At 37.5% G+C, this 120,000-nt stretch overlaps 7 protein-coding genes across 16 annotated transcripts in view; 1 reads left to right on the forward strand and 6 right to left on the reverse strand.

Moving 5' to 3' along the window:
• The window catches only part of abi2a (abl-interactor 2a), a 31,977-nt gene extending 22,028 nt beyond the window's left edge, over positions 1 to 9,949 (reverse strand). For 2 of the 8 annotated variants that reach the window (XM_057335473.1, XM_057335472.1), the window contains exon 1: positions 9,558 to 9,945. In XM_057335473.1, coding sequence (XP_057191456.1) covers positions 9,558 to 9,674 — 117 coding nt within the window. In that variant the 5' untranslated portion in view covers positions 9,675 to 9,945. Of the gene's footprint in view, positions 1 to 9,557 lie in introns of all 8 variants that reach the window. The other 6 variants (XM_057335476.1, XM_057335474.1, XM_057335477.1 and 3 more) reach the window with 6 other exon arrangements.
• Positions 9,950 to 15,834: 5,885 nt separating this feature from the next.
• Positions 15,835 to 19,511, reverse strand: LOC130555353 (serine/threonine-protein kinase pim-2-like). The gene is made up of 5 exons (XM_057335481.1): positions 19,066 to 19,511; positions 18,772 to 18,857; positions 18,438 to 18,488; positions 17,957 to 18,329; positions 15,835 to 17,844 (listed from the first exon to the last, which is right to left on the reverse strand). The coding sequence occupies exons 1-5, from the start codon at positions 19,412 to 19,414 to the stop codon at positions 17,636 to 17,638; spliced, it is 1,068 nt and encodes a 355-aa protein (XP_057191464.1). The 5' UTR covers positions 19,415 to 19,511; the 3' UTR covers positions 15,835 to 17,635.
• Positions 19,512 to 24,575: 5,064 nt separating this feature from the next.
• Positions 24,576 to 34,525, reverse strand: il10rb (interleukin 10 receptor, beta). Its single transcript, XM_057336798.1, has 7 exons — positions 33,896 to 34,525; positions 31,495 to 31,624; positions 29,579 to 29,769; positions 29,334 to 29,494; positions 28,711 to 28,858; positions 26,888 to 27,045; positions 24,576 to 25,668 (listed from the first exon to the last, which is right to left on the reverse strand). The coding sequence occupies exons 1-7, from the start codon at positions 33,951 to 33,953 to the stop codon at positions 25,351 to 25,353; spliced, it is 1,164 nt and encodes a 387-aa protein (XP_057192781.1). The 5' UTR covers positions 33,954 to 34,525; the 3' UTR covers positions 24,576 to 25,350.
• Positions 34,526 to 41,465: 6,940 nt separating this feature from the next.
• Positions 41,466 to 55,526, reverse strand: crfb1 (cytokine receptor family member b1). Of its 2 annotated transcripts, XM_057336591.1 has the most exons (9): positions 55,403 to 55,526; positions 54,144 to 54,234; positions 52,671 to 52,791; positions 52,032 to 52,198; positions 50,994 to 51,151; positions 48,785 to 48,944; positions 45,589 to 45,710; positions 45,154 to 45,330; positions 41,468 to 43,814 (listed from the first exon to the last, which is right to left on the reverse strand). In XM_057336591.1, exons 2-9 carry the CDS (start codon positions 54,190 to 54,192, stop codon positions 43,143 to 43,145), a joined length of 1,626 nt encoding a protein of 541 aa, XP_057192574.1. In that variant the 5' UTR covers positions 54,193 to 54,234; positions 55,403 to 55,526; the 3' UTR covers positions 41,468 to 43,142. The 2 variants fall into 2 exon arrangements, with proteins under 2 accessions (XP_057192575.1, XP_057192574.1); XM_057336592.1 differs by lacking the exons at positions 52,671 to 52,791; positions 54,144 to 54,234 and having other exon boundaries at positions 41,466 to 43,814.
• A 5,289-nt stretch (positions 55,527 to 60,815) lies between these two features.
• Positions 60,816 to 83,645, reverse strand: LOC130555951 (prostaglandin F2 receptor negative regulator-like). The gene is made up of 9 exons (XM_057336519.1): positions 83,336 to 83,645; positions 76,448 to 76,822; positions 73,887 to 74,303; positions 71,669 to 72,052; positions 69,491 to 69,910; positions 68,288 to 68,689; positions 67,762 to 67,869; positions 66,489 to 66,797; positions 60,816 to 65,062 (listed from the first exon to the last, which is right to left on the reverse strand). The coding sequence occupies exons 1-9, from the start codon at positions 83,385 to 83,387 to the stop codon at positions 64,896 to 64,898; spliced, it is 2,634 nt and encodes an 877-aa protein (XP_057192502.1). The 5' UTR covers positions 83,388 to 83,645; the 3' UTR covers positions 60,816 to 64,895.
• A 3,926-nt stretch (positions 83,646 to 87,571) lies between these two features.
• Positions 87,572 to 101,288, reverse strand: upp2 (uridine phosphorylase 2). The gene is made up of 8 exons (XM_057336613.1): positions 101,194 to 101,288; positions 96,213 to 96,284; positions 95,779 to 95,890; positions 95,180 to 95,338; positions 92,932 to 93,046; positions 90,973 to 91,182; positions 90,398 to 90,544; positions 87,572 to 87,714 (listed from the first exon to the last, which is right to left on the reverse strand). Exons 2-8 carry the CDS (start codon positions 96,263 to 96,265, stop codon positions 87,572 to 87,574), a joined length of 939 nt encoding a protein of 312 aa, XP_057192596.1. The 5' UTR covers positions 96,266 to 96,284; positions 101,194 to 101,288.
• A 337-nt stretch (positions 101,289 to 101,625) lies between these two features.
• The window catches only part of LOC130555957 (activin receptor type-1-like), a 19,076-nt gene continuing 701 nt past the window's right edge, over positions 101,626 to 120,000 (forward strand). The window contains exons 1-12 of one of the 2 annotated variants that reach the window (XM_057336526.1): positions 101,626 to 101,701; positions 107,437 to 107,510; positions 107,791 to 108,051; positions 109,103 to 109,336; positions 109,609 to 109,872; positions 110,609 to 110,814; positions 113,343 to 113,442; positions 113,529 to 113,675; positions 114,729 to 115,004; positions 116,760 to 116,957; positions 118,057 to 118,187; positions 119,678 to 120,000. The exon at positions 119,678 to 120,000 is cut by the window's right edge and continues 701 nt beyond it. In XM_057336526.1, coding sequence (XP_057192509.1) covers positions 107,444 to 107,510; positions 107,791 to 108,051; positions 109,103 to 109,336; positions 109,609 to 109,872; positions 110,609 to 110,814; positions 113,343 to 113,442; positions 113,529 to 113,675; positions 114,729 to 115,004; positions 116,760 to 116,957; positions 118,057 to 118,187; positions 119,678 to 119,812 — 2,019 coding nt within the window. In that variant the 5' untranslated portion in view covers positions 101,626 to 101,701; positions 107,437 to 107,443 and the 3' untranslated portion in view covers positions 119,813 to 120,000. Of the gene's footprint in view, positions 101,838 to 107,436; positions 107,511 to 107,790; positions 108,052 to 109,102; positions 109,337 to 109,608; positions 109,873 to 110,608; positions 110,815 to 113,342; positions 113,443 to 113,528; positions 113,676 to 114,728; positions 115,005 to 116,759; positions 116,958 to 118,056; positions 118,188 to 119,677 lie in introns of both variants that reach the window. The other variant, XM_057336525.1, reaches the window with a different exon arrangement.

A 120,000-nucleotide genomic window follows, 5' to 3' on the forward strand; every position in this document is an offset into this window, starting at 1 on the left:
GGACAATGCACATCAGTAACTGAGGCTCGAGCAACATCTGAATATTTACTCTATCTGCTGTCTGGGAAACAAGGATGTAATTAAGTCATCATTAAACACAGATAATTAACCTGAATCAGAATGAACTGTGTGACCCGTGTGTGCTTAAGCACAGTGTGGACATCATACAGATCTCTCCTCCTGAAGCAACATTTTCAAACACAACACCCTCGTGAAAGCAAAACTCGTCACCATTTTGACTAACAAAACTCTCAATGACATGATCTTTCCACGAACCCTCAACGATTCCTGAAGGGACTTTACAATCGACCCAAACTTGAGCAGACAAAACAACTGAACAATGAGAAACTTAAGGCAAGTAGATTCAAGTTTAAAGCATTAAATACAGTAAAAACTAAATGTGCGAGAATCAATATCATAACATGATGCAATATTTTACTGCACCCCATTAAACCTGATAATTCATCAAAATGTACACAACATAAGACAATACAGCTCAAATGTACACGAAGAGCTGGTCATTATGGCACACTGTGGCACCAAAATGATTCATTATTAAATTACCAAAATGTATAATGCAAAGGCCTGTGCTCCCCAAAAGCTTTTCTTCTGCATGATAATGGCTGGAAATATCAATTCAAACAAAGGTAAGAAACCAGAGCAACAAAGCAAATATTTATTCGGCACCAAGACGTCTGAGAGTTTGCCCACACAGTAAAGACTCCCGGTGCCAGAAGATGAAAGAGAACAACTGCCACCCTGCCCTTAAAAGGAGAGCCATTCTTCAAGAAGACTCACGCTGACATCAATTCTCCAAAAGCTCCTCCGTGAAAACGTCCAGGTCATGGCAAAGTACAGCTAGTGCTTTAATTCAACAATTACTTAGCAGTTCTTGTGAATAATCACAATTCAATCGCCATCTCAATCAGAAAAGCAGAGAGGTCATTTGTGCTCAGAGAAGATAAAGCTTAGTTTTCATTACAGGCGGTTCCAACTGGCCAGTGAGATATATGCATGAGCAGAAATGGAGATGCACTGTTAGCACGCTTCATTTTCAATCTCGAGTTTTTGGCTGTCAGTGAGCACAAATGCTGTAATTACAGCATCCATCATCATGTTTGCTCTGATGATGTTTATGTTCTCTGCTGAAGCTGGTGGAACTCAGCGTGACAAAGTTGTAAAAATGTTCGAGTGAAAAGAACTGTACTGTCATTTATTGACAATGACGTGTTACTAATGAACAGTTTCTAGTCTGATGAACGTGGATTACGGCAGACGGATAATGCACGTATAGAGCTGTCATTACAGATGTCAGACGAGATTAACCAATGTCAATAATATCATGATTTTCCTAGGTCCGTCTTAAAACAAATGACATGGTATACTGATTATTTGATCACATATCAATATTTTCTGAAAAAAAACGAAAGCATAGCAGAGAAATTGCAAAAAGTGGCTTTGGATGTAGGTACAACTTTGTATGGCATTAACATTCAGCTATATTGCACATAGGGCTGTGCCGATAAACGATATCATATCGAATCGCGATAGAATGTATTTCAAAAACGATGATAAACTATTGGCATTTTGACTCGATATGGATTAATCTTACAGTCTAACAGAACGCAGAAATAAACGCAACAACAGTCAGTCAGCGTGCAGCTTTTATCATGCGCGTCAAAGTACAAAGTCCATTTCATACTGCACTTGGCAAAGAAAACTCAACATGAGGAGGAAAACATTACTGGAAGCGGAAACAAAGGTGAAACTAACCTCGAGTTGTCATCACGTGGTTTATCAAGTGCCTTATTTTTTTTCGCAATCGCCGGTTAAACAAAACAAACTTGAGGCGCAATTGCAAGCGAGTTACTTTGAAACTCAAGCACAAGCGCTTTTATATCCATCGTTAACATATCTGCTAACATGAGCTGGTGCATATGAAACAAACCAGCGCTGCCGTGTACAGATCAGAGATGTAATGAAGTGAGTTTGTGTGCACATTAAAATATTGAACCTTGTATGTAAGATGCTTGCATGATTAAAGAAATGTACTACAGTTTATGTGAGATGTCTTTAAGGTTCACTGAATACATTGAATGAATCCCACTACTCGAGCAAGACATTATTGCAGCGTTATGTATGTGCGCAGGTGCTGAGCCAATAGCGTTCGAATGTACACAGTAACGGAGCCCTTTCATTGGTTGAATGTACTGAATGAACACTCCCTTAACTTAACGAGTCAATTGAGTCAAAATGAGACTGAATGAACTGGTACATGTTGTTTATGGCCTAATATCCTCTGTGTTGCAAATTTAATTGAATTTTAACTGGTTAAAGGTTAACTTTTGTTAATAAACTGTATTTAAAATAGATTCTTTTAATACAGTTTTTAATTAAATATATATCGAAATAAATATCGTTATCGATCAATATAGAAAAAAACTATCGAGTTTACTTTTTTGCCATATCGCCCAGCCCTAATTGCACACGCTTAAAGTGGCCGTCACACGGACAGTTTCTGCATATCTCATGTTAATCTTGAGTACTTGAATAGTATCGTACCCTTCAAATATCCATTATACCATGGTCTTTTTGAATACTCGATTCTGTTTGGCTGGAAGGTGTGCATTAAAACCCTTTAACGCACAGGTAGCTCCAGTAAGTTTGATTACATTTGAAATTTAACTGACAAAATCACTGTAATTTTCACCTGTTTGATCTAAAATTTCACTGTAAACATCAATAAAAGATTTAACTTGGCAAATGACCATGGTATAAGCGGGATAATCCACAGCTAGCCGTGCGTTAAAGGATTTGAATGCACTTCGTGTCGGGTGGTTCTTGGCCTCCACGTCGTGCATTAAAATCCTTTAACGCATGGCTAGCTGTGGATTATCCCTTACTTATGCAAGGAATAAACCAATATAGCATAATTAAGAAACTCTGACCTCTGTGCTGTCATCTGTTAATCTCCATGCAGCATGCACGTGTCCGGTAGTAGTCAGGACGTTACTCGTTCCAATATTTTCATTATTCTTCATAATCACTAGATAATAGTCGATGGTTTTGTTTAAAATGCATTTTGCCAGAGACGGTACTCGCTGAGTGTATTATATTAAAGCACTGGAAGCAGTCTATGTTGTGCACGTATATAAAAAATAACTATTTTTAACTGTTCGATAGATGCAATGCACGATGTGTTAAACACATAACATATCTCTTCTCTTTGTGTTATAACTGTTTTGAACTTGGGGAGCAAAGATCCCCGCAACATCAGAAGGATCATCATCAGGACGCGGGATGCTCGTGAGTGAAGCGGGTGCAATAAGCGCATCATTCTGCGCCCACAATGCGCATGACTCTAAATAACGTAGAAGCGCATGCATTAAGCGCATCATTCTGTGTCCAGGATGCGCATGAGCGAGTCTGTTCCACTCTCCATTGCAGACTTTTATACAGTGATAGTTTTGTGCAATAAACAGAGATAGTAGTATTTTACTCAAGTAATTTTTTTTAAGTATCTGTACTTTATGAGACTACATTGTAAAGCATTATATCATACTCCGGTACAATTTATAAATACATTTTTTGTGTTTTTTACCTTTAATACAGTACTTAAGTACATTTAAAATATCCTACTTTTCTACGTTTAAAAGTAAAAATACTTAAGTAAAAGAAAGTGGTAGATTTTAATGCACTCAAGGTTTAAAAAGTTAAAAACAACATTTATTTATTAAATGTAGTGGAGTAAAAAGTATGATGTGCTTTATAATGTAGGGAAGTATTAAATAGTAAAGGAGTAAAGGATAAAAACTAATAAAGTACAGATATTTTAAAATGTACTTGAAAGTAAAAATGCTTTAGTATTATCCACCTCTGGCAATAAAAAATAAAAATATATGCAATTCTACGTTGATCAAGAAAAACTGTGGTAGTATCGGATCAGGATCGGTATCGGCCGATACTTGTGTCGGAATCGGTTCAGCAAAGGAAAAAGTGGTATTAGTGTGTAAAAAGTAACCTACATTAAACAATTATGCTTATATGAATTCTAAAATGATTATTATATTTTTTCAAGTTATGTTTTAGGGGCTTTTTAGGCCTTTAATAGGACAGCACAGATAGAGAGGTGACAGAAGGAGTTGGGTGAAGATGGGGGAGAGGGATCGGCAAAGGACCGCCGGGATGGGAATCGAACACAGGTCACCATGAGCGCACTGACACTATATGTCGGCAGGTAAACCGTTATTTACAGCATTTTAAATCGCCCATTGTAACAATATTGTGCAAATCAAAATGCGATCGCCACAAGTCTACCTTGCACACTTGCATTGGACTGTCTTTGACCATTTTGCTAACCCTAACTCTACTACACTTAGGTAATACAATTTTCCCCCAATATCTTGGAAACTAAAGAACAAAAGTGCAAAGGAAAAATGTGTGTCATATTGTCTCCATGGCTGCCTTTAAAACAAACGTTTAAGAAGGGTGATCCAAGCTTCCAAAATTCCATTAGGATTGTGAGCACACCACCGAGTCATCTCACATCATCCAAACATGCTTCCAATTACAAGTGAAACTCCTTAACACAAGATAATCGAAACAAGCTGGAATAATCTGGAACTGACACAGAAAACTCCAGAACACACATTTAAAATGCATACAGCCTCTCTAAGCTCCAAATTTATGTTCACACAGATAGGGCAACATTGTTCAGATTAATATCAACATGGAAACTCATTTAAACAAGCCTGATCTAATCATCTTAAATCTAAATCAATCTAAATGATGAAGTTGAATTTAGTGTGGTATTTATTTGTTCCATTTGTTTCGAGTCAGGTACATCACTACAGGCCATGTAGAGCACGTCAAATGTTTCCTTTGACATAACAGATTGATCGTCTGCGCAATGTTGCATGAAGTCAAACACACCCGATATTATCGGATATCGCAATGATTTTAAAGTCGATTATCGATCGTTTTTTTAAAACACATCACCCAGCCCTAATGGTCACCTTGTTTTCTGAGGTGAATGTTTTCAAATAAAAGCAGTAGTCACCTTAATGCCTTTTGTTTCAGTCTTAGGGAATTTTATATTAATATTTAGATATGGTATATCGGCCAATATATCGGTTATTATCGGCTACCAATGTTAAAGATTTTGACATTTGAGATTTGACAATGTTAAACATTTGAGAGCCACGTCGCCAACACCTGTAAAATTGCGTTTTTCCATCTTAAGAATATATCTAAACTACGTCATATGCTGTCAATGTCAGATGCAGAGAAGTTAATTCATGCATTCATGACATCAAGACTAGACTACTGTAATGCACTGTTAGGTGGTTGCCCTGCAGGCTTATTACAAAAACTCCAATTGGTCCAAAACGCGGCAGCTCGAGTTCTTACACGTACAAAAAAGTATGAACATATTAGCCCGGTTCTGTCAACCTTGCACTGGTTACCTATAAAGCATCGCGTTAACTTTAAAATCTTGCTTATTACCTATAAAGCCTATGGCATTAACATTCAGCTATATTGCACATAGGGCTGTGCCGATAAACGATATCATATCGAATCGCGATAGAATGTATTTCAAAAACATGATAAACTATTGGCATTTTGACTCGATATGGATTAATCTTACAGTCTAACAGAACGCAGAAATAAACCAACAACAGTCAGTCAGTGTGCAGCTTTTATCATGCGCGTCAATGTACAAAGTCCATTTCATACTGCCTTGGCAAAGAAAACTCGACATGAGGAGGAAAACATACTGGAAGCGGAAACAAAGGTGAAACTAACCTCGAGTTGTCATCACGCGGTTTATCAAGTGTCTTATTTTTTTTCGCAATCGCCGGTTAAACAAAACAAACTTGAGGCGCAATTGCAAGGAGTTACTTTGAAACTCAAGCACAAACGTTTTTATATCCATCGTTAACATATCTGCTAACATGAGCTGGTGCATATGAAACAAACCAGCGCTGCCCTGTACAGATCAGAGATGTAATGAAGTGAGTTTGTGTGCACATTAAAATATTGAACCTTGTATGTAAGATGCTTGCATGATTAAAGAAATGTACTACAGTTTATGTGAGATGTCTTTAAGGTTCACTGAATGNTTACATGGTTTAGCTCCTCAGTACTTGAATGAACTCCTTTTAGTATTACAGTCCTTCACTTTAGGGCTGGGCGATATGGCAAAAAAGTAAACTCGATAGTTTTTTTCTATATTGATCGATAACGATATTTATTTCGATATATATTTAATTAAAAAACTGTATTTAAAAGAATCTATTTTAAATACAGTTTAGTTAACAAAAGTTAACCTTTAACCAGTTAAAATTCAATTAAATTAATGCACTGTTGCAACACAGAGGATATTAGGCCATAAACAACATGTACCAGTTCATTCAGTCTCATTTTGACTCAATTGACTCGTTAAGTAAAGGGAGTGTTCATTCAGTACATTCAACCAATTAAAGGGCTCCGTTACTGTGTACATTCGAACGCTATTGGCTCAGCACCTGCGCACATACATAACGCTGCAATAATGTCTTGCTCCAGTAGTGGGATTCATTCAATGTATTCAGTGAACCTTAAAGACATCTCACATAAACTGTAGTACATTTCTTTAATCATGCAAGCATCTTACATACAAGGTTCAATATTTTAATGTGCACACAAACTCACTTCATTACATCTCTAATCTGTACAGGGCGCGCTGGTTTTTTCATAAGCACCAGCTCCTGTTAGCAGATATGTTAACGATGGATATAAAAAGTTTGTGCTTGAGTTTCGTAAGTAACTCGCTTGCAATTGCGCCTCAAGTTTGTTTTGTTTAACCGGCGATTGCGAAAAAAAATAAGACACTTGATAAACCGCGTGATGACAACTCGGGTTAGTTTCACCTTTGTTTCCGCTTCCATTAATGTTTTCCTCCTCATGTCGAGTTTTCTTTGCCAAGTGCAGTATGAAATGGACTTTGTATTGACGCGCATGATAAAAGCTGCACGCTGACTGACTGTTGTTGCGTTTATTTCTGCTTCTGTTAGACTGTAAGATTAATCCATATCGAGTAAAATGGCAATAGCTTATCATCGTTTTTGAAATACATTTTATCGCGATTCGATATGATATCGTTTATCGGCACAGCCCTATTCAGCATTACGCTCTCAGGCGTCCTGTCAGTTGGTAATACCTAGAATTTCAAAATCAAGTGCAGGTGGTAGATCCTTTTCCTATCTAGCGCCTAAACTTTGGAATAGTCTTCCCTGCACTGTCCGGGAGGCAGACACACTCTGTCAGTTTAAATCTAGACTAAAGACGCATCTTTTTAATCTTGCATACACTACTCTTCCATAATATAAATCTTCAGAGGGTTTAGGCTGCATTAGTTAGATCAACCGGAACCAAAAACACAACTGATGTACTTGTTGCATCAAAGAGTACAGAACAGTACTCTACTCTCAGCCAGTCTTGTCTCATTGTTCCAAGGTTACCACAGCGAGCAGGATGCAGTTCATGGCCTGACCTGATGGTAGAGCGGAGAATGGGAAGTGGGGACCTGACAAGAGCTGAGATGATAGAGCTGGATAAAGAAGGACGCGGTCTCTTGACATGTCTTCACCACAAAACTTCAAATGCTATTAGATTATTAATGATAATCTTAAACTATAATTTATTTTATTATTAAGTTTATTTATTTTATTTAGCCTTGTTGTGCAAGTTCTCTGGAGCTTGTGCAGAGGCAGCAGCTTTTGCCAGAGGGGAACTGGAATCCCCTGGTTGGGCCTGGGTTCTCCTGAGGTTTTTTTTCTCGATTAGAGTTTTGGGTTCCTCGCCACCGTTTGCATACTGTTTTTGCACTATCTGCCTGACCGGGGGGGCTGCTTTAGAATTTTAAAGTTTTACTTAATTAATATTGCATATAGGAATTTATAGTCTGTTATATTTGACCTGTGCTTCTCTCTCCTTTATCCTAAATGTGTGCTCTCACTGAGCGTGTGTGTGTGTGTGTGTGTGTGTGTGTGTGTGTGTGTGTGTGTGTGTGTGTGTGTGTGTGTGTGTGTGTGTGTGTTGTGTGTGTGTGCGTGCGCATGTGTGTGTGTGTGTGTGTCTCTATGTCTATGTGTGTTAGTACGTGTGCATATTGTGTGTGTGGAGTGTTTTGTATGTGGGTATGTCTGTCTTCTGTGTTTTCAACCTTTTCTTGTTTCTGCAGGTACAACTTTAATTATTTTGCTTATAGTCAATATGTCTCATGTACAGCTGCTTTGTAACAATGAAAATTGTAAAAGCACTATATAAATAAAGTTGAGTTGAGTTGAGTTAAAGGATTATCGTTATCGGCCAAAATTTACATATCGGTGCATCCCTAGTTGACACAGGGGGCCTATCCACCAAGTCCTGGCTGTCCAACACAGTGCATGTTTAACAAAAGCTCTACAGACCACTAATGTTACTTGAGGAGTGTACAGTAAGGTAGGCAAAAAGCTGTTGCTAATGTGCTGCTCAAGCTAATGTAGAAACTAAAGTAAAATAATGAAAAATAACTGCAGGTCTGCCTAAACACTCTTCAGATGGTTCATTCACGCCTCTGCTTTAAAAGCCACTGTCTACTCTAAATATTTAAAGCTGGCATGCATCAGTACTGAGAATCACAAAATGGCTTTTGGGCTATTGAGTGTAAAAGGCAAACAGCCTCAGGGACGAGCTCAGCTCAGCAGTCTCCAGATGAATGCTAGAAGCCATTTAAGTTCGTCACTACGGAACATTGCAATACAAGAAACATCACATAATGTAAAAGCATCTGGGGGAGATCTCTCAGCCTACCTACATGCAAGCAGGAATTACATTATTTTCAAGCCTCGCCGAGCACGACAGCAAACCAATAAGAACATAAACTAGTCAAGCCGAAGCAAATAAACAAATATTTCAAACTTTTATTGAAGATATAATCATGATCTAATATTGACACTCGTCAACAGTCAAATACCAGTAAAACAGACGTGAAACTGCCAATGAATAAGTACCATAGAATTACTCGCCAAACAATTAAACACGGTTTTATTATAGTAAACTGTGGTAACTTAAAATCTCTTTAAGACACCTTTCATCAGAAAAACTTGCAATGAGCATCTAGCAGAACGTTTTATTTCTCAAATTGGTATGATCACAAGCAACACATCGTTGTATTGTCAGCACGATGTAGTCTCGCTGAGGGAAAGAACAGGCAAACTTTACCAGCGCGTTATTAAATGTCGTGTAATTACCGTCAACGTGCAGCGATTCACTGCAAATCTGTGCGCATCAAACATGCATGCAAAACAAATATCGCTTTGCTGTACAATCTTGTCTAAGATAAAAATAAACTTTTATACGTCAATAAGATTATATGTGGTAACTCAGTTGCATGCATAAATTACATACATTGTAGTAAGTTAGTTTTTGCTGAGCTTCAACAGATGACCAACAGACACCACACACACACTTTAACACGCGTAAACTCGAAAACACCGTTTGTGCGTGTTGCTTCACACCGCTCTCCTGCATACCTGGACGTAGTTGCTTTCACAATATTCTGCGACTCTTTCGAGATTGGTAAAGCTGTCCAGTAACGCTCTGCGACCCGCGGGAATTTCTTCTTCCAGCAGCATCTGCAGCTCCGCCATCTTTACATGTCTCCACGCTCGCGCCCGCCTCGCGTCAGGAGCGACAGGAAATAAAGCGGCTTCTCCTCGCGGCTCGCGCACTGATTCTGAGGGAAAACTAATCAAGAGTCTTTACGAAGCCTACTATGGAGGAGAGGGTTTCTCGTAATAACACAAATTAATATAATATAATATAATAATTCGTTTTTTGTTTTATACAAACTATAATTCTATTTTTACTAAACTGTACTATCACAAGTTATAAATATCAGAATAGTTATAAACTCTTTGGTAATGATCAGTTTCATTCTTTTGGTAATTGCGCCCCCTGTGTTGTTACAACGCCACTGTTACCAACAAGATCGCTTTTTGTCTTTTCTGGATACGCTGTAGTTTAAAAAGCAGGTAATTCAGCGTTTATTACTTACACTTAACCTTGATATTCGTATCATTTGTCAGCTCATAATATACAGTAAAGACAGATTAATTAGTATAAAATTAGTATATCAAAAGCTTTCAGTAATAAATCTTGTGCTTGTATATTTATTACCCATTTAATTTGAAGAGTTTTTATGTCCATACTAATACTACTTGTAAAAACATTTAAATATATAATTATTATAATTATAGATATAATCTGGGAGATAAATGAAGAGACAAATTATTTTCAGTTTTTCTTAATCTAGGACTCTGTTTTTAGGTATGTGTTTCCTTAAAATGATTCAATCTGTGAACTAGAGACAAAAAAAATCAAATTTCAATTGAAAATTATTTTTTTATTTTTAAAATTGGTGCAATAGTTCATATTCATGTTCAACAGTATTGAACAAAATACTAAAGTTTTTACATTTATTTTCGGATCATAATAGGATAATTGCTAGATGAATTGTAGTAGAAAATCACTTAAATTTATTAAAATCATCATATTATTTGAAGATATGTGAATATATTTGTATGTAAATATGACTATTCCATATCATCCGTTAAATGTTGTCACCATCTTTACATTTATTGCCCAGAATTAAATAAAATAAATCAATGCATTACGCATCAATACATTTAAAAGCGTTTTTGGTTTCAAACCCAAAGTGTACAGAGGTAGAACAACAAGATTAAAAGGTAATGCAGTCCATGATGATGTAGCCAAAGTATCACACCAAATCAAAACTGAAGTAAATTTCTATCAACCAATCTATATTATTTTTGATAAGATGACGCTTGACATACTTGAACAGTGGACTGAGTAACTGTTTGAGAAACTAAAATATTTTTATTTGTTTTCCATCATAACGTTTCTTTGTTTGACACTGCCAGAAAACAAGTAACATAGTCAATTTGAATTCACTTTATTAATAGTGTAGCACAGGGATCGGCAACAGGCGGCCCAAAACTGGCCCGCCAGCAATAATATCTGGCCCGCGCCAGCAGAGCATGTGAGCGAAGCGAGAGCGTAGCGGGGAGCGTTAATAATTATGTTCACGGAAAAAAAGTAACGAAAATCAAATATACTTTATCAGTTATTAAACAGTTACTCTTTAGGCACTAAAAATATTGGCTGTAATTTCACAGAATGTCGTACCCACCAGCGCTATTACGTCAAATACGTTACATTACATTAAATAATTATATGACTATTATGTATTTATATATAATATATAATTATATAATAACTATATTTTTAAAAGTAGGCTATTCTTTTTCATCAATGACTTTCTTAAATTATCCTTTGACTATGTCATCTAGTGGCGAATTTGTTTTTTTGGCCCGAAACCAAATTTACTTGCAGACCCCTGGTGTAGGATGACTGTCATGGAGTAACTGCAAGTCTGACAGGATGACTGTCCCGTCTGATCTCACTTGAATTCGTAAATACATGAGTTGGCTTATTTGTATGAATTTGTGTGATGTGAACTGAAGGCCCACCCCTAAACTTAACAGTCAACGTCACAAAAGCAAATCATACTAAAACATAAGAATGATATTGTTTAAATAAATACAAATTAGCCAACTCGTAAAATAGTAACGCATTGCAGTGAGATTATGTTGGACTGTCGTAAAATAACTGCGAGTCTATCTTGACTATCGCTGGATAACTGCAGCTCTGATTGATTTAATGTCAATGGATAACTGCAGCTCTGACTGAATGACTATCGCTGGATAACTGCAGCTCTGACTGACTGTCGCTGACAGTTTTCTTTGCTGTCTAATCATTCCTTTCTGCTGCTCCTGCGCTGTCTGCTGAGTGCTGACCCTACATAAACAACAACATTTGAACTTCTACATATACATTTGGTCTAAACAATACAATTTAAGACATGGCACTTTGGGATACTTTTGTCTACTTACAAAAATAAACAATATTTAACATATACATAACAATGTATATTACACAAGTCCTTTGCATCAATAGTAACTGTCCAGTGAATAAAGCACCTGTTGACCGTAGCCAGGGATGCCCCTCAATGTCCTCCAGGCTGGGACGATTGTCTGCGTTTGCTTTTAGGCACCATCTAATGAAGCTGCGACATTCTGTTTCATACAACATACAACAACCTGTCTTCAATAATGCAAAATAACAAATGACTCCCAGGTTTAGGCGTGATATTGGTCTCTTCATGGACAGTTTAAAGTTAGCCCTGTCTTGCCTATAGAAAGATCTCTGCATTGAATGAATCCCACTACTCGAGCAAGACATTATTGCAGCGTTATGTATGTGCGCAGGTGCTGAGCCAATAGCGTTCGAATGTACGCAGTAACGGAGCCCTTTCATTGGTTGAATGTACTGAATGAACACTCCCTTTACTTAACGAGTCAATTGAGTCAAAATGAGACTGAATGAACTGGTACATGTTGTTTATGGCCTAATATCCTCTGTGTTGCAAATTTAATTGAATTTTAACTGGTTAAAGGTTAACTTTTGTTAATAAACTGTATTTAAAATAGATTCTTTTAATACAGTTTTTAATTAAATATGTATCGAAATAAATATCGTTATCGATCAATATAGAAAAAAACTATAGAGTTTACTTTTTTGCCATATCGCCCAGCCCTAATCGCACACGCTTAAAGTGGCCGTCACACGGACAGTTTCTGCATATCTCATGTTAATCTTGAGTACTTGAATAGTATCGTACCCTTCAAATATCCATTATACCATGGTCTTTTTGAATACTCGATTCTGATTGGCTGGAAGGTGTGCATTAAAACCCTTTAACGCACAGGTAGCTCCAGTAAATTTGATTACATTTGAAATTTAACTGACAAAATCACTGTAATTTTCACCTGTTTGATCTAAAATTAAAACTAGAAACTAAACTAAAGAACAAAAGTGCAAAGGAAAAATGTGTGTCATATTGTCTCCATGGCTGCCTTTAAAACAAACGTTTAAGAAGGGTGATCCAAGCTTCCAAAATTCCATTAGGATTGTGAGCACACCACCGAGTCATCTCACATCATCCAAACATGCTTCCAATTACAAGTGAAACTCCTTAACACAAGATAATCGAAACAAGCTGGAATAATCTGGAACCGACACAGAAAACTCCAGAACACACATTTAAAATGCATACAGCCTCTCTAAGCTCCAAATTTATGTTCACACAGATAGGGCAACATTGTTCAGATTAATATCAACATGGAAACTCATTTAAACAAGCCTGATCTAATCATCTTAAATCTAAATCAATCTAAATGATGAAGTTGAATTTAGTGTGGTATTTATTTGTTCCATTTGTTTCGAGTCAGGTACATCACTACAGGCCATGTAGAGCACGTCAAATGTTTCCTTTGACATAACAGATTGATCGTCTGCGCAATGTTGCATGAAGTCAAACACACCCGATATTATCGGATATCGCAATGATTTTAAAGTCGATTATCGATCGTTTTTTTAAAACACATCACCCAGCCCTAATGGTCACCTTATTTTCTGAGGTGAATGTTTTCAAATAAAAGCAGTAGTCACCTTTTGTTTCAGTCTTAGGGAATTTTATATTAATATTTAGATATGGTATATCGGCCAATATATCGGTTATTATCGGCTACCAATGTTAAAGGATTATCGTTATCGGCCAAAATTTACATATCGGTGCATCCCTAGTTGACACAGGGGGCCTATCCACAAAGTCCTGGCTGTCCAACACAGTGCATGTTTAACAAAAGCTCTACAGACCACTAATGTTACTTGAGGAGTGTACAGTAAGGTAGGCAAAAAGCTGTTGCTAATGTGCTGCTCAAGCTAATGTAGAAACTAAAGTAAAATAATGAAAAATAACTGCAGGTCTGCCTAAACACTCTTCAGATGGTTCATTCACGCCTCTGCTTTAAAAGCCACTGTCTACTCTAAATATTTAAAGCTGGCATGCATCAGTACTGAGAATCACAAAATGGCTTTTGGGCTATTGAGTGTAAAAGGCAAACAGCCTCAGGGACGAGCTCAGCTCAGCAGTCTCCAGATGAATGCTAGAAGCCATTTAAGTTCGTCACTACGGAACATTGCAATACAAGAAACATCACATAATGTAAAAGCATCTGGGGGAGATCTCTCAGCCTACCTACATGCAAGCAGGAATTACATTATTTTCAAGCCTCGCCGAGCACGACAGCAAACCAATAAGAACATAAACTAGTCAAGCCGAAGCAAATAAACAAATATTTCAAACTTTTATTGAAGATATAATCATGATCTAATATTGACACTCGTCAACAGTCAAATACCAGTAAAACAGACGTGAAACTGCCAATGAATAAGTACCATAGAATTACTCGCCAAACAATTAAACACGGTTTTATTATAGTAAACTGTGGTAACTTAAAATCTCTTTAAGACACCTTTCATCAGAAAAACTTGCAATGAGCATCTAGCAGAACGTTTTATTTCTCAAATTGGTATGATCACAAGCAACACATCGTTGTATTGTCAGCACGATGTAGTCTCGCTGAGGGAAAGAACAGGCAAACTTTACCAGCGCGTTATTAAATGTCGTGTAATTACCGTCAACGTGCAGCGATTCACTGCAAATCTGTGCGCATCAAACATGCATGCAAAACAAATATCGCTTTGCTGTACAATCTTGTCTAAGATAAAATAAACTTTTATACGTCAATAAGATTATATGTGGTAACTCAGTTGCATGCATAAATTACATACATGTAGTAAGTTAGTTTTTGCTGAGCTTCAACAGATGACCAACAGACACCACACACACACTTTAACACGCGTAAACTCGAAAACACCGTTTGTGCGTGTTGCTTCACACCGCTCTCCTGCATACCTGGACGTAGTTGCTTTCACAATATTCTGCGACTCTTTCGAGATTGGTAAAGCTGTCCAGTAACGCTCTGCGACCCGCGGGAATTTCTTCTTCCAGCAGCATCTGCAGCTCCGCCATCTTTACATGTCTCCACGCTCGCGCCCGCCTCGCGTCAGGAGCGACAGGAAATAAAGCGGCTTCTCCTCGCGGCTCGCGCACTGATTCTGAGGGAAAACTAATCAAGAGTCTTTACGAAGCCTACTATGGAGGAGAGGGTTTCTCGTAATAACACAAATTAATATAATATAATATAATAATTCGTTTTTTGTTTTATACAAACTATAATTCTATTTTTACTAAACTGTACTATCACAAGTTATAAATATCAGAATAGTTATAAACTCTTTGGTAATGATCAGTTTCATTCTTTTGGTAATTGCGCCCCCTGTGTTGTTACAACGCCACTGTTACCAACAAGATCGCTTTTTGTCTTTTCTGGATACGCTGTAGTTTAAAAAGCAGGTAATTCAGCGTTTATTACTTACACTTAACCTTGATATTCGTATCATTTGTCAGCTCATAATATACAGTAAAGACAGATTAATTAGTATAAAATTAGTATATCAAAAGCTTTCAGTAATAAATCTTGTGCTTGTATATTTATTACCCATTTAATTTGAAGAGTTTTTATGTCCATGCTAATACTACTTGTAAAAACATTTAAATATATAATTATTATAATTATAGATATAATCTGGGAGATAAATGAAGAGACAAATTATTTTCAGTTTTTCTTAATCTAGGACTCTGTTTTTAGGTATGTGTTTCCTTAAAATGATTCAATCTGTGAACTAGAGACAAAAAAAATCAAATTTCAATTGAAAATTATTTTTTTATTTTTAAAATTGGTGCAATAGTTCATATTCATGTTCAACAGTATTGAACAAAATACTAAAGTTTTTACATTTATTTTCGGATCATAATAGGATAATTGCTAGATGAATTGTAGTAGAAAATCACTTAAATTTATTAAAATCATCATATTATTTGAAGATATGTGAATATATTTGTATGTAAATATGACTATTCCATATCATCCGTTAAATGTTGTCACCATCTTTACATTTATTGCCCAGAATTAAATAAAATAAATCAATGCATTACGCATCAATACATTTAAAAGCGTTTTTGGTTTCAAACCCAAAGTGTACAGAGGTAGAACAACAAGATTAAAAGGTAATGCAGTCCATGATGATGTAGCCAAAGTATCACACCAAATCAAAACTGAAGTAAATTTCTATCAACCAATCTATATTATTTTTGATAAGATGACGCTTGACATACTTGAACAGTGGACTGAGTAACTGTTTGAGAAACTAAAATATTTTTATTTGTTTTCCATCATAACGTTTCTTTGTTTGACACTGCCAGAAAACAAGTAACATAGTCAATTTGAATTCACTTTATTAATAGTGTAGCACAGGGATCGGCAACAGGCGGCCCAAAACTGGCCCGCCAGCAATAATATCTGGCCCGCGCCAGCAGAGCATGTGAGCGAAGCGAGAGCGTAGCGGGGAGCGTTAATAATTATGTTCACGGAAAAAAAGTAACGAAAATCAAATATACTTTATCAGTTATTAAACAGTTACTCTTTAGGCACTAAAAATATTGGCTGTAATTTCACAGAATGTCGTACCCACCAGCGCTATTACGTCAAATACGTTACATTACATTAAATAATTATATGACTATTATGTATTTATATATAATATATAATTATATAATAACTATATTTTTAAAAGTAGGCTATTCTTTTTCATCAATGACTTTCTTAAATTATCCTTTGACTATGTCATCTAGTGGCGAATTTGTTTTTTTGGCCCGAAACCAAATTTACTTGCAGACCCCTGGTGTAGGATGACTGTCATGGAGTAACTGCAAGTCTGACAGGATGACTGTCCCGTCTGATCTCACTTGAATTCGTAAATACATGAGTTGGCTTATTTGTATGAATTTGTGTGATGTGAACTGAAGGCCCACCCCTAAACTTAACAGTCAACGTCACAAAAGCAAATCATACTAAAACATAAGAATGATATTGTTTAAATAAATACAAATTAGCCAACTCGTAAAATAGTAACGCATTGCAGTGAGATTATGTTGGACTGTCGTAAAATAACTGCGAGTCTATCTTGACTATCGCTGGATAACTGCAGCTCTGATTGATTTAATGTCAATGGATAACTGCAGCTCTGACTGAATGACTATCGCTGGATAACTGCAGCTCTGACTGACTGTCGCTGACAGTTTTCTTTGCTGTCTAATCATTCCTTTCTGCTGCTCCTGCGCTGTCTGCTGAGTGCTGACCCTACATAAACAACAACATTTGAACTTCTACATATACATTTGGTCTAAACAATACAATTTAAGACATGGCACTTTGGGATACTTTTGTCTACTTACAAAAATAAACAATATTTAACATATACATAACAATGTATATTACACAAGTCCTTTGCATCAATAGTAACTGTCCAGTGAATAAAGCACCTGTTGACCGTAGCCAGGGATGCCCCTCAATGTCCTCCAGGCTGGGACGATTGTCTGCGTTTGCTTTTAGGCACCATCTAATGAAGCTGCGACATTCTGTTTCATACAACATACAACAACCTGTCTTCAATAATGCAAAATAACAAATGACTCCCAGGTTTAGGCGTGATATTGGTCTCTTCATGGACAGTTTAAAGTTAGCCCTGTCTTGCCTATAGAAAGATCTCTGGTGAAGCGCAGTCTGCCTCGGATGATGTCTTTTCTGTTCTTGAATGGGAGTGTGCCACACAGAATGTTGTACAGTGTCACTCCCACCGACCAAACGGTAGCTGGTCCTGCACGGTAGCTCCTGTAGCGGTACCACTCGGGTGGAAAGTAATCCAAAGTGCCTGACAGACCCAAAAAGATTAAAAATGAACAAACTGAGTGCAAATTGTAAACATGAAAACATCACTTTTAAGTGTCGGTGAGATCTGATGTTTCTGATGTGCCATCACCCACCTGCGAACATTTTGTAGTCCGAGTCGTTCAGCAAGTCCCCACAACCAAAATCCAGCAGCTTGATGTCATGCGTGTCGGTGCGGATGAGGATGTTCTGGGGCTTGACGTCTCGGTGCAGGACTCCCTTGCTCTCGCAGTGTTTGAGAGCCCTGATCAGTTGGACCAGCACCCTCTTGGCCTGGCTCTCTTCCAAATTTCCCTGCTCGTAACAGAACTTGTCGAGATCTTTGCAAGGGTCAGGCCGTTCCAGGATCATGATGTAGTGTTCGGGTGTTTCAAACCACTCGATGAGGTGCAGAATGTTGGGACAGGCCGGATCTGAATTGACCCGAATCATCAGTGCCACCTCAATGGGCAGCAAACCTTGGCCTTCCTGCAATGTTAGTGAAATTTGGAAAATGAATGTTTCATTATATATGTTAATTGTGTATGTTTATACAAACCAATAAGCTGTAAAATAACCACAACAAATTGAACTCACCACTTCTAGCTGCTCATCTATCAGGTCTTTCGAGACGTACTTGATGGCAACCTACAAAGCAAAAAACAATGACAATGATTTGTTTTGCCATTAGCTAAAAGATATATGTTGTTTAGCTGCTTCCGTTAAAGTATCTGCTAAGAACTTGAGTGTTAATGTTAAGTTAATTGAGTGTTGTACGAAAAATCTAAAATGACAGAACAGGTTATGTGTATTTTCAGACATCTCTCATATAACAGTAAAAGAGCTACGAGTGTGAAAACTCTAACGCTGCTTTTGGGGTTTAACAAAGATCATTTCTGAAGGTAGTTTGAACAATGAGAGAATGACTTACTTTCAATCCATCAGATATGCGATTTCCAGCATACACAGATCCGAATCCACCTTCACCCAGCAAATGACCTTGTGTGTATGGACGTCCTTTGAAAAGAAGACATGTTCGGGTAAGTTAGACTATCAAATAATAGTAATTAAGCAACATAACTTTAGCTGCATTTACATAGTGATTTGATTTTTTACTCATAAAACATAGATTGGTCACACATGTGTTAAACCGAGTTTAGCAAATATTAGTTTAGTAATATACTGATATACTCTATAATGGAGACATATGAACAGGAAGTCTTACCATAGCAGTTATGTTCTGGGTTGAAGCGCTGCTTCTTCTGTGGATGCTCGCTGTCCAGTTGGTCAGGACTTTTTCTTTTCTTCGTGTCACGGAGGATGTTGCTTTCATCTCTCTTTGAATCGCCCTCATCACTAAACACTGATTTGGGCAACTTAAGAGAACGAAGTGGTTTGTAACTTGCTGGCAGAGTTACATAAGGGCCAGAGGTGTCTTCATAACCATGTCTGGCATCCTCCTCCTCCAATTTCCACTTCTTCTGCAGTTGCTGGCTCTCTTCTTCATGCTTTCTTTTCCGGCAGACGTGGATAATGCTGCTTTTCCCACTACTTTGGGAATGACCCGCAGACATACATGAGGCCAGTGCAGAAGACAAACGTGATGGCTGGGTTGGGTTTGCCACAACCTCCTGATGCCACCTTGGCTTCTTCTGAAGTTGATCGCTCTCTTCAAGGCAAATGATTTGATTATTATTATTATTACATTATATATTTAAGATAATTATTAAAGGAATATTAAGCACAAGATTTACCTTCACAGTCACATTTTCTTTTCAGGGTTTTGGTGTGACTGGCGCTCCTGTGACGGACACCTGAGGCTGATATAATTGCAGCAGTTACAGAATTACTACAGTGTTTATGTTATCATTAATACACTTGATTTAACACTGTCTATATGTTACAGTACATCAATAAGAATACAGTATGTGAGGGTGAATACAGGTAAACAGGGCCTGTACAGTGAAATGACAGTTAAATTTAATCTATCATTATGCACTATAAATAAAATGTCATTCTCTTCAAAAAATAAACTTTTACTAAAACTTTTACTAAAACATTGCGTTTTTCCCAAACTAGTATACAATTACACTGATGTTGCCATTGGGATCATATAAAAAAAACATCAAGGACACATTTGTCTTACTTTACCTGCATTCATTTGTTGTATTTAAAAGACACTGACATAATTTAGTAATTTCATGATTTAATTCATGAATAAAGTGTAAATTACCAATTGTTTACATGTAACATATAGTAGAAACATTTGGTTATTAGTATGAATACTAAGCGGCAAAATACATGTGTTGTTTCAAAAACTCGTTTGTTTGATTTCAGAGATTTAGCAAAAATAGTTAAAAATCTAGCAAAAATGCACAGAATCTCCACTACACGTTAGTATATCATGAGTTTTAAACCAATAATAATTACAAATCCGAATAAAACGAATAAAAAGGTCACTTACCGCATTTCTCACCGTCACGTAACCTTTTAAACACCATTTTTGCGCTCGACAATTTCAAATAACTGCCCTCGCACTCCAAACTCGCTGGGAAATCCAAATTTCCGAAGAGAAAATACGATCCAAGCTCCAAAAGCCTTCAAAATATGACTCTAAATAGCAAATATTGCTCTCGGTCACTGAGAAAACCACGAACCCACTCCAACAGAGGAATCGACGCCACGCTCAGATTATATCTAGATTTAGAATTCTTGTCGCTGACGTAATAAACTGCATGTAATGAAACGTAATAAACTATCAGGCCGATGTGAATGTGCGCTGTGTTTACATGTTTCAATCTGATGATACTTTATGGTTTTATTTGATGTGTTTTTCTTTTCATAAAGATGTTGAAGTGGATTGATAAGGATTAAGTTTATTATAAATAAATAAAGTCAACTTGGCTTTCTATAAAGTCAAATCTGCTCATTATTCCCTTATAGTGAATTTGGGCGATTCAAATAAACTCTGGGGCAATGTAACGTTTTTATTCAGTGAAATCAATCGAATATATTTTGTGCAATAATATTTAGGTTATGTAATATTTTTATTTATTGATATTTTTGTAGAATGGTATGGTTTTATGTTACGTTTATGCAATAATAATTATTAATTCTAAATATCCTAGTTAATTTCAGATGTTTTTAAAATAGATTATAGATATAATTTTACTTTTTATAGATTTTTTTAGATTACTTATATATTTAGATACATATTATAACGCGTTTACATAAAACTTTCAGCTTAAAATAAAAAAAATATGAACAGGTTGTAAGCCATTTTTTATTTAACTGAATAGAAAAACATGTTTGACAGAAATGTTAATAAACATACTTTGGTCAATTTTAAACTATTTCAAATAAAAGTTATGCTTTATGTTAACTTTTTTCTTTAACTACCTGTATGATCTTGGATGTTGGACCACATGGTATAGTGTGTACGTGTAATTTCTATTCTGAGCAGCAGGGGGAGCTCTAGGGTCAGTAGATATTACAGTATATTTCTGAAAGAGTTTAAAAAATGTTAAATATTAAAAATCATAAGGTGGCCTACGTTTTATCATATAGCATGATTTTCTATAGAATAAATAAGACAAGTATTCTCTTATTTGTATTTTTCCCATTGGTTTTTACCTTACTGTATACTGTGTATTCTTTACATTTTATATTGTATTGGTGTTTGTTTGTCCCTCTTCTACACAGTTTTTCTCATGAGAAGTAAACAAAGTAAGAATTTAATTGTACATATGACAATAAAGATCTTGAACTATAATGACTGCAACTTATCACCCATTCAGCATGCATATAGTCAGTTTTATATATAGGTTACCCTATTTTTACTGAACACTCACATAATATTTAAAAAATTGTTAACATTATCTTATAACATTATTTATGTAGTATAATAATACACACAATGACTTCGTGACTTCAAATCATGTACAATAAATGTACAAGTACAATAATCATGCAGGGCCCTATGTTTATATTTTTAGGAGCCCTCACGCAGATGCCTTTACACTGCACTTCCAACTGGACAAATACATTTATAATATTGAATTATTAAAGATACATTTTGGAATATATAAATATGAAATAAATATATATTTCAAAAAGTAAACTAAAATCACCAGTAGGTGGCGACAAGTCACAGTCATGATCATAGGTCTTAATGGACAAGTCATTACTTCAACCAATTCGTTAACTTCAAATTGGCTGAATTATTCAGCAACCAAATAGCTGTTTGACTGGTTCAGTGTTGACTCGATTGGTTAAAAAACGCAAAACAATCCAGTTACACCGCTCATCGCAACAGCAACTGTGTTGTTCATTGGTGAAAGAGCAAAAAAGTGAAATTTATCTAAAATGTAAGTAACTTGATATGAATTTCTTGTATATAGAAAACGAAGACACGAAGAACAGTCTGTCAAAGATCATAACCAAACCATTCAAAATCTCCCAGTGCGCGCGTAATGAAGACAGCGTTGCGCCAACGTACGTTTGATACTCAAAATGATATTAGCAATCAATTTAAAAATGAATTAGAATTATAATATTATGAGTAAAATATACTGTATCTACATTCGTTGCTTAACAGCGCCAGGACCCTGATTAGACAGATGACGAGATCTGTATTATAGTCATACAATAAGTTAACTATACAATAAGTTATAAATACCTTATAGAAACCGCAGCATCTTATCGTTGTTGCCGGTTTTTTTTTACTTCTTTTTATCTTGAATAATTTTCAATTGTCCATTTTCAAATAAAAATAGATCTTGTCAAATACACCACCAACGAACCGCCAGTCATCAAAAGATCGAATCTCATTGGCTGGCTCGTATAGCTCTTTTCGTTTCTTATTGATGATTGTCCAATTTCCATGTCAGTCAGTTGTACTAGCCTGAGTGGGCGGGTCTTGTCAGGAATGAATGACAGCGTGAGTTGACACCTTTAAATGTGCAGAGAGCAGATCTACAAACATATATGATTTAAATGTGCATGAAATCTCAGTGATGCGTACAAGGCAAGGTAATAAAACATTGGGGGCTTACGGCCCAGTAGTAGCATACTATTCTTAAGGCATCTTTTTCGCTGCACACGACATTAGGGCACCACTGTCGGATCTCGCCCCCTAGTGGCAGTCGTAATGAAGTGTCAGTTTGATCGCAAATCCACGCCAACACGAGAGAAGCTAATTTCAGTAAAGCAGCTATTTCATTCTCTCAGTATTTGCCATGGTAAAATCTATAAATGAATGCAAACAATAAACAGCTATGCATATGTATGCCAGAAACTGCCAACACTTAAGGAGGGGACATAGGGAAAGAATATTGAAAAAATAGTAATATATATAAATTCATAATTAATTACCTGGCAGTAGTCAGTCATTTAAACAAAAAATCACTTCCGTCGTTGGGTCGTATAGGCCTACGGTCTAGTCGGTCAAGTTCAAATTTAAAAATTTTCAAAATGTCACATACGCAGACGGTCGTCACCCCCCCCCCAAATGTGGCTTTACAGTAGCGCATTTAATTCTTACAACATTTTAATACACTAGTGTGTGTGTGTGTGTGTGTGTCATAGATGCATAATAAGAACAAAGTGCAAAATGCCATTGAAAATGCATTATTGTGTGTGAACGACGTTTTCTCGCGTTCTTTCTCTTACGATTCCCCCTCGGTCTGTGTGTTTCTTTTAGGTTTTATTCTCAAACTGATCACGTCACAGCCGTATCCTCCTCACCCCAGGTTGAGTTTGGCGCTTTTAAAGTAGTTTTTCTCGATTGCTTAAACACATTTCTTTAAATTATGGCCTCGAAACACAGATCAATAACTTCTCACCCAATTCCATCAACATCCTATTTCAGGTTAAAATGAAGCTCTCCACTCAAAACCATTCAAACTAGCTGAAAAAGCAAACTTTTCCCCCAAACATGTCACACAAGCCCTCAGAAACACTCACACTACAACATAGTCATAGACACTGAGCTGCCAAATTACTCTATTCTTGAATCCCAATAAGAGGTTTTAGCAACAGTGTTTTGAATTGATCTCATCACATAAAAGAGTGCAGAAAGAGCAAAATGCAACAATGAGCTTTAGGAAAAATAAAAAATGACACTACTGTTAAGTAATCTTCCGTCAACCTTAAATATTGCTATTGTTTATACAGTATATTTGACAGTAACTGTGCGTTCACACCCCCAGCGACAAAGCGAGGCGATGTCATTCATTTCAATAGAGAGCCGGCGACAGCGACCGGAAGTGGGCATGTCTAGCGACGCGACAAAGTTGCGATTTGCTCAATTTTATGCAAATAATGAGCGACTTTAGAGAGCGACTACCAATAAGAGTAAAGCAGCGGAGCTCACGTCATCCGTCTCTCGTCAGTTTGTTTATAAATGTTACTAGAGCAACCAAAGCTAAGAACGCCTTCTAACGACCTCGTAGCAAGAGACTAGTGATACCTAGCGACAGAGTCGCTGGCGGTGTGAACGCACAGTAAGGACATTGAAAATGCAAAAAAAAGGAAAATTGATGTCTTATGCTGCTATGGCGCATCAGCGTATGTAATACAGTGAGCCTGACATTTCTATGTTCTCCTACCAGATTGAAATAATGAACATAAATGTGACTCTCTGAAGATTCTTGACGTCATGCACAGATCCAGACCATTTGCTTCAATGCTGGTAATAGGTGCACATAAAGTCAAACACCATCTAAAAGATTACAGTAGTCAGTCAACTTTATTTCCTCATTGATCCGGTTCATTTTTTGCATTACATACTTTTACTAATATCAATATATCTGACATATTTGACGAAAGCACAAAGTTACATTTTGTTATAATAAAGTGCATAATAATGCGACAAGGTAACAATCAAATCTTGTTTACATGAAAAAAGCTTGCCCCATAGCATGTTTAATCTAACAGACCCATCGTTAGGAATATAATGCTTTATGGAAAAGAAAGTTCACATGTCGTGACTGAGTCCAGAAAGCAACATTTAATAGGAACCCTCTAGGTGAGCTGCTGTTTGAGAATTAAATGTTGAGGAGTCATTGAGAAATGTGTCCTGTTGTGAAAGGCTTTAACAGCAAAATGAATTGCCGAACCGTCACAATAACATTATCAGTAACGTTCTCTGACTAATAACAAATACTAAACGGAAGCGCAGAGCATCCAACAGAAAGTCACTCGCTGTAATGGCGCCCTCCATGGAGATGTGAAGAAGATGGATAGGAATCATATACAAAGAACTGCACGTAAGATGTGTCATATTTGAATTTACACACGTGCGAAACGTTACACTGAAAAGGGATACCTTAAGATGCTGCAATAACAAAAGCTCTGCAATTGCTTATAATGTTTTTTTTTGTATGCTGCTCAGGATAAAAGGACCAATGGACAAATGCAAAGAAAATTATGCTACAGTAGATTTGTACATTTCGTGAAAAAAGTGAATTTGCTTGTCCGTGCTATATGAATCTGCATTTAGCATCTGTGTTCATTGTTTCAAACAAAGAACTCCCATCATCCCATCTTGTATCTCTTCTCTGTGGTTCATCTTACACATGTCTTCCATGTGGACTTCATTGTGTTTGATGCGTTGTGTCCGTCTGTACTCTTTATGACACGAATCCTCCTCTGTAGAGATAAAGCCTGAATCTCCACTGTCATGTTGGCTGTGTGTTTCTATGCCCTGATCTTGTTCCATCACTGTGATCGCAGCGTTCACCTCAGCACTGGTAATGTCCAAGTGCTCACAGAACATCTCTGGCTCAGGAATCAACAGCCTTGGCATGTCGGAGTCAGCTGCCCTGTGCTGAAGATCCAGAAAAAGAGAGTTTAAGGTACAGTCTCAGCAAGTGAGAGAATACAGCTTGTTTGTACAGAAATTGTTTGGGCATGCAAGGCTGGAAAATGCGTATAATAAATCGTCATATAGTAAGGGAGTACTGTATATTTTATAGCATCTGATCAGCATTCATGATGATAATGATCAGCTTATATCGGCCATTCAGACAGAACGCATTTTTCCATTCCAATGAGCTACTTTCCCATTGTTTTTCTATGTAAACACGTTTGACGGACGTGCAGGACCGTTACGCTCGCATGAACCAGTCAGAAGCAGTGAACCAATCAGAAGAATTTGGAGGCGGGGCAAGCGTTACAAGCTTCTGTTTACAGTAGCAAGTTGGCATGACAACAGTTTTATTGGATGGCAACATGGCGGAAGAGGCACATAGTGGCCGTGTCTGGATACCCGCGTCTCGAGTCTCACATTTTTTAGACGCATTCTGTCTGAATGGCCCCTAAAAATGTTATTTTCTGACCATGAAACCAACGCACACTTAGTGAACATGAGTGTTCATTAAATCAAAGTCGGAGCTCATGCTTGCAAGGGAGTGAAAATGATCTCTGGGGAGATTATTTAATTCTCTTTCATATTTTTTCCATTACCCATCTCTGTTTGGTGTGTTAGTACCAACGGCATGTCGTTTGACAGGAGATCTGGTTCTCTTTGTTCTTTGACATTACTGATAAATGTAATTTGAATAAACTTTTAATAAATGTTCATCCAAACACAATTTATAAAATAATCTATAATGAAATCACATGAAAGTTCAAAGCATCATTGATAGTAGGTAATGAACAGACACATGAAAGACAAGAAATTCACATGTCAAATGTGTGTTTTTGGAACATTTTTGTCTGAATCCCATTTGAATTCCCATGTGAAACCAATGGCATCGCATGTGCAACGTGGTGATACGTCTGCACATGTGATGACATGTTTTTCACATGAAACCACATGTGATCTCATGGGTTTTTACATGCGATCCCATGGGTTTCACACTGGAATTTACAAAGGATTCATACAAAATGTTCCAAAAACACACATTTCACCTGTGTTTTAGCACACGTAAAACACATGTTGTAATCATGGGATCACATGTGAAATTCATGCGTCGTTTCTGTAAGGGGAACATTGTTATGACAGATAATCACGAAACGTTTCACAAAGTATAAAACTTTAGTACCTCCAGGATGTACGAAGGAAGTGTAACAGATGGGTAAAAGATGCTCTTTAATGTCTTGTAAGTCTTGAAGGAGCCAAGAAACAGTACCAGGAATAACAAAAAAAACAGCACCAGAGATATCAGGAAGTAAAGAAATATCATCAGGTTTGTAGTTTCTCCTGAAAAAACACAAATAAAACATGCCTTTTATAAAGCATCCTCTGACTTATATGTTGAAAATGTGTTTATCAGGTTGATTGTTGCATAGGACTATGCATGCACATAAACAGAACATAAAACTATGTTTGGCAATTATAATCATTAATATAAGTCCTATGTTTAAAAAAATGACTTTTGAAATGAAATTTTACGTTCACCTAAAGGTCACCAAATGTCAACCAAAACAGAAGTCCGTACTCCAGACAGTGTACACTACCGGTCAAAAGGTTTTGGACACTTGAGTAAAATGTTTCTCATTATTTAAAGGGATAGTTCACCCAAAAATGAAAATTCTGTCATCATTTTCTCACCCTCAAATTGCTTTGTTTTCTGCTGAACAGGAACGTATTTGGAACAATGTCAGTAATCAAACAGATCTCATCCTCCAATCACTCCCATAGTATTTATTTTTACTACTATGGCAGTTAACGGGGGATGAGATCTGTTTGGTTACTCACATTCTTCCAAATATCTTCCTTTGTGTTCGAAACAATGAAATCTATACAGGTCTGGAACAACCCGAAGGTTGTATGTGGAGTAAATTTGTGTTTTTATGCTTTTGCAAACTTGTGCTTTACAAACTAATGTAAGAACAGGTATGCATTACTTCAACTAACACAGGTGTGAGATTGTTAGTGCGTGGGAACAGAGTTTTGATTTATCTCTTTCAATGTAGCAGAACAGAGGCCTACGTGAGGTTTTGGTGGGTCAAGGAACGAACAGTCTTGTAGAATGAATAATGTCTTGTGTTATTAAGAACGGAAGATGTGCATGGCCTTGGAGCTGTGGACAAGAGTGAAACATAGTGTGGGGAGATGTAAAATGAGACTGATGACTGGTGGAGAAAGGAGAAGTAGGGGTATAAGAATGGAATGCTGATGATTGTCATTCTGTATCGAGTTGATCCTGCTTGCAAGCAATAAAATATTTTTAAATGACAAACCTTGGTCTCATCTCTTAGAAAAGTTTCCGCAACAGTAAATGATAACAGAATTTTCATTTTTGGGTGAACTATCCCATTAAAAAAAAAAAAAGATCTGAAGGTGTAAGCTTGAACGTCTTAAATTAGTTTAGTAAACAAAAACATAATTTGGCAAACATACATGCTTTTTCATGACAAAACAAACATTTATTTAATAAAAATGTTTTTGAAATGGATGAATGGATGAAAGAACAGCCATTAAGAACACAGAATAGATGGGAACTCCCTTAATACGGTTTAAAAGCATCTCAGGGTGAGACCTCAAGAAGCTGCTCGATAAAAGCACAAGAAAACATTTCATGACTGCACTGAAGATGATCAAATATAACATCTTTTAATTTATTACAACATAAATCCCACAGTTCCCTTTGTTTTATTTCATAATCATTTTTATGAGTTTATTATTTTTCTAAAATGTGAAAAAATATAACACAAACTTAACACATAAGTGTCCAAAAACTTTTGACTGAAAGTGTATACAAAATATACACAAGTAACAAATATGTACATACAGTGTAGTGTAATATTTAGTACACCCCATTATCACAAATATCCTTATTTCTTTATCTGACATCATTGAAAGCAGAAAATGAGACTAAAGATCGCCAAGTTATGTATATCAAGTATGTGATATGTTACTCACCTCCTGTCTGCGTGCAGTGTGTGTCACTATAGACACTGCTTTTATTGTAGAATTCACAGTGGGTCTGAACTATTACACAATACCATGTCCATTTTTCCAGCTCAGACAATGTCACAAAATTATTTTTTGTCCACAAGATATCAGCTTTCTACATTGTAAAAGGAAAAATGGGAAAATGTCAATCGTTATAATTATTAAAACATTTTAATACTCAGCAGTACACCTGGTACATTAATGTGCAAAATGTTACTGTTAAAAACACGTTCATTGGATTCACAGCATAAAAAGAGTGTCAGTTTGATGTCGCTGGTATTAATTTAACCATTATAAAACCGTTATCTGATTTAGATTATTGTGATAGTTGTCATCTGATAATTATGAGATAATAATTATCAGATTAAAAGTCAAATATAAAAAAAACAAGACAAACATACAATGAGATTAAATTTCATTAATGTGAGAATTCTAAAACATTCTAAAAACTCTTATTTCTGAAATATAAATAATATAATAGCAGGACCTCAAGTGCCTTACTTTTAATTGATAAAATATGCCCAGTGTCACTGTAATATGCCAATAATAAAAAAGCTGGAATACAGTGACAAATATTACACAGTATATACCTGCACATCTTCATGTTTCTTCCAGTACTGGATGAGGTAATTCATATTTTGTACCAGGTCCTTCATAGACTGGTTAGTGTTGTCTAGTGGGTCAGCAACAATAATCTCTAAACCGTCTATAATTGAGTTCAGCTGCACACTGGATGGGGGACCTATAGCAGCTGCAAACAGTAACGAAAGAGCTTGAGATGCAAGAACAACAAGTAAAAACAAGCTAAAGAGAAAAAGAGTTAATAGCACATCACCATGTTTATCAGGACAGAACTCAATTTGGACCCAGCATGAAGACTGCCGAGCTGTTTTTGCCTGCACACGCAGCAGAAACAAGCCGAAGTAAAACAGACCAGTGTCTGTGAAATCACAGCGTCGCTCCACCACATTAACACACACAGATTTCCAGTTCTGGCTTTGAGTGGGCCTCCGGGTCTTGTACTGCCTGTTGGATAAAAAACATAACGAAAGAAAAATTACTTATGGAATCTTTCTTGCATTCATTTTTCGCCAAGATCTTATACTGATGATGTGAGTGTCGGACCAAAGTCTTCTCCAGCACATCCCAAAGATTCTCAATGGGGTTAAGGTCTGGACTCTTGAGCACCCCAAAGAGGTAACTTACATTTTGTATATTTTGGGACTTGACATGGACTTTTTTTAATTTAATGCAATACATGTGACCCTGCCTGTGAAAGCGCAATTTTTTCGGTGATTTGCTGTATTTTTTTTACATAAAATCATCAAACATATTTTAAAGAACTTTGTAAAGATTCTGTAAACATTAAATCTTGATATCTTTAATACTGACTGAGTAATGCATGTCAAAGATCAAAATCATAGTGAAATTAATGGTTGAAATCAAACGTTGATGCTCTTTATAAAAAAAAGCGATAAATAAGAGATTCGACCCAGTCTGGTTTTCACAGAATTCATATGCATGTGTAAACGTCAGTCCTTGTTAGAGATCGCGGTGCCCCATGTCTCTCTTACTATGACAAGGGAGGGACACGTGCGGTTCCGCGTCAGGAGTGCGTTTCCCAAAAGCATCGTTAGGCAACTATGGTCGCAAGTTCCGTCGTTCCAGCATAGTTCAAGTGTATCCCGAAACAATCGCTCCAACGATCAATCGCAAGCAGCATCGTAAAGTTGCGTGGTTGGAACTACAGTTCTAGAGCTGTGGTTAGAAGCATAGTTTCTTTTTATTATGACATGTAGACTTACATGCATCATGCGTTTGAGAAAACTAAGCAGGCAACATTCAGTGCATTCTATATCCATCATTCGAAATATATACAAATGAAATTTACATCTTTTAGTTTGTTAAGAAAATACAAGCACTGTTTTTTGAAAAGTGCGCATGCGCATGATCCTACGTGCTCTAGGACCCTGGGGAATCCCTGGGCGGTGTGATTTAGGAGGAAACTTATGAATGAATAAAATATTGTGAAATAAAACAACAGATAACAAAAATAGGTTGACAAAAGTCGCCGTTAAATGCAATGTATGTTATAGCTAAATTGCTGAACCAACTTGGTTCAAACGATTGATCTCCGACAGAGTCGTAACTACATCGTTAATTTCCCCAATGATGCATCGTACTATGGTGGTAAACAGGGGCGGACTGGCATTATAAATGCGAACACACAAAGACACGTATGCATGTAACCCCCCCTCCCCCATCGACAGATTCGGTGTAGGGCCGATGCGGGCCTAAAAATGCCAGGGCCGATTTTTCTTCCCAGTCCAGCCCTGGTGGTAAACCAGCGAGTTATGTCGTTGTTCGGGAAACGCACCCCAGACTGGTTACATAAACGGTAATAACAGTAGTGTCAGCTCTAGCTCCTTTGAGCCGTTTGCTGTGGTCCTTAAAAAGTTATTTCTATTAAAGAGAATATCACCCTTTGCAGTAAACTTTGAGCGTTGTAACATTTTAGACATTGTTTATACTCAGACAGCAATATTATACAAAAATTATGTTTAAAAAAGGATTCATAAAATAGGTCCGCTTTTAAAGACTACATATTGTTGTATATATTATATATATAAATATATATATATATATATATCTTATATATTAGAAATAAATGTTCAATCATTGTTTTTTCCAATTAGGTCTTAACATATGAACATTAAAAAACACTGTAAAAAAGGGTGCAGTTATGCTTACGCTATATACTGTGCGGTGAAAGTAACAGTCTCATTCATAGCCGTCTCATGACCCCAGTCCCACTGCAGAATGTAATGAGTGTTCAGCGTATGAAGTGTCAAATTCTGAGGACTGCTCAAATCTCCAAATACTGTAAAACACAAACAATTTATACTAGTACAAGTAAATACAAAATCACGTTTTCAGTGTGATTGAATAAATAAAACATTGACTTGTGAAATAGTAAGTTTATACAACAGGCCCAATAGTAAAGGCCAGTTTACAAACCTGTATTTTAATAGAATTTGCCACCCAGACACAAAAACATTTGAGACGTTTCCTAGTAATCGTGTGTTCATTCGATTAAAGTCAAGGGGACCAATTTTGTTTGGTTACCTACATTCTTCAAAACTGACAAATCTTCTTTTGTCAAAAATTTACACTGGTGTGGAATTACAATAAGATGTTATCATTAAGCAGACACTTTTATTTAAAGTGACCTACAAATGAGGAAAACACAATAAGCAATCGACTCACCAAAAAGGGCAAGAATGTGTAAGTGCTAAGAATGCGTCTTTTTGGGTACATAATTGTACCCCCTAAGGACCCATCCCTGATAGCACACATACATCTGGAAGACATCTATTTAATGTCTGCATTTACATCTGCAAGACATTATTTGCTCATCTGCAATACGTCTCTGAGACGTCAGATGTCATATAGACATCTAGAAGATGTCTGTAAGATTTTTATGATTTACTTTTAAAACGCTCTCACGAAACATTGATGTCATATTTCGATCATTCTGCGTAGCGCTTAATGAAGTCGAACACGACAGTTTCTGAACGGTCTCTCACACTTTAATCAAAAGCAAGGTCGGAATACAGAATCCATGTTTCACGTGGCGCATTGGGAGAATATTTGTACCTGAATGACAGCTGGGTGTGAATGTGCTCAAAAACATGTTGCCTTTTCTTCCCTGACAAGTGTTCCGCACATGCAGCTGACATAAAGGAAAAATCCTATCCAGTGAAGTGTTTTCCTTGTTAACTTCTACCTTTTGTCCTAACAGCTCTGAACAACAAACAGCGCGTCAATGTCCGCTAATGTCCGATTCGCGACGCAATGACTCATTTGAACCGATTCATTTTGTTGAAACAACTCATATATCAGACACTGAACTCACAAGACACACTGACTGAACCCATCAAATCAGTCACTCAAACACATCAGAACACAAGCGTGCTTAGACCATTTAACAAGAGTTTCTTTGCATTTATTTTGGATTTATTGGGCTCGCAAGTGTTAAAGCGCAAATATGAAGCAGCCAATAGCTGTCTATTTTAAAAGACAGATTGACAAATTAACAGAACGATTCATCAACTGAGGTAATTTTGCAAGGTCATTATGATTTCCATAAAAATGGGTGCGACCAAATTGTAAGTTGGTGCGACCAACTGAGAAAGTGAGCCGCACCAGTGCGACCAGTGGGAAAAATGAGTCTAAAGCCCTGGGAGGGACTGTATATTAACTTTTTTGCACACAGCACTGGTGCTACAGAGAAATTGTGATTAGGCAACTATATCTTTTTGACAGTCCAAACAAACTTTGTTTGTTCATATTCTAATCCTATATTGTACTATAGACCTCTAAAAAAAGAAAATACTTTTTTTGTAATGTATGCTTAAAAAGAAGAAAACAAAGGTCCAATTATTACCTATAGCATTCATACGTTATAATTATGCTGAATGTTGTGAACGTTTGACTTTGTTCATTTGTTCATGAGATTTATAAAAATGTCTATTATGGTTACAGAACACAATAAAACAAAACAAATCAAAACAAACATAACTTGCGGTTAGCCTTTTTTGCGTATAGGCCTACTGTAAAATGATTCACGTCTAACTTAACTGTAACCCCGCTTCCGCTTTCTGTTTGATCTTAAAGCGTATCAAAATATGTCTAACACTGACGTAATTCAACATGCTATTAAAACATTATTTTGTTGAATTTTGTGGTTATGGCTCTACCGGTGTCACATCTGTTCAGTGTTTTTGATCTTCAACAAACAGAGCCATTGAAATAAAACAGAAAGTACGAACGATACGAACGAGAAGCTAAAGAACGAGTATTAAAAAGATCGCGTGTTGCTTAACGGCTTGCATTACGTTATCACTTTCAAAAAGAACTCAAAAATACCAAAATTATCACATTTTCAGAAAGTCACAAAAATACCAATAGGCCTACTAGAAAAAAGGTCTAAGTTACCTTAATTATATTATAACAAATAAAACTCCTAAAACAAACTCTTTATCAAGCGTCAAATCGCAAAAATCGCATTAAAAACACCACAAAACCACTGACTACTGCAAACAACTGTTCTCTCAATAGCTCGTTTTGTATTATCTTGTTAGCAACTTACCCACTGATACTTCAAGCAGGAGGAAAAAAGCACAATTGTACCAGCAAGATGAATGCATGTCTACATTCTAATATCCGAAAGCCTCAGGATATTCACATTGTGTTCGTCTGGGTGTGCGAAATTTAGTTGTTGTCTCAAGTATCGGTACCCCATGAAGAAAGCTCTGAGTCAGACCCTGCGTTCCATTCCGAAGTGATCAACCCTATCCCCTACTCCCTTCGAAGAGTAAAGCTCTTGATGTGTAAACTCTAGAGGGAAAAGCGCAATTGTATCTCTTAATCTGTCCGTTTAAAATTTACTTGGCAAACGGAGCAATAAAAACAACGTCATCTTCTCTTTATTTAATGTTTTTGGAGTGACGTTTTGTATGGCGTCCTCTTCCCGAAGGGCCCTTCGGAGGGTAATAAATCCCGTTTGGTACGCACCGAGAAGAGCGAGTGCTGGGGGTGAGGCTTCGAAATACGGAAGTGATCTTTGACGGTCCCTGTGTAAAAGTATGAGCTCTTTCCTTTTAATCACTGGGCTTTTTTCGAGCTGCACTGTATTAAACTTCTGATTTGCTGGTTACAGGCCGGAGATGAGTATGGAAACCGCCGTCAGGTCGGACGAGATATGTCTGATTGCATAACAGCAGAACCATACGTCACAGCAGAACCATACGTCACAGCAGAACCATACGTCACAGCAGTCACAAGGCAGCAGCGCCATGGCAGAAGTCTCATGCCGGAAGTGGGCGGAGCAAACGTTATCAAACTACTTAGCGTTGCGGAGCGTTTCAAAGTTGTAAGCTATTAATGTTAAGTCCGTAATTAATTAAAAGGTTGTAATTGAAAAGACGTGTACGTATATATATATATATATATATATATATATATATATGTGTGTGTGTGTGTGTGTATATTTATGTGCATGTGTGGGCGTGTATTATACATATAATGCTTCAACAAAAATGTTAATAATGAAATGAAATGAAATGAATGAAATATACTTTATTGTCCTTAGTAAGGACATTTGCAGTGGACTTCAATAGCTTTACTCCGACCTGATACAATAATACATAAGAAACATACACACAATAGATATACACATAAGACATACTCATAAAAATAGATGTTCCATGTTCAGCAGTCTGGTTGATGTTGGCACAAAGGAGTTCTTAAATCTGTTTAGTTTGTAACGAGATGTTATTAATCTTCTTCCAGAGGGTAAGAGTTCATAACAAGAGTGAAGTACTGTACATGAGACGGGACATTTAAATCATTTTGGCCTCGTTCACTGTACATAGCTTGTAGAACTTGAATACTAGGGTAGTCATGCGGCCCAATAATCTTTGAAGCCGTTTCAACAATATACAGTAGGATTTTACCGAGAGATTACCATACCAAGTGGACAAGCTGCACCTAATAACAGACTGAGAAACATGATTTTCCTGTCTACTCCATACATCCGCAATCTTCTGAGAAATTACAGTCTCATAAATGTATCCTATTGTTAACAGCTAAAAACTAAAGTGTATTAATATTTTTTGTTGTGTGTCTTAAAAGATGAACAGCATAAATTAAGTGCAATGCTAAAACAAAAAAACAAAACATTTTGAGCAATATAACATTTTAATTTATTTTTACTTAACAATCATTTAAGTATTAGAGTGATTAATTACGGGTACATACCATGTCCATGGGGTGTATTTATCAATTTGACTAAATATTCATTTCAAGCAATGACCAATTTTATATTAGGTGATATTTCTCTTTCTTTTAATAAAGAAAGTTAGCAAGTTCTTTAATTTATTTAGCAAAAAATGCAAATTATATACTTGAATTTGCAGTTTTTGTGCTGTCCGATTTCATACATTTCAAGTTTGCTCTTCAAAATTAACCCTAGAAGACATGTTTGTGTATATTATTTTCAGCATTATTTGTTCAAAATAATCATTAAAACATGATAAAGGTGTTTTTAAAACTATTTGAATCCTTAATAAACATAAAATTATTCACTTTGTGTGTAACCGAGAAAACTTTGTCAACTATGTTACCCATTTATATAACCCCTATAAATCAGCAATGGTTTGCTCCAAATTCAAATAAGCAACAATGTGTGATGCCACGCCCTTTTTGGCGGAAATTCTGAAGACAGTGTGGTAAGTTTCAACTCCTCCTCTTCAATATTTCATCAAAATGATTGTCTGCATATGGAGTGGATTAATTGTTCATCAACTATGTTATCAACATTTTCTTGTGTATTTACCTTAGATGTTATAATCCACAAAATGTAAAGAAAGTACATAGAAATATAAGTTGATCAAGGTCATATGGTGACATGTTTAAAGTCTGTAGGGCCTAAAATGGGCCTAAAATGGAGGAAATGTCAACTATGTTACCTGTCAACTATGTTACCCATCAAGTGTAACACAGTTGACAGGGAATAACACGGTTGACAATGTTGTAAGGGTTTACTGGGTTTATGCTTATTAAGTCCATTGATTAAAAAACATTAACTTGATTAAATTGTTACTACACAGAAATTTACATTTACATTTAGTCATTTAGCTTTTATCCAAAGCGACTTACAGATGTGGGAAACAATGGATGCAATTGGAACAACATAAGAACAACAAAAAGCATAAGTGCAAAAAGAAAATTGGTCCCATATAGCCTATCACAGTATACAGAGCTAAGGTTTTTTTTTTTTTTTTGAAAGAGTATAAAAGATATAGAAGTCAGAACTAATCAGTCAGGTGTTGACGGAAGAGATGTGTTTTCAGACGATTCTTAAAGATGGATACAGAATCTGCTGATCTTGTAGCAGCGGGCAGATCATTCCATAAATGTGGAACCGATCCCGAGAAGGTATACGTGAGAGAGATCTTTTACCTTTTTTGGATGGCACCACAAGACGTCATTCGTTTGCAGAGCGTAGGGATCTGGCGGGCATATAAGTCTGCATTAGCGAGTGAAGGTAAGGGGGTGCCAAATCAGTGGTGGTCTTGTAGGCCAGGAGCAGAGTCTTGAATTTGATTCGGGCGACTATAGGGAGCCAATGTAACTTAGTGAAGAGAGGAGTGACGTGCGCTCTCTTCGGTTCATTGAAGACCACTCTTGCCGCCGCATTCTGGATCATTTGTAGAGGTTTGGTTGTGCAAGCTGGAAGTCCAGTCAGTAGCGCATTGCAGTAGTCCAGTCTGGACAGAACAAGAGCCTGGACTAGGACTTGCATAGCATGCTGGGATAGGAAAGGTCTAATTTTCCTGATATTGTAGAGGATGAATCTGCAGGACCGGGTGGTGCTGGCAACATGATTAGTGAAGTTAAGCTGATCGTCGATCACCACTCCCAGGTTTCTTGCCGTTCTGGAAGATGTAATGGTTGATGAGCCCAGTTGAATGGAGAAGTTGTGATGACTCTTTGTTTGATAATATACAAAAGTGTAATAAGGTAGTAATTACATAAATGCATGATTTGAGTTATACTTATCAGTGAAGAAGTCAGCTGATCTGAAACCATTTTTTAACTATTGTTATTAAAATTCTGAATGATACAGGGATTAACTCAACAATATTATCCATGCACTGAAGAAATCCTTACACTCTAGCTAGACTTAACGACATCATTATAGATATTTTCCATTCTACCCCTATAGCCTACTCATATTAACAAACAATAATTTCATGGATCATTTTCAGTGATTTGAAATTACAGTTTCCTGATGACATATGTAATTTTAGCCCTATCAATTATGCTATACACTGACAAAATGAGAAAATGACAAAGGGAAAAATGAGAGGAGGAAGAACAGATCAAAGTAAGAATGGACAGATGGGAGGGGAATGTTTAAAAAATGTTCAATCAATTTATATTAAACTCACTACCTTAATTGCATCTGACAGATTGTAGATTTGTTATCAAAATAAAGTTTTTATCATAAAGCAAGGTTTCTCTCTTCTTTTCCTAATGCTTCCCGTCAACTGTGTTACTTTGTTGTCAACTGTGTTACATGGGATTTTTGTGCCATAATTTGTTTAAATGTTGGCTGAACTGTAATAAAAATGATGGGGGACATTTTTAGAGAGCAAGGTCTGACATAATAATGTTGAATAACTCTAAATTCAACGTAATGTGGATTAATGTAGAAAAAAAATCACCCTTGATGATACTATCCCACAGAATATCAATTATCCAGCTCAAAATTCATATTTTCAAAGCAGTTAGACAAACAACCACAAACACACTGAAGAATAGACTAAAGAACTTGCAAACAAATGTTTTATCAAATGCTTAGTATTTCATTCATGTCTTCTATGACACAACTTTTGTCTGTAACACATTTGACAAAATAATGAATCAGATGTTTATTTTGATTTAAATACTTAAGTTATCATTTGAGCTTAAGCTTGCCAATTAATGAATTTTGCACATTCCAGTGATATATTATGGAAACAAGTAGAATATTTAGCAAAAAAACACACTGATTTCTTCACTTATAGGTTGATATGAAATGTACCCCTAATTATAGAATGACTCATTAACCAATTTTCCAAAGTACATACATGTGCTATACACTACACATCATAAACTAACATTACAAAATCAAACAAAAGCTTTTGCACAGAAGGCACACAATAATAATCAAAAATGGTAACCTAAAATAAAAAAAAATCTTAAAACATGCAATTAATCCTGAGGCATGTTTTATCCAGACACTCATCAAGGAAAATGTACTTATCACCCTAAAATTCAAAGCTAAACCTGAAAGGCTCTTTGGCCAGCCGAGTCATTTGTTTCTGCATGTGAAAGCTGCAGAAGGGCTTTTTCTGGTCTTCCTCATTCAGCGTCAGATAATCCAACAACAATCGAAGACAACTTTTTACCGTGTAAAGTTACCCTTTCTCCGCCATGACATTCCTTTACGTCTCACTACATTTGCCTACTTCTGATCTGAGACTGTGACTCTGCCCACTTCCGCCATGAGACGGCCGCCATGGCGCTGCTGTGACGTATGGTTCTGCTGTTCTGCAATCGGTCACTATTGGGGGTCGGACACATGGTGCTTTCCGTAGTGCGAGGAGACTGTGTATAGAAGACCATTAGAGCCAAGACGTTTGAAACTGTGGAAGGCCAAATGGGTATAGAATAGCCATAGGCCCTGTTCCAAATGGCAAACTCCGGTCTTGTGGACCTCCTCTGATGCTGCTTTCGAGACAACTTGGGTTTCGGATCTTATGACGTAAAATATCTGACTTCCAACCTCAATCCGTTCCAGTCAACCACGCCTCACATTCGCATGTTTAGAAGTCGGTTATCGGTTTAGAAGTGAAAGTGACCTATTTGTCAGGTATGGTGACCCATACCCGAAATGTGACCTCTGCATTTAACCCATCCAGAGAGTAGTGAACACACGCACAGCAAGTGGTGAACACACGTACCCCCGGAGCAGTGGGCAGCTATCACTGCAGTGCCCGGGGAGCAAGTAGGGATAAGGTGCCTTGCTCAAGGGCACCTCAGTCATCACCCACCAGCCCTGAGAATTGAACCAGCAACCTTGTGGTCATGAGTCCGACTCTCTAACCATTAGGCCACGACTGCCCGACTAACCATTTACCACGTGATGTCACTATGAGACGCAGAGAGAATGTAAGAGCATTCTAGGTTATCGTTTTAAGGTGGCTATTCAAAGTGGGCGTTTGTTCATAAACAGTGTCTGGATATTTTAACGTTCATGTTCATACATATTACATGTTGTAAAAATAGTTAAAAGGTTGTTTACATAAGCCTGCGAAGAGCAAGCCGCCATCTTGTCCGTGACGTCAAATGACACGTCTCGCTGAGGTCGGGGTTGATCGATCTGCCCCTAGTTCAGAGGTCGGATAACCGACTTCGTTTGCCGTTTGAGACGTTCACTTTCGGAATTGAGATCGGCAATACCCGAAATCCAAGTCGTCTTAAATGCAGCATAAGTCCACACTTGGCTTTAAAAAATCACGAGCGGGTTATAATTGGTGTGTTTTATGTCATAGAATAAAACGTGAAAATATTTAGAGTTTTTGTTAACCACAGACCTTATTTTCAGGCGATTTACCAAAAATCCATTAAAAAAACCCATAGACTTTGGGGAGATGGAGCCGGAAGTCCTAAAATGCTAACTCGCTTCAGGGGTTTGCATACAAAAATACGTCATCTCTGCAGCTCCCTATTCGGGGGCTGCGTCCTTTGAAGGCTGCATTTCAAAACATGTAAATGTACTTTTAATGTTTTGGTGCAATTTTTATATATTATTAAATGGATCGTCTCTATATAAGGGACATTTATGTCACTAGGGGTACATAAATATTCCTTTAGAGGTACAAACAAGAAGGTACAAAAATGTACCAATGTTCAAAGGTACATTTTTATACCCTACAGAGGTACAGCTTGAGCGACAAAGCATTTGTACTTTTTTAGGTACATTCCTGTACCTAGAATTTTCTGTGTGCAGCGAACAGCAGGTTCTGGAATGCACCTATCGGTTGAACACCGCCTCCACAAGACAATATCAACGACTACTTCTCTAGCCCCACCCACTGGTTCGCGCATGACAGTACTGAAGTAGCACAAGTTGCACGGAACCAGATAGAGCGAGCAAGCAATAAACATGCCGTTAAAGCAAAATATTGTGGAGTCAGTGCCTGGTTGTGGAAGAACACAGTCGCTGCATAACCTTCCTTCGTATTCCGACATTAGTAATGAGTGGCTGAAGTTTACTTTTAAAGACGTTCCAGCTCACGTGGGGAAAACATTACCGTAGATTCCTTTGTGAACAAGGCAGAGGTCGATGATGGATTTGCGGAGAGACTATAATTAAAAAGCAGTGCTGTGCCGTCAATATTGGATCCGATAGGAATGGCGCAGCAATCTTTCATCTTTCAACTCTCATCATTTATAAATCACACGAGGTCCCCAGATAATACTAATCCTGTGTGAATAGGGCGAATGTGTAACCTAAGCTATACAGTACAAACTATACGCAGAGCCTTGCCATCACATCCGGGAAATAAGTCAGTAAATTTGAGTAAATCAGAGGCTTCACTTATCCCGTGCTAATGCGTCACCAGATGTGGGGAGGTAATTTATAAATCACAGGAGGTCTCCAGATAATACTAAAACTGTGCGAAAACTGCAAATGGTGCTAATGTGTAACCTAACGTTACGTCTCTAACCAAATTCACAGAAGGCTCCAACTATGCAAACTGTTATCCAATCATAGCAGTGGGCATTTACTTCCAAGTCTTCATGGCGGAACGCTCATTCAAACCGATCGTTTGTCGAGCTGGCCTCAAAACCCGGGTACAAATTAGTCTATTATTTATTGATTTTGATGTTTCTGAATGTAAAAACCACGCGAACGTCATAAGTAGACCTCATACAACAGTATAAAACAATAAACATGCCAAGTTCAGGACACCTTTAAAGGAGTGTTAATTAAATCTGCTCTTGCACGTGTAATGGAGGGATTTCTGTTGCTGTTTGGACTGCTTTAAACACTTCATGACGTTTCCGCAAGTTACCGGCTTGGTAAAAATACCATCATCAAGTTAACCAGGACGGAATTTCTTTTTTTTTTGGTCCGGTCCAAGAGAACCGAACTACACGCACCCTCAATCGAATCGCGCCAGAGTTTGTTTGAAAGGGGACCGAACCTGCTTTCAAACAAACTCTGTTTGGTGCGCACCAGTGTTTGGATGGCAGCATTCACACTCACACAAATAAATGGCACTAACAGAGCCGTCGCACTAGAGTTTGTTTTAATCTAACCAAACATGCCATATGTAAACACACCCTTAGTTTACTGCTTCAAATGTGGACTCAGAACGTCACGTGTAGGTAGAGTTGGTGTACAAGGTCTATGGTTTTACTACTATCAATACAAAAACAGATTACTATAGGTAAACCATGGTGAATGTTCATAAGGGTAACATGTATTCTTACCAGCTGCTAATCAAAATCATATAATCTTTGCTTAAAAAAAACAATACAATTAATTTTGAGCAGAATTAAGTTAAGTTAAGCCTATTTGGTTTGGCCCTCCACAATCATCCCAGTTTGGTTGCCAACCCCCACCGTTACCAAATGCGACACTGAAGTACTTTTTTGCAGCTGTTCAGTAGAATACTTGAATAAATGTTAGCTCCACAACACCTCATGTTAATGGATCCCTGTGACGCATCATTTTGTTGACTCTTTTAGGAGGTATTAGGCAAAGGCAAGGCAAGGCATGTTTATTTATATTGCACACATTTTGTACACAAAGTAATTCAAAGTGCTTTACGTAAGCATGGTGCATAAGACATTTTTAAGTAAGTAAAAGATTAAAATCACAAATACACAAAAGAACAGAATTTAAAACAACAATTAAATGCAAACAAAATTTGATCATAAAAAGAATCAAATTAAAAGAAAAAGATAGAAATAAAAGTGCAGTTAGTGTGAAGCAGCACAGTGCTCAGGTTGTAAACGCACGGCTGAACAAATGTTTTTAGTCTGGATTTAAAAGTGGCTACTGTTGGAGCACATCAGATGTTTTCTGGAAGCAGATTCCAGCTACGGGTGGCGTAATGGCTAAACGCTGACTCGCCTTGTTTTGAGTGAACCCTTGTTATCGCTAACTGACTTGATCCTAATGATCTGAAGAGTCTGTGCTTTATATTCAATAAGCGTATCTGATATGTATTTAGGACCTAGACCATTGAGTGATTTATAGACCATTAATAATACTTTGAAATTGATTCTACAAGTGACTGGTAACCAGTGTAAGGATCTGAGGATTGGGGTGATATGCTCAGATTTTTTTGGTTCTGGTCAGAGTCCTGGCAGCAGCGTTCTGTATGAGCTGGCTGAATAGAGAAGTTCCTGTAGGCAGTGATGCAGTTATTGAGTGAGTGTATATGAAGGTAAAAAAAACAACCAAAAACAATTGCTGAAAACCTTGAATGTAAATGTGATCTGCATGGTTTGACTGTCAATAAGTAATATTAAGCTATTTCATTCCTACTATGGAAAGTCAATGGGGGCTTATTTTAAAGTTTTTTGAAAAGTTATTTTACTACTCCTTTAAGGGCATGTGCCTTGATGAAAAAGCAATAAAAAATATTTTGAAATGTAAACCCGTCACCGTGCCAACAACGTGCTTCTCCTTAAAAATATTTGACAGAAAGTCAGGTTACATTAACTTAACGTCTGAGCATATTTTTTCTTAAAATAAACATTTAAAGTCTTTATCGCATTATATAGCCTGTCTCACAATAATCAGTCTCATCAGATGAGCAACTATCTTGTTCGAGCATAACTCCTGTGGCGGTCGCTGTATAGCCCGACTTTGTGTCCTGATTAGTCTGTATGTCCGGATCATATGAGCACACAAGCAGATGCTTTTGACGTCCCTTTGTTATCGAATCATCTGTTTTCATTTCTGTCTGTACATACGGTTGGATCCCGTAAAGTTCTTTTTGAACTTTTCTTAGCAGAGGTTTACAAACCTCTTCCTCATCCACATCTTTTTCGTATTCTTCTGATCCAAAAGGTCGTAAAGTGACAGAGAATAAGTTGACATTCCCTGTAGCATTTGAAACATCTGCATTTCCCTCTGGCTCAAATCTCAATTTAGGAAGTTGTTTTTTTTCCCCGGACTCCTCTGACACCACTTCCACCTTATTCTCATCTTCATCGCTGTGAATGTCTGGGGATAGTGCAGTTACACTGAGATGCAGGGCTGGTTTATCCCCTGTGCTACAGATACTGGAGCTATAAAGGAGGGGCAAAGATGAAACTATGCCATCCTCTTTATTACTAGTACTTTGCGAATCACTTTGTTTAATTATGCAACCCATGTAGGTGCAGTTGCCTTCCTCATCTTCTTTGTCATATTCTTCATCATCCTCTGTGTCTGCCTATGAAAAAATAAAAAACAAATTAAGAATATTTACATTTTAATTCAATATTCAGGAACCTAGCAATCCCATTTTACTATTCAACAAGAAAAAAATAGAATAGGTCTAGATATCATGGACTATACAGTATACAGTTCACTACTAAAGACCGTTTCATCGGACGCGCACGCGCCTGACCCCCAGTTAACTTCCGGTCCGTGTTTGGCTAGTGTCTAATAATATAACTATTTATATTTTATTTAGTCTATGTTAATATTAATTTTTATTATTATTTTACTGTATAATAATTGTATTAAATAAACGATTTGTTGAATTTTGTTGTGTGTTCATTTTATTAAATAAACAATTTGTTGAATGGGTACTGTAGTTCGGTCGTTTGGTACATTGACATCTAGCGGTTGAGCTTGGTAGCGCAGTCTAAATTCAAAATATTGGAGAGAAGTTTAGCCAAGCAACGGTCTGCTCGGTTTCTTTTGATTGTTATCAGAAATAATCTACAGGAACTCTATTGTTTGTGAATGTGTACCGGAAGTTCAGTTTGCATGCGCGAGAGAAACCGTCTATACACACCAAATCACATAAGGAAAACAATACAGAACATGATTTGCTAGCTAACTGAAGGAAAAAAAGAGCAGTAAAAACAATGCAATGTGAAAGGCGCAAAACTGACTTGACTATGCATTCAAAATTTATTCAGAACTACACACCAATCTGAAATAAAAATATTTTTATGACATTTTCAGCCTCTACGCCCGCTTCCTCGCTTCCCTGCAGACTCTATTCTCTTTTGTGTTATGTCACCCATAGATATATATATAACTAGATGCCTCATCACGAGCTCCAGGCATGTAGACGTGTCGGCCTTCTTCGGCCAACCTCACAGAGGAGCTCAAATAGACCATCCACATGGAGGCTGCTGTGAAAAAGGCTCATTAGCATCTCTCATCAGCTCTCTCTTATAACACACAATCGACCATTAAACGACAACCTGAATGTTCATAGTGTGGTGCAAACACACCAAAAAGTGTGTACTTCCAGCAATAGTTACAGGAATGTGAAAGTGCTACGGTGTGAAAGCTCCAGTGTATAGGATAATGCAACGGTGGTCCCTTTAGTAGTTGATATGCAACTATGCCATCAAAACCCACGCATGCACAAGAAATGTCTTTTTGAAGAACGGTTCACTACCTATTGACCTATATGCATGAAAACATTAAATCAAAAACTGTCAATTTACTCTAGATTTAAGGATAATCCTTGCTGGTGGAACCCACCCTCAGTGTTGTAAAATGTACATAATCAAATGTCAGAAAACTGTGAGGTGATGAATTAGACAAACCTGGTCAAAGCTGTCTTCATCTTCGTGTTGCTTTTTATGTGACCCTTCATCAATATATAATAAAGGACTGTTTCTGGTGGGATCATTTTTAGATCTGATCAGTTGAGCATCACTCAGAAATACATTCTCAGTCACTGTCCGTTCAGGGTTCAAGTGGTACACGTGTACTATATTACACTGAATAGGGAAAAAAACAGAGAGTCCTCAACTCAACAAATATTATATGTAGAAAAAAATCTGAATTCTGTTTATTTACAGCACTGGGAGAATTAAAAACACTAACTCAATAAACCTGGGCAACCTTACAGAGTTGACATACTTTCTGAAAAATAATCTAGTTTCTAAAAAAGCTAATTTTCTTTATAAGATTAAAAGTAATGATGCATGTGAAACTTTCTGAAAAAAAAACTAATTGCATATACATGGGGGTTTTACCATTGCTTTAGGCAGAAGAGTCTTCCTACATAGGAACCCAGTATAGAACAGGGTGCTTGCCAGCACCACCACACCCAATCCAAACAAAACAGCTCCCACTGACCAACCCACTAAGTATAACACTGCAGAGAGAGAGAGAATATACAACTTAACAACAACATAAACAAACGTTACTGCGCATGCATGCTTTTGTGGCCCAAAGTTAACTTCTGGTACACAACCACAAATAATATAGTACCTGTAGATTACAGTATTTTTGACAACAAGCAAAAGACATAAGAAATATATCCTGGCTAGCACCAAGAGTTTTGTGATGTCCAACTCATTTGAAAGTCAAACTGGGGTGAGTGACATCATATGAAGTATACTGGAGAGGCATGCATGGCTATAATCCGCGAAGGAAGCCTAGCACAAAAAAATCTTATCTAGAATTTGCCAGGGCTCACGTTGACAAAACAAATACAAACTATTTTACATATACATTGCATTTACATTTATTCATTTGGCAGACGCTTTTATCCAAAGCGACTTACAAGTAGGAGAGCATATAAACATTTTGTCAACACGCTAAACAGTACCGTTAGTTTACAAGGCCAGGCTACTACGAGGATTAAAGCTGTAAGCAAGGGAGAGAATGAACAACAAGATTTTTATTTTATTTTTTAAACAAGGCATAGACACTTATTGGTTAGTCAAATAAATGCGGAACAGGTATGTTTTGAGCTGTTTTTTGAAAGTTGTGAAGGATGCTACAGTTCGGGTGCAGGCTGGCAGTTCATTCCACCACAGGGGAACCGGATGAGTAAAGGTTTTTGCCAGCGATTTGGTGCCTCGCTGTGATGGAACAACCAGGCGTCGCTCTTTTTCAGACCGAAGATGACGGTAGGGGATGTAGACCTGGAGCAGTGAGTTAAGATAAAGGGGCAAATTTGCCGTTATTGTTCTGAAGGCCAGTGTCAGCAATTTAAACTAGATGTGGGCAGTAACTGGCAGCCAGTGAAGTGAAATCAGGAGGGGTGTTACATGGGTTATTTTAGGCTGATTGAGAACTAGACGTGCAGCTGCATTCTGGATCATTTGCAAGGACTTGACTGCATTGGTTGGAAGGCAGGCCAGTAGAGAATTGGAGTAGTCCAGTCTTGATATGACCAGAGCTTGGACTAGCAGCTGAGAGGCATGCTCTGACAGGAACGGCCTGATTTTCCTGATGTTGTAGAGCACATACCTGCAGGTTCGAGTGGTTGCTGCGATGTGAGAGGTGAATTTCAGCTGGTCGTCGAACATTACCCCCAGGTTCCTCACAGACTTGGTGGGTGTTATAGTTGAGGATCCGAGCTGAATGGTATGGTGGTGTTCAATTGATGGGTGGGCCGGTAAAACCAGAAGTTCTGTCTTGGAGAGGTTGAGTAGTAGGTTATGCTCTTTCATCCAAGAAGAAATGTCCAAAAGGCAGGCAGAGACACGGGCAGAGATGGTGGGGTCATCTGGCTGAAAAGATAAATAAAGCTGCGTATCATCTGGATAAAAATGGTATGAGAACCCACGTGCCTTAATAATTGGACACAGGGATGTGGTATATATAGAAAAGAGGAGAGGAGCAAGAACTGATCCCTGAGGAACTCCAGTTGTCAGCTGGTGAGATCTGGATGTCTGGCCTCTCCAGGATACCTTAAAGGATCTGCCTGTGAGATAAGAGTCAAACCAGTTGAGTGCAGTTCCAGAGATACCCAGTTTGGAGAGAGTGGACAGCATGATCTGGTCGTTCACAGTGTCAAATGCAGCACAGTGATCAAGAAGAATAAGGACAGATGACAAGGATTTAGCCCTTGCCTGCCGTGGTTTTCGACGATAGACAGAAGAGCGGTCTCCGTAGAATGTTCTTTCTTGAAGCCAGTTGTTGACTGTCCAGAAGGTTGTGCTGTGAGAGATAGGCTGAGATTTGGTTAAAAACTACCCTTTCGAGGGCCTTGGAAAGGAAAGGCAGGAGTGAGATTGTACTGTAGTAGCTGACCATTGAGGGGTCGAGTGTTGGTTTCTTGAGTAAAGGTGTTACCAGGGCTTGTTTAAATGAGGTGGGGACAGTACCAGTGGTGATGGAAGTGTTTATAATGTGTGCGAGTTGAGGCAGTAGAGACGGAGAGATAGCCTGTAGGAGGTGGGAAGGGATCGGGTCGAGGGGACCGGTAGTAGACCGGATGGAAAGGAGAATTTTGGACACATCAGTCTCTGAAAGGGGAGAGAAAGAAGGGAGTTGAGGATAGCAAGGGGTAAGAGAGAGATCAGGGATGTGTGAGCAGAGAATTGCCTGCTGATGGTCTCCACTTTATCAGTGAAGAAGTTGGCAAAGTCATCAGCGGTCAACGAGGTATTGGCGGGAGGTGGAGGGGGACAGAGAAGAGAGGAGAAGGTTGAGAAAAGTTGATGCGGGTTAGATGCAGTTTGGATTTTGTTTTGAAAGTACTTGGTTTTGGCTGCAGACATATCAGTAGAAATGGAGTTAAGATGTTGATACTTGGAGAGATCAGCAGGGTCGCCACTTCCTCTCCGCAGCCCTTAGCTTGGACCGATGGTCACAAAGAGTTTCAGAAAGCCAGAGACAAGAGGGGCTGTTGTCCTCCTCTGTGGGTGGGAGGGGTGTAGGCCCTGTGAAGGTCAAACGAGGAGAGCTAAGAAGTCGACTGCTTGTGGTTTGTCTAGGTGGATGTTGAAGTCACCTAGCATTACCAGTGGAGTGCCATCTTCAGGGATAGAGGACACCAGCGTGTCAAGCACTTCTAAGGAGTTTCCCAGTTGACCTGGAGGGCAACACAATGTATTTTTTGATGGATAAGTGGTGGTGATTGACTCTATAACTCTGTAACGATGAGACAAAGATGACTGTTTTTGGCTCTGATACGTTCCAAACTGTATGGAGTTGCAATGGTGATGAGTATAATATAGGTTTATTGTGACAATCAAAATCTAAGCTCAGAACAAGCAATGAATGTAACTCTGCACACTACCCTGTAGATATTAGAGAAACAAGTGTGTTAAAGTTTCCAACATTGCCCTTATGGATCCATATACAAGACACAGATGCAGGAAAAGAAAAACGGCAATGCAAATATTAAAACAATTATTGTTATAACAATTATTAAAAAAATAAACACCATTAATAATGATGCCATTCTATTCAAGTCAATAGGATATGTCTTACCTTTTTCTGACACTTCTATACTAGTGTATTCACACTGCCAGTCAGAGAGCCGAGTGTTGCGATTGGAATTGATCATGGGAAGTACTCTAATGCAGTACTTATCACGAGGCTTTAGATTCTGTAGAACATACTCTCCACCTGGTATAATAACCTGGTTGGCCTGTATGCATACATGACAACAAAAGAAACAGCAGCTGATGTGACAGTATGAATGAATGAGGAATTTATATAGCGCTTTATTGTGTATTGCTGTACACCCAAAGCGCTTTACAATCATATGAGGGGGGTCTCTCCTCAACCACCACCAGTGTGCAGCATCCACCTGGATGATGTAATGGCAGCCACAGTACAACGACACTGCATGGTACGGTTGCTCGGTTCGGTACAGCTCGGTTCACTTCGGCTCAGTTTGCTTTTCCACTGCAGTTTAGTACTGCTTCAAAGTGGGTGGGGATTATAAACTTATCGTCATAGTTGCGCCTCTACTGCTGTAGCATCATTGTAAACGCGACACAAACAAATGCACAACACAGGAGTAATGAAGCATATCGATGACGGATGGCAGCAAAACAAATTACTGCTAAAAATACCAGAGAGTTTGGGAAATCTCACAACAAAGAGCAGACAACGACATTGATTTGCTCGACGGCGCACAAGGGTAAACTAATCTTTGATTTAGCATTGTGTTAAAGGTGTCAATCTCTACATTACTGTCCCAAAGTAGTAAAGAAAGCAGTAAACAAAAATGAACTGCCAGTATTAAGTATTAAAAATGCATCAAATCAGACGAAAGATTTCAACTCGAGCGAGAAATTCACGAGAAGAGCTCATTGACACCTACTGTTTAACACGTCTGGACGCGTTAAAATGCTCCTTTTCGCGCAATGTTCTTCACACTCGCGTGAAAAGTATTAAAGAGCAAGGAACACAATGCTTCGCATTTGGATTGAACACAACATTAGTGTTCTATAAGTGTTCTATTGGTGTTGTATAAGAGAGCTGGAGAGGTATACTAACAGCAGAGTGGAGAAGACCACACACTATTCAACAAATAGAAGATTTGATTAAATTATGTCAGTAATAATAATTCATAGCTTAAAACAGTGTTACTATGAATGCAAACTTTAATATAGTGAATAATTATCCTGAGATTCATCACAAACAAAAGCATCATTTTCATTAATCATTGAATGCTATAAATGGACACACACGCCTGGGCCGAAGTTAACTTACAGTCTGTGTTTGTTTATTGGTCTGGCTAGTGGCTAAAAATATATTTAGATTTAATTTAATTTATATGAATATTAATTTATATTATTATTTTATTGTATAATAATTGTATTAAATAAACGATTTGTTGAATTTTGTTGTTTGTTAATTTTATTGAATAAACAATTTATTAAATGGGTCGTTTAACTTTGTCACATTTGAAGAAACCATGTGGTACATTGACATCTAGCGGTTGAACTTGATATCGCAATCTAAATTCGAAATATTGGAGAGGCAAGTTTAGCCAAGTAACCAGGGGTGGACTGGCCATCTGGGGTACCGGTAGTTTTCCCGGTGGGCCACTAACGTATCGGGCCGGAACGGAGGCGGTGGCCGCTAACTTATGGGGCCATAACGGATGCGTTTGCCGCTAACGTATGGGGCCGTAACGGAGGCGTTGGCCGCTTAGACGGACGTATTGTAAATGTGAATGCCAAATCACACCCCCCCCCCCCCCCCCCCCGAGAGATTCGGTGGAGGGCAGATGCCAGGGCCGATTTTTCTTCCCAGTCCAGCCGTGCTAGTAACGGTTCTTCTTGGTTTCTTTTGATTGTTATCAGAAATAATCTGCGGGTAACTCTTTTCTTTGCGCATGTGTAGCGGAAGTTAACATACATAAAAAGCGACCAGGGATCAGTTCTGACCAGTTAACTAAAATTAACTGCTACAAAAGAACGAATCATTCACAAATTTGGACATCACCAGTCGAACAAGTTCTCATTACTTTCTAGCACGCAGATATGTTACTGTGAGCTTGTAGCACATTCACAGCACCTGGTTCTGCACACAGGTTTTGATCATTTTTAACCACTTTACTTGATTACATCAATATTTTTGTTAGAAAAAAAAAAAAAATATATATATATATATATATAAATATAAAAAACTTGCAATCATCCTGCAGTACAAGAAATAAGACTCCTTCTGTAGTGATTCTTACATTCTCCTCTCCTGCTTTCTTCCAGCTTAAATTGAAGTCCACAGAATTATAAAACCGGTCAAGGTCATTCTTTTTTCCAGATCCTCTGGGCAGTGACACATTGATTTTCAAACAGTCTCCACAACCAGACAGAAATACAGTAGGTGGACCTATAACAGCTGAAAAAAGTAAAATAAAGATAAAAAGAAAGTAAAGGATTAGTATAGTAGTAGTTACTAAAACGTAAACTATTAAAATGGTTCTATTTACTGTAATTAAATAAAATATTGGCCTAAATATATTTTTTTAACTTTTGAAAACTAAACAAAAATTAGAAATGCTGCCTCAGGAATGAACTGAAGCACTAAAATGATTAACTATTAATCATACTCGTCAACAGTTCTCGTTTTATCGTACTCGTCATAAGCCAGCAATTCTAATAGATCTAGATATGAGTCCCATGACAATATGACACGTTTTACATTATTACACCACAAGGAGGCCTCAGAATAAATTTTTGCATATACTCTCAGAGCATGATAATGATAATTAAAAATTAAAAATGGGTGTCGCCCACAATGACAAACCGAGTAACACTGGGTAACGTTTGACAAAACAGGGAGTGTACCCTCAGGTCAGGACTGTGAATGTGTCTGCTACAGATGCTACATGCCAACTTTCATGTAAATCAGGCAAAACTGTAGGTGTTCGAAAACGTAGGTTTAAAAAAAGAAAAAAGAAATGGCAGGGAATATTTCATGATAGGAAATCTTGTAAAAGGGTGCATTCAAATCGTCATGAGCCTAGAATTCAGGATTTGTTTCTACAACTTTCAGTTCAAAGGGTATGGCCATAAACATGAGTCAAACTTTGTTATGGTAACATTTTAGACTGTCCTCTACCTGTACACCACATTTCAAAGCTTTTCTATGGCTGCCATTGATTTCCATTTCAGAAGAATAATAAGAAAACCACCAGATACAGAAGAGAATGTAAACATACAAATTGTAATCTAGCTTCACCTCGCTAACAACTTGCAGATTTTCAAGTATGACTTACTGTCTTCATATGGTGTAATACTTTTCTCAACTTTGGATGATGTCATGTTGTCAAGTGATGCCCAAATAGAGAATGTACATTGTGTGTAGATGTCCTCTAATGATTGAGAAACATCTACTGTCGTATTTCTGATGTTAAGGTGAATTATTGGCTTTCCAGAACTGCACCTGTAGAAATAATAAGATGGAGGCTGGTTAAAGATCATCCGAATAGAAAAAGTTTACATTTTGTAGTACATTATAAACAGCTTCAAAACAGTTTGATTATAATGCATAATGCTAAATTGTAGTTATATTTTACAATGGACAAAAAATATTCTCTCCTTTGAGTAAAGACTATTGAGAATATGTGTATGAGCTTTGTTCAGGACTTTTTGCTTTAACCCAGCCAAAATGGATCACAATTGGGCTACTCCAGCATAATAAAATGGCTTTTGTAATAAAATAGTCAGACCAAAAATTAACATTGTCTCATCATTTATTCACTTTTACAGTATATTATTTCAGCCATATAGCAAAGTTAACATATTTAAAGTTGATCTCCTGTGCTTTTATAATGTAGTGAAGCAGGTGTAGGAATCTTGTTGCAAAAAGTTGACAGATGGACAGATTTTACGATGTTTACAATGCAATCCCTTACCTTTGCTTTAGATTGAAAACAGTCCGTGTTGTAGAATTTATTCCAGGGCTCCATTGTAAAATGTGTTTAAAGTTGTGAGACAATATTGTAAATTTAACTGGAGCAGGGATTGCATCGAGCACTAAATGAAGACAACCGAAAATGACAAAATCATGCAACCAAAACACAAATATGTTAACATAGTGAAAAACAACAACAAAAGAAAGAGCAACTTTTTTTGTCAAGTCCCATGAACTAGCAGTCACAACTGACTTCAATGTTGTGACATAAAGCCGCGGAAAAAAATTCAAAGCACCATGTCAGTTTTCTCTCAATTTACTATTTATGTGTTTAGGTAAAATGATCATTTTTGTTTCGTTCTGTGAACTTTCTTCCAAATTTCAAATGAAAATATTGTTTCTATTTGCATTTATTTGCAGGAAATGAAAACTCGGGAAAGAGGTCAAAATAATAGAAAATATACTCTGTATTTTTCAAAGCACAAACACTGCAAATAAAACAAGTTCATATTCACTTTTAAGCATTACAAGAGTAATATTTGTATTTAGGAAAAGTTCAAAAATTATTATATCTGGTCATTCTGTCAGTCTTTCACATTGCTGTTGGATGACTTTGTCACTCTCACTGAGGTTTGATTTATTGAAATACAACAGACACTGGACTGGAATGATCACAATACATCTAGAAATGCTGATTACATGAACATTTTGGAATGGTCTCTTTTTCCGGCTGTATGTCTGAGTACAATATTATATCCAATATTGAATAAGAAAAAATGATGGAATTACTTGTTTTTTTGCAGATTAATTGGATCTAGAAAATTGAGAAATGGAGGACTGACTGTTAAAGGGCAGAGCTCAAAGAGACTTCATCAGAGAAGGATCGCCACTCCAGAGTTGAAGTACATTTTCAGGTTTTAATTAAGAATTATAAGAGCACATAAAATAAAAACAGTGATCCACATGGACACAGCAATATTCTATTAAAATAATTAGGAACAATTTACATTAAGGTTGTATTTGTTAACAATATTAGTTAATGCATTAGCTAACATGAAATAACAATGAACAATACGTCCACAACATTTATTAATCTCAGTTCATGTTAATTTCAGCATTTATTAATGCATAAAAAACATGGCAACTGTTAACATTAGTTAATGCACCATGAACAATATATGAATAATTGTATTGACAACTGACATTAACTAACATTAACAGGGATTAATAAGTGCTGAAAACTATATTGCACATTTTAATTTATTTTAGTTAATGCATTTCCTATATAATGTTAACAAATACCTTAATAAAAAACCTTATTGTGAACTGTTACCAAATAAATAAATGTAAAAAATAAATATTAAATAATGGTCAGTTTTGATTTCATGGTGACCTTAGACTAAAGCCACTGAGATGAAACGTGTATTTTACAAAAGGATTCTGTTTTTGACAAATGTACTGTTAATAAACATACCTGGAAAGTAAAGAAACATGAGCAAACGAAGCCCCAACACTGTCTTCATATTGACAGAGAATCATAATTCATGATGAGCAACAAAGGTGCACTGAAATCAAAATCAAAAACATAAAAAATGATGAATGTGCACCACACAATGGAAATTAAAGAACAGCAACAATTAATTGATTGTTTGCATATGATTGATAATGTCTTGAGAATATAACAGTTATGGTTAGAATGCTCAAAAAGTAGAATGGAAAAAAACAGTTTATCCATATTATCATGATTTGAGAATGTTCCAGATAATGTTGCAATAAAGTACATGTGTGTTGTTCAATGGAAGCAAGGAAACATTCTGTAAAGTTAGCAAGATCAATGTCACAAATGTACTTTTATTTGATTAGTAATATATACTATAAGTGATTTACAAGCATATAACATAGATCTGGCTGTTTAATTGTCAACCTTTGGTGAAAAACCTTTGGCTTCTGAACTAGACATTTGTTTGTCACCACATTTAAAGTTAAAGTTTGCTCTGGCCCCTTTCCCACAAATGTTTATTTACAAGAGAAAAAATAAATTAAATTGAAAATACTATACAAATATTATTACTGCAGGCTTGAGACTTAAGAGACTGGCGATGACTAATCACTTCAGAAGAATACATAGATCAACACATTTCAAACACTAATTTGATGACCTTTCGAATTAAATGTAGGGCTAATAACAATAATTGAATAACTATTTGTGGAAATTTAGTTAAGATACAAACCAAGCTTGACTTTTTTGTGTGAAATTATGATCCTTATATTATGTTCTATTAACTTCTATATTGGTGTCAAATAGCTTGAGATGTCAAAATCTACCAACACCCTTATTTAACCGTTTCTCTCAGAGTTTTCTCATTTTATGTAAGTAGTATTATGTTGTTTACGAACTCTCTTCCTTACTTTTTATTTTGTGATTACGAGTATAATTTTTACATAAGGCATAAAAGCAAACGCACGAGGTGCATGTCTGAGATAATAATAAAGGCAGATTGACCGCACATTCACTTGCACATAAAGTTACTTCATTTACCCGCCGTTTCAAGGCTCAATTCAAGGCTTTATAAATTTCGATAGATTAAATAGGATCAACATTGCCTAAATTGTAAACATTTCTTTTTTCATGAAATACGTTTCCGCTGGACACAAACATTGTAGTAGTTAGTGCACTCGCTTCATTTAACCTGAATAGGCCTAAATTAAATGTTAAACTGGTCTTTTCAGTACCTGTAAATCCGTAACAGTCCTCATCCCTCCATTTGTGAGACAAATCGCAGTATTTAAGAAAAATACACGTAGGCCTATAGTTTGAAACACACTAAAGGAACTTCCTGACTGTACTTTCCCAACGTCATTACTGGAAATCACGTGTTTCGATTTGCCATTGAGACGTCATTAGGCTTGTTTCACTTCTCTGCACTATGGAAGACCAGAGGAGCCAAAACGTCGGAAAGACTAAAGGTATGGAAGGCCAGAAGGGCCAAAACGTGTGAAACCAACGCGTTAACACGCAATTAACGCATTAACGCGTAGATACGTGTTAACACGTAATTGAGTGTTAACGTTAGTTTAAAACAACGTGTTAACCCGTAAATTATGTGTTAACACGTGGTTTTGTGTATGCACATTGGACCACAGAGCTTTACCACCACCTACTGGCGTGGCGTTATTGCTTAAACAAAATAAAGCAAGAGACAATAGGCTTGTAAATTGCAAGATTTTATCTAAAATATATTGTGAACAATGTATTTTGAGGGAATAAGTAGTCTACAACTATATAGAATGATTGCAACATAATTAAAAATCAAGTATTGCTTAAATGGACCTATTAAACGTTGAAAGGCCATATTCAGAATATCAGGCTAATGAAGTGTAAGTTTATTTGCATCTTTCTCTAAACATTTTCATATACATGTGCATAATTCTATAGCCATGTTTGTTTAAAAAAGAAGTAAATCAATATCAGTATTCATATTTCAAACCCTATGGATCAATATTTCTTAGTGAGCCCCTTTGATAACACTTATAAAGCTGAGATACCTTTGTGCATTGTTCTGCAAATTTTTTCAAGGTTCAGTGCATTCAGTAATACTGTATAATTCAATATAATGCCTTATCATCAGACACACTGAAGATTTGTGAAACCTTTTTTCAAATTTAATCACAATAAATAAAGGTTTATTATTTCAGTGTATGTGTTTGATTCAGGTTAACAGGTGATGTTTGAGACCACCTTTGTTTCTTTAAGTACTTTGCCACCGGTGGCCCGCCACTGGTCCGCCAGCCTTATGTTAGCTGGGTATGTTCTGTTGATCTCTTTCAGGCGAATTTACCACTTTGTCCAAAGATACTAATAGTTTAAAGAAAAAACTGGATACAGAGAAAACTGTCTTTGTATGACAGAGACCTGTGAATGGTATTCCAACCTGAAAAAGCTATTGTTTGTCTACCCAAAAGCATTGATATTCACAACAATAACATTGATGCGCACAAAAAAGAGCAATACCATGAAGCTTAAAAGAAAACCGAGTGTGTGTCCTGTCATTCGCTCGAGACACAACTTATTAACTTGCCACTCAGTCAGAACTTTTAACCCAGAGGCCTTATCTTCAGTTTAGGGCAGTGGTCACCAACCCTGCTCCTGGAGATCGACCGTCCTGAAGATTTCAGCTCTAACCCCAATCAAACACACCTGAACTATCTAATCAAGGTGTTCAGGTTTGCTTGATAATGACAGACAGGTGTGCTGAAGCAGGGTTGGAGCTGCAGTCTGCAGGACGGTCGATCTCCAGGAACAGGGTTGGTGACCACTGGTTTAGGGCATTGGAAATTAGAATAGGGATAAAGGTTAGGGTAAAGCCTTTCAGAGATGTGAGACTCCATGCATTAATTCAATTGTACAAACGTGGAAATGTGTATAATTATGTGATAATGAATTGGTGATGAGTCTTTTATAAAGACTGGAAATCCTTAAAGGTTGTACCATTACTTATAACCAGTAAACAAAAATACATAAAAGTTGTGATGTCTGTTACCAAGGCCGGTGTTAGCTATGTGGAATTTATAAAAAAGTTTATGTGAATATTCTATTCCAAAAATTAAATTAATTTAGATTTATTACTAATGCACTTTTATAATTTAGCATTGTTCCAAAGCAGCTTTACAGTGAATGCATATTAGTACAGATAGTAAAGGCAAAATAAAAGGTATAGAAATATAGGAAAAACATGACCATTACCTATAGCCAAGACTGTTATTATGTCTAGCTGTAGCCTATTTACTGTATCCTAATTATTTTTGAACGTGTATGGCTGAAATCATTAATTTTCTAGTACATAATAGGCACACACCCCAGCACCTGTAAACAGTCTGTAATAATACACTGTTATTTATTGTGATTCAATTTGAACAAAAGGTGTTATGTGTCTTGAATGCACAATGAAAAAAAGTGTTAATGGATCCACTGAACCTTGAAAAACATTGCAGAACAATGCACAAAGATATCTCAGTATACCAGCTTCCAATACCAATAATGGGAGATCTTCTGTACACGGACCCTGCTTCGAGCCCCTTCTGGGACAGAAAGCCTTTCTGTGTGGAGTTTGCATGTTCTCCCAGTGTCAGTGTGGATTCTGTACACCTAGTAAATCATCCATACAAAACTGTTGCTTTCTTTTTTGTTTATTTAACAAGCAAATGAGTCATAAGTTAGTTTGGCTGTATGGTCATCAAAAAGTTGGCCATCCTGTTGCTCACCCCTCCATACCTAAACAACTAACACACTGGAAATAAAAAAGACAGAGGTGAATGCCAATATGTGATAACAAATAACCAATAAAAACATTGACTTCATTCCACTACACACAGGTTGCCTTTATAAGTCTTATGGATGTTATGAAACTAGCTCACTAACAAAAAAATGAATGCATTGGGGTTGACATATGAATATTGATATTCATTTACTTTTTAACATGTCAGTAAAAAAACTTGTCTATAGAAATGTGCTACAGTATAAGTGTTTGTGAAAATGTTATTTGGCAAAAATATGCAATTAAACTTACACAATTTATATGTTGATGCTGAAAATGGCCATGCCATTCAGCGTTTAAAAAGTCAATTTATACAATACTTGATTTTTAAGTATTATGTAATCATTCTATATAGTTGTAGACTACTTATGCCCTCAAAATACATTGTTCAGAATATACTTTAGATAAAATCTTGCAATTTACAAGCCTAGTCTGTTGGTTCTGTTTGTTTGAGCAATACCACCACGCCAGTAGGTGGTGGTAAAGCTCCGTGGTCCAATGTGCATGCACAAAACCACGTGTTAACAAATAATTTACGGGTTAACGCGTCGTTTTAAACGACGCGTTAACACGCAATTACGCATTAACACGTATCTACTAATGCGTTAATTGCACGCGTAAAGCTGGATTTATACATTTGCCTAGCTCCGCTCTGCGAGCCTCCGCTGACTGCACGTGTACCTCCGCAAATGGACGAGGCGTTTATAGTTGACGCGCATGCCGATGTGCTATTCTTTGAAACAACAGAGGGCGACTCGGAGTAATCGATTCAACTAACCAGCACGTATTAGCGTGGAGAAGAAGTGGTTTGCTTGAACAACGCAATTTACCATGGTTTTACTTTTGTATTTATAGTATAAATCATAGTGGCCACAAATTTACTATTGTCTCACTACAAGCACATTAGTTATATGATGTTTCTTATAAAACTATGGTAATATAAACAGAACAGTCCCCCAAAAACATGTCTCGACACTTATATTATAGTACAACTTACCTTTCATAAGAAGTGCTTCACATATTAAACTTTACATATGTTATTTAAAACGTATTGGATAAAGAGTCTGCATTGTTCTAAGTGGATTAATCATTGAGATGCATGTATAGACGTGCCTGCTCGGCTAGACTCGTATCCCCCTTGTTCATTTTCAGATGCGTTGCCGCGTGCGCAGTTACAAAAAAAGCCGTGCACACTTCCACGCGAAATGAGGTCACGCGCACTCAAAGCGAACTTCCGCCAACACCGCGATGACGTCATGTTTGCAGCGCACACCCAAGCGAACTTGCGGACGCGTCGAGTATAAAGCAGCCTTAATACGTGTTAACGCATTGGTTTCACACGTGTTGGCCCTTCTGGCCTTCCATATAAAGGGGGCAAAATGTGTGAATCTAACGCGTTAACACGTATCTACATGTTAACACGCATTTTACGTGTTAATATCAATTTTCACATGTCAACCCAGTGCATGTATTTAGTTAATGAGCCCCTTTGATAACACCCCTAAAGTTGCACTTCACTCCAGAAATTGATTAGCCTTTATTTTACTCACCCTTAAACTGTCCCAGGTGTATATGACCTTCTTATTTAAGCGGACCAGAGTCTGAATTATATTGAATGATATCCTGGCTCTTCCCAGCTTGATAATGGTGGTGAATGGTGGCCATTATTCAGCAATTATGGGGTCAAACCACTGATCTATATAAATGACTGGATTGAGTTTAGAACGCTAAACCAATGGCAGGAGGTGTAGCCACCGGAAGTGTTCGCGCTGCCATGGTAGTATGCCCTACCGACAGAGGGCATCAATGACTTACAGTCAAAATAACAATCTAAAATAACCCGTTCTGCAGCGTACCAGGCATTAAACGGACAGTTCGCCCAAAAATTTAAATTCTGTCATTTACAGGTTGTTCCAAACCTGTATACATTTCTTTGTTCTGCTGAACACAAAGGAAGATATTTCGAATAATGTCAGTAACCACACAGATCTCATCCCCCATTGACTCCAATAGTATTTATTTTCCCTACTATGGCAGTAAATGGGGGATAAGATCTGTTTGGTTACTGACATTCTTCCAAAGATCTCCCTTTATATTCAGCAAAACAAAGAAACTTGTATAGGTTTGGAACAACCTGAGGGTGAGTAAATGATGACAGAATTTTTATTTTTGGGTGAACTATCCCTTTAAGAACATATACAGTCTGTATTTATATGTATTTAGAATGAGCACATTTGTCATGTTAAGGTGTCTCGTCCGTCTGCTGATCTGATATGTACGCTACTGTAATGAAGATAAATTTAACTCACTTAATATCTAAGATGGGAAACTTCCTGACTTTAAATAAATAACCATTTACATGCTTAAGACAACTGTGTTATAAGAATGCACTGACAGATTTTTTATATGAAAACGGGCACTGGTAAAGTACCGTTTTAACTCCCAATTAATTTTATAGAACGTTTGGGCATACCAACATGACGGCACGATTGCTTCAGTGTAATGACGTCACGAGTAATCCAGTCATTTATATAGATCAGTGGGTCAAACCCAACCAAGGCACAAAGGGAAATACATGTGGTCATGTCTGATCATGGGTTTTTGAAAATCAGATTTAAAAACATATGTAAAAGAATTTAAACTACAATATAGTCCGCCTATCGCGGATTAGATTAGAAGACGCTGATTGGCAAAATTGTATATCATGGCTTAAAATATGTCCAATTCTTGAATCAGTAATTGGCTAATTTGTTACATAGACCCGCCTCCGAGGGAAATTTCTCGATTGCCCCAGAATTGAGTTTGCGATATGAAGACAAGCAGGCAGGACATGTAGTAGAAGCATATATTTCGCACACATGATTTTCCATCAAATATCATATCATAAATATAAATTTTTATAAAGTATTTTATTGTTATTTTGTGTGTGTAGTGCAGGGAGGTCGGCACCCTATCGCCCTCTATAGGCCAGCCGCCACTGCTCCTACACTGTCATCTCAGACCTCACACGGACTGAGGAGCAACAAACTAAACAGCTTCACTTTTCACAATAGAAAGAGTACATAATACACCATGTATATATTTGTATACACATCCATAGACACAATAATTCCATCTAAGGCAAAAAAAAATGCAATTACATTGCAAATCAATATAGGCTAATAGGTAATATCAAAAATGCACATCAGATGGAAGATAACCAGGGGCCTGTTTCAATAAGGAGGTTCAACCAACACCGAGTTAAAATGTGAACTCTGAGTTGATTTACTCAGAGAATCGCAACTCTGAGTTTTCGGTTTCAGAACAGGTGATTTCAATTAGTTCAATCCACTCTGAGTAAGTTCACTCTAGGTTACGCGCGTGCACCATTGATTTAAAAAGCCATCATCAATTGAGCGAAGATAGCACGATTCACCATGGCAACAGCACCAAAAAAAGCAACATGGCGGCAGAAAGCACATGAGAGTGAGGCACACTTTCCGCTCGATTTACTGATGTCCTGAAAATGACTTAAGTTTAAATTAATAAATTGATACCAATAAACAAATAAATTAATCATTAAATGAATGAAACAACAGAAATAATAAAAAAAATAGTATGTTCTCACTCGCCATGAGTGCTCTAGTTACGCAAGTAAGACGTCATGGTGTATAGGACACCTGTAGGGCGTCAGACTCTCGTGCAAAGTTAGACTGATCACCGGTTCGAATCCTGCTCTGAACAGATTTCACTTGGAATGGCAGCATGTCAAATTTACTTGTTTATTACCTTTATCGCTTCATTTCTGCATGTATGTCTGTATTTATTCATTTCTTTATTCATGCACTTTATTTATGTGTAAGGATGGATGAGATATATTTTGATACATCTAATTCACTGTAAAGAAAAACGGTAGTTTTAATAAAAATGCACAGGGAAATGACAAAATTCCACTCGGTGCTCTCCTGAAATCAAAGTACATTCCAATGAATAAATGCAGCCTCTTCATGAATCCTCTAAAAAAGCACATATGACATACAGTATAAGTCACTGAGATGGTCTCTGTGTAATCAAAATGTGTGCCATGAATGACTGTATTAATGAATGAATGGATGAGTTACACCACTTGCGCTTTAAAAGGGGGAGGAGATCGAAATAAACTCTGGGTTTACCAAAGAAAACCTGCTCCCGACCAGGTTAGGTTCACAGAGTAAGTTACTATGGTTACTGACTCCGAGTATAAGATACCTCTCCTTTAGAAACGGGCTTGAGTTACCCCGCTTTCTCAGGTTTGACATACCTCACATTCTGAAACGGAAAACCCAGAGTTTCCCTCATTTCAGGGTTAATATACTCAGAGTTTTCACTAAACCTCCTTTCTGAAACGGGCCCCAGTTCATATAACATATTTACACATTTGACAAAACAAGGATCGATCAATTAATGATTTTTTCATAATTTTGTAACACTTTTAAACAGAACGACTACAACACATACATCTCTCGTCTCAGACCTCATGCAGACTGTGTAGAGATCGCGCCAGCGCACCAATAACATCACAACCGCGAAGCACAAAGGACTCATAAGAAAATAAATGACAAATACAAACACAGACACCTTTCTCTTTTGTCCCACAATATATAATATCCTGACAGAATTGTATCACCAGCATGAATCATCTTTACATAGTGGCTCGTCTCTTGGTCAACTACTTAAACAGGCCCTTTTTATTACTGTATAATCACCTGAATTTATTCCCGTGATAACCCCTGCCCTTTCCAATAATATGGATGGCTTTCCTTTAATTTGTATGTGCCATGGTCAGCTCTGAGGTAACTGCAGTCAATCTGGCTTAGGGCATTTTATTTCATTTCAAGCAAGTCTGTTCAACAAAACAAACAAAAAATACAATAATTGTTTCCTACTATGGTATGATGTCAGTTGCTAAGATTTTTCTTAAAGGGGTCATATGGCGCGAACACGTGTTTGTCTGTCTTTGGTGCGTTATAAGTTGCCCATGCATGTATTAGACACGTAAAATTGCAAAAATAAAGTGTGAGAACAAAAGATGCATTCTATGTAAAAGCGAATGCTCACCCAGACCTGCCTGAAACGCCTCCTGTAACCACACCCCCACAAATCTACGTCAGTTGGTGGTCTGATTTGACTAAGACCGCTCAAATGTATACTCAAGTAAGGTGGGCGTATCTGTCAGTACAATTGAAGAGGAACCTGATGTTCCAAATATGGTAAGAGGCGTTACATTTCCGTCACACGCTTGCAGTATTCCACCAATCACTACGCAGTGGTTAACCGGCCAATCATAGCACACCTCGCTTTTCAGAGCCATGAGCTTTGAAAAAATCTGTGCGTTTCAGAGAGGCGGAGCAGAGATACAAACATGCATGTTATGTGGAAAATACGGCGTTTTTAACCTTAAATCGTGTATACACATTGCATTACATCGAAAACAAACGACAATGTTCGTTTTAGCCGTGTCATATGACTCCATTAATGATTTTAATTGTGTTCAACAGAACAAAGACATGTATACAGGTTTGGAACAACTTGAGGGAGAGTAAATGATGACAGAATTTTCATTTTTGTGTGGAGTATCCCTTCAATTAATATTTTTTATTCAAGCATAAACTAATGCTTCTCTGAAATAAGCTTTGATGGTTTTTTATCATTCAAACATGCTTTTTCATTATTTGTTTGCATTGTTTTTTATTTGTTATTGTATTCGTACAGAGATAAAAGGCTTGATTTTGAAGTTCAAAAGCCCCTCAGGACTGCTTTGATCTTCAGCTCGAGGAAATAATAGATGTATTTAAAGGGTTAAATTCCTGAAAGCGAAATGAAAAGTAAAAGTGGAACCTCTATTACCAAATGTTTTTTTAATCGGACACTGCTAAAAAATAATTGATCAAAATTAATGCTGTGGTTATTCATTGATACATCCAAGACCATGATAATAAAATAAATATCTGCTTAGCATTCAGTGTATAAAAATAGCTATTATTTTTTTCCATAAAAAACAATGTAATTTATTACCAACAGCTGTCGATCGGAAAAAACATAGCCGACCTCATAGTGCGTTAAAAAGCAGTAGTATCAGCACAAAACCATGTGAATGTGGATTAGTGTCTGAGCTACGATGGGAATCAGAAATCGAATACAAAACCTGTATGTATGTTTCTTATTGTTTGGGGTGAGGAGTTAATGTCAACAACAAATATTAGTTATCAGGGCTTTAAAAATAACTCTAACCAGCCGCTCAAAGCCAAAGCCAGATTGACAGCCTTTTGCGTCTGTTGTCTGAGAGTACTGTGCTGTGAGCAGTCATTTCGGGATCCCAGAAGAAAGCGGTGGTCTTGAAGTGAGCACCCACCTGCCAACACATACATTTTCCCCTTTCCTTTAGCCCGAATAACACTTGACTCGTTGCGACTGGGAGGCAATGTCAGCCTTTTGAAATGCTCCACTGTTAGAGTCATATCTCTCTCAGAGAGGAGACGGAGACACAGTGGACATGACAAGCCAATCCAAGCCTCTCGGATGACAGCAGTTTAAAAGTCAGCATAAAATATTTCAGTTGAAATTCTTGGCTCTTTCATTAGAAAGTCCATGATGGATGTCAATGTCAACGCAATTCTGAAGCTCTTTGAATAATCACTTAGCCGTCAGAATTTTTTACATGGTGGGAGGAAAAACCATGGACAGGGCTGTCAGTGCTCGATTCCTAGGAGAGAGTAGCTTTAACCAGTCTGAGTTACAGTGGCCAAATCCTCAAAGTAATTATAATCAAACACGTTCTCGTCTCATGTTAAATGTTCATATCCACATCAATGCATTCTCTCCCGTAGCCTAATACAAGTTGGTTAAAGTGGTTTTGGGCAGGCTTGGTTACAGCAGTAGGAAACGGAATGGGTTTAATCCATCTCTAGGTCTATAAGCTTGTTGCGGGGTCGGGGTGTGTGCATGGGGTTTTTGGAGAAACAGCAGTGGGAAACACCAAGACCCAGCAGCACTGAGAGGAGACAAGCGATCACAGCAGCAGCTACACCATAACTCACAGGCATCTTCAAAGAATCCAACACTACAGAAAGAAGAAACATAACCAATTATAATGAGTCAATGACATTATACACAGTATGAGGACAAATTGATTGCATTTAGTGATCGGGGCCCATATTCACTAACCATTTTGTCTTACCGCTAAGTTTTTAGTTATGAGTTTCTTCTTAAAACCTATTCACAATGCTGCTGAGAGCAACTTTTACTAAGTAACAGAGAAATCATAAGAGAAGGCATGTATTTCAGAAATATTATCCTGTGTGGAATTAGCACAATATCGATAATGGTGGTTTTTAATATCACGATTATTGTGCCATTGTTAGCCTGTATGTAATACATGAAATGGTAAATAACCATGTTTACATGACGACTATGAAGTGGTATGTTTGAACAATTAGCATTCCAAAAAATTATCATCTGAGAAAATTCCACTACAGCATTAAAACTTCATTCTCAGCTTTGCATATTCTTCAGAAGATTTGGAATACAGCACAAATAATATCATATAAACAGTCATATGAACTTAAAGGGATAGTTCCCCCAAATTACTCAACCGAATTACTCACTCTAGTTGTTCCAAATCTGTATAAAATTCTTTGTTTGGTTGAACACAGAGAACGATATTTGGACGAATGCTTGTAACCAAACAGTTCTTGGACCCCATTGACTACCATAGTAGGACAAATTACAACGGTCGTCAAAAGTGCCCCAGAACTGTTTGCTGTCCTACATTCTTCGAAATATCTTCTTTTTTGTTCAAGTGATTTTTCCTACTAAACTGTTTGGTTACAAGCATTCTTCCAAATATGTGTCTCTACGTTCATCAGAACAAAAAAATTATACAGATTCTAAACAATTTAAAGGTGAGTAAATGACAACAGATTTTTTTATTTTTGAGTAAACCGTCCCTTTAAGTTATGGCTCAGAATGGTATATCAGTAAATAATGATTTTTGTTTCACAGACAAGGCTTAAGGTTAGTCCCAGACTAAAATGAATGTTTGAGCTGTCTTGACTGAAAATAACTTGTCCTGACATATCCTAATATATGTCAATGCCCGTGTTAAAAGCAACTTAATATCGTAATTTAACCAAGGCATAGTCCTGGCTTAAGCCCAAAGTATAGTCCGGCTGTCCGCACGACGTAATTATCGTCATCAGGAGGGTCCGTGGTCATCTGCACACCCCGTCCTCGTGCAGCCCAATTTTTAAAACTGCGCAGACGGAACGTGTACAACAGTGCATGCGTGAAAAAATATTGAACCAGCCGAGTCCACTAGGTGACGTACTGCGCATGTGTCGAACTCATCTATCCGCGCTGTGCGGACACGTTTGTGCGCAAGACGGACACAGACGCGGAAAGTCAAGTATACCCCGCCCACTAAGCTAAGCCTTGTCAGTGAAAGCAGGCCTAGAATTCAACACAACTTCTATTTACAACATGCTTACATTCTAGTTTAATAGAGAGAAAAACAGGGGCAGACTTGAGGTCCTGGCCCTTGGTCCACACTCCAGTTGCAGGAGACAGTAACCAGGGTGTGGCAGTGCAATAGTATTCTCCCACATCGTTGTCCTCGGTTTTATGTACACCAAGGACAAATGTCTGCCAGTCAGTACGTTCCAAACTGCACTGAGTTCTGTCACCACCAGTCTTCTTCACCACTCCCCAGCGATCCATGCTTATAAGAGGCAGCACACCTCCATTATCTACAGCTCTTTCTGAACTCTGGAACCAGCGTATGTCGAACGCCACATCACCTACAGGACGGACAGAGTAAAAAAGCACATTATATTTTTTGCTGCAGTGGTACACAGGAAACACATCTAGCTTTTAAAGGGATACTCCACCCAAAAATGAATAGAAAAAATGTCATGAATTGCCCCCCCCCAACAAAGTTGTTCCAAACCTGTATAAAAACATTTGTTCTGATGAACACAAAGAAAGATAATTGAAAAAATGTTTGCAACTGACAGTTCTAGGACATCATTGACTGCCATAGTAGGAATAATTATGGCAGTCAAAGGTGCCGCAGAATTGTTTGCTTTCCTAAATGCTTCAAAATATCTAACTTTGTGTTCAACAACAGAACCAAAAAATGATACAACAGCAGGGGGATTGGCGAGTCGTTCTGTTTTCCTCAATCGAGGAAATTACATGGGCACCCTGGAACTGATCAGTGAAAACGCCAAAAATGTGAGAAGAATTTATAAAGATAATGGGCATCAGATTGCTTCCTGAAATTATTGCCAAAGTGAAAGTGGCCAAGTACTTTTCGATTAGCATCGGTCCACCTTCCGACATGACGCACATCCATCAGCTTAATTTATCATGAGGTATGTTTCATCTGAGGGCCTTGCTGAAGAGAGATTTCGAAAAATTCCTCCCTGTAGCAAGCCACACAGGGAAAGCACTTTGCAGAAATGATGCCAATATTCAAGAGTCACTGATGAAATGGCAGAAGACAACACAGAACCTGATGGATTCCTGCACAAAACAGCTCATACCTTCGGAACGGTATAACAAACTTTTAGTGGTTTTAAAACCGTGACTGCCCAAACCGCGGTATACCTTGAAGCGGTATCGGCCCATGCCTACTGCATTGTATTAGTCGGTTTCAGTGGTTTTGTGTAAGCAGATATTTCTTGAGACGACACCGTGTTTACAGGATTAAAAGGGAAGAAAGATCGGATTTATAGCAGACATTACACAAACATTACTTACCAGTGTTTGGAGCAGCACTCAATGTGGACATAATGCATTTCATTTTGACTGTGTCCCCAGGTAACACCTTGCTGGTATGTGATTGAATGGATATGTTAAATACTGGACCTGCAAAGAGGAAGAACGCACTTGTCTGTTTAAAAGTCAAAGCACACTTTCCATCATAAAAGACTAAACACCACACATAACAGAACATTTCGACAGTATCAATTTTTAAGCATATGCTAGTATACAGATACTAGCAAGACTCCTTTAGAATCTGGTGAAAGGTATTATATAATTGTGCTGCCTATGATGAAAAATGCTGGGTTGTTTCAACCCTCGGTTGGGTAACACCAGCTAAGCATACAGTGTGTTCATTCATAACCCAACAGTATGGTATGTCCATATTTTATCCAGCCATGGGTTGAAAACAACCCAGCATGTTTTAGAGCGTAGCCAGTAGGTTTAATACAGAAAGAGCACCTTTGTGGGCAGAAAACTCATTACAACCCATAGGTCTAGGCTAGTAAGCTAGCATGATTACCTGTGTCTGCAAAAGCAATCTCAATCTTGTTGGACTCATTGACAGCTTGATTCCAATCTGTACCCTGATCACTCATCCAGGCAGTGACTCTGCAATAGTAGAACCCACAATCCGAGACTTGGGCTCCATACAAACGGAATCGGTACTCAAGCTGCCCGGTCTTCTCCAGAACCACGCTGTCCATCCTGTTTGGCTCACTCCACTCCTCCAACTGTAAGACTGAGTCCGAACTAAGCGATAAGACTTTGCGTGATTTTCCACCCCGAGTCTCCTCGAAAAGGATAAGTACAGAGTAAGCAGGATTCTGCAGGTTCTGAGCGGTCACACGGCAGGTCATCTCAAAAGTGGATCCACCAGTGGAGGCTTCTCTTACACGATGTGCTAACACTTGCAAAACCGGCACTGCAAACACAGTATCAATATATTGCATTACATCGGAGAAAATCTCAATTTTCATCAAAGACTGTGTTCATTTGTGTGGATGTCGATGGCCAAAAACGGATCAATAATAAAGAATGAAAATATTTATTATAAGCATAGATATGTTTGTGAACTGGTGTCTATTAATGTAGAGACAATGCTTTATAAATGATAAATTAACTATTTACTAATGCTTAGCTAATGATTAATAGCATGCAGTTATAAAGTGTTACCGACTTCTGTATCATTTTGGATCAATAACAGGATAGTTTAATCTATTAGATCTATAACTACTGTACTTGTAAATGTAGCTTTTATAGTGCTTATTGTTAGCACTAAAGGCCAAATATTTAATGCTCCCTTAATTGTTTTTTTTTTTTTTGATAAGAAACGTATGCTAAATGAAGAAATTCTAAGGAACAGTTCACCCAAAATTAATATTTTGTCAATTGGACAAAAAAATACTGAGGGAGTCAATGGTGACCCAAAATAACTTAAATAACTTAAAATCTCCTCATTCGTGTTCAGCACCACAAAGAAATGTATACAGGTTTGTAACAACTGGAGGGTTAGCAGATGATGACAAAATTTTCATTTTTGGGTGAATTATTCCTTTAAGTTTAGTTTCACACACATTCAAAGTTAACCCGGTCCCCTCTTGGAGCACAGCGATGTTACTGCAAAAAATGGAAGCAGTGGAATAACGCTCTTTTAACTGAATTTGAACAAAACAAGATGAGCATGAAAAACAAGTTAGAGGCAAAGACTCTAATATCTGCTTACCCTTTGGTGACCACTGAACAACCACTGAAGTCGACGGGACATCCTTTGCTTTCTCCCATCCACCTTGCCGGCCGGAAGTCCATGCAGTTACGGAGCACAAATAAGAGCCCATGTCAGTATCTCTAGTCTGCAGCATTCGCAAAATGAAGATGTTGGGATCTCTCTTGGTCACTGCTATGTCCCCTCTCTCCAGCCTCTCCTTGTACTGCCTGCCTGTAGTTAAAGCTCCGTGCTGATTTAGGGAGGCTATTATGACTTCGTTCTGAGATGCATCTTTAGTTGTGTTGGAGTAAGACCAGGTCACACCTAGGAGGCCATCTTGGAGATGAAGGAGGTTCGTCACCTGACAGCGCAATTCAGTGGGATCACTGGTGAACTGAGGGGTCAGAGGGGCTTCTAGGGTCACTTTAAACTGTGGCTCTGTGTCAAAAAGAAATAGAAAACCAACATAGTCACTTACACTTATGGTTCCTCTGCCATTTAGAGCCTTTATAAAAATATAAATCCAATGTTACCAAAACAGGAAAAATATCATGATATCATTGCGTTAGCAATATAGGGTCATTTCACATTAAATCAACCAAATATCTTTCGTTACAGGCATGCATATTTTGTAAAAAGAAAACAGCATGAAAAGTGCTTTTCCCTCATTTTTGAACTATCAACATTGGTATATAATGCCACAAGGATTTCTCAAGTCAAAAGATTTCACTGACAGATCTACTGTACCACTCTCTGTTAAAAAAAATTAAATTATTATTTTTTTACTAACCCCAGTTATCTGTAACTAATGTAACCCCGGTATCTCATGACCTTCGGAGAAAGCACCAATTCGCTAGTTGCACAAGATGGCGGCGGTGAGCCTTTGGGATGCCAGAGTAATTTCCAGTCGTATAACACTGTATGGGAAAAGGAGGATTTTTGGCCAGCAAATATGGGTGTTTTTTAGATATGGAGAAGAAAGTAATATATTCGAGATATGACAGATCCTCTTAACATTGCTGAGGACTTCGTTAAGCCAAAACAACTCGATAGTGTTATACGACCGAAAATTAGTCTAGGGACTCTGCCGTCACAAAAGCTCACTGGTGCCATCTTGTGCAACTACCCACGTCTGCCAGTTACGGCAGACCAATCGCTGCAGTGATTAAGGGGTCTCTCTGTCTGCCTGTATATAAACCGCAGCCACCTGCCGTATCGTCATTCTCCGCGTATCTCTTCTTTTTTAAACAAAACAGCTTTAAAGTAATGTTATTAATGGGTTCGTTAGGGCCTTTAGAGCGTATTCAGGACCACGGACAGCTCCCAATGGCTTTGATCCTGGATTTAGCCGTTGTGCGCCTCGCCCACGGGAGGGTGAAAGAAATTGTTTTGAGAGGATGGGACAGAGAAACCCTGAGTGATGTCTCCAAACCCCTCCTGATGCCAAACTGATGTCTCAGATCCATCCAGCGCCTCTTCTTGTTCCCCCGAGATGGAGCAGATCTGATATTCACTGCCGCCTATGCTTTTTGGTTTTACAAAACCAAGCTTTAAATGTGGGGCTACATTACCTGACTGCTGTGGGGATGGAGAGTGATGACTGATTATCCGCAAGCCCCTCTCTTCCCGAAGGTTTGAAATTTGGCTGACTCGGGTAATAAGTCAGAGTTGTCCGCAGGTCACATTAGCCGGCTTTCGACTGTCGGGCCAGGGCTTTCGTTGAGCCGGGCTGAGCCAGTATCCTCGGGCTTCTAGCTGCGAGTCCAAAATCAAGTTGCCTCCAACTATCAGGCCAGTAGCATGACTTCTCCAAAACCCAGCCCTAAAAACGCCTCTCTGCGCCAAACATGGCCTTTGGATCAGTTTTTTCAGAGACTCCTGATAAACTCAGCCACAGCTGAGTATCTCTTTCACACAACCACTAAGCCTATGTCCTCTGTCTGTAATCTAGTGTCACTGCAGCATACACCATTGTTAAAACTTTCCAGAATTTTCTATGGCAGTTGGAAATATTTTAAACAGACTGCATAGCACAGCAATCAGATGAGAGAGCTTCACCCACTACTGTTGCCAGATAAAGGTTAGCATAAACTGAATAGCTAGACCAGGATAGTAAATGGAAACAAGCGTGCAATAATAATAATAAGGACAGTTAAGAGGTTAAGAAATAAAAGTTTAAACAAGATTCAATCTTACCTAAATGAGTCACCAGAACTTGCACTGTGTCAGATGTTTTCTCTGCTGCCTGGTACCATTTTTCCCTGCCCTGTTGAAGCCAGGCCTTGACACGGCAGGAATATAATCCAGAATCAGAGCGGTCAACCTTATGGACAAGCAGTCGAAAGGTTCTTGCATTTACTTTGCTGAAACCCACGGCCTCAGACCCGTTCTGCAAGAGCCCATCACGCCCTATATGGATGAGAACTCGAGGGCTGCCTGAGCCATCAATTGATCTGACTAGCCACATTAACTCCAGGCTCAGAGAGGGGAGGACATTAGCAGCCACTGTGCAAGTCAGATTCAATGTGTCCCCCACATTAAGGGTGGTGTTCTTCTCCACGGCAACCATCAAAGACTGGGCTGAAATGGAGCAAAGGTGTCACGCCATAAGCTAAATGCAAAATGTGTTTTGTTTTCTTTAAAAGCAGCCTATGTAAAAAGAGCTAAAGGAACAATTTTCAAAAATGAAAGCCATCTCCCTGGTTGTTTCAACCATACATTAAAGGGGAACTCCGCCAGCAAATGAAAATTCTGCCACGAATTACTCACCCTCAATTCGCTCGACAAGCCTAGGGCATTCATTCATCTTTGCAAACGCAAATTAAGATACAGTAATTTTGATGAGGTTCGGGAGCTTTCTGACTCCTGCCCATAGACAGCAAAGAAACTGACTTTCAAAGCGCAGAATGTCAGTTACGTTGCTGTCTATGGGCGGGAGTCAGAAAGCTTAATTTGCGTTAATTAGGCTTGTCGAACGACTTAAGAGTAATTCATGGCAGAATGTTCATTTTTCGGAGGAGTTCCCCTTTAAACCTGAACTCTTTTTTTTAACTTTACAGTAGAAACACTTTCACATGTCACCACATGTGACACTAGGGCTGGGCGATATATATTGCGATTCACGCTAATTATACATGTCTAAATCGATTCTGAAATCGAATCGATGTTTTATGCACAGCTCTTCCGTGAACTATGGTCGTTTGATCAGTAGGAAGTACTGCTCGATCTAAAATCACTACGAGATTGAGTCGTTTATGACGTGTTTATGACGTGTATTTGAAAAAGCAACACTCGTCTATCATCATTACTATAAATCAACGTTATTATCATGAAAATACTTGAAAAGGTTTGAAGAACAGCGATAGAACATGACCACAGGCATTTCCTGGAACTAATTGTTCTTCTTCTGTTTCCCATATTCGGAGTTTCTGCGCAAGAGGCTCTCTGGCTTTCGGATGTGGCGGCATTTAACCATAAGTCACTAAGAAACTGAGAGCATAATCGTACGATATATCGCCCAGCCCTATGTGACACTATTTTTACCCAGTTTTCTACACACAAAAAGGTTTCAAAACCACATGAACTTCACATGTGATACTAGGTCTCTACTGCTAAAATGTATCTTCAATAAAGCTGCTGTGCAACAATGCAAAATTGTGAAAAGCGTTATTCAAATAAATATGCACACTGGGTAATCTTTGCATTCAAAATAAAATGAACACATTCTAATAAGCTATTAAAAAGGAGATACATTCTGGTAGCCCTTTAGACTGGTATCACTGCGTGATTCTCTGTGAGAGCCAAAATTCTGATCAATTTGTTTTCATAATTTTGCTGATCTGTTTGTGGCTGCTGTTTATGAAGACTGCCACACCATATTATTTTGAATGATTTACTGAGTCAGTCTATTATTGTGATGGGGTCCGTTTTGTCATAATGCAAAAGTCATACGGCATTTGCTATGCTACACCGTCAAAATCATACCAGTGCACACAAACCTTTGTTGGCAAGAAATGACCTAAATGCAAATAAAAACAATTGTGTGTCAACTGTCTTCACGGCAAATGCTGTCATAATGTTGTCGAGTCGGTCATATCATTATATTTCATAAGCGCTCCAGACTTTTAAAGAATAACTATTACAATGTCCTTAAAATTACATTTCATGCGGTGTGTTGTTGCTGTGTGTGAATGTAAGCAGTCTGCCCAGTTATAAAGACGAAGTGAACAAATAACAAAGTTATTGGCTTGGGAAAAAAGATCCATGATAAACAAAACAAATAATAGAAGAATTATTTTGGTCTTTGCATGATACAAAGCAATGTTAATGCGCCATCTGTGTTGTGCCCCAATGTTATTGGAACACACAGATTTATGTAGTAGGGGACAAAGGAGTAGAATAAGATGTAACTCACCTATAGGCGTTACTACGACCTTTCCCACTTCTTCAGTCCTCTCCAGTATCTTTCGCCACTTTTTTCCTTCTTCACCCTGTCGCACCCACTCTCGGGCTGTACACACATATACCCCCACTTCCATAGGCTTTGGATTGGTCAGGACCAGTCCATAAAAGCCACCACCACGAAGATCCAACTGAAATCCACCATCTGCATAAAGCTGAGAGTAGTTGCTCTCTACTTTGATTTCATCATCTGGTCCAAATGTTAAGATTTCCTCGAATGGGTTATTCCCTCTCCTGATAGACCAAGTAACTGAGAGGAAAGTATGCTCTGTGAACCCTCGGGTGATGCTGCATTGAAGCTGCACTGATTCTCCTTCATTCACCACTGATTTCGAAACGGCCGTAGCCACCTTCAGACTGTCCCCAATCACTGAACAAAATAAATGTACAACACGTTAGATCAGGCAGGAAAGCAGGCTGAAGGTTTAAAGGTGACGTGGGTAAGGCCCAAAAAGCCATATGACTGACAGGTAAAGCAACAAACCACGTTTTTGTATCTCATTTTGTGCCGCTACATATTTATGGCCATGGAAATTTCCCACAGTAACAGACCAGTGTGCAAAAGTTCACATGTCAAAAGTTAACAACAACAATGTTAATACATTTATGCCGTGAACCTCGCATACTTTTAAGAATTTAGCGTTTAGTCGACCGTAATGAATTCTCATTGTAACCAATGTAAACAACACAGCTTCTAGGGTTGATGGCTACAGTGAAACATCGTAATGGACGACGAGATCGCCCTGCAGCGTTTTAAAGTGAGACACATCTTTATACGGCGCGAGCTGCGCAGTTATCAATTCAGGCGTGTGTCATCTGTACAGCGCGAGCTTCACAGTTATAAAGTGAGGCTTGATTGTATTGTTATTCTGATGTTATATTCAATAAAAAAATTATAAAGTGAGGCCAGTGTTGGGTAAATTACTCTCAAAAAGTAATTAATTACTAGTTACTAATTACATATTCAATAGTGTAATTAGATTACTGTACAAATTACTCTCTCCAAAATGTATTTAGTTACTTATTACTAATTACTTTCTATATCCTACATCAACCTTGATTAGTTAAGTGATTCAAGGATAGACATGAAAGGGCTCTTTTAATTCATTTAAATAAATAATATTAAACTACATAAAGTAGTATTATTAACTGACCAAAGTATTACAAATGTGAGAATTATACATTAAAGCACGGATTTTAAAGTTAGACTTTGAATTTTGATGTCAATTCCACTATTGCACACACATATATTACACACAGTATTTAGTTTAATTACATCAAAAGTAACTGTAATTAAATTACAGAAAAAACAAGAGTAATCCCTTACTTTACTTTTTCAAGGGAAAAGTAATTAAATTACAGTAACTAATTACTTAGTAACTAGTTACACCCAACACTGAGTGAGGCACGTCTTCTTTATACAACGCGAGCTGCGCCGTTATAAAGTCAGGCTAGACTGATCTGTACAGCGCAGTGCGATGAAATACAGAAGAATCCTCATTAAAGCTACAAAACACATTGATTTATTCTTTTCTTTTGTTATTTGATTAACATTAGTGACAGGAGTCACAGCAGCACGTTTAAGAGCGCGGCCCCTTTAAGAGCTGCCGCTCTAAGCAGGTCTAATGTAATTCCTATTTTCACTACTCTTTGCATTCATTTAAGACTTCATTGAACTCGTTGAAGACTGTGTTTGCGAAAATTACAGCAAAATGTGCTTTCTGGCATAATCTTGTGTATTATTTACACCTCAGACAAGAAAAAAGTAAAATACACACTAAAGTCACGAGTCTCACGACCCCTATAAACTAGAAAATAGTTACGATTGCACTCTTTAGGCTATAGTAATATGTAAGATATTACCTGACCTAGATATTGCTGATCTAACATTCATATTTACTTCAGAAAGATGCGAAAGAAGATTGGGGTAATGTTTAAAATAAAATAAGATTACAGATAAGACTAAAATAAAATAAAATTAGATTAAGTCTCACATAAAAAAAGAGAGAGATAGAAGTCGCAGCAATACAATATTAAAGTTGTAATATTTTGAGAATAAATTTGTAGCAATAAGTAGAATTTATTATAAATATATAATAGAATGTTTGTCTTGTAATCCTGCAGTAAATCACCATTAGGTGAACTGGAGATTCAGATTCTGCCATTTCACTACACCCCATTAATGCATTGTCATACACTACAAACTACAAATTTAAGCAATTTTTACCAGGTTAAGTAAAAACGAGTTTTTAATAGCCAATACAACTTGTTATCTAGAAAAGGGACAGCCAATGTAAAACATACACATACAAATGAATTCAGTTGAACACAAAAAAATCTATACTTCACTTTAAATTTAGAGGAATGTTATCATCAATGAAACTGTCATTGAACTAGGGTTTCTGAATAGGCTGAATATAAAGGGATGAATGGGTCTGTATGGGATAAAACCCAGTTTTAGCACAAGGTCAGTATTCTTGTAAATAAAATAAAATCTTAGCAGGCATGACCCACCTTTGAGCTCAACATCAGCATCGTAGTTCCCACTGACGACCGAATCAGTGCTAGGGGTGGAGCAGCGATACAAGCCACTATCTGTTGCTCTAACCTTCTTGAATCTCAGCTCCACAGAAGAATGCCCAAGCTTATTAATACTGATGTCACCACTGTTGACCCGATCCTTCACCGAAGAGTCTGTGAATCCACTGTCAAAGGTGGTGGAGATGATGTTGACCAGCTTGTCACCAGAAAGCACCATAGACCAGTCAAAATCCTGATCACTTGGCCCCTCGTAGTCAGACACATCACAGTGAATGGAGACCGCTTGTCCTTCTACATGCATCAGCGGTCCAGTTGGAACCTTAACCACACGGCTCTCACAGAGCACCACTGTGAGGAGAAAAGCTTTGTCAGATATAAAGTATGTTCCAAGTAATTACAAGACTGTTCAATGATGTTCAAAGCTTATTGAACCATTGACAGTGGATCTGTTAAAGGCACAATATGTGAGAATTTTGCACTTAAATTTCCAAAAACCACTAGTACAGTGTGATATATTTTCAAAACAAACTACAAAAAGGAGTTTTGTAACGGTTTTAATGAAAGACGTTTATGGTTTATAATAGTATTTCAATGGAAACCATTCAAATTTCTTTGATGGGATCTGTTGGGTTTCTGTTGTTTTTTCCAGCTGGGGTAGCCTAAATTTATCTTAAATAAATCATGTAATTGATCAGTCTTTAGAATCATTAGTTATTATTAGAACATCATTATTTTAAAATGTACAGTATATGCAGTTGGATACAAATAAGTTGTATAATTTTAATGTTTAATGGTATGGTGATGTTCTGACTTGGCTCCGTGTATAGTTTTTACATCATTAGTTGAGTTTTTCCTTAAGAAAAAACTTTTTTTTACATTTACATTTACGCATTTAGCAGACACTTCTGTCCAAAGCAACTTACTTATTGAAGCAAACTGAATTTTGGAAAACAATTGCAAGCTTAGAAATCAAACTGTGAAATGTGTCAATGCCCTGCCTTATTAAAGGTGCAGTGAACTAGGACCACAATTTTAACCCAAGCTTTTGTTATATAAGAGGGAATCGTATTCAAGTGAACATCCTGTAAGTGTCAGACTTGAAAACACCCTTGTTACTGAAATAACAACTGTTATTGACACGAGGCTCAGCAAACGGCAGGTTCTGGAATGCACCTATAGGTTGAACACCGCCTCCACAGAAGAATATCAACACCTACTTCTCTAGCCCCGCCCACTGGTTCGCGCATGACAGTACTGAACACAAGCTGCATGGAACCAGATAGAGCGAGAGTAAGCATCATGCCGTTAAAGTTCGCAGAATATTGTGCAGTGCCTGGTTGTGGAAGAACACAGTCACTGCATAACCTTCCTTCAGATTCCGACAGTAGGAATGCGTGGTTGAAGTTTATTTTTAAAGATGTTCCAGCTCACGTGGGGAAAACATTTGAGCGTTTGTTCGCTTCATTTCAACGCGGATTCCTTGAACAAGTCTTTGCGGAGAGACTAAAATTAAAAAGCAGTGCTGTGCCGTCAATATTGGATCCGATAGGAATGGCGCAGCAATCTTATGTGAGTAGGGATGCTCATATTGACCGTTTAACAGTTAACTGATCGTAAAAATTTTGACCGGTTAATACTATCACTTAAACGATTTAAAAGGTATGTTTATTTTAAGTTTAATAATATTAATATAATAATAATAAAAATAATTTAATAATACGTTTTTAAATGACTATTAAATCGTACATGTTTTTAGTTTTCTGTATGGTGAAAGAAAAACATGCTAAGCATTAACTCACGGAGTGTGCAGATGCGTGCGACTAGGTGTAAATGCCCTCCGAAACGTTTTCGAGACCGATTAAAATCCGATCACGCAAGTCACTTGACGAAACAGGACACGTGTAATTCATCTGATTGTTGAGGCCACATTTGTCAGGGCTATACTCCTCCAAACGGAGTGCCACTGGCAGCCTCGCTCAAGTTCTTTGTTTCAAATGTAGACATGGGACAATTGCGCTCACAATGCGCTAGGGATGTAACGATTCACCGTGAGCCGGTTGAAAATCGATTATAATTTGTTACGATTCAAATCGGTTGAAGTGTGAACTGAATCGCAATACATTTTTTGAACAGCAGGGGCTGCCATGTTCACTGCAAACCTAAATGTGGACATGCTGATATTTCTTAAATGCAAAAAAATCCAAGAAAAGCACAGACAGTATTAGTTTGTTTATATTAAAGATACTTTTTCTATTATTAATTTGTTTTAAAATTGCAGTTTAGTTTTGTTATTTGAAATTAAAAAAAGTATTATACAAAGAAACGTGAAGCATTTAAGAAATAATGCAAGGGAAGTTGTTCATTTCTAACTTGTTTCAACTCATTTTGTAAAAATAAATTGTGAGTAAATCGTGAATAAATTGCATCGTGAGATCAGAATCGTGAATCGCATCGCGAGCTGAGTGAATCATTACATCCCTACAATGCGCAGTGACATTCTCTGTCTGCCCGGCATGTCTACGGCTAAGCAAAGCTAATAGCGGAGCTACTGCAAGGGAATTTCGGTGCTAGCCATCAATTTATCCTTTACATAAACGTATCTCATGGATGCTTAGCATCGGCTGCCCGTGCGCTTTGGAGAAGAAAGCGGCGCGACCAGTGGTTCCCTGCCTTCTTTTAGACGTGACGTAAAAATACGAATGTGAAATATGAATAAGTAAAAAATAATGTTTGTATTTTGGGTGGTATAGCAGATCGGATTTATATATGTTTAGCTAAGACTGGCTGGTGGAAAGCAAATGTGACGCGCTTCCCGAGGCGTTATCTCTACATTCCCGGGACATCCGTGCCATCTGAAAGGGTGTTTTCTGCCGTGGGTCTAATTGTCAACAAGCTCCAGACTGTCACCACAACACGTAAACATGTTACTTTATTAAATAAAAACTCCAAGCTTTGGATTGAGGTAGGCCTGCTATTTTTATTTGATGAAAAAAAAATTCTGACGGATATAAACTTTGCCGGTTCTTCTGTGTTTTCGTTTTGTCATATTTTGTTAATTAATTCATTTTTTTTCTTGCCTGTTTATTTTATGCTTTGGATTTATATATTATTTGAGTTTTTCTCCATTGTCCAAATGCCGTGAAGGTCTGTGAAAATGTGATAATATGTGAATGCAGGTGCTGTTGTTGATGTATTCGTTATGCTGCTGTTTGCATGTTAAAATAAATCTGTGAAAAAAATGTTTGTATATTTAACGTGTCACAGACCCTCGTCAACTGTAGCTGTGTTCTCATTTCGAAGTCTTCGTTCTCTGTATGTCGCATGCGAAGGCGTATGCGGCGGACAAACGCGACCTCCGGAGGACACAGCCTTCGAAATGAGACGCAGCATGTATTTTTTTAATTCCAGTTTATTATTAGAATCTTATCGGTTAACGGTTAATGTTCGGATAACGAGTGTCTGTTCTCGGTTAGGGAAATTAACCGAAATGAGCATCCCTATATGCGAGTAAAACATATTTGTACTATGCGTCACTATTGCTTTGTTAGAGATCGCTTGATATGCCCTGATAATATTACCTGCGGACCTCTAGTCATTTGTAATAATTGTAATCGGCTTCTCTGTGATTTGGCGGGCTCATATATCATTTTTCAATGTTTTATCCACTGTTTGAAGTGTTTCGATATTATTTCTGGTGCTGGGTCATATCCATATCTGCCAACACTGTCATTTTGGCTGTGAGTCTACCGTTTGTTTATTTATCATGAAAACTATAACATTTGAGACCAGCGATCGCGGTGATCTTCTGTCCGGTTCGCAGGTCTTAAATGCTGACATGTACGGTCATATATCACTAAACACCATACAACTATAGGCTATTCAAACTATACACAAAGCCTTGCCATCACATCCAGAAAATAAGTCCGTAAATTTGAGTAAAATCACGTTACGTGTCTAACCAAATTCACAGAAGGCTCCAACTAAGTCAACTACGCAAACGCGTTTACTACGCGTTTACTTCCAAGTTTTCTATGCAGCCCACCCTTAAAAAGCGTGTCTCCAGCCGGCCTCAAAACCAGGGTAGAAAACAGCCTATTACTTATTGATTTTGATGTTTTCGAATGTAAAAACCACGCGAACGTCATAAGTAGACATCAGATAATAGTATAAAACAATAAAAATGGCTAGTTCACTGCACCTTTACACACAGTAGCAGCAGTTTGACTATTGATGACTATTGATGGTATGGTGGTTTTTCTATTATAGTATTGAGTTTCTTATATGAAATAATACATTTAGGTTAGTTATAGGTTTCATGGGTCAAAGGTTATGAGCCCAGGATGAGCACCAAGCGGCACCATTAGACAAACACACAGACACTTTGAAAACACACACAGCACACACTTTTGGAGACATTAGTCGGTTCAAGTTACAAACGAAAACACGAGCACTGATTGTGTTCAATATTATCTTGTCTAAAGTGCATGTTCACTTCACTCTTTGAAGTACACTAAGCTAGGAGTAATAAATGACAATGTGACATACATCTGCTTTTTAAAGATGGATGTATGTGCCTTTCTTTTTAAAGCTTTAGAAAGGTTTCGCCACAGTTAAATGCTGATATAAGGAGCTTGACATTTAACTGTGGAAGGTCAAAAGAGGATGGACTAAAAAAATAAGTGATGTCATGTAAAACCTGATTGGTAGAAGGTGATGTCAGGTAAAACATGATTGGTTTAAACTGTGATAACAACTTGAGAACAATGTATAAAAGATGGAGTCAGATGTGTATTCATTGGACATCATCAGATGAACTCTGTGTGTCTCACTTTGCTTGCTCGAGCAAATAAAGTGTAAACTCTTGGCATCTGGAACCCTTGTCTCTGAGATTTCTTTCTGCGATGGAAGGCCGATTCGCCACAACAATGGAAGACAGAAACCTGAAGGACATTTCTCCATTCAGCTGGCTCAAAGTTCACTAAAAAGCTATTTTCAAAAGCTGAAATAATGTCCTTGTTTTATTTATTAGTTAAAATAGGTCAAACTCAATATGGAATAATCGATCAAAACCTACTGATTAATCTGCCAAATAATTGGCGATTAGTCGAATAATCGACAGGTTAATCGATTATCAAAATAATCGCTTGTTGCAGCCCTAGTTTTGGTTTCATAGAAATTCATATGGGACTTGAATGACACAGGGGTTGGTAAATAGCCTAATTATTATATTTTAATTTTTAGGTTTAATGTAGAATGTGGATAAAATTCACACAGACGAAGGAAAAGACAATAACCAAAAACATTGTCAGTTCCCCTAGGTGTTTATTAGAATTCAGCTGAGATCAAACCTGTTATACCAACAAAAAAAGCCCACAAACCCAAATATGTGTGACTATTTATGTAAATGAAGTAAGTGTTTGGTCCAGAGGTCTTGTTAACCTAAAATTCTCCGTCATTGACAAATTTTTTATACCTGTGACGGATAAATCTGAAGGCCGTCTGTCATTTTGACGTATTACAATGAGGGCAGTTTGTAATTCCCCTTTTTGTCGAGTTGGTAGCATCCAATCATTTCCTTTCATCAGAACGTGATCGTAGGGACGCGTACGTTTCCCTTTCATTACTCAAAAAAGTCTAGCACAACCTCTGGTTTGGTCAATAAGTAAGTGTTTTGAAACAAACTGTATCAATAACAAGCCAATGAAACAAGGATTTGGAAAAGTATACTGGGGAAAAAAGAGACTGAAATAGAGAAAGCCGTAAGGAAAAGGTGGGACAAAATTTTGTGACTTGTAAGAACTTGTCTTCGCATGCACCAATGGTTGTTCAGATGAGGTGGAAAGCTTAACTCAGTAACAAAAATAAGACTGTTGTAGGCTTATGTGAGTTCAAACATCAAGATTAAAACAGGTCACAAAAAAGAAAGCATGACTGCAGATCAGAGCTGATATGTAAATGGTAGTGAAATGTGATTCAGTCCAGTTGTACAAATGTGTCAAGACAGACAACACAGCTAGGAACTGGGAAAATAGATCATCACATTCCACATTCCACAAAGAGGCTTAAATAAACAACATCCAGAATATCCAACTCACACAACATTCACTTCGGTCATATTGCCCCATGACTAAATGGAGACTGTTTGGCCCTCATGTGTCTATTCAAGGTGCTGTTAGGTCAGAAATGTGAGTGGTTTTAAAATAGTTGGCCCTAATCCACAAATGAGCCACATGTCTGTTCAGACCTGCAAAAAGCAATTCAATTCATCATATAACATTAGAATAAATCCAACAATATAATGAGGACAAAAACAAAACGTTTTACTCAAATGGTGCACAAATTTATCTGTGAAGTTTGCCAATACCAATGTGGACAGGTTGCTGTCACTGTTAAAAAGTTATGACCAAAAGTTATGATAAATACAGGTTTACAGGTGATCGAATAAAGGACAGGTGATCGTGTTTCAGAATTTAACCTGGTGGCAGAACACGTTTTATACCAGGGTTACAGTTTTGGATCATTTCACACAGACCCATTAGCCAAAAACTGGAGGTTGACAACTATTCTAACTCTTAAAAGTCCCAAAGGAAAATCCAAAAAAAGGTTATTGGCAAGAGTTGCGAGTTGTCAAAAATATTGGTATTTACTTATGACATCTAAAGACTGTTTAAACGCAGTATTTGACACATGAAGGACTAACGTTAGCAATTTGACAGAATTCTGGAGTAAGTCCATATTTATCATAAGATATAACAACAATTCAGAATTCAAACACAATCATCACAAGTCGACAAACGCGCTCTTTGGAACACGAATTTAGCTTTTGTGTTTAAAACAATTAATAAAAAAGAAACAACTCACCAAGAGAAATGACTAGCATCAAAAAGTGAAAAAGCCCCGTTTCTTTATCCATCTTGGTGGCGCGTGTTCCTACCACGAGATGTCTTTTGTCACTCAACCGGGAAAAGAGTGAAACAATCCTCCAGTGAGAGCTGCGAACGTCGACTTTCTACTAACGTTACGCACCCAAAAGTTAAATTAAGTTTCGTAAGACTCGCATATGTAATGTACTGTTATAAATCCCGTTTGAGGTGAGAGGAATCATAAAAGATTCGGACATGAGTCACGATGAGTATCGCTACGTTCGTATCCGGAAGTGTGGATATTTCTCAAAGAAGGGGCACACGTCCACGCAGGTAAAATACCGCCACACCCATGCAGCCGCATAGAACAGCGGAGAGTCGTGACAGTGCAGGCAAAATAAAGGCCCTTGATGTAATATCTTTCGGTCCCGGAATAACTCAAAATATCTGAAGAATAGTTGCTCCCCGAACCACCCATATTTTTTCCAGAATTAATAATTTATGGCAAGGTAAAGGTTCTAATCATCACCACATCTGTCCTTTTTTTTTTTTTTTAAATGGCATGATAAAATATCTGCTTTTTTCATGCGCACAACAGGGCAAACTGCGAGACTCCTTTTCCAATATTACCTACTATAAATGTACACAAATAGCCGACATATATGCATGCTACACGAAGTAAGGAACAAAAGCGAAGAGACCATGTGAAATAAATACAGTATTATGATTTGTTCTATTGGAAATGGTAACACTTGCTATTTTTGTTTGTTCCTTTTTTTCTTTAATGAAAGCGCACAAGATTGTGGCAAGCCCACTGATCCGTATTATCCCACCATGATTTATTCTAAGGAGCATTTTGCTTATACTTAAAAGGCAGCAACAAACTCTTACAAAACTCTTAAAACATGGAAATGTCGAAAATAACCCAAATAGATGCAGCAGACTACAGTAGCCTATAATTAAAGACAAAAGACCACATTAAAAATCGGAGAATTATTATATTTAAAAATGAATAAACAGACATTCCACGCATTAAGAAACGGTAAACCTTTTATCAACAATTTATAATAATTTGTAACAATATATATATAGAGATAGAATAAAAATAGAATGCAACACAATGCAATACTCCTCATGAGTACTCTAGTGAGGTGTCTAATATGTCATGGTGAATAGGACACTTGTTAGTGTGTCAGACTCTCATGTCAAAATCAGACTGTTCATCGGTTTGAACCCCTGAAGGATTAATTTAATTGTAATTTCTTTATTCATGCACTTTATTTACACACTTTATTAAGTCATTTCTTATCCTCCATAGAAAACTACCATTTGTGCTCTGATGTAATACACGGCCACGATGGCTAATGTTATTGTTGTATGGATGGATGAGATATATTTTGATATATCTAATTCACTGTAAAGAAAAATGGTACAGTTTTAATAAAAAATGCACAGGGAAATGACAAAATTCCACTCGGGTCCTAAATTCCTCTCTTGAAATCAGAGAACATTCCTGTGAATAAATGCAGCCTCTTCACATACAGGATCCTCTATAAAAGCACATATGACATTTTAGTCACTGAGATGGTCTCTGTGTGATCAAAATGTGTGCCATGAATGACTGTATTAATGAATGAATGGATGAGTTACACCACTTGCATTTTAAAAACGGGAGGAGATCGAAAGAAACTCTGGGTCTACCAAAGAAAACCTGCTCCCGACCAGGTTAGGTTCACAGAGTAAGTTGGTTACTGACTCTGAGTATAAGTTACCTCTCCTTTAGAAATGGGCTTTTGTTACCCCGCTTTCTCAGGTTTGACATACCTCACATTCTGAAACGGAAAACCCAGAGTTTCCCTCATTTCAGGGTTAATATACTCAGAGTTTTCACTAAACCTCCTTTCTGAAACAGGCCCCAGTACTTTATGCACGTGTCATTATTATGTGAACACTACGCACATTGTATACATTTGCTGTTGTGTAGTTACATGTAAATTATGTGTCATCCGTTATGGTCTAACACTTGTACAGAAATGTTTACTGTGTAAATGTGTACAAGAAACGTCTACTGTAAAGTATTGTAATTCTTTGTTACTTGTAATCTACATAACTGTCATACTGCCATGTTGGTCGGAACTGCACCCAAGTTTTTCACCTACTGTTGCACTTGTGTATGGTTGAGTGACAATAAAGGGATTTGATTTGATTTGATGTACAAGCAAAGATCAGGTGTTGAGGTATGTGTGGGATAAAATCACATTGCTTCTCATAATTTCTACAGACCTTCATTCTTCATTAGAGCTTTAAGAAATATGGTGCACCTTTGAGACCCGCCTGCAACAAAACCCAGCCAGTTCCCAATCCGCAAAACCCATGATAATATGCAAACAAGCAGTGACATTGGCACAATCATTTACTATACTCCCTATCAGCAACCACAATGACAGTGGGCTGTCAATCTTTCAACATTCTCTTTTTCATAATTTTATGGGCTGATCCATGTGTGACTTTCTTAAATAGTTGTTTAGTCCATTTTTGTCATCAGGCAACAGAATCAAAAAGCGGAGTACATAATGTATAGCCAAGAATGTGTGCTTGCATAAGCTTGTTCACAAGCAAAGATATTGTTGTAACTTTCTGTGATTTCACAATACAAAACTAAATGACCAACCCTCACCCTAACCTTAGCCTAACTGTAAGCGTAACCCTTAAACAGCCCTTTGAAGTGATGCCAGAAAGTGAGGACGGGCCATAATAAGATGTAGGCTACAAGTAAACATCACACACTTATAAGATGCCGTAGAAAGACTGAATAACAGCTGTATCTAGTGGTTATCTGCACATTCCTATTTTGACAAGGTAGAACTTGATTGCAATGTTGGTTGATGTAAATGCTTTAATATAGAAAAAATATTTTAGAATTCACTTGAGATTTCCATCACATACCTTGATTTTATTCTACATGGAACAAGACATAGTCTTGTTGATTTAATATGCTACCAATTCCCAGTGAATTTGAGTTCAACATTTTCAAAGTTCGAAATCATCAAAATCACATCAGTATACGGTCCATGTACCTTCCCTCATATAATTTGTTTATTACTTGTATATATGGTTCATGAGGACACAAATGTGTATAATGACATGTGTGTGTGTATAACAATGGCTGCGTCCGAGGCAGCATTTCAAGGTAGGAAGGCATCAAGGCACGTCCGAATCCAATGTTTTCTTTACTTCCTGTCTCCTGAGATACCTCCATCAGGTTGAATTTTGATCAATGTCACACAATTCTATGCGTGTGCTCGTGCAGGGAATGTGATTGGTCGAGCAGGGTTGAGTTCGAAAAAAATAAAATGGCGGCAAAGAAAGTGGCTGGAGCACAGTTTTTGTATAAATAAAGTTACAACTTTGGATTGCATTTCTAGCGAGAAATTAGTATTGTAGTTGAAACATATTTGATTAGTTATCACAAAGGCGGCCTTTGTTTATTTCAAACAGAATTCAGTTACGCTGCCTTTAAGGCTGTCCGAATGTGTTTCTCCGAGCTGCCTTCATGCCCAAAACACTGCCCCTGAAGTCATTGCCTCATGAGGCAGCGAGGCAACAAGCTGCCTAAACTTTCGGACGCTGCCAATGTGCAAACATGGTTTACAGGGACACTTCCTGTGTGAGTTGATTATTGGGAAACGCACGTGAAATGATGACAATCATCCGTAAAATCGCTTGTAGAAAACGCTCTGAAGTGCAGATCCATCGTTATCGAGAAACACAGCCCATACCATTATGCATTTAGTGGACATGCCTTTAATAAAAAGAAAAGAAAACCCTCAATAATGAAGATGTCACTACTAAATCAGACAATGTAAAAACATGTCAAATTTAAACCACACAATTGATTTACAAGTTATAAAACATACAAATAACTATTACAATACTGGTCCCGAGGTGATGCTTTAAATGTGAACATAACCTTTAAATAACACCCTTACGAAAATTAACCATCTGTTTTTGGCGGTACAAGTGTAGTAACCATGGTTTTTTGGTGCATTGATTACTTAGGGCAAAACCATGGTTTTACTACAGTAACCTTTTGTTTATATGGTTTTTACAAAAAACATGGTTTTCAAAACCATTGTTATTTAACCATTTTTTTACTTTAGTAACCATGGTTTTACAATTTTAACTTTAACACACTATGAACAGTATGTACAATATGGAAGTTCATTCCAGTATTTTATGACATTAGTCCAAGACGTTTCTTAATAAAATGGGCCACCAAGCTCTGCGGCCTCTGTTGATAATCCAGCAGAACATCATGAGGAGTGGAAATCTGGTCCCCCTCAAACCTGTTCAGTAGGGTCACACATACAACTGCAGCTGTAATAAAAATATTTATTATTAGTGTCACCTTTGATGCTTTTGTAATTCATTACTTAAAAGTGTTTAATAAAGGGGTGCCCAATCCTGCTCTTGGAGGGCCAATGAGTTTTGCTCCAAAAACACACCTTAACAAGTAAAGCTATGTTGCGCTGTAAAGAAACACTACATGCCTGCCCACATACGCATACCCTGTTTTAAAGGGATAGTTCATCCAAAAATGAAAAATCTGTCATCATTTACTCACCCTCGGGTTGTTTCAAACCTGTGTACATTTCTTTGTTCCAATGAACACAGAGAAAGATATTTGGAAGAATGTTAGCAATTTTCAGTTCTGGGACATCATCCACTACCATAGTAGGAAAAAAATATTGTATTTTTTGTTCTGTTGAACACATAATGAGATATTTTGAAGAATTTAGGAAAACAAAGAGTTCTCGGGCACCTTTGACTAACATTTAATTCTTCCTACTATGGTAGTCAATGATGTTCCAGGAATGAAAATGGCTAACATTCTCCCGAATATCTTTCTCTGTGTTCATCGGTGCCACCGGCTCCGTATCTCGCAGTCTCGCAGGCAGTAATAACACAGTGCAACTGCTTATACAAGGTAGAAACCTTACAGAAAGAGTCTGCTCATTGACACACAGCAAAACACCAGCAAGCCGGTGCACACTAAGGCCGCTTCTCAATTCCAAGAACGCAAAGAACAGACTTGTATTCTCATGGAGAACAGTCTTGCGAGGCAGCCTCGGAAGAACAAACTTCAAGCCGGTTCGGTCCTCGCAAGTCTGCAATCAATGCACCCTTGATATCAAGAACACATCCGGGTACTTTCATGCGTTCATTGAGAAATGGCCTAAGAGGACAGAGACCGGCGCCGATGACTCCGTATCTTGCTGTCCAACAAGCAGTAGCAACGCAGAGTGACGGCAAACATGTGGTAGCAATTGTGTAACAAGGGAAGGCTAAAGTGGCTGCCGAAAAGGAAGCACCGCTGCCAAGTCCAGTCACAGGTTTAAATCACCAGGATGCGTATTTACTCGCTCTCCATTCTCAAATTATACTTCAGAATGTGCAAAGGGCAAGAGCCAACCTGAACGAGGGCACAGTAGCAGTATGAAAACCAGTGAATACAGAAAGTGCCTATGACGAGGGGCTGTCTGGATATGAAACAGATAAATGTCAGAACACTGAAATAACCCGTAGTCATATTGAGACAAACATGGGGACAGTAACCCGTATGAAATCAGTGAATCGCATAAAGCAGCTGTGAAAAGGAGCTGTCTGGGTATGACACCAATATTATAGATACTAAAATAACCAGCACAATAAACACGCAGAAAAGCTTCTGCCGGAATGTCTGCGGGACACAGGGATCGTTTGTCTGGTACGGTAGTGACTACGGCAAGGCTTCTGAATCATGTTTTAAATTTGTGGCGTTATGGTGGCACATTACAGTATAGACCGTTTCATCGGATGCGTGCGCCTGGACTGCAGTTAACTTCCGGTCTGTGTTTGCGAATGTGTACCGGAAGTTAAGGGCAGTCCACGTTTATGTTGTCTCTTTGAAACCGTCTATATAGCGGTGGTGGGCCCGCCCCTTATCGCCATCTTGAACAGCGAGTTAAAACTGCACTGGCGTGATTCAGTAAATCTTCAGGAAGATTTTAGGAAGGAGGGATTACCCACTGTGTCAGCAGAAGTGACGCAATGCTCTTAAAAGGGATCCCAGAGTTTCCATCATTTCCGGGTAAACATACGCACCAAACTTCCTTTCTAAAATGGGCCCCAGGAGTATTGGGCACCCCTGTTTTTTTTCCTGTGCTCTAAAATTGCTTGAATGTAATGGGGATCAGTGTTGGGCAAGTTACTCTCAAAAAGTAATTAATTACTAGTTACTAATTACACATTCAATAGTGTATTTAGATTACTTTACAAATTACTCTCTTCAACAAGTATTTAATTACTTATTACTAATTACTTTCTATATCCTATATCAACCTTGATTAGTTAAGTGATTCAAGGATAGACATGAAACGGCTCTTTTCATTCATTCAAATAAATAATATAAAACTACACAAAGTAGTATTATTGACTGACCAAAGTATTACAAATGTGAGAATTATACATTAAAGCACGGATTTTAAAGTTAGACTTTGAATTTTTATGTCCATTCCTTGCACACACACACATATATTACACAAAGTATTTAGATTAATTACATCAAAAGTAACTGTAATTAAATTACAGAAAAAATTAGAGTAATCCCTTACTTTACTTTTTCAAGGGAAAAGTAATTAAATTACAGTAACTAATTACTTAGTAACTAGTTACACCCAACACTGAAGGGGATATATGAATATGCAAATTAGCCCTGCCTCTACTAAATCACACCAGTTATATACTGAAGTTCGATAAATTTGGTAAAGGATTGGGTTAAATTACTTAACATACAGTAGCATGCATAAAACATACATAATTATGCTTTAACATGCATAAATCTGTAGTAATAGTGAATTTTGAATTCAAATTTGAATTTAAGAATAGACACTTGCCTGATTATAGTAGTTTCAGCAAAAGTAAATAGGGGGTAAAGTTTTTGTAAAATTATCTGCATTTGGCATTTTCTGGTTCACAGTTTTACAGTAGTAATGACAAACAATGTAAACCTATGTAATACCTTTAAGATTGCACACACGACACATGGCAGCAAAGACAGTGGATTCCATTTCAATATTCCTGACACCTTTGTCATATGCTTTTCTTAAATATTCAAATTTTTCCTCAGAAGAGAATGAGCACAGGGCACCGTCCAGTCGCCCTTGACCTACAAAAGGAAGTGATGTGAGACAATCAAAGAATATAAAAAAAAACATTTGTTCCAAATTTCAGGGTAACATTTTAAAATGGATTTGCATTAAGTGAAAATGTCTTATTTTCTTAGCAATATGCTGTTTACACCAAGTGAAAATTGTGATGGACGCTATTTACACTAAAAACTTGTGTACACCAGACAAGTGCCGCGACAAATGACAAACATGACAGAATCACTACAAACTCATTAAGAACAATGCATTTAATTAAAATGGATTCTATTGTTGAGTTAGTGTGAATAGCCTCTGCCAACAAGGCGGGCTATTTGCATTCACTGTAAATAGACACACCATTTTAAATTATAACCGTTAACACAAACTTTTAGTATAAGACTAAAACCAATATGGGCTAATTAATGTATGTTTAAAAAAGGTCCAATACCTTCGTAAAAGTCATGAGTGCACATTGTGTTTCCAATGACTGTTGGTATATCTGGCAGCTCTGTGGAATACTGCAGCAGCTGTTTGGCCACATCTTCATCCAGCTCTGTGCTCCTAACAATCATCTTTCCCAAAACCACCTGGTCAAACTGCGGCCGGAAAAATGAGTCCACAGCTTTTTCTGTAATCACTACAGTACCTGCTGGGAGACCTGCGTTTTCAAACAACAGACAGAGTTATAGTTGTATTAAGCATTGGTATTATTATGATCCTCTGCTTCTTGTCAGATGTCTTTCTAGCTTTGTGGACAAGGTCGTGACAGTCCCATGTCTTTTGAACTTGCCGTGTTCTGTGTGGGAGCACATGGCCATTCAACTTCCCTTAGCAGTGTAAACGTAAACGTTGCTGTTCTGTTTCTGTTCATGGTCGATCGGACACTTTTTAAGCGGAAGAAAGGCTTTAAGTGATTTTACTTAAGAAAAATTGCAGCGATACATATTTTTTGGCATTAATATTTGGATTTTGTGGTAACCATTTTATGAAAGCAATAAGGTACTCAGAGTCTGTGTCATTCATATGTTATTAAAAAGTCTCTAAAATAGTTATGTTAGCACAAGTTAAATTAGTTGTACTTCATGTCCACTCAGAGAATATTAAATAAAAATTAAAGGACCACTGAGTAATTTTTAGTGGCATCTAGTGGTGAGGTTGTAAATTGCACCCCTCCCTTTTAAAGCACTACAGAGGCTGATAGAGGATTAAGATGTCGTCACGTTTTCACTTCTTTCCCGAATGATATGATGCATTTACGAAATGCATTCTGAAGAACAGTTTGTTTTTTACTGTTTTTACTGTTCCTGATTCTACCTTGTGGAATACCTAATTTTGGATTACTAAACAGAACTTTATTTTTGCTCAGCCTCTTTGGAGTTGTTTATGTTACCCTGTTTTTGCTGCTCCTGTTTTTGCCTTGTGGATTACATTGCTTTCTGGGATTACATTAAAAAGGTTATTTTTTCTACTCAAGCCACTGTATGTGCATCTCCCTTTGGGTTCCCCATTCCTCAGTGGCAATGGTGTAAAGAGTTTGTGTCCAACACCGGAGACCCAGGTTCAAGTAATGGCCCTGACAATGTGTATGTGTTTTGTTGGCAATCGGCATGTATGTGTTTAATGTACAAAACACGAAGGGATTAATGTGATGATGCGTTGCTTGCTCGTGCTGTAGTCCCACCTCTAGCAGCTTGTGTTTTTCCGGAAATAATCGTACAGCTGTATCTCTCATTTATAAATTTGATCAAACTAAATACTCTTCGAAGATACGACGTATGCAATACTGCTGTATAGGCACTCAAGATTAATATGAGATCGGCAGAAACTGCCTGTGATAGGCGATCTTTAATAAATGTAAAGTATGTGAATTTCTCTGTGTCTTTGGTCTGCTACATAACCTGACAACGTCCTCTGTCCAAGATGAAACCTAAAATACTATTTGGTGGACAAGATAATTTAATAATTATAATATTACAGTGTGGTGAACCTATGAACCTAACTCATATTTAAAGAACTATCGTAAGGCTTTCCTCTGTGTTCAATTTCAGATGCATTATTCATGTTCCCTTAAAAAAACGCTTTTGATACATTTTATGTTTGTTGACCGCCTAACTGTTAATTAAATTTATGCCTATGTTAACAGCCAATCTATTTGGTGTTTTAAGAGCAACAGCTACCACAATTATGAGAAGAGTAACAATCAGGTTCCTTGCTTCAACCAAGCAACTGGAAGATGTTCTGATATACAAATTGAGACTATTCAAAAGTTGTATGAATCTTTTGTGAGAAGGTCTAAAGCTAAAGGCAAATGGTCTCATTGTTTTGTTAAAAAACGGTATATGTTTACCTATATGTCCATCATATTACTGTATCGGGATCAATGTAAGATAGAGTAGGAATTGCTTACCAATTCCCCCTGAAGTGCCGATGCGGAAGATGATGACATCACGGCACTTGGCATGATACAGCAGTTTAATTAGTTCATGCAACATGATCGAGATGGAGGGCACGCCCATGCCATGCTGTCAGAGACAGGTCAAAGAAAATATCAATCATAACCATGAAGCCAGTGATACCAAGTGTTCTATTACTCAACAATAAGTTAAAAGAAGTTGTGCTGTATTGTGAATATAGTCATGGATTAAGCGGGGCCCTAGGAAATCTGTTTTGTTATTTTCCAAATTTTCCCTGTATTAAAAAATTCTGGTTTCCATTTTTTCTGTTTTTACTATACATTAGTAATATATTATACTAAATATACTTTAGTGTTTACTTAAAGTAGTAGTAGTTTTCATTTTTAAACCTGAACCTTACTGAAAAAATCCACAAAAAGGGAATAAAAAGGGAATAATGTACTACTGTCAGAGGTGGACAGTAACAAAGTAAATTTGCCTGAGTACTGTACTTAAGTACACTTTTTGAGTATCTGTACTTTACTTGAGTATTATTTTTTCTGAGTACTTGCACTTTAACTTCACTACATTTGAAAGACAAATATCATACTTTTTACTCCACTACATTTATAAAAAGGTCCAAAAGTAGAAAATGGTTTCTATGCAGCGGGTTTTCCTGTGTGCGCAATTTATCTGGCTTGCGATCTGCAGGACCTTTTACTGTTGCCAAGTATTTCAGTTTTTCCTAAACTCGCGGTTTTCCGGCAAGCTTTGAATGGCCATTTGGCAGATTTTTTTAACGCAAATCTGGCAACTCAGGGATATTCCCCGCTAAACTAATGTAAACGTAAGCGCAGCTACACCATTGATAGCGCTCTAAAAAGGCAAATAGAACATTAAAAGAGGAAAAAGGCATATGTTAAAGTGTGGTGTAATCATCTGTGGGTTACGATCAGTCAAAGATCGTAGAAACATTGTCATGAAAATGATCGGCATAACGGCTAAACGGTAAATAAGCATCACATACACCTTCAGCTACGCGTGCATGTTAACTTCTAATCTGCTGCTATATCATTTAAAGCGATTTGGAAAATGAATGATGTTTTTACTGAAGTAACTATAGTTGAAGTATTCCTGTTGAAATAAAAAGTATAGAACCCTGCCCAAAATACAACAGAAAATGTAATGGATTTAATGGTTATAATGGGACTTGTACTATGGATACTTGTTGTCTACTTGATGGATTATATTGGTGGGATGGTAAATCATATTGAAATAAAACCCAAAACACACTACAAAGAGGAATTTAATTAAAAAATCTCATTCTAATTAAAAAATTCATTGTTTTTTTCAGCAGGTATGGTATTTGCAGTAAAACCACAGTATCCACAAATTTACCATTTTCTAAATATAGTAACCATACTCCAATTAATAATCTTTAGTAAAACCACAGCAACTAAAAATAACAGTTTCATTATACTAGCTATAGTTTATGTTTGTAGTTAAATTATGGAAATACAAATGGTAATAAATCCAACAAACACATGGCTTCTACACTTTACTATTTACAAGAACCTTACTACTTACTGGTAAATTGCTGCTAAAACTGGTAAAGGGAATATACAAAATAAAAGAACACTGCTCATAAATACATAGGACTAGGGGGCTAATGAGGATAATTAGGGTAAATGATCATACAGGATTATATCTAAACTAAACATACATGTGCTGAACATATAAAACTTTTAAAGGAGTTGCTCACTGCAAAATTTGCCCCCATTGACTTTCCATAGTAGGAATAAAAATGACTATGGAAAGTCAATGGGGGCAAATATTGAAGTGAACTACTCCTTTAATACAACTGATACTGTGAGCTACTCAGTGTGTTCAGTAGGTTGCTTCAGAGGCATAAGGTATACGACAATAAAACAATGCACAACTGACATAAAGGAAATATACTTTTAATACTTGAGTACTTTTAAAAGAACGTACTTCTGTACTTTTACTCAAGTAAGAATCTGTCTTTACAACTTTTACTTGTAGTGGAGTAATATTTGACCAGTAGTATCTGTACTTTCACTCAAGTAAGGAAGTTGTGTATTTCATCCACCTCTGACTACTGTTAATATAAACCATTATCTTATCAGTTTCTTGTCAGAAATTAATGTTTTCTAAGATCACATAATCGTCAAACACATTGGCCTAATCATTCTACATATATTTTGGCTAGATTATAACTCATTTAAACAGACAGAGACTCACACTGATGGACATCACTGGTCCTACTTTATACATGGAGTATCGGTCCGTTCCCTCACAGATGTCTCGGACATCTGAAATGTTGCCAGGCAGCTTAAGCTGCTCAAGGATAAAATGGGCAAAAGATCTCATTCGATTGGAACTTCCTCCAACACATACAAACTACAAAAAGAGACACGAGAAATGCAATTATAGCAAAGGATTTACATTCAGCAAAAGGAACAAAGAACCATTTGTTTGATAGAGTCCTTGTTTATCGAACAAGTGCAGTAACGAAAGTTAACTGTTGTAGAAGATTGGTCAGCTTAAATGTCTGAAATTTTGTCACATGGTAAAGTAATGCTTAAACCAGGACAACATTCTTGTTGTCTTCTTTTATGCCAGTCTGTCTTTGTGCTGTTCTTTTTTTAGACCCCTGCAAGTTATGGCAACTTTCTTACATTATTTTGTGGGCTCCTTATTACATGAGCTTCAGATTTATGTCTCCTCATTCCACACTTTTATCAACTTACAAATGAGAGAGCACTTAACATTTTGTCATAAGAACCAACAATAAGCACAAAGCTAGTAATCTAAGTCCTGGTTGGCCAAGACTTACACACCTTCACATCACCAAACATCTGGGGCAGATTGTGTGTCTTGGTGCTCAGGTTGAAGTGGTACAAGATGTCCTCCTCCATGCCATCCAAATGAGGGTTCTTCACATACTCCTGTCTAAGACACATTCCATCAATTATATACAGTATATACTGTACACACATGCGTCCTATGGTGTGACATAGCAAAATTTTAAAAACAAACATGTGTGCTATGGTGTGACATAGCTAAATAAAAAAACTGTTAATATTACATCATTAAAAGTTATATTTATCATATAAAATAGCTTATAGAGATTTTTTCAGAAATGTTGGCGTCACACCATAGGACACATTTGCATATTAATTTGTCAACTCTACATATACACGCGCACCCATGCACGCACACACACACACACACACGTGTGTGTATATATATATATATACAGTATATTCCTTACTTAATGTAATCATTATGTTCCTTCTCCATACTGTTTAGTAAGATAGGTGACATGGTTGCAGTTTATTTCAATCTGCAAAAGAAAGAGGAAAATATACACAAGCTGTACTACACCTGTGTTAAAGAGTTAATATATACAGTAGAATATATACTGTATATATTAGGGATGTGCACGATTAACCGAAAATATATATCACGTGATTTATGCACAACTTATGAGTTAAGTACGGAAAAATGCTGCTGCATCCAAAAGCCAGAGGGCACTTTCGTGCAGAAACTCCAAATACGCACTGCAGAAGAAGACCATAACACACGTAGTTCTAGGAAATGCCTAAGGGCATGTTTTTATCACCGTTCCTCAAGCCTCCTCAGGTATTTTCATGATAATAAAGTAGATTTATAATGATCATGTTTGACGGGTGTTGCTTTTTCAAATGCACATTATAAGCGACTCAAACTCGCACTGCTTTTAGATCGAGCAGCATTTCCTACTGATCCCAGAGACGTGCTTCACGGACAAGCACGCATAAATAAAATCGATGCCTTGCATAATCGCAGCCAGTTTCCAAAATGAGATAACTCAGTTTTTAGAATTTTTCAAAACTCATGTTTTTTATTATGTTATCATGTTTTTAATGTGTTAGTTAGCTGTATTTGTTTTAGTTATTATGGCTTAAATCAAAACAAACCAACTGCAGTTTGATATTAATTGGAATGCACAATAAAAAAACATGATTTTTTTTTAAAACAAGGTTATCTCATTTTGGAAATAAACTCTTCATATATATATATATATATATATATATATGAAATCCTTTATATTATCTCAGATACCGATTTCATTTTAATACATACCTTGTGGTAGGCCTACTAACTGTGTATGTTAAAAGAGAACGGTCTTTAATCCTGTTAATTCGACGTTGCCGTGTGGATTGTTGTGTTGTGTTGTCTTGTGTTGTTGATCCCTAGAGAATAACAACATTTCTCTGTGACGCAGGCCCTTATAGACCTCATAGTGCATCTATTGGCTGTGGAGAGAGGTGTAGCACCATGTCTCCACCTCCTCCTGAAGTCACTTTGACATGTTCACAAACAATTTATGTTCAGCACAAAGATTTTGATCATTGTAAAATAAACATGGTTTGAATATTCATATGAATATGATTATATTAACAACATACAACCTCAAGATCTAAAAAGAAACTTTAAATTTGAGCTTCTCAAGTTAGTAGGCTAAGTCAGTTTTCTGGATTACAGCTTTTTACGATCAACGTTTTTAACCATTACAAAATACATAGTTAAAATTGACAAATTTTGAAGAAATGTATATGTGGGCCCAATTGTGTGTTTAAAACTTCAATTTCTAAGAATTTACTGCACTTTATCAACATTTATGACTTAAAGCGTTATAAGCATGATTATAATTTTGTCTTTATTGTCGTTTTGTCTGCCTGTAAAACTAGAAGTTCAAAATAAACAAATACCCTTGAGAATGATACTTGCCCTTGTGTTGTCAAAAAAATCTTTAAAAATACTGTGCAAACAGTTATTTCCTTACAATAAAAGCACAGCTTATTGCAAATCACTGAGACATGGAAACTACACATGTTGTTTGTGTGCAGTCAAATGTGTGTGACCTTTAAGTTATAGCGCTCTCTAGTCCAAAAGTCCAGGGGCCTCATGTATCAACGCTGCATACGCACAAAAACGTTGCGTATACGCCAGCTTTCACGCTCACGGTTGGATGTACTAACAATGAAATTAACGTGAGAATGTGCATTCCTCCACGACAACTTCATGTCAGGCATGAGTTTTTTTGTGCGTACGCACATTTACAGCTTTGTCCGTACGCAATGTTTTAGTATGGAATCAACGCAAGTCTTTGTACATGAGGCCCCTGGTTTACTAACAGATGTCACTGTAACATTAGCGAAACACAAAAGCAAAAAGGCAGTGAAGGCATTCATTTATCCAATGAATGTTTGCATGATCAAACAAATAATACATACAGGTAAAAGTTTGTGAATAAACTTTGTCCGCAAAATAGTGTAAAGTATGATGAAATGTCGACTGTGATAGATTCGAATTTTATTATTTTACTCAAAAACCATAGTTGTAACGATAGTAACTGTAGTAAAACCATGGTTTTGCCCATAGTCAATACACCAAAAAAACACGGTTTGTACTACGAAAAAACATGGTTAATGTTTTATTAGGGTGTATATATCAAATTATTTACAATACACATGGTTTTTAATAATTTTTGGGGACACCCCTCAGAAGGGGTGGGTCCTGACCCATGTGATTTCAGCCTATGGCTGTGTTATACTGTTACGATCCAGTCAGTGTTTCCCCTTGTCTTGTGGCCTTTTGTTATGTTGTTGTGGACTTTGAGTTTGTAATTTCCTGTTTCTGTTTACTGTCTTGTGCTGTAGTCCTTTATAAAGATGATACTTTCACAGAATATTCTTTACATCATGTTGGTTGCCCTGCTGAAAAAATCAATAGAACCCCGCCCAGAACACACCAGAACATTTAAGGGATTTAATGGTTAAAATGGGAAATTAATGAAAAAAAAAAACAAATGAATGAAAACTATAATGGTGTCTACGGAATTCTGTTGGTGGGAGGGAAATCAATAGAAAACCATTAAATCATGTATGAATATATGGCCAAAACATTTTTTTTATTTTGTAATGGAAAAATGTATGGTATACATAATTCATAATAGAAACCACTAGAATTTCTGTGATGGTTTCTATTTTTTTAGCAGGATGGGTTTATGTAGAAATAGTATAAATCACTTTAGCTGTGTTTTCACAGACTGGATCACAAATGTGCATTGAAAATTGCCAGCTGTTAAAACGTACAGTATGCAATAGCTATTTGAGCCTCGTTTGTGAAACAATCACAGAGAGCATAAACAATCCAAAGGGCAATCCACAGCACACAGAAGTAAACGCTCAGAATTGCCAAAGAGTGACTTTGCAAGGAGTAAGCTGTGTCTGAATTCACTTACTGGTTCACTCATTCACTATAACTATTCCCTATATAGCGAATACTGAATAGTCCAAGAAGTGAATGAAAATGAGTGAACGCTTTGCACGCTTTTGCTTTCTCTGTTCTTGTGTTTTTGAGCATTGAACGGACGCGGTTCCAACGGTTATTGATGACGTAGAGCGAGAACACGAGGACACAAGACCGCTGAAGAACGCATAAGAATCGGCCATACACTCGCTCGACCACTATTTCCCATGATACAGCGCAAATCAGCCACCTGAGTAGAATCAGCTGGAGGAGAGTGACCGTTAATGCCACGAATGTACGTCTATACCCTTGCTTTTGTTCTTGTTGACAGTTATCTATATTTTGAGAATAGATATTAAATGATTGTTATAGACAGTAGTGCTTAGTGTGATAGTGAATGAGTGAACCAGTAAGTGAATTCAGACAGCTCGATCCTTGCAAAGTCACTCCTTTGCGATTCTGAGCGTTTACTTCTGTGTGCTGTCTGCCTGTGGATTGCCCTTTGGATTGTTTATTCTCTCTGTGATCTTAAATGTGTGCTCTGACTGAGCGTGTGTGTGTGTGTACTTGTCTGTGTACGTACGTGCGCATCCGTGTGTGTGTGTCTCTATGTCTATGTGTGTTAGTACGTGTGCATATTGTGTGTGTGGAGTGTTTTGTATGTGGGTATGTCTGTCTTCTGTGTTTTCAACTTTTTCTTGTTTTTGCAGGTACAACTTTAATTATTTTGCTTATAGTCAATATGTCTCATGTACAGCTGCTTTGTAACAATGAAAACTGTAAAAAGCGCTATATAAATAAAGTTGAGTTGAGTTGAGTTTGGTAATCATGGAGGCTCAAATAGCTATTGCATACGTTTTAACAGCTGGCAATTTTCAATGCACATTTGTGATCCAGTCTGTGAAAACCCAGCTAAAGTGATTTATACCATTTCTACATAAACCCATCCTGCTAAAAAAACAGAAACCATCACAGAAATGCTAGTGGTTTCTATTAAAATACCATTATGAATTATGTATACCATACATTTTCCCATTACAAAATAAAAAAATGTTTTTGCCATATATTCCTACATGATTTAATGGTTTTCTATTGATTTCCCTCCCACCAACAGAATTCCGTAGACACCATTATAGTTTATTTTAAGGGCCGACTCATTCGCAAAATCCCTACAGTGCACTGAAACGGGAGTTCCCAAAAAAATTCCCAAAATGCACTGCAAAAACCAGGGAGCATTGATGCTCTCTAAGTTCCATTACCTGAAATCATATGACCAGTTTTGAAGCCGTTTAACCGAAATCGGCAAGAATGTTGTTAACTGGCCCCCATTCACTTGCATTGGTTTTGTGTCCATACAATAGAACTGAATTGGGGCCAGTGCTGTTCGGTTACCAATTTTCTTCAAAATATCTTATTTTGTGTTCCGCCGAAGAAAGAAAGTCATAAAGTTTTGAAATGGCAAAGGGGTGAGTAAATTATGACAGAATTTTCATTTTTGGGCGAACTATCACTACTCACGATATACTAGCTGTGTCTCGTTTCGCACTGTTTCACGATCTCGGGAGCTGTATGAGACTGAATGAGAATCAAATATACTGGGGAGAAGGAGCCCTCTAGTGGCGAGCGAGAGGATCTGCAGGAGACTCGTTCGTGACAACCTTTTAAATGAACATATTCGAATTGTTTACCCATGATCGGGTAACACACAACCAAGCATAGATTATAACCCATCAGTTGGTTCTGACTACACTTTGTCAACCTAGTTTAAAACAGCCCAGCATTTTAAGAGTGCACATTTTGAGCCTCAATGATGATAATTAAATAATGCTTGCAAATCAATCACACTCATTTTCTCAATGTATTCAAATCCAGAATGCAAATGTCCTGGATCAAAGTCACCCAGAATGTGTTTAGAACAGTCCTGTCACTTAAGCTTATAGCTAGCATTTGTTTACCTGCCAGAGTTTTTCAATGTCCTGTGTCCACAACGCTGTAAAGGCAGTAAAAAATTGTCCGATAGAACAACATTGTTGCACCATTCCAAATTGTGTGATGTAGATTGTAAGAGCCAACTAGTCTCCTCTATAACCTAGCAGGTTGTAAACGAGCATCTACATATTTTGCACATCTTTTCCTAGTTATAGCTTTAGTTGATCTTTTTTAATTTAGATATTTTTCGTGTTTTGGAATTCGTTTAATATTTCGAAAATTGTTGAGACATTTCGTCATTGTTTTGAAATGTAACCCCGGTACGCTTATTGTTTTGCACTTAAAGATTATAATAGCAACGCTGTGGTTTCGAAGTCGCTATGCTGTGGGAACGTGCACAGAGGAAATGATGCGACAATGTGTGAGTTTGGGAGAGAGAAATTAAGCGCTCCTCCTACTACAGGCCGGTCCCAAACACGCGACGCCCGCAAATTCAGGAAAACAGGAAGGAGCCATTGCGAGTCTGGTTCAATGGTAAGCAATACGCGAGAAGTTGATGTACGTTAGTTTATAGATGTGAAAAGAGAATGCGTGCTGATCGGAACTGGACAGCAGCGAGGTCAGAGACGTATGCGTTATATCTTCCAGCTGTTCGGAGCACGTTGTGAAGGTAAGACCTCGGCGTTGCATTTAAAATATCGTATGTAGGCTTTTGTTCAAAGTTAAGGCGTTTGTTTAAATCTGAACTTACTTTCCGCGGTTTTTACGCGACTGTAAATGTCCTCCTCGCACTTTCATATGCGTATTTTAATGTTTGAAATGTACACTAGAAGACGCGTCCAACAGAGTCAAGCCGTCAAATCGGAACAAAAAACTGCGTTACCAAATGTTTAATTGTTGGAGCTTTGTTAAAAAAGAACAGGTTAGGTCAGGATGGTTTCTTTTGTGGGGGTTGAATGCTGCTGTCGGGTTGGTGACTCGTTGGCGCAAAATTGCGGCCAGTAGACACTTTGTTTGACGGTGTCTTTGTGATGCAGAAGAGAGTTAAAGGTTTGACTCGCACCTCTCCTGGAGCCATGGGATTCTCTCTGAGCTCTCAGCATAACAAAGAGTAGACAAAGCACAGACAGACAGCACATTAAAACAGCCAGACTGATCACGCTATGCCCATTACTTTCTCAGCGAAACAATGCTACGGTAAAACTGTTAAGTAAACAAATTAATACACAGTGATCAACGTGTACAGTCCAGTGTATTTAATCTATATAAAACATTTCCACGTTCATTTTATTATATAAGTATTAATGTAGAAGTCAGATTTATCATCTATTGTTGTCAAATGTAATACAATTCTAGTGTATTTACACAGTATTTTCGCATTAGTATTAATTTAAATTCAGCTGTTTAACCTTATAGTCACGTCTTTACAGCTTTTAAAACGTTGGTAAACAATTTAATATGACTAACACGTCATATGTTGTGTAGCCATAGTAGATAGATAGAAGCTGGCCCAACTAACGCTTGGTTTGCCCAACATTTTTACTAAACACTCGAGTTTTTTGTTCTTTGCCTCAGTCGCCGTTAGTTTACTTACTGGCTGCTTACGGACAAATATGTAGAGAATGGGACTGTGACGTCACGCTGCATGTTACGGCAAGGAAGCTGCGATGGACACTGCGTAGAATTAGAAGTAGATGTTACATTTTGTATCATACAGCTAAAATTACATAAAAATGGTGAACACATGCTGTGTATTTAACAGACATAACCACCATAAGAGGTCAAGTGGCAGGTAACCTACAAGTATCAACAAGGCAATAGGTAAACAACAAGGTGGCCCTCAAGAGATTTATTTCTAACTTGTTTAAATGTGAAAGCGTTGACAGCACAAGGTGGGAAAACACGTCTGGGAAGATATGTGGTTACATGCATTTCACTATCACAGAAGATAAAATAAATATTATTATTATTGTCATCATTTAAAATGCAGTAAATGGTTAAGCATTTCTTCAGCTAAATAACGTTGTCTGTGAAATAACTCAATTTAAAATAAGGAAATGGTGTCACACCAGAGGACTTGGTTTTCACTGACAAAATGTATCATGTTCCTGTGCGTTTAGAAATATAGGGATGGAAAAAAACATTACAATTTACTTATGTAGAAGCTTTAGTAAATTTATTAGGAACATTTTGTCAGAGGTGGAAAGTTGTAATTTATTGAACCATGTTTGAGACAGTCACTCCATAGGACAATATGGAGATTTGGCTTTTTTTGTAATAGTTAGTACATTTATTGCATTTTAAATGATGACGATACTGATTATATTAATTATTTATCTTGCGTGACAGTGAAAATGCCATGTATTGTGCATTAGCCCATTAAGATACCAGAGCACTCCACATGCTCGTACGGATCAAGTGCATTTATTTCCTTTATTTCTAAGTGCCACATCTTTGCTTCTATGTTAAGCTTTTCTTTATATGAGATTCTGCAGTCGGTCTGTGTGGCGCCAGGTGGGGTCGAACGAGCCTTTTGTTTTCCCAGACCCTATTAGGACATCATTTTCTAGAATCTTTAAATGTAATTTCTTAATAATGTAATAAATAATCTAAAACATTGCACTGATTTAGACCCATTAAACATTTTTCTTTTGTAAAGCTGCTTTGAATCGGTGGTTGTGCTATATAAAAATGCATATGTGTGTGGGGGATGTGTCCAGACAGGTATGGTGAGTGGAATGGGGCTCTTTGTTAGAGTTGTGTGGTGTGAATTGATGGGAGTGTTTGGAATCAACATGTTGGGATTATTGCTGTCCACTGGAGATCAGTAATACTAGCCCACAGCAGAGGTAAAATGAAAGTACATTAAGCAGTTGCTTATTACAGAAGGCGCAAAATAGTTTTGTGTTGTTGAGAATGTGAAAAGCTGTGTTAACATGTCAATTTTAAGCATGTACATATGCATGCACAATGTGTCTTTCTTGTGTCATTTTATGCAAGTTGTGTATGTGTTGTAGGCCTGAACAATATAATGTTTTTGCATTTTTTACCACTTTTAGTTTTTGCTTTGGCTGCTTTGCTGGTCTGCTGGCTTTCAGGGACAAAACGTTTTATCGTGCCCATCTTTGACTTGCCATCTTAGCTATTTTCTCATGATGATTGCCATATTAAAGCAAATCTATATTATCTTCTAGACTCTGTTTACATGTATTCCAGTTAGGATTGTGGTTGTTGCTGGATGTGTTTGAGTTGCTGTGGGAAACTGCAGTCATAACTAATGGCTGGAATACACTACAAGACTTTTAAAATCTGAACAGATTTTTTTAAAACTAGACATTATACAGTTGCAGACTTTTTGAAAGTTTCAGATAGAAACACACTAGCTGATCAAATCTGCAGACTGGCACAGACTTTCTGCAACAAGTCCAGACTGAAAATCTGGGCAAAATCTGAGCAAAAGTCTTGTAGTGTATTATAGCCTTATGCCATTTTGGGTCACCATTGACTCCCATTGTAGGACAAAAGACTTGCTTTAAGTTTCATTAAAATATCAGTTGTGTTCAACACAACAAAGAAATGTATACAGGTTTGTAACAACTGGAAATTGAGCAAAATGTTCATTTTGGACAAACTATTTCTTTAATTTCAGCAGTCAGTAAAGCCAAGGTTCAGTTTTGTCATGAAGGGTGAAATGGAGATAGATCACAGATCAACTCTTGCTAGCTTTCTTAAGCCCGAAGTATACTTATTTTGTACATGATCACTTATGTAAATGTGAGCATGTGTAAAAACAGCTTTGTTTTGTTGAAATACATTAAATGTTACATTAGCTAATGCAACCTCTGCTCACTGTATGCTTTCGTAGTATAGAAAGAGTTTACAGAGAGATTCTACACAGAGAAAAGTGTTGTGTGTTTAAAATGTTATATACTGTATATTGGTTGGGTGAACTATTCCTTTTTTTGAAGTCAGCAAGCATTCATCCACAGTTCATGGTGTCCACGTCTAGATTTTTTTCTGTGCGCCTTGTCTCTGCTCAGACGTCCGCAGCTGGTCTTTCACAGCAGGGTAAAATGTGTAATTTGTCCACACAGGTCTGAATATCTGAAAGTAGAAAGGAGGGAGAAGCAATCATTTTTCCATGCATTGTAATTTAGCTGTCAGGAACAGCTGGTGGCGAATAACAACACGAGAGGAGGATAGTAGAAAGGAGAGCAGAGTGGGGTTAGGAGAGAGAGAAAAAGCTGTTTGGCAGATCTCTGGGGGCAATCAGGTTTCAGAGCCATCATTAAGGGCAGACAGGGTACTAGAGAACACACACACGGGCACGTCTGAGCACAAGACATGAGTACGTCTGTCTGTCTGTCTCTCTCTTTGGCTTGCATGTTAACTGACTATCTCTCTGTCACTTTATAAGCAGGGAAGTTTGAGAAGAGGAGATGTTTTAACTGTGTTGTGCGTGACGGTTTTAAAGGTTTGAGAGGTTCTCTGAACACTACAGAACTGGGGGCGGATTCTCGAAACTGTTCTTAAGATAAATTATAGGAAGTTCGTAAGAATGAAGTTCTTAAATATTCTCTTAAAAACATATTCATATTTTTCTTAAGAAGCTTTGTCGATGATTAGACTCACCTGCTTGTGAGGTAACCGTATCTATCCAGTGTACTTTATTTGTGTAACAAGCGTCTCGCATTCTTGTGTATATGTTAGCGTGTGATGTGTTAAACTGCATTAACGTTTGCTAAAATGTTAGCTAGCATATAATATTATTATATTTATTATATCTTTTTTGTGTGTTACCTTGTCATAATATTTGTGACCCTCTTGGTTTCGAGTCGCACTCTGTTTTTTAATAATGAAAGCTAGTAAGGCAAAAATACATTATAATTAGTATAGCAATATAAAAATTCATCAATGGCAAGTCAAAATTACGATTCAGGCGTAAAACAACCAAATACGTGAACAAAACATCTTACCTTAAACATCTGATCTTTAAGACAACTGTGAGGCTATCCTACGTTAAAGATGACGACAGCTTTTGTTTAGAGAATTTCGATTCTTCTTATTTTTTCCCTAAGACAAATCAAAGTTGTTTTCTGGGAATGCAAAATATTCCTAACTTTTTTCTTAAATTAGAATAAAAAACGTCAGTTAACACTACAATCCGCGATAAACTTGGGGTAAAAATAATTAGAAATTTCAAATACAAATTTCCATAATCGATCGTCATTTAAATTAACGATCAATTAATCGATTACTCGTTAACATTAACGCATGAGTGCGTGTAAATGCTATGCAAAACGCCAGCTTCCTCGCCTGAATATAAAGGTTTCTAAGTTTAAATAAAAGCCTAGTGTTAAAATGAATCTGTGTGATTGATAATATAATCGTATATAGAACTATGTATTTATTTAATAATTAACATATGGACCAATATACAACGTGTCGCCGCCTCAGATGTGTACTCTGGCAATTATGAGCAAATTCATATCATTGCATGCGTCTGCGTGAGAAAATAGGTTGATTTGTTTCTGAATGTGCATAGGACACTGTGCATGGACACTAGGGATGTCACTAGGGAAAAAAGCCGCCTATCGGGAGAGGAGGCATACCATTAAATAGTGTTGAAATAATAGGTCACGTGTCACTGACTTGAATATGACAGGTCTACTTGCATGTCTACATCCAGAGCATCCCTTTGTGTGAGGAGGTAGAGCTTTCTCTTTGCATTCTGTAGGAACAGAAACAATGATTTGATGGGATGCTCTTGGCATTTTGTTGTAATGACTACACACATCATACAGTAGATGCATTTCTGTCGATAGATCCTCCAAAAAATTACACACCCGACTCGAGTTTACCCCACTGCTACAGTTTCATCCCGTTGAACGTTGTGGATTGATCGTCCAGCCGCTTGTGTTCAGTGTAAATAAAAGTGCTGTTGAGTTGTAACCATCAGACTAGAATGAGGTCAATGTTTTTTTTGTTGGGACTGTGGTGGATCTCAATGGAGCTATTACCAGCATAGGTTACTATCATAGTCATTTTCAAAGACATTTTATCTGTTTATTATTAGTATGTGCTTAATGGAAATGGTCTGAGCAGGAAGAATACAAAGGTTTGTGTGGTTTGAGGAGATGTGTATGATGTGTTTAAGATGAATATTTCGTAATGGTGGTAAAATAATGTACTTTCTGATAGAAGACAATGATGTTGCACTGTTTGCTGGTGTTCTGAGTTGATTACGATGCCTTTCTGTTTTTCATCAGGTCTATAATGTTGAGTGGTGTGATGATTTTGCTGCTGGGGATGGCATTGTCTTCACCTGTTGACCATACAAAAGGTAAGAGTTGTGTACAGGTTATCAGAAGATATTTATATATTTTTTCTATCATTTCTTTTTAGCTATGCCGAACTAAACACTACTAAACAATAAGTATACTACATGAAGTATGTTTGAGGAGACCAATATAGAAGCACGGTGGCTTCAATGTTATTACATCAGCAATTAAAGCAATTCAATTCTTTGTAATGTCGATCTATGGTTGTATGTGTTTTTGTTTTGGCCAGTCTCATGTCAGTATCTAAATATAAAAAAAAATGTGTGTCTCTTTGTTGTGCAGATAAAGGCACCATTGGGGATGTGGAATGTGTATGTGACGGGGTCTCATGTGGTGATGCGCAGCGCTGTTTTGGCCAGCAGTGTTTCTCTTCGTTTTCTGTCCGAAACGGAACGGCCTTTCAGGAGAAGGGGTGCATTGTGGGTAGTGAGGAACGGACGATACGCTGTGGAAGCTCCCTCTCTTTGCTTTCTGTGGACACGGTGCAGTGTTGCCAGGGAACATTGTGTAATAAGAATGTTTCCATGGAGATGCCAAGCACAGGTGACTCACAAGCTATAATTGCTGTCACAGTTAATTGTAATGATTAACATTTTGCTTTGTGACATTGAGTTATTGTAGGAAATTACAAATAATAGATAATAGATTTTTTTGAGAGTAAAATAATATTGTACGGTTCTTAGTTTTTGGCCTAAATGTATGGCCTGCTAATGCATATTGTGTGTGTGTCTACATAATATGTATATATTCTTTTAATTATTGGGTTAAATAGGAAGTGGGCATTTTCATTAACCTGGAGAGTTTTCATTAAAAATTTGAGTTGAGTTTCATTAAAAATGGAATGAAATCATTATAAATAAAGAATTAGTACTTAACCTAACCCTGGGATAAGTTTTGGAAAATCTAAAATAATTCATGATAAATATATTTTTGTAAAATGGTTAATTTAGTATCTGATAACATCATATTAAAGGCGTAGTTGACCACAGAATGAAAATTCTGTCATTTATCCTTGAGTCGTTCCACAACCATAAGACCTTCGTTCATCTTTGGAACATTAATTTAGATAGTTTTGATGAGGTCTAAGAGCTTTCTGACCCCCCCGTAGATCCATGTGGTTCAATCTACATTTCTGTCAAAATGACCACGCTGGAATGTTCTTACCACGCTGTTGTAAGTTCAAGTGTCCGTTTTTCTAATAAGCTTGGTTTTAGTTAGTTATAAGATGTTATAAAAAGGAGAGTGGTGAGTCATTGGGGAAATGCAGGCGTCGCATGCTCTCATGGACGTGCATCGGATACTCTCGTCGCTTCATAAAATTAAGGTTCAACCACTGTAGTCACATGGTTTTACTATTGTAAAGAGTTAGAAAGCTCTCGGACCTCGTAAATGTTCATTTGTGTTCCGAACATGAACTAAGGTCTTACGGTTGTGGAATGACTCGAGGGTGAGTAATCAATGACAGCATTTTCAGTCTGTTGTGAACCATCCCTTAACCTCGTCTGCTATAATAAGCAACTTTAAGTTCAGACTAGCATCTGTTATTATATTTCTGTGTAACAGCACGATTAATCCATATCATATTTTTCTTTAGACATGGCTGTATTCTCCCTTCCATCTGTGCACCAGTGTGTGTGTGAGGGGTGTGTAAGTGGGACGTGTTGGGGTGAGCAGTGCTTCGCCTCTCTGAGGATGAGAGAGAGCGCTCTGCACTCTCAAAAGGGCTGTTTTAATAAGACCACCTGCGACGCACCTGCTGACAGTGTCATCAGCTGCTGTACGGGACACCTGTGTAATGCCAACATCACTGTAGAGGCCCTTGCTAAAGGTGAGACTTAAGAACGCCGCTGTCTTTAAGAACATTTTTCCGTTCTTTACCTTCTTTTATCTTTCAATATGTAAAAACCGTGCCATTCCAAAGATAAAATGGCATCATTTACCTTTTAGTGTCAATAAAACAATGGTTCAGCAATAGTGGCAAGAAAAATAGGTTGGTAAAAAGAAGTTGCTATTAAATGCTTTGTAAATAATGTAATATATAATAATATAACTAGTACCAGATGGTAAAATAACACAGACACATGTTTTTCTTTTTCCCAGACGAGGAGTTGAAGATGGTCCCTACAGAGTATGAGTGCGTGTGTGAGGGCCGCTCATGCGTCACAGGGGGTCGCTGTATGGGACAGCAGTGTTTTTCCTCTCTGACTCTAAGTGATGGGACACCTGTGTCTCAGAAGGGCTGTTTCAAGGTGTATGAGCAGGGCAGGATGACTTGCAAAACTCCACCATCACCTGACCAGATCGTGGAGTGCTGTCAGGCTCATCTGTGCAACATGAACCTTACTGTGGCACTTCCTGTACGAGGTAACACTGACATACAACTGCTTACAGTGAAACTGATCACAAACTAAATATTATTTTCCGCTTGTCAATTTGTTTGAAACCGAAAGAACTAAAAAGTAGGGCTGCGTATTGGCAAGTGCCTCCCGATACGATACATATCACGATAGATGGGTCACGATACAATATGCTGCTATGTATTTCGACACGATACACGTTTGCGATATATTGCAATACTTTAAATAGAAAATGTAAAAAGTAGAGCTAGAAATACAACATGCTGTGCACCAGCGGGGGTTTTCTGTGAGGATAAGTGTAAAACATCCCTTACCTCTGCAGAGCGGCCATGATGAGCGATGCATGGACCTTTAGATCAGAGGTTTGGGTTCTCAAACTCTGGGTCGCGCCCCTCAAGTGGGTAGCACAGGGGAATAAGGTGGGTCATACTGTATATGACATGATTAAAAAAAAAAGATCGATAGTAGAGGTATCACTATCAAAACACTATCGAAAAAAAAAAAATTGCGATAGTTACATGTATCGATTTTTTTGCACAGCCCTACTAAAAAGTGAGCTGCTAAAGCTTCAGTGTGGTATTTAACACATGTAACTACGAGCATCATTTGACCATTGTGTCACTTGCGGTACTGCCATGAGTCTGTGGTGACTCTTTTTGAAATAATTATAATAATACAATATGCTGGAAATTACATGATCTCGGTCTCGTGACGTTCTCTCTCTCTCTGTTTTTCTCTCTAAGTGTTGGAGGGCCCTAAGTACAGTATGACAACTTTGGTGACTGTGGTTGTGGCTCCAGTTATTGTTCTAATATTCCTGTCTGCCGTGGCCATCCTGATCTTCCGTCATATCCACCATCACCAGATGGAGCGTCTGACAGCGCATGATGCAGAATATGGCACCATCGATGGTCTCATTGCGTCTAATGTGGGAGAGAGCACACTTGCGGTAAGGCAAACTAACACACACTAGGGCTGGGAATCGATTCCAAAAAGAATCGAGAGTCGATTCCAAGGGATTGAGAATCGAGAGTCATAAGCACAAACCCTTCATAAGCACAAGCCCCGCCCCTTAGCTGATGTCATTGGTCAACTAAATCACATTAGTTTCTTGTCTAAAACAGTACAGACTTCAGACAAAAATGATGGATGACATAAAATATTCTGCATCCATTAAAGCAAAAGCTTTGTTTGCACACACAATGCAGATATAATTACATGTATCCACACATTTAACAAAGCATGTAAGCACGTTTGCTTTTCAGACGGACTGTAAACGGACCATCTTCTCTTTCTCTCTGGTCTCTACCGATGAGCTCAGTATGTGCGTGAAGAGAATTACATGTATATAAAGCACAGTCTCACAACATATTTACTTGGACGTCTGTTTAAAGCTGTTAAGGAAAGAACTTTTTCAACACCTGTCTGCACTACTTGCATTTAACAGTAATAGTAATATGCACAGTATTCTTACATATTTTTATTACAATTTACTGATATCGATCTATCTATCTATAATCCTAAAGTATTTTTGTGTACACTGCTGAATAACTTTAAAAATTGTAATTTGACCTGGGCTTTATTTTTGGAAACAGCTAGTAAATTAGATTATTAATGATACATTGGAATTGCAGGACAAGATCGACAGATTTGGTTAAGGTTTTTGTTATAAAAACAATAAACAATTAATACATGTAAAAAGTGACAGTTGTATTGCATTAAAAATGTGTATTTTTTAAATAATAAATAAAAAACTGTAGTAAAACAGGGAATTGAGCAGGATTCGAAAACAGTAGCTAGGAATCGATTCTTCCCATTCTCAAACCAGGAATTGGAATCGACTCCAAAAAATTCAGAATCGAACAGCCTAACACACACCATTGTAGTTGTAGATAAATGAATTTTTATGGATGTATACTGAAGTATTTTTTGTGTGGGCAAATATTTAATGGAATTTGGGATAAAAGAAAACAGATTTCATAGAGCCCTAGAAAAGGTATTTGATCTTTTATCTCTTTCAGATAAGATTTTTTCCCTTTTTTTTCCATGGCCACGATTAGCTGCGATCAGCTGTTATTACATCTTATTGTACGGCTCATTTGAATGCTTGATTCTGATTGGCCAGTCGCGACATTCCAAGGGTTGTTATTTTCAAATAACAACCGCTCAAAACTAATAACACCCTGTAACCCGGATGCTGCAAATCATTTTGAGAGGGGCAGTTTAATATTACACAAAAAATAATTATAAATATGTCTTTTAATAACATATATGGCATATTTACAAATGATTAAACTGATTTGCCTGTTCGTGCCGTTTGAACGTCGTTTCTTACTTTAAAACCGAAACTAAACGGCTTTTCCTCGCGGCAGGTCTGCATTCGGTAAAAATGAGCTAATAAAATATTTCAAATTCACATTTTATGTCCATTTTTTTTCTCATGTGGCAAGTAGCCGTGTAATAAGCGGGATAATGTACAAGCAGCCGGCTGTTATCGCGAAATAAGCCCCTCCAGTGTGATACAAGACCCTCCGCTTCACGTCGGGTCCTGATCATACAGTCGGGGCTCATTTCTGCGATAACAACCGGCTGCCTGTACATTATCCCTTACATATCAATAGCAATTGTTGTTAACCATACAGAGTGATTACCACATAAAAGTGTTTAATAAATATAAATAATAATATGCCATGAAACCGTCTACGCAATGTTTGTAAAGAAAATAATAAAAGCTAGCTCTACTAGAACAAGGAAATTTATACAGGTTTGGAACAACTTAAGGGTGAGTAAATGATGACAGAATTAGTATTTTTAGGTAAACTACACCTTTAAGCTCTAATTGCGTAGTGTGTTGTTTATAATTGTTTAATAACAAGATGTCTTGCTTTCTTGTTTCGTAACACCAAAGGATTTTAAAATGCATACAGTTTGCTTTGAATAACTTTGCATACAATTAATTCACCTTGCTACATCTGAAACACTTGAGTGTTCTAGTGAATCCGTGAGCATTGTGGCATGTGTTTGCTGAGCTCACCCTTCATTTGACGTTTTTGGATCTTTGTCAAGCTGTTTGCAGAGTTCTTGGCAACCAAAGCAAATATTAAGCAGTCAAATGTTTGCCCGAGTATAATTAAAACTCCAAGAGGGTGCAGAGAGAGAAGTAACAAGTAAAGCATGCTACATGTGTTGATTGGTTTGTTCGGGTCAAAAGGAACATCTTGCTGTACAGTATATCTAGTGTTTAGCGTTCCTGCTCCTGAAATCTGACTCTCCGTAAAGCATACATATGGTTATTTAAGTCTTGTGGTTTGAGACTGTAAATTCCCCGTCTTTTTTTGGATGTCGTGGTAAGGGTTGAGGATGTGTTTCGGGCTGCTTAGTGCTGTCCTCTTGTGCATACTCGAGTGTACTAAAGGGCTCTAGCGAACAATAAAAATTCACTGCATCAAATCATTTTGTTTTGTGTTTGTCTGCCAGGATCTGTTGGACCATTCATGTACATCTGGAAGTGGCTCCGGACTGCCGTTTCTGGTGCAGAGGACAGTAGCTAGACAGATTACCCTAAACGAGTGTGTGGGTATGTGTTGTAATATTGTGTTCTATTGGCTAGTAGCTCCTGTTTTTTGTCAGTGCTCATCTAAAGTGGTCTGTTGTGTCTTTTAGGTAAGGGCCGGTATGGAGAGGTATGGAGGGGTCAGTGGCAGGGGGAGAGCGTGGCTGTAAAAATCTTCTCATCCAGAGATGAGAAATCCTGGTTTAGAGAGACAGAAATCTACAACACTGTGCTGCTGCGACATGAGAACATTCTTGGTAAATGAACAAATATACATAATAAAAAAACACATTCTCCACTTCAATTTAAACTTGTTGTAAATTTGTAATTCATGTTACGTTTTGGAATAAATGTTAAATTTCAATGTTTAAATTTAAAATAGTACCATACAACCAGTGAGCAAGTAATGGAAACATCTAGAAAGCATACAATACAAATGCAAACTGTTCTTGAACTCATGTATGCTAATAACTGGGCAGGACAGATGGACAGTATGTTATTTGGACCGTCACTTAATTAAAAGAAAATCACTATTTTATTGTTGCTTAACATTCACTTTAATTCAGATGCAATAATAACACAAGTATGTAATCAGCCAATCACGTGGCAGTAACGTGATGACTAAATTCTATCAGAATCCAGCAGAGTTTTCTTTAAACAAAGGTCCCATCTGTGTTCGACTACATTAGACACATTTTAATTACGAAAGGCTTTCAAGTCAGTTTTATTAATGTAGCATTTTTGCATTATTGTCATCGGCTTCACAGAACAATACTGCAATACTTTTATCCTCTATTACACTGCAAAAACATTTCTCCCAATTTTCAGCAAACCCTCTAGTGGCTTATTGGGGGAACCCTTAGGGGTCCTTTAAAGGGCTATTTCACCGGCAAATCAAAGTTTCCCCATGTTTTACTCGCCCTCAAGGCATCCTAACTGAATATGGTTTTCTTCTTGAAGAATAATGCAGTCGAAGTTATAATACCACATATCATTTTACTTCCAAGCTGTAGAATGGGAGTGAATGGGCGTTGACTTTTTGAAGCTCCAGAAAGTGCATCCGTCGATCATAGAACTGCTCGACATGGCTCCGTGGTCTTAACAAAGGTCTTCTGAAACGAATCGATGCGTTTGTATAAGAGAAATATCCGTATAGTATTGACAGCGCTATTAATGTTGATGTCTAGCTTCCGTTATACCGCGGCTGATTTTGATTTGCCAGTGAAATGGCTCTTTAAGCCCAGTTAGAAAACCCTTGCTCAAGTACACCATAACTGTACAAAAAATTACTGTACTGTTTTTTTCCTCAGGCTTCATTGCTTCAGATATGACATCACGTAATTCCAGCACACAGTTATGGCTGATCACACACTATCATGAGATGGGCTCGCTCTATGATTACCTGCAAATCAGCATGCTTGATTCTCCCGCTTGCCTGCGGATGGCACTGTCCATTGCCAGTGGCCTTTCCCATCTGCATGTGGAGATCTTTGGCACTCAGGGAAAACCAGCTATTGCCCACAGAGACCTGAAAAGCAAGAACATCTTGGTATACAAGAACGGGCAGTGTTGTATTGCTGACCTCGGTAAGATTGTACACACGACTGATTGATATGGCAGTCAAATTGAAACTTGTATTACCATTAGCCAAATATGAACTATATTACAAAATTAATTAATTAATAATAATGTTAACAAACTACATTTATACTAGGGCTGTCAAATGTAGAAATATAAAATAAATACATCTAAATATTTCCTAAATATATGTATGTTTTTGTGTTTATAAATACAAAATAAACATGCACAGTACACAGACATATATTATGTAGTTTAAAATAAAAGAATACAAGTTTATGTACACAAACTTTTATTCTGGATGCGATTTAATTGTTTGACAACCCTAAGTTATACCATAGTGTTCATAGCATTTTCAATACAAATATTCTGGTATCGCAGTTAAAAACATTTTTATGTTGTCATCCCTAAAAATGATTGTTATTTGTTACAACACTTATTACTTTACAAATTACAGTTGGTTATTTTAATCTTCTGAACTGAATTGATCTTTTTGAACTGTGAAAAGACTTTCCGAGACATGCAGTCACCTGAAATCAACATATGTAAAATGTGTGAGAAACATTATAGGAATAAACCACATAACATCACTGTCCTTCCGAAACGCTTGCATGTCCAAATTTGCCGTTTTTCAGAAAATGGAAAAACGCTGTACTTTTCAAGTGATTAAAAACTGTGTTGTCAAAGTGGACAAGCACTTTTTATTGGTTAGATATTTGCAAAACCCAATGACAAACATAAACAGTGACTAATAAAAATGATTTACGGCAATTCAATTAAAATCTTGAAATATGGAGATACGAGGTTTCAGAACGACAGCAGTGTCAAGCATTTTTCTTTTTTTAAACATTATAAAGTTCACATTTCTTGTTGACCTAAACGTTTCCATTATAAATTGACTATGTGATGCTGTATTGTGGTTCCTCCTAAGAGGGGAAAAATGAATAGATCTAGTCAAAATTTGTAAACATTTTGTTCTTTTTTTTATTAATAGCTAGTTGCCCCGGTCACTTGTTTTTCCCTCAGTATTTACCTTTCGAACATGTTGCCACTTTCACTCAAATAAGCAGAAAACAGAAGCATGTTGTTTGCTCATGGAGGAAGGACACATTAATTTGTTTCTTTATTAAATCCATTCTGACTCACTCTAAAGCTCCTGGGCACATTTCCGCAACATTAAGCTCTTATTAGGAGAAATCGTCCCCTAAAACCTTAACCAAAAACCCATTAGCTAGCTTTTCGTCTAACACTAATCTGAGAACTCTTTTATAGACCGGAACATGAGAGTGTTTTCATAGAGGACCTTTAACCTATTACGGCAATGCTCCTTTTACTTCCATGTTTTCTGCGTAGAACAAGAACATTTTTGAGTGTAGTCTTTTCTTGATATGTTGTCAAATAGGTTTTTTAAACTTCTGAGCTGACTGGTAGTTGCATTATTGTATTGTCTATCCTCATAAGAGGGCACGATAGAGCAGAGGAGTTGCTCAGGAGCACTCTTAATTCATCTTTATGCCAAGCCTCTACCGATGATGATTGCGCCGACTTGACCGTTTGTTCGGCATTACACCTCCAAAGCGTTTGGCACAGACCATTAGTGGCTTGATTTAAGCTCAAAAACAACAAAACTAACTCAACTAAACGCTACTGGCAGTTAACGAGCCCTCTGATGTTTAATGCGTGTTGTGTGAAGATGTGTTTTTAAGAGCTTCTGGTACATCCTGTAATACTGAGAAATGCGTCAACTTGTTTGTCTTCTTCAGGTCTGGCTGTGATGCATTTTCAAGACACAAATGAGCTGGACGTGGGCAACAACCCTAAAGTTGGGACCAAGCGCTACATGGCTCCTGAGGTTCTAGACGACTCCATTCAGATGGATTGCTTTGAGTCTTACAAACGAGTTGATATCTGGGCCTTTGGACTTGTGCTGTGGGAGATCGCTAGAAGAACCGTTAGCAATGGTACCTTCAGGTTTTTTATGTCTTTGCACTTGATTCACGTTCGCACCCTTTACGATGAAAAGGCACTAGCCTTTGTTCCTTTCAGACGATTACCTCTTGTATTGTAATAATCAATTTGTTCTTTGTTCAGAAAGCGTGCAACTTGATTGTGCCACTGACGTGACCTCTAAGTGGCTTTTTGAGAATTTAACTAGTACGTGTCGAAATGATCAGATTTGTTTGGTGAATTTTCATTATGCATTTAAAGGAGGGACCCAAACTATATATGGAGGCTTGCGGATGGGCTCTTTTTCTCAACCCCGCAAACAACTCGGCAATCTAGCAATGTGCACTAAAACACTCTAAACATCATAGCAATAATCAGGGCTGTACGTCAACTTTTTTTGCACATAGCACCGGTGCTACAGAGGTTTAAAGTTTTGTAGCACAGGACAAACAGTTGTAGCACAGTTGTATTTCGTGATACCTTCCATGTTTTCCCACATTGCGAAGATATTGGCGCTCTAGATCAACGGACTCGATGCAGCCGGAAAACATGTTTTAATTGCAAAAAGGAAAATAAATAGTGGTGCGCCATTAGTTAACCTCACACACGAACAAGCACAACGACAAACGCACTTCACACAAACAAGCGGCTCTGTCTAATGCACCTGCCGCACGCGTGCTACACTATAAAATTTATTCTTGGCACAGACCGATTTTTTCGTAGCATGTGCGACATATATGTTGCAAGGGTCAAGAATCGCTTGCAGTTTCCTCCTGTATGCGTGAGCTTGAAAGTAATGGGCAAAATGTTCATTTGCGTATTTAGTTGCATACTTTGTTAGTGTGAGATTGTGTGTGTATCACTTTGCCCCATCACTTACAAGTGGTCATTACAGTCATGTAATGGGGGCTGGCTGATTCCCCCCATATGTCTCATCTGAAATGGACCCCAATTGCTCCATGCAGCGTAAGAGGCTCTATATATAGACAGTGCTGCTGGCAGTCTGGATGAAGCTAACGTTTCCTCTGATGACCTGTGTAATTCACATATTGATGATTATGGTTCATCACTTTTTCTGGGAATGTTTCTAAAGGGTTTTTTTGGACTGTGCAGGTATTGTAGAAGAATATAAGCCACCATTCCATGATGTGGTGCCGAGCGACCCCAGCTTTGAGGATATGAAAAAGGTGATATGCATAGACCAACAGAGACCCAACATCCCAAACAGATGGTTCTCAGATCCTGTAAGTATTAGCTCAAACACTTCTCCAGAACCATTCAGCTATATTGATCAATCATTATTGACTATATCATCTTACATGTAACAGTATGCAACATTTTTAATGCATATATAGGGTTATGGGATGACCAGAATGCTATATCATACACAGTGCAAATAAATATTGGGTAACACTTTAGATTAGGGTCCAATTCTCACTTTTAACTAGTTGCCTATTTGCATGTATATTACTAAGAAATTGGCTCCGTATTAGTGCTTATAAAGCACATATTAATGCCTTTTTCTGCATGACCTTATTCTACGTACCTCATTCCAAAAGGATTAATCTGCCAGATCATCAGAACGGTGCGAGTTTCGTTGATTTTAACATCGCAATTTATAATACAGACGCGGTGTGGTGTCATTTGCCTGTCGAAAATAGCGCTTTACATCTTTAATAACACTCAACAGCTTTAAACAGCCGTCCAAGTTCAGAAATATATGAAAAGGCACTTTATTAGCACGCCACTCCCTTCACGCGCACTCTGAACTCATCGGGAGAGAGAGACTTGCGCTTATTCTGAAATTACAGTCTGAAAGACAAACATACTTATATGATCTACCTGTTTCTTAAGATGGTGTAGAGGTAATTGCTGCTGCTTCCAGAGTGGACGCTTGCATACTTTGTAGATATTATTCTTTTGTGCGCAACCTCAAATTGCACTGCGCAGGACCTACAAAGAGTCTGCGCAGCCGCGCACGCACGCAGCTTCAGACGGAACATTGCCATCCATAAATTTGCAACCGCGTTCCTCTATGCATTCGTGATCGAGTTCCAAAGGTTGAGGTTTCGGGGAACCGTCAGTACCCCAACTTAAACTTTCGCGAAAATATGTCAATCAACTAATAACATCGTAAGCCTGGTCTATAGTTTATGGTTAATCTGTCTAATATTGCTTTGGTTGCCATGGTTTATTGATTTTCTTTATTAAATAATACAGATAGATAATACCGATAAATAATAATAAAGACAAATCGCATATTAAATCGCAGTCGCAATATTGGTAAAAAAATCGCAATTAGATTATTTTTCAAAATCGTTCAGCCCTAAAAATGAGTTAAGACAAATTAGAAATAAACAAGTGCCCTTTTATTATTTCTCAAATGCTGCACATTTCTTTGTAAAATAAAAATATTTTATGTCAAATAACAAAACTAAATTTTGCAATTTTGCAATAAATATCCAAATCAAATAAAAAGAGAATAAAGTCTCTTTGATATAAACAAACTAAGACTTTGTCTGTGCTTTCTTCTCATTTGTATTTTTGAAAACATTTTTTAAGAAATATCAGTCTATCATCGAAATCTACTGTCTATATATGGTATACTTAGGCCTACTGAAAAAACACTTTCTCTGTTGCACAGTATGTATATCATTAGTGCAGTCAGCTCAAATGACTATTTGCTCATTCTTGACCGAGTTCACTTGATTGAGATTTTGTTTTTATCTTTCAGACCCTCACATCAATTTCTAAACTTATGAAGGAATGTTGGTACCAGAGCCCATCAGCAAGACTCACAGCATTACGCATCAAAAAGACTCTGTCAAAAATGGATAACTCTCTGGAAAAATTAAAAGCGGACATTTGAACTGCTTCCACGAGGAAGACCCTTAAGGCCTTAACCCCGCTCAGCTGACGTCGTCTTCGGAAAGACAGCTGGAAAAAAGGACCGTCGAAGCTTTGTGCTCTTATAGAGGCACAGTGTATTTATTTTGATATTTCAGTCGAGCATATTTTGGCATCCAAAGATGTTATAGTGGGCATTTAAAACTTTCG

This window comes from Triplophysa rosa, linkage group LG6 (assembly GCF_024868665.1).
Source record: "Triplophysa rosa linkage group LG6, Trosa_1v2, whole genome shotgun sequence".
Taxonomy (NCBI): domain Eukaryota; kingdom Metazoa; phylum Chordata; class Actinopteri; order Cypriniformes; family Nemacheilidae; genus Triplophysa; species Triplophysa rosa.

Coding starts and splice junctions, on each gene's coding strand:
- LOC130555353 (XM_057335481.1), bottom strand. CDS start 19,414: ATGTCTGCGGGTCATTCCCAAAGTAGTGGGAAAAGCAGCATTATCCAC. Junction 18,489..18,771: donor GCATATCTGATGGATTGAAA/GTAAGTCATTCT, acceptor TTTGCTTTGTAG/GTTGCCATCAAGTACGTCTC. Junction 18,330..18,437: donor TAGATGAGCAGCTAGAAGTG/GTGAGTTCAATT, acceptor CTAACATTGCAG/GAAGGCCAAGGTTTGCTGCC.
- LOC130555951 (XM_057336519.1), bottom strand. CDS start 83,387: ATGGATAAAGAAACGGGGCTTTTTCACTTTTTGATGCTAGTCATTTCT. Junction 67,870..68,287: donor GATTGCTTTTGCAGACACAG/GTAATCATGCTA, acceptor TCCTCTTTGCAG/GTCCAGTATTTAACATATCC. Junction 65,063..66,488: donor TCTCTCTATTAAACTAGAAT/GTAAGCATGTTG, acceptor TTCTTTCTGTAG/TGTTGGATTCTTTGAAGATG.
- il10rb (XM_057336798.1), bottom strand. CDS start 33,953: ATGCATTCATCTTGCTGGTACAATTGTGCTTTTTTCCTCCTGCTTGAA. Junction 29,770..31,494: donor TTCACCGCACAGTATATAGC/GTAAGCATAACT, acceptor TTTATCCAACAG/GCAGTACAAGACCCGGAGGC. Junction 27,046..28,710: donor ACACTGCACGCAGACAGGAG/GTGAGTAACATA, acceptor GTGTTTTTTCAG/GAGAAACTACAAACCTGATG.
- crfb1 (XM_057336591.1), bottom strand. CDS start 54,192: ATGAAGACAGTGTTGGGGCTTCGTTTGCTCATGTTTCTTTACTTTCCA. Junction 52,199..52,670: donor GTTTTCAATCTAAAGCAAAG/GTAAGGGATTGC, acceptor TTATTTCTACAG/GTGCAGTTCTGGAAAGCCAA. Junction 51,152..52,031: donor TATTACACCATATGAAGACA/GTAAGTCATACT, acceptor TACTTTTTTCAG/CTGTTATAGGTCCACCTACT.
- upp2 (XM_057336613.1), bottom strand. CDS start 96,265: ATGTCACCTATCTTACTAAACAGTATGGAGAAGGAACATAATGATTAC. Junction 95,339..95,778: donor AGATGTTTGGTGATGTGAAG/GTGTGTAAGTCT, acceptor CTCTTTTTGTAG/TTTGTATGTGTTGGAGGAAG. Junction 90,545..90,972: donor CACTCATGACTTTTACGAAG/GTATTGGACCTT, acceptor TTCCTTTTGTAG/GTCAAGGGCGACTGGACGGT.